The 126,025-nt window shown below is 33.4% G+C and overlaps 6 protein-coding genes and 1 long non-coding RNA gene across 9 annotated transcripts in view; 4 read left to right on the forward strand and 3 right to left on the reverse strand.

Moving 5' to 3' along the window:
• Positions 1 to 12,717, reverse strand: part of LOC126692506 (regulatory-associated protein of TOR 1) — an 18,008-nt gene extending 5,291 nt beyond the window's left edge. The window contains exons 1-16 of the mRNA XM_050388132.1: positions 11,910 to 12,717; positions 9,915 to 10,017; positions 9,018 to 9,100; positions 8,784 to 8,942; positions 8,489 to 8,605; positions 8,224 to 8,372; positions 4,773 to 4,927; positions 4,521 to 4,665; positions 4,364 to 4,442; positions 3,973 to 4,074; positions 3,435 to 3,518; positions 3,247 to 3,357; positions 1,544 to 1,897; positions 1,261 to 1,450; positions 133 to 753; positions 1 to 26 (exon numbers count right to left, since the gene is read on the reverse strand). The exon at positions 1 to 26 is cut by the window's left edge and continues 307 nt beyond it. Coding sequence (XP_050244089.1) covers positions 1 to 26; positions 133 to 753; positions 1,261 to 1,450; positions 1,544 to 1,897; positions 3,247 to 3,357; positions 3,435 to 3,518; positions 3,973 to 4,074; positions 4,364 to 4,442; positions 4,521 to 4,665; positions 4,773 to 4,927; positions 8,224 to 8,372; positions 8,489 to 8,605; positions 8,784 to 8,942; positions 9,018 to 9,100; positions 9,915 to 10,017; positions 11,910 to 12,221 — 2,790 coding nt within the window. The 5' untranslated portion in view covers positions 12,222 to 12,717. The remainder of the gene's footprint in view (positions 27 to 132; positions 754 to 1,260; positions 1,451 to 1,543; positions 1,898 to 3,246; positions 3,358 to 3,434; positions 3,519 to 3,972; positions 4,075 to 4,363; positions 4,443 to 4,520; positions 4,666 to 4,772; positions 4,928 to 8,223; positions 8,373 to 8,488; positions 8,606 to 8,783; positions 8,943 to 9,017; positions 9,101 to 9,914; positions 10,018 to 11,909) is intronic.
• A 14,100-nt stretch (positions 12,718 to 26,817) lies between these two features.
• Positions 26,818 to 30,218, forward strand: LOC126692508 (uncharacterized). The gene is made up of 2 exons (XR_007645034.1): positions 26,818 to 27,266; positions 29,822 to 30,218. It is a non-coding gene; the product is annotated as an uncharacterized LOC126692508 (long non-coding RNA).
• Positions 30,219 to 32,214: 1,996 nt separating this feature from the next.
• Positions 32,215 to 38,308, reverse strand: LOC126692507 (alanine--glyoxylate aminotransferase 2 homolog 2, mitochondrial-like). The gene is made up of 9 exons (XM_050388133.1): positions 37,922 to 38,308; positions 37,101 to 37,331; positions 36,306 to 36,476; positions 34,060 to 34,203; positions 33,796 to 33,975; positions 33,123 to 33,348; positions 32,910 to 33,023; positions 32,745 to 32,831; positions 32,215 to 32,473 (listed from the first exon to the last, which is right to left on the reverse strand). Exons 1-9 carry the CDS (start codon positions 38,156 to 38,158, stop codon positions 32,430 to 32,432), a joined length of 1,434 nt encoding a protein of 477 aa, XP_050244090.1. The 5' UTR covers positions 38,159 to 38,308; the 3' UTR covers positions 32,215 to 32,429.
• Positions 38,309 to 53,844: 15,536 nt separating this feature from the next.
• On the reverse strand, positions 53,845 to 57,091 carry LOC126692509 (uncharacterized). The gene is made up of 4 exons (XM_050388134.1): positions 56,754 to 57,091; positions 55,760 to 56,062; positions 54,815 to 55,159; positions 53,845 to 54,269 (listed from the first exon to the last, which is right to left on the reverse strand). The coding sequence occupies exons 1-4, from the start codon at positions 56,970 to 56,972 to the stop codon at positions 53,994 to 53,996; spliced, it is 1,143 nt and encodes a 380-aa protein (XP_050244091.1). The 5' UTR covers positions 56,973 to 57,091; the 3' UTR covers positions 53,845 to 53,993.
• Positions 57,092 to 61,040: 3,949 nt separating this feature from the next.
• On the forward strand, positions 61,041 to 63,020 carry LOC126692510 (G-type lectin S-receptor-like serine/threonine-protein kinase SD2-5). Of its 2 annotated transcripts, none has more exons than XM_050388136.1 (2): positions 61,041 to 61,710; positions 61,867 to 63,020. In XM_050388136.1, the coding sequence occupies exons 1-2, from the start codon at positions 61,327 to 61,329 to the stop codon at positions 62,827 to 62,829; spliced, it is 1,347 nt and encodes a 448-aa protein (XP_050244093.1). In that variant the 5' UTR covers positions 61,041 to 61,326; the 3' UTR covers positions 62,830 to 63,020. The 2 variants fall into 2 exon arrangements, with proteins under 2 accessions (XP_050244093.1, XP_050244092.1); XM_050388135.1 differs by having other exon boundaries at positions 61,045 to 61,710; positions 61,858 to 63,020.
• A 17,223-nt stretch (positions 63,021 to 80,243) lies between these two features.
• On the forward strand, positions 80,244 to 81,974 carry LOC126692511 (transcription factor bHLH61-like). Its single transcript, XM_050388137.1, has 4 exons — positions 80,244 to 80,401; positions 80,538 to 80,663; positions 80,773 to 80,943; positions 81,455 to 81,974. Exons 1-4 carry the CDS (start codon positions 80,324 to 80,326, stop codon positions 81,533 to 81,535), a joined length of 456 nt encoding a protein of 151 aa, XP_050244094.1. The 5' UTR covers positions 80,244 to 80,323; the 3' UTR covers positions 81,536 to 81,974.
• A 16,403-nt stretch (positions 81,975 to 98,377) lies between these two features.
• LOC126692512 (cationic peroxidase 1-like) lies at positions 98,378 to 100,985 on the forward strand. Of its 2 annotated transcripts, XM_050388138.1 has the most exons (4): positions 98,378 to 98,685; positions 99,856 to 100,047; positions 100,168 to 100,333; positions 100,418 to 100,985. In XM_050388138.1, the coding sequence occupies exons 1-4, from the start codon at positions 98,455 to 98,457 to the stop codon at positions 100,801 to 100,803; spliced, it is 975 nt and encodes a 324-aa protein (XP_050244095.1). In that variant the 5' UTR covers positions 98,378 to 98,454; the 3' UTR covers positions 100,804 to 100,985. The 2 variants fall into 2 exon arrangements, with proteins under 2 accessions (XP_050244095.1, XP_050244096.1); XM_050388139.1 differs by lacking the exon at positions 99,856 to 100,047 and having other exon boundaries at positions 98,378 to 98,689; positions 100,172 to 100,333.
• The last annotated feature ends 25,040 nt before the right edge of the window (positions 100,986 to 126,025 follow it).

Here is a 126,025-nt window from a genome sequence, read left to right on the forward strand (position 1 = left end):
TCGGAAGGTGGTTAAAGGCAAATGACCTGCTCACAACAGCATAAGTAAATCATGATTCACATAAAAGTGTGCATACATATGGTAATTCCAAACAAAAAAGTGATCCCATATTCTTCACCAACAAAAATTTACCTCCATTCATGTCAAACCATGAAGATGAACGAGCTAGTCCAGCAAAACTAGGAGTGGGAGGTGCTGTTGTGGGATCAGCAGGCCGAACATTGCCACTAGTTGGCTTCAAAGGTTTTGTCATCACTTGTTCAATCCCTATAATGGACAGTACCCGCCGGCCAAGACTAGCTATGCGTGGAGATGGATCCTTGGCTAATGTACACATAGCTAAAACACATTGTGAATACATGGCGTTGTCCAGTGGCTTTGACCTTGAATGGTTAACAACCCCGTTGCTGACACCATCGTTCAATACTCCAGAATCAGAATGTTGAGATGAATCATCAGACAGAGGAGAACCATGCATAATTCCAGCGTTCGCAAGAGGGCTGCTGGTGGAGACTCTTCCATCTCGAACAAGTGATGGACTGTCATTGCCAATTCTCACCAGAGAACCAATTTGGGATGAAACGATACTTCCATGTGGCAAGTACTGGTTTGAGTTACTATAATTACTGCCTGCACTTTTTATATGAGCCAAAGAAGGTAAGGAATTCAGCAGAGAATTAGACTGAGGTTTCCAATATGCAGAAGCAATTGACTTGAGATGCTTCTTGTGGCCAAAGGCAAAGCGTGCCAGAGCTGTCAAGAAACAAGGAAAAAATTAGACTGAGCTTACACAAACAACTAAGAATATCCAAACTAAAATATATAACGGTTAAGGGTGTAGCTGAGTTAGGAGAGACATACAAGCATAACATAATATAGGTGTGTGTGTGTGTGTGTGTGTGAAAGGAGAGAGGGCATAGAAAGTTCTAATAAATTGCTGGTCAGACATGTGGCCAAGCATTATCAATTGAAGGCCTTTAGAATTCAACAAATCTTCAAATAATTTGAATATCACCATATAACAGTTTGAAACAGCTAAAACACGATGAGAGAAATGACATCATTTTCTCAATTTTCCACCAAATATAACTTGTCCAACTTCAATGTGTGAAAAGTGGTGCCGTCAAATCATTTTGAAAGTGTCCAATCTCTACAATTTTCATCAAATAAGAACAAAAATATTTACTTAATTAAAAATTTTCAGATGCAAAAAACAATCCAACCAGATGAATATGGAAAATTTGATGACTGCTCACGTACCCGCAGCAACCTCAGCCCTGACAAGCGGGCTTCCATCTGAAACAACACTTAAAAGGCTTTGAACAATACTAATCTCAGCCCTAATCTTTTCATCATCATCACAATCTTCATCTCCACCAACACCATCTCTACACGAGTCACCCCCCATATCAAGCAAGGTACCAAGTGCAAATACAGCAGAAGCCCTAACCTGAAAATAAATAAATGGAGCTGTAATGCAAAATGAAAACCACCCATCAGTTAAAACACACACACACAGAGTTTATAGAGTAGGATGTAAAACCTCTGGTTGGGGCTCAGACAGTAGAGAAGCATATATAGCAGGGGCATTTGCCTGCAAACCCATTATTTGGGCCTCTGGGAAGTCCTCCCACAGCTTTCCCATACAGAGGCAAAGCCACTGAAGAAATAAGGGTTCAGTTTGCGCATCATTTGGAGTTGAACCCTGAAGGTGCTTCAAGCAGACATGAATCAAACCGGCTTCCATACAGGCTTCCTGGCCCCTTCTGTGCCCATCCACAATTACAGCCAAAACAAATGCAGCCATTGCACGCTGCTCAGGATATGCTTCCATGCTATCAAGAAATCTAATGAAATATGTATGACCCCCATCCTTTACTAGATCAACCTGACACGACTATTATCCCACAAGACAAAATAGCATTATCAATTTTTTATTTGAATATATTTATCAAACAAAAAAGAGATTTATTACAAACTAGTTACAAAAAACCAGGAAGGGGAAAGAGATAAAGAAGTGACCGCAATTAAATTTATTAGAATTTGTAGCATCTCATATTGTAAAGAGGAAAGAGAGAGATCAATCTGAATTTATATCGTAAGTATTCTTAGAACAAGAATAACTCATTTATCAGAATGTGCAGCATCTCATATGGTAAAAATAAATAATAAAAAATAGTTAGGATCCACTTCACCATTTTCAGCTTGCTAAATTGTGGTTGTAGAACCAAAGTTTCAAGACTACTACAATCTAATCTATTTCATTCTTGCCATTCTATGGTTAAATTTCCTTTAACTGCCAATAATGATGGGAAAAGTTATGGCAAGTTGTGAAGATTCCACAGTAATCCATAGCAGGAAATAATCTTACTGAACCATCATCTTTTTCCCTTCATAATGAATAACACAATCCAAGCTAGCAGACCACATGAACAGCTACTACGGGGACTACTAAACTAATGAAAAGTTATCAGTACCTTAGTAGATTTATAGCATCATATGAAAGTTGGTCATTGTAGTCTTCTCTTTTAGCATGTGATTTTGACCAGATACTGTTTTCAATATCTTCCAAAAAAAGGTGATCCTCAACAAATTACTAAGAATCTAACAAATTCACATAGCATCAATCAAAACCTATTGCAACATAAAACAATAACAACATTTGAAAACTCAAAAAGAATTACTCATAATGTTGACTTTGGAATGAAACTAAAAACTTAAGTTATTCTGTGTCATGTTAACTGAATTCAAATCGCAATGGATGATACACACTGCAAACAATTTCTTCTGTTTGGTCACTGACTAAAATTTTGTTCATTATAACCCATCAGAACATTATTAGATTGTGGTGTTCATAGGTAACTGATATTTAATATGATGATATAGGCCGTAGAGGTTGACTTGCACATGAAATGCGTGTAAAAAAAGAGAATTACATTCACATTTATAAAAATACTGCTAAAAAGAGAACAAAATTCTAGTGAAAAATGAAATTCCAGGCATTGCCAGGCCATTGTAATATTGGTGAAAACAAATTTTACCAAAATTAATTCTATTTAAAAAAGCTGCAGATTGGCACCTCCTGGCATTTCCAATAGAAACATCTAGAGTTCAAATCTCCTTACCCCCAACTATCAATGTATCAATCAAAGGCTGCTAATTAACCATGCAAAAAAAGAAAAAAGAAAAAAAAAAAAAAAAAACCAAAATTTGCTGAAACATTTTGAAGCAGATTTAGGTATATACCTTATCAAGTGCTAGAATCTTCGTCCATATAAATACAAGAATTTGTCGTAGCTCAGGTGTTGTTGTCTGCAACAACTTCAGGACATATGGAAATATTCCGACAGACAAGGCCTGGGAAAAAAATTAATCATTACATAAAACGCCACTACAATATGAAACAGAGAAGCAACAAAGCTATTAAAAACTACCAGATCTACAGCCCAGGGTCCCATATCAAGGAATCTTCCAAGAAGAACCAGTGCCCGAAATCGATGGCATTGACTAAGCAAAACCTGGAACAAAGATAATTGACAGACTTGTTATTATAAGCAAGGAAACACCAAACACTGACCCAATTAAGAAGAGAATCCATTCAGCATGGGAGGAAAAAGAAGAAGGCAAGACATGAGCTAGGGAAGGAAAGAACATAAAGACAAAAATTAATCTTGAAAAAATAAAAATCATTACACACCAGCAGGCACAACTTCAAATGGCACCACTTAAAGCAATTTACATCAACCATGACACAATGGCCATCACTACCCAAGCCTTCTATCTTATTTTTCCTTAGTTAATTAGAGAATTAGAACTAGTAAACCAATTTTTAAAAAAAACACTCTTACTACACTATACTGTAATTACAGGCTATGCCACTAACAAACCTGCCAAAAACTAAAGAAAATATAATATAGGAAAGGTGATTAAATGATAGAGCCAGAATTATAGATCTAAAGAGAAGTGCCACACCTGAAGAACAATAGGCAACTGCTCTGGCGGTTTCTTATGCTCGGATCCATGGTCAAGCCATACCTCAAAAGCCGTCAATTGTTCAGTGAAAAATGGACTAGGCTGAAACAAAACAAACATGTTTTACTTAAAGAGGACCAATAGAAAGAGTGTGATTGGAGTAAACTACAGCATATTCATATTGCTCTTAACAATTAAGCTAAACTCTATCAAGTCTTTCTGATAAGCAGTTTTTTGCCACAAGGGGGAGAGAACGGAATATTCAAACAAATGACCTCCACTTCATGAGGCAGGGTTCCAAATAGTGCTACCCCTTGGGGTTCTAAATTCTAACAAATCATGTCCGTCCAGAGTAATTCAAATAAATATAAGAAAAACCCAAGGAACACACCTGGAACTCGGCCATAGGATCATCAATCAGTGTTGGAAGCTGAGCAAGGCAGATCTCAGCAGCCATGTCCCATGCATCCCTGCAATGTGCAAAATCGAAAGTGAAAATTGAATTGGATAAACACACAACCAAATTAAATTTGAAAGGATCTGTGTACCACATATGATGCTGATGGGTTGGCGGCAACATTGGGTGAGAAATGGGGGAACAATTAGCAGAACGCATGATTCGCTCAGCAAGTAAAAAATTTCGAAATAAGCTGGCAACTAGCAAATCTTGTCGGAACAGTCTCTGAAAAAGATCTGCAGCACAAAACTAACTATTGGCTACATATACCATCAAAATCAACCATAAATGAACAGCTAAAAACCATGCCTCGATGCACTAAATCAGGAAAATGAAAAACTACCATGAGGAAGAACATTCCAGGCAATTGTGTCAGTCACAGCTGTAAAAATCCAGTTCAATTCACCCAAAAGTGTTTTTCGGTCATTCGGGCGGCCTGGAATTTTATCTATAATTGAATAATCAACAGACTCACGCAGCAAGGAACGTCTGCAGAACCTGGGAGACAGAACATTAAAAATTAGAATATAGACAAGTCCAATTAACACATGGATTATTAACAAAAAGAAAGTAGACAACATAACAATCTAATAAGCAAAGTTGCAGATCATAAAAGTACCACACAGTACTAAAGTTCAAATGTTCCACAAAAAATCAGCAACAGCTCAAAGAATACAGGGAAAACTAGAAGCACTAATATATAAATTCAAAACAGATACCAAGCACACGCAACAATGAAGGCCAGAAACATGAATATATTACTTACTAGGGGTTTACAAATGCAGCAAAGACAGCTTCACAACCAATCAAATTAAAAAGCAACTAAAGATCAAACACCAAAATGTAGGTCATTAATTGATTCACACAAACCAATCCAGAAACTAAATCCTAACCAACATGGCCAACTCCACAAGACGTAAAAGTGCAATATGTGAACACATAAACTTACAGTTCAAATGTTCACATCATCTGACAAGAACCAACCCAGCAACTCTGGGAAACTATGGGTGTATCTGTTTATAGGCAGCCACAATACAAGGATAGAGTTACTCCCCTAGAAGATGATATAGTTGTATCTTTTTCTATTACCAACAGATGTACTGTAAAAACTCTGAGAAATGGAAAACATCCTCTGGTGAATAATCGGAGACTCCAAACTGAATAATGAATGAAAAAGAGGGTGAATACATTCGTCATTCATCCCGACAAAAAAGTAGATGGAAGTCACAATTTTTGTTGGGATGAATGATGAATGTATTCAAAGTAGATGGAAGTCACAATTTCTTCATGTTTGATGATAATAGAGGAGGTTCGAACTACATCTACTTCATGTGGCATGGTCCCTACCTGGTTGTGCTACCACTTGGGATTTGATAATAGATAACTCCTATATAAATTTTATTAGCTTGAATTTCAAAATAAAATATTCAAATGCAAAGGATGCCACAAGAGAATAGGATGGCATAAAATCAGAACCAAGCTTCATATGTTGGAAGGGCAAAGCAAGCCTAGACCCAAAATGCAGCAAAAGTAGATGAAAACAACAGAAATTTCTGTAAGGCAGTGCTTGATTGACTACAAGGATCATAACCATACCCAGCAATTTAGGTAATTGGAGAAAATAAATAGGACTGTTATAAGGGTGCACCTGGTATTAAAAAAAAAAATTCCTCTCATAGAATATGATTAGCATAGTTGATATAAGCTAATATCATAGACCTACTGAGTACCAAAGTAAAGAGGAAGAAACAAATCTTACAAATACGGTAGAGACATAGTACCTATTTGGTGCGCTCCCTCTATATAATTCTTTGCTATATTCACCTAAATGTACTGCTCAACGACACAATCTTCTGCTAATTTTTATATCAGAAAAAATTGTAAGCTCATAATCTAAGTTTCTGGTATGTTTTAGGACCACAACCCACTGTTATTACTCTATAGATACTTGGGTTCTTACATTAACCAATGACTAAAATGCCCTTATTTATGACGTGGAACCTCACCAAGGTGAGCAGGACCCTTTGGACCCACCCTTGGAGAGTAAACCACAGATCCAGAACCCCACCTGCCAAAACCGTGTATCAGGTTATCCAGGAAGGCTCCTAAAGGGAATCGAAACCAGGATGTTTGGGTCTAAAGCTCATCTCAAGCCTCCAATCACTAGGCTGCACCCTGACAGGTAAAAGCCCACAGAAAAATTGATCTGGACATCACGCACACAGGACATGACGGAGCTGGGCACACGTGTGATATAGATAAGGCCCAAGTCCATACTAAGCCCACTATCTTAAGATGACTAAAACGCCCTTTACACCCTCTAATCTATTTTTTGTCTAAATGATGCCATTTTTTAGTGGGTTAACGGCAAGATTCTAACAGTTGTAGATAGAAAGGGCACATTGATATTGTTGTAATACTAGAGGGTGTAAATTGCATGTTTTATAGTTAAGGGACCAAGTTAGAAGCAACCTCAAACTTAAGAGGGTGTAATTAGTATTTCACCCTAAACCATTTATACCAATACAAAACATATGGATATTAAATTTACTTTTCAGTGTGTAAGTGGAAAAACTCATAGAACAATACTATAGGGGGCTGCTCCAACTCTATTTTTGTCCTAATTTACTGCGCCATCAAAAACAATTTTCCAATCATGTGTTCCATGCTTTGTTTGGCATGTCCCACAAATATTTTTTACACTAAAAAGTAAAAAAAAAAAAAAAAAAAACTGATGCTCATTTTTTGCATAATACCTCCATTAAAGTAAAAACTACATTTAGAAATAAATCATTTTTCAAATGAGAAATAGAATCTGCGACAAAATGGGGAAAGTAAAAAAGTGAGAACGGATTTAACGCATACTCTCCTTCAATATTTTTCCCTCTCAAAAGGGACTATAAATTCAGGACAGAAGTACATCTTATGAGAATTAACCAATAAGTCATGTTCTATGTGCAGACTAAAGAGAGTAGGAAACATATAGTTGGTGCCTTGTGTGCAAAGCATGAAAAGATTAACACCTGAAAGCATCATTAATTAAGTTCAACTAATACATGTCAACAGGTATGCTCAGTATATATAAAGGTGCACTTGACAACTATTATAAAAATAATAATAATAATAAATAAATAAATAAAACAAATAAGCAAAACCACGCACACTCACACACAAAAGAAGTTACGACAAATCAAAGTCAAATTACAGCCTTACAAAAGCCAAGAGCCTTGTAGGTTGTAGCTTAACTGGCACTTCCTGAGGTTTCCAATGAAGACGTCTAGAGTTCAAATCCCCCCTCCCCCAACTATCGAATTGTCAAACAAACAACCAAAAATTACAGCCTACCAAAAACAAATACAATGATAAAAAATTAATCTCACAAAAGCCTCAAGAGAGAGGGCTTAGTTATAACAAGGGCACAGCACAAGTTTTGTCAGTCATGCATGATATCACATCTATGGCTCAATGTATCCAAGGTCTTTCATAATGTAGCCTTTTTATTGATAATTACATAGACACCCAGTGGATCTTGAACCCATGACCCCATCCTCTACCTTGCTCTTATAGAGGTGGAGATGAGATAAGAGCTAGAGCTCATTGCCAAAGACAGCAAATAATATTTCACCAGGGAATGAGCACAACTAAAATACTGTATTGCGACAATGCAATATTATCTTGAATGAAACACAGATCAGAGGCAGCATCCATTTAAAAAAAAAGTCATATTTTCTGGAATGAAATAAAAGTTTCAACAATTGGTCAAACTGAACAACTAAAAAGGAGATAAATGTCACCATCTTAATGCCATCTTTATTGGAGTTGTGAGGCAAGAAGTAAACACATCAGCAGGAAATTCAGAACTCTGAGGAAGAGTTTCATGTGCTTCACAAGCCGCAAGTAGAATGCAATCCCTTGAGGATCCAGAAGCACCCCAATCATTAAGCTATCAAGGAAGAATCCAACATTTATTAGGAGTCAGAATAATAAATAATAACACCTGTTCCTGCATCATGAAAACAAAATTACCATATAAAATTATAAACAATACACTGTTGCTACCTCATTGAATGCATTGACAATCATCCCAGCAGCAGAACAGTCAAAAACATATATTGATGGTGTCTTCAACCAGGAATCAAGGTCACTGATTTGCAAGGGTATATATTGTGTATAACTCTGCAATTAAACTATTGGTAAGAAAAACATGGCAATCTCTTAAATAATCACACAATAAAACAGCACAACAACAATCAAGCTGTAATCCCAAAATTATGGGGTCAACTAATCACAACAAAACAGCACCTAATTTATGACAAAATAAAATAAAAAGGGGGGTTTGAACGCTGCTACAGACCCTATTAAAGAGCCAAATTTCACCATTAGCAGTTGGTTTTGGCACACCATGTCCATTATAATGAAACAGAACTCTCTCAGACTTGGCTTGTCTGCGACAAGTATTACAAAGTTTCTTCACTTCCTCCACTGTAGGATCAAGTTGACATTTATAGCGAGCCTGTCAAAGTTTCAACAAGTTAAAATTAAACTTGATACATTAATATGTCACAGATACATGACAAAATGTTCTTACCCTTGGTTGCCACCTTTCATACTGACTACTCAAGGTTTTTCCAATTGTTTCAAGTGCTTTTTGAGGTGCCATTGAAAAAGGATCTGCAAACATGGATAGAAGATATAAATTGATAAAGAAAGGCTCTTGCCTGCGATTTTTTTTAAAAAAAAGTCCCAACTATTCTACATCATATTTCATTTAATTTCCAAGAAAATGAATGATATGAAACTTGAGTCTGACTAAAATTTGCAATGTGTTGCCTTTTTCTTCACTTTCTTGGCAATGAAAAAAAGCTAGGACACAAGCTTTAAAAACAGGAAAATCTAATAAATAATAAAAACAATATTAGATAAGCACAGCATAGGAGTCATCAAAAAAATTCCAAGAATAAATCAAGATTTAAAAATTAAAACAGCATGAATTAGAGTTGAAAAATACTACAACTGAACAAGGACAATGAATTTCTTTTAAATACATTTTACAATTAGTTCATCTGACACATGCATTGACAATGACCACTTTTAAACATTTCAATTATTTACTTTAAGAAAACAAACAATAGGTTCATTAAAAATAGATAAAGATTCTAAAGTTCTAATAGAATTTACAGTAGCTGTTTCCAATATGTTCAAAAAACCATTTACAACCTCCTCAGCACACCTCACCAAATAATAAATAAATTACAACGAAAGAAAAACATTTGGCAAAGAACATAAGGACTCACTAACAAAAATTCTATCACAAATTATTAGAAATAGCAGCAAGTGTTTGGAAGTTCAGCATATGTTAGCTCAGACCAAAAAGCTGCCTTAAGAGACCAACCGAAGTAGAACAAAATTAAGATGACAATATATTAACCGGTACACATACAATAAAACAACAGGAATAGAAAGGAGTCAGCAACTTAAAATGCACCTATCCAGCACTCCATTCTGGCACAAGGAGAAATCTTAATTACATCAGGTGGATCAACACTAATGTTTAAACATAAAACTAGAGCGACACATCCCGTCTTCATCTGCATAAAAAATTGGGAGTCAATCCAAAGCAAACATGCATGTATATAAGAAAAAATTGTTCCAAAGATCCATTTACCAGACTAGATAAAAATAACAAAAAATGAACATAATAATTAAAAAAAAAAGGAGCAAGGGAGAGAAAACTCCACTGAGAAATTAAAACCAAGGCATTGAAATTAAAGATATTTTCACAAAATCTTCTACACAAAAGAATAATTATATACTACAATTTATTTTCTTGATTAAATTCTAATATTCTTTTTTTAAACCCAACAAAAAGGGGGGAAATTTTGTGCCCTAAAGGTAAATAAACAAATTGCCCAATAATGAAGTGATGATATTAATTCCGAAACTCTAACTACTGTGAAATCAAATACATTCTATTGTTCGTTCTCTGTGTGTTTGTCAACACTCTGGGTACTGGGTAAATGCAATTAAGTGACAATTAAATACTTTACATTTTACTATTTTTGTGACATATAAGAAGTCACCCAGGTTTTTACAGATTCCCATCTAACAATAACAACGAAACTTCAATCAGGTAGACAGCATCATCATAGCTAGGGCCTATCTTAAGAAGTTAAGCACAGCACCCCAGGCAGTAGAAGTTTAGGCTGTCGATATGACTAAGCTCTGTTTAGCCAAAATCTTTTACACAATTGCAAAATATAGTTATTGCTAACTCCATATCATTTTTATCACTGGTGTAACACATAGGACAACTCTTTTCTAGCAAAGCATATTTGGAAATCCTTAATTCCTTTAAAAGTCAATATTTGTGTGGTTGGGTGGAAACGATTGACTAAGAATGAATGTAATATCCATAAATTACAAACTTCCCAATCCATGCAAACTTTTTAGAATCTGGATTTTATTCCTTTCAACCATCCTTTGTCAAATACTCAAATAGGTACGGTTCATGAAAATATTTTAATTCTATAAAGAGAAACTCATAAATCAACAAGGGTCTAATAATCTAGCAAGGAAAAGTTTTCCTCCAAACTGGGTCAGAGGAATCTCCTCCAACCCATTATGTGGCTGTTTATAAGACCATCCACGTGTATTACATAATATGATTTTTAAGTAGGTTGTGTGACTAAAAATACACGCAGATAGTTTTTTAAGTTGCCACAGAGTGGGTTGGAGGAACTTTTCTCCCAACAACTTTGGAGGAAAACTCTGCCCATTTAGCAATAGACCCTAATTTCAATGTTGTTGTCTATTTAGTCCATGAACTGATTTATGAAGCTGGAAACCACTTTAACTAAATTATGAACATAGAAGTTTTTGGTCCCATTGCAAGACTGACTTAAGAAGATCTGAAATCTTAATCTCCTCACATTCTCAAAGTCCTTGTCACCCATGTAACACATTGTGTATCGCCTATAGACCACATTTGGTAGTGTGAGCTTGGATTAGCTTTTCTCTTTAAGCTTTTTAGCTTATTTGCTTATTTACAGCTTTTTAAAACCTAATTTGTTTTCTAGGTACAGTACAACTATACTTTTGCCAATTTTCAGCAAATATGAAAAACAAGATTTCAGCAAAAAGCTAATCCGAATGCACTATATGGAATACCACAATACTTTTCACTTATCAAAAAAGTGCATAATTCTTACTAATATTATTAGCCATTGTAATGCAACACATTATAACACCATAAAATGGTTTAAATCACATGGTGACAAAATACCCATGATAAGGACCTGATACAACCCCAATCTATTGAAACTGGTGGACAACCCAGATATATATTTTCATTTGGATCATATCTTTTCCTACCCAAAAAAAAAATATATATATATAAAACTAAACAATCAATTTCAATCTCAATTCAACATCAAAAGCAATAACAAAGGAGCTGCAAATAGATAGCGAAAGACAGGCTTACTCGGTCCTTAGGCCGCCATTTCGAGACCAATCCGTTATCAGACGGGCCAGTAGGCACGCAAGCCTCGAAGGCCTCGTGTCTAAGCTCACACAACACCATATTCTGAGGCAGATAAGCCATACTAGTCGCCGTAGAACCCGAGGCATTGCCATGAGTACTACTACTAGCAGTCTCCGAATCCCTTCTCTGCGAAGAAGAAGCTAAATCACCATCCTCGTGACTCGAGCCACAGTCATCGAAATGGTTCGAAACCACCGCACTCACCACCGGAGATTGCGAATACCTAGACGCCATCAAATCCCCCAATGCCATTCAAAAACCTCTCCCCCACTCCCCTCCCCTCCCTCAACGCCCTAACCCAATCAATTGCCCTAATTGGAAAACCATACTCCACCAGAAACGAAACCAAATACAGAAGAAAAAAAAAAAGTTCACACAAAAAACCCTAGGTTTTTCCGGTTCAAATCGAATCGCAAAGATCGAAATCGATAGAGAGATAGAAAGAAAGGGAGACTAATCAACAAAGCCGCTGAACCAGCGGCGCATGGAGATTCGTCTGAGGAAAGATAGAGAATCCAGCTCGGAAAACGCAGAAGAGAGACTGTGAAAACCCTAGAGCAAACCCTAGGTATCGAGGACGAAGAAGATGAAGTTGAAGATGAAGATGGAGGCGCATATAAAAACCGTGGCGGCCACAACACATAGACGAAATGAAAAGAAAGAAAAACAAAAGCCAAACCAAACCAAACAAAACCCCCAGAAAAATAAAATAAATACAAATATAAATATAAATCTCTCTCTCTCTCTCTCTCTCGTGTGTGTATGTGTATGTGAGTGAGAGTGAGTGAAAGTGTGTGCAGCGCTTGTGTGTTTTTGTTGGTGTATATTGTGCTTGTCTTTTTTCTTTCTTTTTTGTAATGGAATTAATTATGAATTTTTTTTTCCTTTTTTTATGTTAGAAACTTTAGAACCCACCAGTATTGTTAGGTAATAAATCACTTCTTCTTTCTCTTACATTTTTTTTAATATGATTTATTTCCTTCTTTTTCTTTTTTCTTTTTTCTTTTTTCATGTTGTCTCTAAATTATATGTAATTGAATTAGTTAGGAAGTAGTCACTCATGTCGTGAAAGGCTCGAATGACCTTCGACAAAAGTACTTGTACTCAAAACCAACATGGGTGGGCAAGTAGATTGATGACTTGTGTTAAAAACTATTTAGTTACAAGAGTTTCATTTTAGGAGAGTGTAAGTGAGAGGAACACTAGACGGATTTCATTCTCTTTGGAATAAATTCTCCTATGCCTTTCTCGGTTGGACCAATGACCTAATCGGCTTTGCTCACATTCGAGCAAGAAAAAATTCTCTCTATTGGTTAGAGAGCAACGCTATGATTATACCTTGCAGAATGCATGAAAATTGTCACTTCCTTTTTGCATTCCAAGCTGGAAGGAGGCAAGTAAGTGGAGGCGTTATGGGCCAATTACAAAAGACAAAGTTTCGTAGACTTGACAAGTCGCTTATAGAATGCCAACTGTTAAATGAAGACTTTCCACTTCATTTAATAAGGGAAGGGGCAGAGAAGCATAGCGAGCTTTATAAGACCAACCATTACAGAAGCTGCCAATCACCACTTGGTTTCATCTCTTTGTTTGTTTTTTTTTTTAATTATTATCTTTTAGAATTGTTTTTTGATGTTTGAAAAAATAAACACCATGTAAATGTTGGAACAAGTGATGTATAGTTCATAATAATTGGATTTTGTTTGGTGTAGGTTATATTCGATTTCAAATCCTTTACAATAAAACAAAAATGCATACCAATTAAGCTAACTATAATAAACCATAATAAAAATTGAATATTTGGTAGAATCAGCATGATAAGTGAATGTATAATGGTTGTTGTTGGCTATTACTATATTAGTTTTTTTATATATATACTTATTATAACAAAACTAACATGACATTAAACGTTTAACCAAATTGATCAAAGTGAATACTATAATTATTGTTGTTTTTGTCAATATATCATATTTTTGCTGATATTTAATAATTGCATTTACAATTTAGTTCAACCATATTACCATCTTTCCTAATTCTCAAAAAAAAAAAAATATATTACCATCTTTCCTATTGTAATTACTAGTATTACTTACATATTAAAAGTGCCAAAATTAATCAACATTTACACTATTCTCATCATTATTTTCTTTTTCTTTTTATAATTCAATTGCTATGATAAATGAGAGAGGGGATTTGAATCATGTTTCTCCTTATAAAGGAGATTAGACAATGTCATCAAACTAAAAATCTTTTAATTCCTCGTAACCATTTCTATCATTTTGCAAATTAACGTTGTTTTCACTATTATGGTAGCCAGCATTTTCTTCATTAAATTTGTCCCACTAATCTATTTGAAACAGTATACATACATATATATATATATATATATATTATTTTAAATATGTTGCACCGAATATTTTATGGTTTAACAGTACTTATCTCTGTTTTTTCTTTTGGCTTAAGTAAAGAACGTACTTATCTTCTTTGAAGATAAAATAATTTGAGTCATTTGACCCATCGTAGACTTGAGTTGTGCATGCGTAACGTAAAGAAATTGATATTTTGTTCTTTTTCAATCAATTTCATTGATCACAATCTTTGTTTACACAATGTCATAATAGCCCGTGAATTTCTGTCACAAGCTATAATATTAATATTTAGAAAGCAAATGACAAAAATTCTGGGAGAATAGGACGCATTGGTGTAATTAATGCAACTTTCTCAAAATATATTTTTATAGGCAACTTGCCCAAAATTTTTAGCAATATCAAGTTTTTAAGCCAATTTGTTGGACTCAGAGCACTAAAAAAAAAAATATATATATATATATATATATATATATAATCAAAACCCATGTAAAGCATGTTGGATTATATAACTTTATCCTTTTTTTTTTTAGGGGGTTGCTTTTAAATTTATTTTTTTAATGCAATTTGGATTGAAAATTTGAAATATAATAATAATAATAATAATATTAGTAATGTAGAAGCTACTGAGCCATCGATGTCGTTTTTGACATTAGACAGCTAATTGCACATGCGTACACTCGAGGTGTCAGCAAAGATGCTTACATTCGAAGAAGGAATGATGTAGTAAACTATATATGTGTCTCCAGACTCTCTACAGCATGTCGAATGGTTTATGTCTCAGCACAAAGATTGAAAAGAAAAGGTGAAATGGTCTCCATGCTCTACGATGATATAGAGGCCCTTTCTAGCTAGGATTCTAAGATTCTCAAGCCCTATGTTTGCCTTTATTTCTTACCTTTTTTAGAGCAGATGGGACTCCGATGCATCGACATATTATACAGGCTATTTTTGTCAGCAACACGTTTGTGGCTATTTTCATGAAACTTTAAAGTGCAATAAACAGAAAAGTTGGAGAAGAGGAGAATGTGAATGATCGTTGTTTATTGTTTTGGTTTGTAATGATTCATGGTTAGATGGTTGACCAGACAATTTGGTAGCTCTAAGAATGAATAGAGATTGAAGTGGTACTGGCATAGTTGCTCCAATGCTTAGTGGAATTAATGTTTTTTTGAGTACCTTGATTTATGGATCTCTTCTTGGAGAGATTTACTTGATTTCAGTCACCTTATCGTTATGGTTAAAGTGGGTTTGTAATAAGGTGTGTAATTGTTCATTTTATAATCAAGATTTTGGGTATATATCCATCGATTCTCATAATGCGATTAACGGTATCCGGATACTATGCTTGGTTATTTGAGCTCGAGCTTGTCCTTGCGCTACACTCTTATACTCGAGCTCTAACCACCAATATAGATACTCACTTCTTGTGCTCAAGGCCTAGTGTTAGTTTATCATTATCGATTTGTTGGGCAGATGGGCTCTAACTCTCATCTATAATTATGTGTCTAGGTTGTTCCTTAAGTCCTAACAAGACCTCATCTATCGTTATGTGTCTAGGTTGTTCCTTAAGTCCTAATGTGAGAGAGTCGAGGGTTTTTTAGGTAGCCAGTTGTTGTATTCTTTATCTTTTTTGCCTTCTTTTTCGGCTAAGGAAAAAAAGTAATATTGATATAAGCATAAAATGGTAGTCATATTTCCTTAAAGTAGCTAGTTGTTGTAGTTAATAGATGATACAAGATTTGAAAATTCAATGACATTGATTGGTTTCCTTTATAAGAAAAGACTAGAATTTAAATCTCCTTCTACCACTTAACTGCAACAATTATGAGTTTTATGCAAGCAATTCTCACTGTGGTACTAGTGCAATGAGATTTATATTATTAGACCGTATTTTAATTTTACACAGCTTAGGGGGTGTTTTTGATAATGTTATTTTAATAATGTTGTTCGTATTTTTTTGAAATACTTGTAAATAAAAAAGTGTGTGAAAATACGTGTAATGTTGTTTAAATACTGAAAACTATTGTTCTAGTTACACCACCGAACAACCCCTAATTTTCCAAATGTCTCCACTCCATAGCAAGACTCATCTCATGTTACATGATCATTATGCTACTTGAAAACTATATTATTAAGAATAAAGATTCATGATTTTTTACTGGTTAAAACAACAATAAAAATATGCATGACTTATCTAAATCAGTTTAAGATTTAGTCACGTTTAATTGATTTTTTGTTTTTTGTTTTTTGAAATATTAGAGGGATAAGTTAACTCAATTATTATAAGCAAAATTCATATGATCAAATATTTCATGAATGTGTTTTTGATAATTTTAATTTTAATATCTTTAAATTTTAAGAAGTTGGCCTAATAGTTCTTATGGTCTCATATCATCTATGAGTTCTTAGATTTAAATTCTCTAATTATCTTGGGCTTTCCCAAGAGATTCCTTTGGTTAAAAAATGAAACTTCAATATATTTTACCGATATAATGGAATTGTTCAAAGGTTAAGCAACTTACAAAGCATTCTTACCATGATTAAGACTTGTTTGAAGCTACAAACTACAAAAGGGATATGCATTTTGATAAGACCAATAAAAGCATATGCCGTGCGTTGGATTTGTGACCTCTTTATAGGTCTCAATCAAATGTGCATACAAAGTTAAAAGCTCTATGATTAAGCACTTTGGTTTTTTGATAGATAAATATGATTGAGCACTTGATCTTAAAAACTAAGCTCCAAAAGCGTACAATGTTCACGCATGCCCAGAAAGGCCGTTCACGTGTTTGCCGCGTCTCTTCTCTTATCCACCTATCGTGCCCATGGTTGGAGGAAAGTTTTAAAGTTAATTTAAAGACAAACACAAATTTTTATCTTAATATGATTATTACTTGTGCTAAACATGTCAATACAATAATGTGGGCATGTTTGTTTTCTTTTGATTAGGACTTGTGGATCACAGTGATTATACTTTGAACTTGTCAGAGAGAAGTATCTATAAAGCAAAATACCGTTTTGTTGACCATAATGCTAGGCCGAAAGTATCCATTAAGGACAAATCTTTAAAAAGAATTAAAGTTAAATAATTAAATTTATCATTTTTTGACAAATTAATCTTTTGAGGTAATTTATCATGTTTTCTAAGAGCATGGTAGTTTATCATAATATCAAAGCATGTGAAATGTTATTTTTCCTTTGAGTTTAGTGAATATTAAGTTGTGGAAATGTATTCATGCTAAATCTTATCACAAACTAGGCAACAAAACAATTCTATTTGTGCTTAGTTCATTTGTGAAATGACTAGTTTGGTTACAATTGTTGACTAGTTTATCACATCATTATATGTCATCCAAAAGATAAATTAGGCAACCAAATTATCTCACAACCAAAAGATGCCATAGGTAGTAAAAATAAAATAAATTAAGATGCATATAATGTACTTTGTTTCAACTGATGATCGAAAAACAAAATATTATTTGTTGGTTTTTAAAGATAGGAGGGAATCACTGAGAAATACACAGTAACTAGTCACTGATCTCATTATAATGGGGTAGCCTACCTAATCAGAATTGCAATGTGCCTTTGACTTCAAGGTGCTTTTAGTAAAGAATAATAAACCTTAATTAATGCTCCCTTCAATTAACATAGAACACGTAATTCTACATCAAAGTGTCATATCCTTATGGTTACTACATGAATTCAGGGCGGGCTGACATCTTGGGCCTCAAGCGATAATTAAAATAGGGTTTTTTTTTTTGTTTTATTTATTTATTTATGTATTAATTAAATTAATATTTATTTAATATTTTTGTATAATAATATGTTTTATTTAAAATATATTTTTCTTGCCTTTTAAGATGCAAATTGACTAATTAAAATTTTGTATTCAGGTTTTTCTAATATCTCATTTTCAATTGATAGTATAGCTAATCCACTTAATTTTTATTGAGATATTGTCGATTTTAGATATGATTTTATTAATTTTAATTTTGAAAAACTTCTTTCTGCAAAAGCAATTGTAATAAGTATTGTTAGTAAAATTCTATAAGCAATGTATGTATTTTAAAATGAATCTAACCTTTTTTGTATAATTTAGTATGTCAATTGGAGTATATTCTTTTATTTGTAAAATTTCTTTTAAAACTTTTAACTCTTAAAATAAATTTAAACCATCAATATCATAATAAATATCATGTTTGAGAAAAGATTCAAGTTTAAGACAGTATTTTTGCAAACTATCATCTTCTAGCTGAGAGAGAGATAGGCAGAGAGCAAGAGCTCAGAGAGAGAGAGAGAGAGGTGGAGAGCAAGAGTGCGAGAGAGAAAAAAATATGAGTATATTTTAGGGATTTGAGATTTTTGATTTGTTTTGATTTGAGATTGTTTTGTGAGTAATTTTTTAGACCAGATTTGCGTTTTATCCAGTTGATTTTTGATTTGTCTAGAGGTTAAAAATGATATTTTTGGGATAATTGATTTTGTTTAGGCCAAAGAAATTTTTGGGGTACCAATGTTTACAAGGATGTTCCAAATTTTTATTCTTTGGTCATAAGGATGTATAAGATTTTTTTGAGTTTCATTTGAAACTTTTTTTTCTATCCTTTCTTTTTCAAAATTTTGGGGCCCTCCTTCCACTTGGGGCCCTTAGGCAATGGCCTAATCGGCCTGGTGGAAGGGCCGGCCCTACATGAATTGATTAAGGACATGCATATAGTATGTTATGTTTGGTCTAGTGATTGATCATGTCATCACACAAATCAATATTAAAATGAAAGAATTTTCAACCTTTTGGGCAAAGAAGAAATAGCCAGCCTTGGATTGCTGGAAATCTACATCTTGTATGGCAGAAGAAAATTTGGAAAACTATTTGTGTGATGCATATGTAAGCCCATAGAGGGCCTTGTTTAGCTGACACACTAAGGATCTATTTGGATTAAGGGGGTAGGGAGGGAGAGTGGAGGAAAGTAGAGTAAAGTTAGCTAAAAATAAACTAATTTTCTACTAATTCTACTCTACTCTACTTTCCCTTTCTCCCTTCAATTCAAACGGATCATAAATTCTCCCTTGTTGACAAAAAGATTCAAAACTAAACAAGGCCCTCTATGGGTAAGGACCCGTTGACATATATACATTTTCACCAAGGGTCATCGTGTAATAATGCATTTTGAACATCTAATTGATGAAGTAATCACTTGTTAGATACAGTTAGATAAGGAGACTGTAGATTGTGGCAAGCTAGCTCCGCTTTTGGAGCAAAAGTTTCATTATAATCAAATCCTTCCATCTATGTACAGCCTTTGGCTACCAAGTGTGATTTGTAATGTTCAATGGATCTGTCTGACCCATACTTGATTTATACTACTATTTCTATGTTTGTTTCAATAGAAAACCTTGTGTAAAAATAGTTTTCCATGTTTTCCAGTGTTTGTTAGCATAAAAAAATATAAGTCAAAGAAAAACTATCTTTGGTTAACATAAAAAGTAGGACTTATTTTTAGAGATTATTTTCCATTAATATTTTTTGGAAAACAACTCTATCTCACAACAAGTAAAATAAAAGAAGTTAGGAGGATACTTTCAACTCATTTAAAGTTGCTACTAAACATTGGAAAATGAGATAATTTTATAGAAAATGCTTATTAGAAAATAGCTCATTTTCTAGAAAATATTGTTTCTGAAACAAATAATGTGTTACACCTAATGGTTTTTTTTACTTAAAGAAAAGGTTGTATGATATTTGTTTTTCTAATATATTAATGGCTAATATTTATTTAATAATTATATTATTTTACATTACTAAGGTAAAAAGATAAATAAATTTTTTATTAAAGTCTGGTTAATGAGTACCCTTAAGATATTTGTTAATAAACTATTTTAGAAAAATTTTGATAATATAAAAGATTATTTAATTTTTTTCCTATAAAGAATTACTAAAAATATTTTATAAACTAATGTCTTCTAGGCATTTATTAACTTTTCCATTTAAGGGTATATTAAATTTATGGGTATGCTTTAAGGGGCCTCAAATATTCCTCAAATTTGTTACGTTTAAAAAATATATATTTTCACTTAAAGATGGTATAAAATGAGAATAAATTTATTTAGTATATAATAGATGGTATTAGCACGTGGGGTCAGAGACAGGTGTTGGATATCAACGAGGTCATTTTTCTGCATAAGTCATCATCAATTGGCCAAGCCAGACATTTGTCAAGAGTGATGTGGGTCTCCAAGTATCACGGTAAAGTAGAAATAAAAGGAGTTTAGGGAATCAAGTGGAGTTAAGTGCCTCTTCTCCCACATTCATTCCAAAACCCCAATTTCAATCACAATTCAGAAATCCACTCCACACAAGACAACCATCTCTAATTTTTTTTTTTTTATAAAAGTTTTGAAGGGACAGAAGGTTGACCTAGAAGTCTCAATATTCTATGCAAGAAAGCATTAATAATTTCATCACCTTTCTCATTTCCAGCTTTTTCTTCATTGTTTTTTGTGCATCATACACTAAAGAATACAGAAAAAATAAAAATGAAAGAGTCGCACTAGGCCCAGCACTTTCACAGCCCGTGAGGTCACATTCTTGGATTAATAGAGAATAATGCTAGCATCATAACAATTATTATATAACACTAATATAATTTATTGTGGTTAGAGTAATATTCATTTGAATCCACAATAATGCCATTTTGTGAATTGCGATCGGAGTAATAATTACAACTAATAATGTTAGGATCACAACAATTTTCATACAACATTGATATTATCTATCATGATTGGAGTAATATTACTTTTATCTGAATCTATTAATGATATCATTTTGTGAATTATAATTAGAGTAATAATCACAACAATATAATCAATTGTGATTAGAGCAATACTATCTTCATCTAAATTAACCTTCGATACCAATTTTTTTTTGTAATATTGCGATGAGAGTAATAATCACAACAAATCATGTCAGCACTTACTATCCTCATTACTGTTCTTGCACATAGAAAATATAAATGTCCCTACAATGTGGGATTCAAGCCAGGCAGCCTTTAGAGGCGCGTTTGATTGGTGATGCTATGAACAGAGCAATGGAAGAGAGTGAGGATTCTAACATTGTTTAAGTATTTTTCACATGCTCTCTTGGAATATTTTTTTTCCAAAAAAGATGCCAATGACTCATTCACCACTATGCTAAGCATTGTTAATGCTTATATGCCCTTTGACCAACAAAGTAAAGAGAGGATGTGGCAAACTGTCAACACCCACTCACTCACACTTTTGGTGCTTTGATTCATTTAATTAAACCTAAAACATTACAATTAACAAGGCTACCTAGCTAGTAATTATCTCATTCCCAGTTGTTTGACACTAACATTAGTGCATAACACAGTTTACACACACATAGAGTCAAATCAATTACAGAAAATTTGAGAGAGTTTGAATAGGCCAATGATATGTGACAATTTTTTTCTTTTCTTTTTTTCTTTTTTTCTCTTACATAACCTTTCTACGTGTGATGCAATGGTATAGGTCACCAGTGACGTTTTGACACATTGCCAAAGTCGAGGACTTATAGAAATTAGAACTGTTTAGGGATATTAAGTGGCGTGATTGATGCTTACAGATTATATATTATATATATAAAAAGTGACATTATTCTATATAGCAAACTCTATTATCTTGGGCAGAGAGCGTTCCAATGACCTTGGACTTCACGTTTTCAATACTATAGTTTTTAACTGATTATTTAATTTTTTAAATTTTGACATCCAAATAATGGTGCATGAACCAGGATGTATTATTACAATTACGTACATTATTAATATTTCTTTATTATTATTTTTAATCCTCTCCTTTCTTGTGGCCAAGATTTATTTTCTGACCATGATATCTCATCTTATTCATCTTTGTCAACTTTCTAATGGTTCGACTAATGCAAATCCAGTTATGAATAGGTTGTGCCAAAGTTTCAGAGTTGTTTCGCTTGTATTGGGCTCACAATTCTCCACATGTGGGCCAAATCCATCTATGATAAATGTTGCTAGCTAGTTCTAACTTGTTATCATTTTTTTTTTTTTTTGAAATTTTAAGTTAACAATACACCATCTACACATTAAGTTTGTGATGAATAAATCTTAATTTTTGTTAAATCTAACAAATTTAATCATGTAATTACACATTCATAAATCATAATAAGATTTCAAAATTATAGATAATGTGGCTGAAATCATGTGTATATCATTTGATTGAATCAATTAGTATTAAATGTAAAATAATAACAGAAGTTTTGAATTTGTGATAGACCTTTTGTGTAAGATGTTAATTTAATTGTTCAAATTAAAAATTTAAGGATCAAATTCACCCTTACACTAAAGTCTAAAAAATGGTGGATTCCGATTACCTTAACTAGTAAAGTATTCTGTTGTTGAATAAAAGATTTGAAATTCGATCCTTACCTATACCAAAAAATCATTTGGTATTTTGGTTTGATGATAAAAAGTATCATCAAGAGCAAACGGCATAAGTTGAAACTATTTCTAAATAATAATAATTAAAAAAAAGCCTAAAAATGATATTTTAAAAGTTCTAATTTTTATATGTAGATAGATGGAAGGATATTTTGACTCTTATAACTGGTGAAGCTACTGGGCCATAATGGCCCAACTCAAACTGGAAGGATCTTTTGACTCACAAAGATTTAATAATGTGAACATTGGGGCCTTGGCTACTGTTTAGGCTAAAATTATAATGAAGCAGCCTGACACATTAAATGATAGTAATGTCTGGCATTGGTGGGTTTGTACTCTTTAGTAGCCAGTCTGGTGTTTTCCAAATTCCAACTTGCGGGGCTCTAATTTGTGGTGACACCCATCAGGCTATCACAGTGACTTTTATTATTATTTTTTATTATAATTATTTTTATTTATAATATCACAGTGTCTTTAAAATTTAAATTATACCATTTGCTTGTTTTGGGTTTTTTGATTGGCCAATTCTGACATTCTTCCATTTTTGTGATGTGGAGTGGCACATATCTGTCAAAGGACTCCTAATAAATAATGATGGCTATAATTAGCTGTAATCAAAGTAGCATTCATTATTTATTTATTATGAATAAAGATATATTAAAGAAAAACTGGGCGCTAAACAATCTCTAACTTTTGGATCTAGCAACCAGGAAAGAAGAAAGGAGATTATATGGGCCCAACCCAATTACAAAGGGCGGCTCATTGAACCACATTGTATGACAAAATATTTACATTTTGATGAACAAAAATGAAACCCAATAAGAGAGGGAGGACAAAGCATCTTTTAATTCGGTGAAAAAGAAAGATAGAAGCCAAGGCGGGTAGGAGTCTAGATTCAACAATGTTTCAATGACACCTTTGGAATCCCCTTCAAAAATAACATATTAATTGGAGCTTGTAGAGCGTTGCCAGTTTGATGGCTAGGAATGCAGGTTGGGTTTCTCCTAGTGTCGGATTAGGAGAAGTGGTTAGAGTGGGCAAAGATCAATCAAAGTAGCATATAATATGCATATTGGAAATAGAACAAAGTTTAACTATAAAATTGATTGTAAACTAATAAAATAAACATTACTATATATTTTGAAAATTCAACCGTTGAATTGTATATTTTTTACAGTCTTAATACACATATCAACTTTTGTGTCAATCAGATATTATTTACTATATGATCTATATGTTTATATTTTATGCATAATTTTAAACTACAAAAACTTGTAATTTAATTTTCTAAAAATTTTGCAAGCATGGTGGATATAAGAAGATGTAATTCAATAATGGATTTGTTAAAATTCACCTTCAATAAAAAGATATTGAATAAGGTTGTAATTTAAGACTATAACAAATTTTATAACTAAATTTTATCATTGGAAATAAAACAAAATAAAAATCTCAAAAAGCTAAGAAATCAATTTTCTAAAAAGTTGGCATGGGAGTTGTCTTTTTGATTACTACAACATAGATCATTTAAACAACGACTGCCAAGTATTGTTACCATCATTAAGGTGAGCATCACAACCAACACGAGATTTATGAGATTTTGAGTTTAGCATGTTAGAGTCACTTTTAAAGGACATATCCAATTAATTAAGAGTAATTCTTAGCTACTTCTGGAGTATGGAGAATGGTATTCCCTCCTCTTACATTCATGGTGGGGTCTACTCACTAAATTCATGGTGAGGTCTACCATGAATGTGAGAAGAGGAAACACCATTTCTCCGTGCTCCAGGAGTACCTAAGAATTTTCCCTTAATTACACAGTGTGCATGGTGCAAGAGAATTACACAAATCCAAGGAACAGTTAAGCTCAAATAGCATTAGACACTGTCATTGATAAAAAAATAAAATAAAGGCGAGTGTCACAAAAATAATGATAACAATGCATCTAGGGGCGTAGCCAGGAATAATAACTGGGGGGGGGGGGGGGCGGGTTGTTTCCAAGGTAGAGGCGTGACACTATTGGAGGCGTGAATTGAGAACTGAGAAGGAAAAAAACAAAGATGTAGGCATGATAGTTAGATTGTCTCTCTTTTATTTCAAACGGTGAGGATGGAATGCCTATGTTTTGTTTGATTAGGTATTTTAGATTTGGGGTTGGGTTGGGCTGGAAGTATGTTTAGTTCAGAGGAATTTTTTTTTGTTTTATTAAGGATTTGGGGCTAGATGTGGGCCAAGGTTTTTCTTTTATTTGAAGTTGTATTGGACTACAATTCTAGAAGAATTGTTGAAATAATTTGGGGGGGGGGTGCCGGATATCAATTTTTGGGGGGGCCCAAGTCAATTTTATATTTGCTCTTAGGGAAATTTGAAAAATTTTGGGGGGCCCAAGGAGCCAAGTGGCTCCGCCCATTATGCATCTAAAAGTAATTATAAGCATTATAAATTTAAAATACTATAACTTTGTCGTAAGATATTTATTTATAGATTAATTACAGATATCACTCCTGCGATATACTCATATACTTTTAAAAATTTATTTCATGGGGTATATTTTATGACACTTACTTTTCATGTGGTTTGTTTTCTAAAGTATTTTTCATTAGTTATAAGGAAATTTGATAATATGGTAAGTGCCCATGTCTAATAGAAAGAATAAAAGAAAATTGTTCAAAAAAATAAAAATAAAAAGAATAAAAGAAAATAATTGGTCTATCATTACATCTCTATTTTTATTTTTCAACATTTTCCTTCAATATTCATTTAGTGTAGTTGTTTCTATTCAGAAGTTGAACACGGGTAAAAAGCAAAACAATCTTTTCTCTTTTTTCTCTAGGTGACGTATATATCCACCCTACACAGGAAAAGTTAAACATGGAATATTGATTGGACAGCAATAAATAGTAGTAGAATATAACTTTGAGTTGTACAAGAAACATCAAACATGCAACAAAGAGTAGTTCTGGTACCACAACAATGTGCACAACTTTGTGCACAACTCGGCCACGTGGCGAGTTGTGGTTGGTGGAGGGGTGATGGTGGGTCACCCCTACACCAACCACAACTCGCCACGTGGCAGAGTTGTGCACAAAGTTGTGCACATTGTTGTGGCATTAGAATTTTCCTGCAACAAAAGAGAGTAGGTGATCCAAATTATGTTGGATGATAACCAGTGTCGACATTTTCCAACAAAAGTCGTCGAATTTTGATGTACGAACACCGACCTTTAGCTGCATCCCCTAAAACATGAGCCCATCATGTCATCATTCTTATTTTTTGTACTCATACGTCTGACATACTCATACATAGTTACGATATTATCCCTGATAGCTAGATAGATCCTCCAAGTACAATCCTCTTGCTTTTTAGAACTTGCTTTGTCAGTTCTCAAATTTCTTGATCTCTCTTCATCCGTTGGTTGTCAGTTTTCACTTTAAAATAACAAATACAGAAAGTCTATAATGGCATCATTGGCATGTTTCACTTTCATGCACACCTGGATGGTGAAATCTAAGATTTAGACAAACATGGTTACAAAATTTTGTACAATTTTTTTGCTCATTTTTATTTTGATAAGTACTAGAAAAAGAAAGCGAGGTTCGAATTATAAACATGAAACTCAAAAAAGACCGTTTTTATCATTGAAATGTCATTAAACATTTATTTAATTGTTGTGATAGAAATAACATATCACTAACATCAATTTAAGTGATTTATTTTTAAATTATATAGTAAAATATCCATTTTTTCAAGGTATCTAACAAAATACTTATGTTTTGAAATTAGATTTTAACAAAATTAAGTTCTATATAAAATTCGACAACCTTAAAATCGAATTTTATGCGTACTTTTAAGTGGAACTCGATACCTTTAAAGTATATATTCTAACTACCTACTTTAAAAATAAACAGTATTTATCATTTTTGCCCATTGTTACAACTTTTACTAATACAAATCATTCTCAAATCTCAACCCTAATGAAAAAAATAATGAGAAACGGGTCAACAAAGGTTAAAACGAATAGGGCTAGTCGGTGGAACAAGAGGGTGTTTTTGTAATTTCGCATTTTTGGCATATATTTTTTTGCAAGTGCTTGCTCTTAATAAAATTACATCTAAGCTACGATTGAATCCAACCTTTCATTGCTTTTTCAATGCCAAGAACGTGAAAGAAAAGTTAAGAATAATGGCTAGTTCTTCCGTGGATGCAATCTCGGTATTGGTATATGTAATTCTAAGAAAGAGCATATATGTATATAAGGAATTTGCAGTATTGATGGTGGACTTCCTTCCAGTTATGGTGTCAACAATCCGATTTTCCCGTTTCTTTTTCAGGCCAACTACGGTGGTTTCAGCCAGGTACTCTCCCATGTCATCCATGGTGGCTCGACATGATCGGTAGTGCTATACAAAAAGGAAAAAAAAAAAAAAAAAAAATACCATTGTGGTTTATCAGTATAGTTATATCATGTAAGTGTTGGCTTTCTAGCTCTCATTTTCCTATTTTTGTCTGTGCTAGTTAGCTAGTTTTTGAGTTTATTTGATGAGTGCTATATATGATTGGTGTAATAATCTCGGAAAAATGATAATTCATTTGGGATGATGAATCTGTGTGTGTAATATTAATAGTCAAGAATGATGTTTCTTGTTCTCTTCTGAGTTCATTCACTTGGAGTAATTTTTTTTTTTTTTTTTTTGAGGGTTTGATGATTATTTCTCGTTTGCTTTTGCACTACATGCATGATATATAACATGAAGGGTGAGATAACTAGTTTCCCAACAAAACATGATACGTGTTCCTCATCAAATCATACCAGTGAAATGTGTTTGTTTGGATTCATTGAAAAATGGGCAAAAGATATTAGTTATACCAAAGAAAAATGAAAATTTAGAAAGTTATAGATATAAGAATAAACTTACCAGTCAACGGAAAGAAAGCTAATTCAAATATAGTAAAATACTGTTTTCAGACTACAATTTTGTGTTTGATTTTTGTCTTCCAAGAAAATCTATATGGGGTTAGTTGATCTACTATTTATCAAACGACTATGGGCATTTGTTTAATCATTAACACTTTTTTTGTTAGAATCTTAGTGAAGAATTGCTAGCACCTAAAACATTTTGATTCTTCAAGAGAAGTGCAATACATGGGATTTCATCTCCAACCATGGGCAAAAGATATAGTTATACCAAACAAAAATAAAAATTTAAAAAGTTGTACATGTACAAATAAACTTATTAGTCAACGAAAAGAAAGCTAATCTAGATAGAGTAAAATACTGATTTCAAGTTACAATTTTGCGTTTGATTTTTATCTTCCAAGAAAATCAATATGGGGTTGGTTGATCTACTTATCAAATGACCATAGGCATTTGTTTAATCAGTAACACATTTTTTTTTTTTTTTTTTTTTTTTTTTAGAATCAGTAACAACTAGTAAAGAATTGCTAGCACATAAAATATTTTGATTCTTCAAGGGCAGTGCAACTAAATGGGATTTCATCTCAAACCATGGGCAAAAGATATAGTTATACCAAATAAAAATGAAAATTAAGAAGTTGTACATATACAAATAAACTTATATGTCAATGGAAAGAAAGCTAATCCAGACAGTAGAATACTGTTTTCAAGCTACAATTTTGTATTTGAGTTTTATCTTACAAGAAAATCTGTATAGGGTTGGTTGATCTACTTATCAAATGACTATGGGCATCTGTTTAATCAGTAACACTTTTTTTTTTTAAGAATGTAATCAGTAACAACTAGTAAAGAATTCTAGCACCTAAAATATTTTGATTCTTCAAGGGCAGTGCAACTACATGGGATTTCATCTCCAACCATGGCTCGCCAGTCCACTTGTGTTATTTGGTAGTTGTGAAATTTCATTCAAAAACTACTTCTATTACTATATATCTTGCCAAAATCATGCTTTTACTCAAGTCACATTATCCTAGCATACATGTTGTAAACATCAAAGTATAGATGAATAACAAGCATTTTCAGTTGGAAATTATTCACATATCAATTATTATAAAGGTAAAATGAATCTATGCTAATTAAGTTGGGGAGAAGCAAAATGCTTAAAGCATAGTTACATAGTGATTGGATTTTGAAATATTTTTTTGTAAAATAAGCACATAAATAGGGAGGAGGGGTTGGAAATGTACTTTTTTTTTGGTTGACACATTTTGGGTGATTTTGGGTTCGCATGTTTTTGCAATTGATGAGAGAGAGAGAGAGAGAGAGAGAGAGGACTATCATTTTGTGGGTTTATAATTGCCAGTTTGCCAATAGTGATAGAAGTAGCAAGGCATTTCATCCTCAATAAACAAAAAGTTTTATGGTTGATTGATATTGCTCATCATCATTTAGTTGTTATTAAATATATATATATATATATATAATATTTTTTTCATTGTTGTTCATATGTATAGGATCGATATCAATATCAAGTTTATAGGTTGTTTGTGATATATTTATTAAGATCTTTTCCATTTAGGATAATCTTTGTTTGGCATTTTCTTTATTTATCTATTGGGATAACCCATATTATAACATTGGAATGATTTGAAACATGTCATTTCAAGCAAATTATCTATGGATTAATTGGCAAATATATGTGAGCAAGCGAAGTATAGTTCTTCTTCCCAATTATGTATCATACATCTATACTTCTAAGCTCTAGTCATCTCACATGTTATCTACGTTTAGATATATTTTTGGGTAAATTCAAGATATAGAGTACTGTTCAGGCAAGCAAAATCTTCTTTATCAATTGTTGCAACTTGCATCCTTTAATTTTAATTGTTTGTTTCATGTTTTTGTTACACTGGTTTGGTTCTCTTTTGCTGCTTTGCAGTGCGTACGTGATGATTTGCCATCCAGTAATTGAATTTCAAATTCCATCTATTTGAATGTGCTACTTACATCATAGTCTTACACCATGCCTACTTTGTGATGATGATATATGGGAGTCACAATATATTGTCTGGCGTTACTGCTCATCAACTTCGATGTTGCTTGCAGGCTAGCAATACCTGAGACTGAGAGTTTACTAATTTGGAGGAACTTAGATATGCATGGCGGGACTTGTTAACTCTTTTATTTCTCAAACATGGATTTTGAATCTGAAATGTCTACCATCAGTATCTGTAGTTTCCATGTCAGTTCTTGGCCAAGTTGTTTGCTCCCCGTATAGCTGCATGCATTATCAAAGAGGGTGGACATGAATAATTTTTGTTTGGAAAGTTAGGACCACATTTTACTCTAAAATGCTTACAGGATTGTGATTAGTGTTATATCAACAATATAGTAAATGAACTTTAATTGATTTCTTGTTTTGTGTGAAGTGTAACATTTATTGTAAGTTTGTTACGAACGCTGGTGTTGAAGTTGAACTACATTAGCGTAGCATTTTGATCTACTTTGGTCCATCGTGGTCTACTTCTGTCTATTTTGGTCTACTTTCGTCAATTTTGGTTCACTCCGATTAACTTTGGTCTATTTAGTACACTTTAGTCCATTTTAAAAGGGTCAGACTTAGGTCTATTGTCCAGTAGTATTGGATCCATTGAGATGATGACATGTGTTTACTTTTAGACACGTGTCACCATCTGACCGGGTCCAGTACACTAGACCTAAACCAAGTTCATTTTAAAAAGGGTTTGGAATTAACACTTATGAGTCTTCTAATTAATATTTTCATTTTTTAGTTAACCAAAAAACAAATAACTAGTTAGTAATTTCATTTTAGCCCATATAACTAGCGTTAGTATGTGCAAGGTGTCATAATAGTAATGTATGTAAGCGACTTACTGGCTCCTACAGTTTGTCTCCTCACCTTTCCCTTACCATTTAACTGGTGTCATTGCTAAGTCAGTTCTTGAATTAGGTTACAAGCTTATTTTGTATCTTTTGTGTGCTTTAAATTTTAGGGTGAATAAGTTAGTCCTAGGTGGGTCTGAGCCAAATTATTATTTCCCATTGCTAACCAACCTTCCTTATGTGATGCCCGTTTGTTGATTCCTAGACTGGGCGTCATTGTACCACAAGTTTGCAAAGTCAAATTTGTGTTTCTGATAAAGCATAATATCAACCATTTTTAGTTCAATAGGACACTATATTTCAATGGAGGGAGATCATAACCTTCCTTATGTGATGCCCGTTTGTTGATTCCTAGACTGGGCGTCATTGTACCACAAGTTTGCAAAGTCAAATTTGTGTTTCTGATAAAGCATAATATCAACCATTTTTAGTTCAATAGGACACTATATTTCAATGGAGGGAGATCATTTCCTTTTTCTCTTCCTCCATTTCTTCGCCTCCAACTCTCTAACCATACTATTAGTGTCCATTTAATTGGGTTAAAAAAAAGAAGAGAGAGGATGGGGGCAATGGGCTCCTATTTTGATGGGCCTATCTCCTCTCTGGTCTTTTATGTCTTCTGATCGACTTGCTTCTCCTCTCTCTTCCATTCTCCAAAAAAAAAAAAAAAAGAAAAAAAAAAAGAAAAAGTGAGGGGATAGAAAATGTTAGAGAGGAAATGGAAGATGGATTAATATTATTTGTCTGATAGAGAAGAAAAGTGAAATGAGAGGAAAAAAAAAATGATAATTATTTTCTATTCGGGTCTACCATTTTTAATTTTCTCAAAAAGAAAATACTTTAGTGATTTGATAATAGTATCTCTTTCAATACCTTTCCCCCCATTTTGTCTATTTCCTTCACTAAATTCAAATGAAAAATATCACTTTTTTTCCTCTTCTTCCTTACATTTTCTTTTGTATCATTTCTATAAAATGAAAATTATTCAATACTCTAGGACCACGATAAGTAATTTTTCTCTACCTAATAAAGTCTTAATACTTACCTAATTTCTTAGTTCAAGTGGTACCTTTCCAAGCACAAAGTGTCTTGGGGGTTCACAGCAGGGTAGGGGTCTAAGTTGCAGTAGTAACATTTCTTAGATATTCTAATCATTCTCACAAAAAAAAGTAAAATTCTAAAAAGTTGTGCATAATAAGCTGAAAATAATCTCTCTCAAACAAGCTGTGTTACCCACAAGAATCAAGAACCCTAATTCATCTGTCTAGAAGTCCTATTTCCATCTAGCACTATATATATATATATATATATATATATAGAATAGGCTCCTAACATGTTCAAACAAGACATTATATAATTGGGACTCTTAAGTTTGGCTCAACTAATTCAATTAATTTTTTTAGAAAAACTAATTCATTTAATAAGGAAACTGAAATAGGGTTTTTCATTTGTACACATCCATGCATTTCAATAGTAGTGTTTGGCTATCATAGTGTTTAGACTTCAGAGGAAGAGTGCACCATAATGCCACCTTTTCAGCAAGAATGCTATAATGCCAAACAAATATCCAGATCAAATTCAGAGAGAGAGAGAGAGAACAACAATGAACACAAATAGATTAACTGAGAGACAACGAGTTGTTGTCTCATCGTTTTTAAAGACCCTAGCAACTTATTCAAGCAGAAACCTTGTATAGATATGATATTGAAGTTTTTCACTAGCATTAGACTTTGACATGATACACCACTAGTTAGTACAAAATGTGAACGAGCAGACAAAGACATTTATGTCCACATTGAACTTGAGGGCTTCACATCTTAGAAACCGAGTAATCCATGGCATCTACAAGGAAATCTGCAACCAAAAGATTACATATTTAGTGAAAGGGCCACTGGCAATGAAAAAAAGAAAGACCATTAAAAGAATTCGGTATGACATGACAGACATGTCATTGCTTTGCCACGGCTGTCAACATGTTAATGGAGTAAGGTATACTACAAATTTAACTACAAAAACTTAACAAATTTTTGTGTCACCAATCACAAAAAAATTCAAAGTTTGTAAGCCTATTGTAGTAAAATTGGCAGAAGTTTTGGCATTTTCCATTGAAGGACTGAAGGCTCACCTGCATCTTCCTTGGTGAAGCAGAGGGGAGGTGTAATTCTAAATACATTTGAATAGATTCCGCCTTTCCCTATCAATACTCCCAATTCTATAATGGCAAAAGAGTTCAATTAGTATCTACAAGTGAGCCAAAGCCTAGAGAATAGCTGATGAGAGAAATGCAGACCTTTCATCTGGTCCAATACATGCAAAGTTTCAGCCTTTGCAGGAGTTTTCAGCTGGCGATCAGTGACAAGTTCAACTCCTAGCATGAATCCTCTTCCCCTAACGTCCCCAATAACTGCAGAATATCAATAAAGTAAAAAAAAATTCTGATTAACTATATACTCATACAAAAGTTTAAATGCCTAAATACAAAAGATGAATGAAGAATGTTTACTTTCATATTTGTTCTTTAGTGCAGTTAGTCTGTCTTTCAAGTATGACCCCACAACATGTGCATTCTCCTGAAGATTTTCTTTTTCAATCACCCTCAAAACTGCAAGTCCTGCGGCAGTGCATACTGGATTCCCACCAAAGGTGTTGAAGAAATTGCGGCGAGTCAGGACCTTTGCAATCTCAGGTGTGGTTACCACTGCCCCAAGGGGAATTCCATTTCCAATGCCCTGCAGATACCAGTGAAGAAAATCAGTCAAGGTAAGCCAGCCAAATTCTAATAAAATGGTCCACCAGTTTGATGAAGCAATGGTAATTTGAATTGAAGTGAATGGATGATTTGTAAAATCTTCATTTTGTGCTTTTAGTATGTTAGTTTGTGAAAATTATATGTTAGCAGTTGAGCCAAAACAGTTGTACAAATAATAAGTAAAAAAATTGATTAATGAAAGTTATGAATGCAATCCTAGCAAACTGCTTAGTAAGACAAGTCAATAATAGTATGCCATGTGAAAAATAATGAGCTTCCGCACCAGATCAAAGGCATCAAACCCCAAAAAGTTTTCAAAGATGATAAAAACACCTATAATGTTATCGTGCCAGAGAGCAATTCTAGGGACACAACTATTTTGCAACTTACTGAAGAAATAAAGAAAAGAAAAGAAGTGAAAATAAACCTTTGCCATTGTCACAATGTCGGGCGTGACCCCTTGAGCCTCAAACGACCAAAAGTGGCTCCCAGTGCGAGCGAAACCAGCCTGAACCTCATCAGCAATACAAAGGCCTCCTGCTTTCTTTATACTGCTATAAACAGGAGGCAAGTAACCAGGGGCCAATTCTACAATCCCCCCCACTCCCTGTCATACATAAAAAGGATGTTAAGAGGATTATGAATAATGTCAATATGGAAGGAACTGCGCAATTGGAGGTAGATAATGTACCTGAATTGTTTCAGATACAAAAGCAGCAACATTGCCAGAAGTTCCATATTCAATGAGATCTTGGACATCTTTGGCATACTTTTCTCCATCTGAACCAAAAACACCTCTGTACGGGTCTGGATTCAAGGCATGATGGGTTCCAGACTGGTGGCCATAGCCATAAGAAGAAGAATAGTAGCAACATATTTCTTATAAGTACATCAAATTTAGATTACGTGGCTCCATAGACTAAAAAAATAAAAGGGAGATGCATGGAATGCCATCATTTAAGGATGGAAAAACTTCAAACTATTTTAAGAGCATCATTTATCATTTATTAGTGTTCAATGTTCCTGATTTGTAACAAGCAATACCAGAAAGCAGAAAGTTCTAAATTTTAATATATTAATGAAAGGAAATTACAGAAGTACAATCTGCTTTACAAGCTAACATTAAGGGGGGTGGCAGATTGTCAAGACAGAAACAAAAGGAAACATTAGAATCTAAAGCTAACTAAACTAAACTAACATTAAAACCTCAATAAAATAAACTAAAACATTAGAAATTTTACTTGCTCATGTGTATGAATAGATTGATAACAAAGTTAGTGGCCTACTTAACCAAAAAAAATTCAAGAAAACAGAAAAGTCACGATTTGCCACAAACCAAATTCAAGAAAGCAGAAAGTCCATGATTTTTAAAGTTACGGCCTACTTTAAAAAAATATTTTAAAAGCATCTTTAATCAATTAATTAGGTTCTATCTTCTATGCTCCTGATTTGCCACAAGCTAAATCAGACAACAGAAAGTTCTAATTTTACTTGCTTATGTGTATGAATAGATTGATATCAAACTATTTTTCTGGTAAGGTAGCTCTCTCTATTTGGTGGGATAAACTCAGACAAATGAGTATAAAATTAAATCACATGGCATTTACTCATTGAGTTGATAACCATGGATTGATTTTCTATTACTTGTTACAAGATATTATTTCTGCTATTGTCTCTATCTCTAAAGAAATGATTGTCACATTTCCCTTCCCAACAGAAACAAAAAATTTTGATGTAGACATAGCAAGCTAGCATTGGCTTAACATCTTTATCATTTGATGTCAAAGCACGTTTTCATATTAGCATAATGATCATAGTGGCAATTTCACTATCCATTATAATGCTTGGTTCAATAGCTATGATTGTGAAGCGGGGAAAAAACAAAAAATAGTAGTGAATGTCCAATTGGACTGAGTTTTGGTAGTGTTGGTAACATCAAGATGGGATTACAGTATGCCTCACCAGCTACGATGTGACTTCTTCACAAGTCACCTAACAAGTGAACTATGAGATAATTAAAGATCTTCTACCTTACAAAATCTCTTTGGTCCCTTTTGGCTAATTCATAGATGAGCCCCAAAGTGCACAATGAGTCATGAAAACGAAAGTTGATTGTCTTTTGTGGACAGCCCTAAAAAAGAATTTGACTTTTACTCTATTTTTGCTATAAAATAAGATAATCAAACTAACAAGTTTACATGAAATTTTAAAGATATTAACGATGTCATAAGAACACTCATCATAAGCTATTATGAACCACATGTTTTTTAATGGCATTTTCAGTAGTCCTCCTCACTCCTCACATACATCAAAAGCCATAAGTACAAAACTACTAAGACAGCGACCACATTTAGTATTAGTATGTACTATGTACTCCTTTTTGTTTAATTTATACATTGATTCTACTCTTTTAACCCATTCTTGAAAAGCTAATAGTTTAACTTATTTTTTTAGCAATTATAAAAAAGTTAAACAGGGCTTAAAAAAGCTAGTTGCTAGTGCTCCATTTAAAGTGTGACATGCAGTGATAGTGAGACGCAAAAGCATTTTACATCTAAGTAAGCAAACTATCTGGCAATTATGTGACACTAATTCGAAACAATTTGTATTCAATAAAGTTAAGGTCAACTTCATAAAATGAAAAAAAAAAAAAAAAGGTTTAAAGTCAAGTTATGATTCAATTCATTCGAAAAAAATATTCCTAACCCCTGACTATTTAGAATTCTTAAATATAGGTTTTGTAATTAATGAGTAAAAAATTATTACAGTCGTATTTCAGATAAAATACCATCACCCAACTTAGACCATCTAAAATTATGTACTTTGTTACATATTATTTGTGTGTCACACACATTTTTGGGGTTTGAGAAAATGGAAGAAGAAAGAGATAATTGTAGAAGAATTTCATTGAAAGGAAAGGAGAATTTTATTATTTACCTGAACAACATTGTATTTCCAAACGCTCTGTCCTGTGGCCCCCATAGTTCCAGCGGCGTTTCCATGGTACCCGTTTCTAAGTGATATTATGTCATGGGACCCTGTATACAACTTCGCCATCATTAAAGCCAACTCATTCGCTTCCGTCCCAGAATTCGTAAACAACACCACCTACAAATAATAAAACATAGTCACAAAGTTATACACAATTCTTAATAAAAAAAAAAAAAAAAAACACACTCCACGTATAAATTACTTCAACAATCATCTATATCGTCAAGAAACATAAAATAAATTTGACGTGTATTTCTTGTTATACAACAACACTCCTGGGTTAGTTTATTTATTAAAAAATAATATAGGTAAAAATACAATTCTATATATATATATAAAACCTTTAAAACGTGCATCTAACTTATAAGTCAAATAATCTTAAAAAAAAAAAAAATTATAGCAGGCTTTGAACCCACAAATTTATTAGTAATCATTTTTGGTAAAAGTATATAGGTAAACACTTATAATTTTTACGAAAACCAAATTATTTTTAACAAAAATTTTACCAAAAAAAAAAAAAAAAAAAATCCTTCCAAATTAATCTACTACCATAAAAAAATAAAGTTGCTACCAAGTTTCCTTAGAAAGCGTTAACAATATTGGGAAATTATTCCATATTTAGTAGTAATATTTTATTTTCATGACAACATGTATCATGCATGAGAGAAAAAGAATGTTACTCTCGAAATATTGAATAATTACTAATAACAAATAATAATAATATATAATTATTATATGTACGTTAAGATCGCCGGGCAACTTGGAAGCAAGGGCCTCGGCAAAGTCAGCGATGGCGGAGTTGAGGTAGAGGACAGTGGAGTGTTGCAAGCGCTTGGTTTGATTGACAATAGCCTCCACCACGTCCGGGTGGCAGTGGCCACAACCCACCGTAGCTATTCCTCCAAAACCGTCCAGGTATCGCCGGCCTTCATCGTCGAACAAGTACTGCCTCTTCCCATCTACCACGTTCACCTGCCCAATCATACATGAATTCAATTAGTATTCACAATCATAGAACAAAATAATGCTAAAAAAACCAATTGAGAAACAATCATCAGTTCATTTAACGTATGATCTTTGATCATCTAGAGATATCATGAGATCTTAAAAGCTTAAATTTTTTGGTTGATAGAATTAGTCCAAATTTTTGTTGGATGATAGGAGATTTTATTAAAACCAATTGAGAAACAATCATCAGTTCATTTAACGTATGATCTTTGATCATCTAGAGATATCATTAGATCTTAAAAACTTAAATTTTATGGTTGACGAATTAGTCCAAATTTTTGTTGGATGATAGGAGATTTTATCGAGATAACTCGAGCAAATAAGGAAACATATTGATAGGAGAATTTATCGATTGAGATAATTGAAACCCACATTAGTCGGGATTAACCGAGTCCTTATTTGACCATAAGATTTTTTTTTCAGTTGAGGTAATTGAAACTCGTGTTTTCAAAAAGTGAAACAGTGAAATGCATGATTTTTCAGAAACAAGAGATAGAGAGAAGGAGGAGGCGGAGGAGGAGAAATGATCAGGTGTGGGTGGGTGAGGGACTTACAGGTTTCTTGTATAAATGATACAATGAAGGGCTGAGATAAGCTTTTCGCTTGGCCATGATCTCATCGACGGTGGGACCATTATAAGGCGGAGGAGAGTAATCAAAGGGGGGCATTTTCGGAACAGTGACATCATTTTCTTGAAGAGAGGCGGTCCTCTGGGCTAGTTGAGAGAAGCAGCGTTGTGAGCACAGGGAAATTTTTCTCGAAAATACCCTTCTCGTTAGAATTCCCTGCATTTTTAAATTTTAATTTCCTCGCTGCCTCTCTATCTTTCTGATTCCTCGGATTTGGTTTTTACAATTTGTGAGGGAATTAAGATTCCGAGAATTCAGGACTATTATGTTTCGGGTGTTTGTCTTTGGTGGTGGTAGAGCTCTAAAACTAAGCTAGGCCGAGAAAGAATTTATATAGAGGATTACAGAGGGCAAGGTAACACTGACGTGTCCTATTATGATTGGTTATGGATGATTTTACCTAGTTACCCTTTGGTATATTAAGCAATTACTAGGATAACGAGCGATACTAAAACATCTTTCCAAATTGAGTAACGCTACATACAAAAAAAAAAAAAAAAAAAAAAAATTGAATAACATTTTTTACACCATTTAATATGACATGTTTGTACTTTCTCAAAAAAAAAAAAAAAAATGACATGTTTGTACACTAGCTGGATCTCACCTGAGTTAACCGCTGACTATACTGTTTTACTTACTATTAACGGCCAAAATGGTCCAATACCATGTTTTTTTAAAATTTTTAACAACAGAGCACTGTTTCGGAAATAATTTGGGATCTACCACTTTTTGTGGTACTCGAGCTCACCAAGCTCGAGTACCATCTTTTCATTGGTCAACATCTTCTCAAAAAAAAAAAAAAAAAAAGTTGCCCGAAAACGGCACTATAGGGCTTAAAAACGCCACTATAGGGCCCCTTGAACCAGGTATGGGGGTTATAAAAAAATTTTGAAGGAAAACGCCGCTATAGGGCCCGAAAACGTCACTATAGGGCTTAAAAACGCCACTATAGGGATCCCAGAACAGAGCGATTACCCTTATAAAAATTTTTTGCAGGAAAACGCCGCTATAGGGCTATAAAACGTCACTACAGGGATTAAAAACGCCACTATAGGGCACCCAGAATATGGGCCAATCACACTTTTAAAAAAATTTGCAGGAAAACGCTGCTATAGGACTTTAAAACGTCACTATAGGGCTTAAAAACGCCACTATAGGGCTCCTTGAATATGGGGCGACGGTGGAATGGAAAAATGTGGTACTCGAGCTCACCAAGCTCAAGTACCACAAAAAGTGGTAGATCCCAAATTATTTCCGAAACAGTGCTCTGTTGCTAAAAATTTCAAAAAAACATGGTATTGGGCCATTTTGGCCTACTATTAACAGCATTATTATTGGTAGTGCTAAAAAGTTATATTGCTATTTTTAACATTACCAATTCTAGAAAGTAAGCTACAATAGTGGAGCCAAACTTAAAAATTTTAGCTCTTTATCTATAGTACACAGCTATTTATAGTTGCTAAAGTAGAAAAATAGTATTTTATTAAACCTCTCATAAAAATAATGTTTCTTTCCCTTTTTATTTATTTATTTTGGGTTACACACTTTCTTCTAACCAAGTATCAGGCATGTGTGATACTCCCTTTGCATGTGCTTGGTTTTTACCTTTAGCTCTGCTCTTTTTTTGCTGGTTTTTGATGGGTATTGGTTACAGTGGTGGAGTTGTGGCTGCACTGGTGGTTTCCATGGCTTTGATGGTGGTTGTGGTTATGTTTTCGCTGTGGAATGAAATATTATTTTATTGTAGTGTTTATATTATTTTATTGTGTTAAAAACTAAAATAAAACTAATGTTTGATGTTTTGTAAAGTGAGAAGGTAAAATAGATAAAGTAACTTTTTATAGTACCACATAGCTAAAAAAATAGCTCCACTAATGTGGATGCTCTAAAAAGTTACCACATTAGGTGTCAAATTTGTTGCATTATATTAGACTTTCTCTTCCAAATTATGTTGAAAAATTGCCATATTTATAATCACTTTACAAAAATTGTGAATGTTTCCTTATTTTTCTATGTTTTGCTTTGCTTGAATGCTTTTGTCACAAATGGATCGGAAATTATAATGTTACTGTTTTCTGATAAATTTGTTTTGTCCGTTTATCTTTTTTAAACAGTCGGAATGAATATGATATGGACTTTAGAAAATGTCGTATTGATTTATAAAACATTAATTGCATATTTCTCTTAATAATTAATTAATAATTAATAATTTTGCGATGCAGTGACAATATATCCTTTAAATTTTAAAGTTAAAGAATATTCTCCCAGGAAATATGTTGGACTTTTCTGTTAAATTTAACAGGAATCTTTGTGATATTGATTATGGGGTAAATTACTTATTAAAAATAATAAATAGGACATATTACTCAATTTTAAAGCTTATAAAGGACTTATAAAAAAAAAAAGCGTATAAAGGATATTGGACTAAGAGATTTCTTTTTTTTGAGGGAACAATACTAAGAGATTTCAATAAAATTTAATAGAAAATTGAAAGAAAAAATTCTGTTAGACAATACCTTTAAAATGTTGGACTTTTCTGTTAAATTTAATGGGAATCTTAATGATATGGGGTAAATTGCTTATTAAGCATAACAAATAAGGCATTTTGGTCAATTTTAATTTGGCATAAATGCACTTTTGGTCCCTACATTTTGGGAAAATTTCTATTTTAGTCCCTACATTTCTATTTTACCACTTTTAGTCTCTAAACCAATTAACGTGTGACATTTAAGTCCTTACTGTCATCCAACTAACAAAAAAAGTTGACATGATTGACGGTACATTAAAATAATAATTACAAAACTATTTTGGCATTAAAAAAGGCCACATCAGCATCTAAATTTTTAAAAAAATAAAAAAATAATTTTAACTAAATAAAAAAAATTACAAACAGAATTAAAAACAAAAAATCATATGAATGGAGATCTCAGATCTTTGAACAAGAACAATAAGATTAGAAACCCATAAACTCATAAATTTCACATTCAAATTATCAAATTCCTATTTCAAATTCATCTTGATCATGAACACACAAGAACAACAAACCCAAAATATTCAATCCTAAGAACAAAAGAATAGAAACCCAAAATATTCCAAAATTTGTACACAAATTCTTCCACAAAAATCAATTGTACACAAACACCAACCCAGATCTGAATGGTTTTTTTTTTTTTTTTTTCTTTCCTTTTTTATGTTCTTATCAGAAGCGGATCTGGGTTTGGAGCAAATCCAATGGCACTGTTTCTGGGTTTGGAGTAGATTTGTGTTTGGGTTAAAAAACTCCCAATACATTTCTTTGCCACTTCTTTCATTTCAATTGAGCCAAAACTAAAAATGGCTGCTGTTGCTGCTTCCATTTCTTCAACGAGCTTATTCTCTCCCTACGCTCTTGCTTGCCCCAAAACTCACAACCCTCAACCTCACAAGCTCTCCAATTCCAATTCCAAGAGAAAGCAACCGCTACGAAACCCTTCAGCTCCACCCCCACGCACCGACGACAGAGAGACGTAGCTCCACCCCACACTCTGTCGAAGGTTTGACATCCACCCACACTCCGACGCAGCTCCACCCCACACTGACGCCAGTCCGATGAGTTTTCTCCCTTTTCTTCTCTTCTCTCACGTTCGCCCACTTTGAGCTTTGCATGTACCCAATCCACCAAGGCAAAAATCTCCTTTACGCCGGCAAAGCCATACCCACCTCCAACGTCTTCGATCTGTTGTGGGCGAAGTCAATCTATGGGTTTGGGTTTTGATTTGTGGATGAGGGGCATGACTGATTTGGGTCTGGGTTTTGAGGAGCGTGATGTGTAGGTTACGATTTGGGTTTTGGTGGTGGTCGATCTGAGATTTTGGGTTGTCACGGTGGACATCAGCGTGGGGTTGTGGTGCTGTGGGTGGACCTGGGTTCGTGGGGCTGTGGGTAGCAGCTTGTCGTGGGTCTTGGGATTGAGATCTGTGGAGTGGTTGATTTGAGTTTAATTTTTCTGGGTTTGAGAAGTCCTGGGATTGAGTTTAATTTTTCTGGGTCTTGGAATTGAGTTTAATTTTGTTTTTTAATTTATTTCTTTTTTTGGTTTAAATTTTCTGACATGGCTTTTTATAAAAAAAATTAAAATGCTGACATGGCATATAAAAATGCCAAATAATATTTTTTTAATAATATTTTAATCACCACGTCAGCGCCACATTAGCTAATAGGGTGTTCTGTTTGCCACATCATCTTTTCATGTTAGTTGGTTGACGGTAAGGACTTAAATGTCATGCGTTAATTGGTTTAGGGACTAAAAGTGGTAAAATAAAAATGTAGGAATCAAAATAGAAATGATCCCAAAATGTAGGGACCAAAAGTGCATTTACGCTTTTTAATTTTTAAGGCTCAGAAAGGATTTATTTTTTGGTAATGAACTTTGTAATTTGTAATACCTTTATAAGTAGATTCCTATAAGGTGAAGTTGTAGCTAGAAGCCTAGATGAGATTTTGGAAGCATAATCAGTTTGGAGAATATTCCATCTGTTGTTGGACTGTAGAAGTTTCTTAAGATGCTTGGAATACAACGAGAACTATTCATAAAGGAAGAGCCTATATTCTCAAAAAAAAAAAAAAAAACCCTATGCCTATATTGCAGAAGGAACCATAATTCATGAAAATTTTAACATGCACCCGTAAAATTAAGAATTGCCCATTGGTACTTAATTACTTCTATCATTTATAATATATATGTATATATATATATATATATATATATATAAAACCGAAGCTTTTGAAACTCCCACAATTTTCCATGTTAGCATTATTTAAATAATAAAAACAAAAATTATAATTTTACCATAAAATCGGAAAAAAATATCTCTGTCACTTAAAAACAAAACCCGATAATACTTCTTCTTCTTCTTCTTCCCCTTCTTCGTCCTCGTTCCACTTCTCTATCATTCAATACACGCCTCATGGTCAAACCTTCGCTGTCGTCCAAAACATTCTCCGTCGTCCAAAACAGACCCTACGGCCAAAGCCCTTCTCCATCATCCAAAACCCAGACCCATATTAGCTCCAACAAAACCCGATCTTCAATACATGCCTCACGATCAAACCTTCACCGTCGTCCAAAACAGACCCTACGGCCAAAGCCCTTCTCCATCATCCAAAACCCAGACCCATATTAGCTCCAACAAAACCCGATCCCATTCCCCTTCTCTGTCGTCCAAAACACCTCTGAAGTGATTCACTCCAATCGTAGATATAGGTCGGCCAAACCCCTTCTCCGTATCAGACCATTCTCTCTGTATTTCTCAATTAATCTTTTTCTGTCAATTTATGGATTTTGTCTTTAATTAGGTTTTTCTATCATTTTAGGGATTTGACTTCCTAACCCTTGGGTGTGTTGGGTTTTGGCCGTCAACTGCAACTGAAGCCAGTCTCCTCTATAAAGGAAGTCCAAACTCGAGGTAAGAATTCTGATTTGCTCTTCAATTGAAAACCTACCTCCCCAGTTATTCTTCCAACATACTGTTCTTTCTCCACTTCAATTGTTCATGGAATTTTGTTTGTGGTTTTGACTTACTAATGGTTGTATTTATTAAATAGTTGTAAATCCTTTGTCTTTTAATTGTATTACTGATTCTTGGGGGAAATGTTTTGATGATCCATGTTTAGTTTATCAATTTATCCGTAAAACTGTATTTGGTACTCCAAGAACCCAGTTTTGGTCTGTACAAAACACCCGTATCTTGAATGTGTTTGGCTTTTGATTAGGAAGCTTCTATACAAAAAAAAATTAGATGGTTCTAATGTGAAATGAGTCTGCCATCATGATATGTTAGATAGTTGATGCAAAATCTGTTTTATAACTTATATTTATGACAATGATGGTTAATATCTTAGACATTGTTACCTGACCAGGGTGTAGTTATATGCAAAATGGGGTGCACTGACTTGACCTTTTTTGAAGGCTAGGTTATTTCTGTTAGTATGCTGGATTATTTTTATGTGTGTTGTTTCAAGTCCACCCTTTGGAAACTATGTAGATATTTATGTGTGCTGTTATCTATATTTGTTAGTGGGAGTGAAACTGTGGAGCACTTTGGTTTACTAATCTCTTTAAATTGTGTTATTTTAATTCAAAACTTTTGAATAAGGTTCTAAATGATGTATTATAAATTTTTGGGTGTCAATGTCAGTTAGTTACTATTTTGTTATATTAGATGTTACCCATAAGATAATTTTAGACAAGCTATGAGTTTTCCGTGTTTGAAAAACTGAATCTTTATCCAAATATATAGAGGCTTAAAAAGTAAAATTCCATTTTAAATTTGGGGATTTAAAAGGATTTAGTTTTTGGTATTTTGATCAGTTGGTTTTGAATTACGTGATTGGGTTAGATTTTGTTTTAATTAAGGTTTTGATTTAGACTTATTCTTCTTCATCTACTGTAATTTCAAAAGGTTGTTTATTCATTTGAATGAAATTGATACCTCTTTTTGGTTGTTTAATTGTTCTGATAATGATTGATTTTGTTTATTTGTTTGGTGTTTTCAGGTTCCCAAAGCGGTTTATTTAGGCCTCAACCTCCGACTCATGGTTTGAGTTTTTCACAAAGACAGTGCTCAGTAAAGGCGTTACACGCTGAGCCAAAATGTAATGATTTGATGGCCCCTGGTGAGTGCAAAAGTTTGAGTTTGAATTTTTTTTACAAAGTCATTATCTTTTTCAATCATTTGTTATTATTTTAATGATTTAATTTGATTGGAATATTTTTAGACTTAAAGTAACATCTTAAACTACAAATGAAAAATGCATTCAACAGAAGAAGAAAAATAAATCAAGATGATTTTGCATATGTTATATATATTTCACATCTATGTAAAAACTTTCCGCACATAGCGCGGGTTAGCGACTAGTTTATATAAAATTGAAGACGTTTAATTTTTGATTGACTTCATAATATTTTACTATATAAATTTTTAAGACTTCATAATTTACACATCATTATTTTATTATGTATTTTTTAATTGATTTAAAATTTTATTTTATATTTAAATATTTCATTAAAATCTTACCAAATCATATTTCTTTATAGAATAAATAGTCATATATACAAACACAATCATAATAAATACAATACTTATTAATAATTATCAAAATTTCATTTATAGACAAAAATGAAAGAGAGAATAAAAATCATATTTTTCCAAGTTTTTATTGCATGAGTTATCTATTAATAAATACAAGAATTATTAATAATTATCATAATTATTAAATTTCATTTATCGTAATTATTAATAATTATCATAATTATTAATAATTATGATAATTATTAAATTTCATTTATGAGTAATGCTACAATTATAAACTATTTTATAACATTTTTACAAAATGTTGATGTGACCAACTTCTTATTGGTTTTCATCTAGACCCACCGTTAATATCACTTTTCCATTTACTAATAATCACTCACCATATCAGTAGTTTGTAAAATTTTTTGTAAAAAAGTTTGTATTTCTAGTATTACTCTTCATTTATAGGCAAAAATGAAAGATTATTTTGTCAAGTTTTTATTGCATGGGTTATCTATTAAAAACAACAGTAATTATTAAATTTCAAATTTAGGTAAAAATACTATTACTAAATGTCCAATTTATCAACTTTCATTTTTAGACAAAAAAAGTAAAAGAAAAAAAATAATATTTTGTTAAAATTTCTCATGCGTTGCACAGGTTAATGACTAATATATATATATATATATATATATATAAAAGAATAATTGAAGATGCTTAATTGTTGGTTGACCTCATAACATCTAGCCATATAACTTTTTGAGGTCTAATAATTTTACATGTCACTTATTTAATATGCATTTTTAATTGATTTTAATTTTATTCTATACTTAAACTCTCCATTAAAATCTTAAGTTATTTCTTTAAATGATAAGATATATACTTTCATATATAGACACACACAATATCAAGAACATTGTAACTCAATTGGTTGACACTTTTTAGCATTTTTTAAAACATTTGTTTTACTTTTATCAAATTAAGAAAAAATAAAAAACTATTGGTTAAAAAAAAAGAAAGAAAGAAAGAAGGATTGCATGTACAGTCAGCACTGTTTTTTTAGGTTATGTCGCCATAATAGGGATAACTTAAAATATTTGTTTTGGAAGGGCTCTTACGTTTGTATTATTATTATTATTATTATTATTATTATTTTCACATGAAAGAAGTGGAATTGTTTAAAGCAATTGGAGATTGTTAAAAAAAAAAAAAAAAAAACAGAAATCGAAAACTTTCTTTAAATCTGAGTACTATTTGACAATTTTGCTTCTTGTTGTTGTTAAACGAAGCATGTATTTAAAGGAAAGAAAACAAGGCTTGTCACCAAGGAGTATTATTAACTTTCGTGGGGGAAGGCAACTAATCCAAGGTACACGCATATATCATGCCTCGCTATTTCTAGAAGCATTCCAAGATTCTCTCTTTAGAATTAATCAGATCCAAGTTTTCTAGTAATTTAAATAAAAACCACCGCACACCTTTGGCATGATAATTATTCTATAAATATAAGTGTTTGTGGAGTGTGGGGGATAAGGGCCGGTTTAAGTCTCTAAGAGGAAATTTTACACACATATACACATATTAAACTAGAGTAGAATTTCTATCTTGTATAAAAAAAAAGTAATTTAAATAAAGGATTTTAATTTGTTAAGTAATGGTTCAAACAACCATAAAGTTACATGGTTATTAAATATGTCACATAATTCAAGTACACCGCAATCATACGTGGATAAGTGTAGGAGCAAAACATATTATAAAATTGGGTCAAATTTGAAAAAAAAATTATTTTTAATTTTGGCCCTATTATAAAATTGCGGGTTAAATTAGAAAAAAAAAATTTTAATTAAAGATTATAAGGTTTATATGAGTACTAAATATATATTTGGAGTGATCATCATATGTTTTGCTGACAGTTGTCCTTAAGTGTTAGAAAAACTAGAGAAGTATTTCAAGAAGTTTTTGGGAGGCCATGGTCCCCTAATTAAGCTCCATTGCAATATTGTTCATGGATAATCCCTTGTATATTGTCCGCAATGTGTTGATAGAACTTTCAAGAAAACTCTATCATTTCTAATGGGCTCTTTAATAAAATAGAAGCGGTGAAAGAATTATATAATACTACAGTAGGATTTAGTGGTTTCATCTTTTAATTTGTTAAATTCTTTTTTTCATTAAATAGGTAAAATTTGAAGTACAAGATATAATGAGATTAAAATTTCAAAAATTAATTCTGACCTGTTCTCAAAAAAAAAAAAAAAAAAAAAAAAAATCAAAAATTAAAGATAAAAAATTTTTAAATATAGAAATTGAGAAAAAAAAAGGGTAGCGGAGAAGAGGTTATCTTTTAAAATTAACAATTCTTAATTGCAATATAATTGTGAGGATGTTTATTGCAGTTATAATAATTAAACAGAGAATAGACTTGAGTTTTTTAAAATCAGGTAGTTTTTTTCAATAGCTTTTATTTTTAATATTTTTGTTGGTTTTTTCCTAGTGTCTATGTAATGGGATCTTTGCAAGCGAGCAAGGTGACTAGTACTGGATGACTCGAAGCCTATCTAGATGGATCAAAAAGATGCTTACGGCTGATATAACGTAAGTATCATGATTCATGAATACTCAAATGTTTAATATTTAATGTTTAGATTATTAAGGTTTGTACCACGAATATATCCTTAATGTTTAGTTTAATATATATATATATATATATATATAATTTTTCCTTACAATAAGTGTCATTAAGTTATAGACCTCGTGATATTGTTTAGATTTTACTGGATTCCAAATATAATTTGTAGGGCCTAGATTCGAGTGCTTCTTCTATTGGATGAGTAGACTCAAAATCAACTAGCCCAATACAATAAATTTTATAGAGAATGAGTTTAAGAACTAGGTCTTGGTTAGGATTACAACAACTAGACAAGATTATGTATGGATTGAATAACAAAGATATAGACTAAGATATGAAATTCTGTCCTTGGGCACTTCGTCCGAGGAACTTAGTGTTCTTCTTTTTTCTTCAGTGCTAGGTTACAAAGGTTTCTAAGATCATGCAAATTGTTCTCGTATTCTCCTTTTTTCTCTTCCTCCTGATTTTCGATCCCCCATTCTTGGAGGATCTCTCACATTATATATCTCCTTCCAATCGATCTTGGCCTTCCATCTGTTGATCATGCAGGTCATTACTCGAGTGCTCGTCCCATCAGCCACCTTCCCAAACCCTCTGTAAGTTGCGGCAACCAAGACCGCACTGTTCAGGGGTCATTTTCTCATTAATGTGGCCAGAACGTTAGTTGGGTGCATTTAATGCAGATGTGACAGTTTCTCCTTGAATTGCTCCTACACCATACTCCCATGGGTGTCCTACTGTACTTATCCTTTTTCTGGGGGCGTTCTGGGAGGCTGCCTTTGACGGCATGCTGTTTTTTCCTTTTGGGATTTGGAATGCTGAGAACAGGATCGTCCTCTACAATGTTTCTAGGCTATTTGGGCTTTCTTTGTTCGTCCTCGGCCATTTCTTCCTCCTCGGCGTGGGCCTTGGGCTTAGTATAAAGTGGGCCGGGGTTGTCAAATTCTTTGGCCCCACATAATTGTATAACATCTTAAAAATTAATTGCTGTTTTTTTGAGAGAGTTTCAACTTATGGTCGCTTTTGATGTAACTCTTTATTATCCGACTAAGACATCAATCAGTTTTTAGTTTATGCGGAGATTGAACCCCAGATCTCTTATACAACCATCATAGACTTTACTAGTTGAACTAATTGGAACCCACAACTAATTGTTGTTTTAGCTTAACGATAAAGCAATCATTATGAAGTTGACACCAGGGCCGGCTCTAGTATGAAAGCAAGTGAGGCGGTCGCCTAAGGCCCCAAGTAGAAAAAGGCCCCTAAATTTTGGCCAATACAATAATTTTTAATATTATAAACTTATTTATTAAGCCCAAAAATATTAGCCAATAAATAAAATAACATTTTTTATCAAATAAAAAACAAGAAAAAAGAGAGAAAAATGTTACGTCCACAACATTTTTCATAACAAATCCTAAGTAGAAGGTTGTTACTGGCTGTTATTGGTGGGAAAAAAAGTAATTTCAGTGGTCGGTTTAAATTAGAACTAGTAACAACTTAATATTTAGGATTTGTTATGAAAATATTGTGAATATAACACTTTTCACAAAAAAGAAAAAGAAAAAAAAAGCAATATACAAAGAATTTCACAATAGTTGAGCTAGCAAATTTTACTAGTTTTCATCTAAGTCTACCACTAACATCACATTTTTACTTACCATTACCAATCTGCCACATCAACAATTGTGCAAAGTTTTGTCAATTTTTTTGTGTCTATAGATTTTCTAAAAAAAAAAAAGATTTTACATGGTTAATTAATAATTTTGCATCTAAAACAAGATTATAGAATTTAAGTAATATTAATTTTTTTATAAAAAAAAATCATATTTAAATATATGAAAAGTCTCAAGTCAATTTTCGCCTAAGGCCCCTAAATGCATCAAGCCGCCCCTGGTTGACACCATAGATTGAAATACTATTATATCTAAAAAAAAAAAAAAAAAAAAAAAGAAGAAAAGATAACACCCCAAAAAGGGTACATTCATTTATTTTATTAAAATATTAGTGTGCATTATCTTTTTATGAAAAAAAGGAACTTGCACCCTAAAGTCCTGGCTGTGATGAGATTCTTGACCCGATTAACATGGTCGAGTTTAAGCTGATTGTGACCAGAAAACGAATTCCTTTTCAGAAAACAAGAGGGTGTGTGGTTCTGCTACTCGGATATATAGTGGTTATGGTCTTTTGGCTAAATTTGGAAGTATGATTCTACCCCAATAATTATTATGGCGATTCCACACACATGATTAGCCAATAACAAGAGCCTCTCATAATATAAAATTCAGAACTGAAAGCCAAAATGTACCTGGTTAATAATATAGGCTAGATGAGAACTAAATTGTGGATTCTAATGTACCTAGCCCCTCTTTTTTGATCAAATTCTAGGTGGGGTTTGGAGTTGCTCTAAAGATAACTACTTTAAGGGGGCACGTAAAGCTTGTTTATGCTGGCTAAATGTTAGCCATTGTTTGTTGAAAACAACTATAAACAAATCATATGGAAAACAAAAATAGTACCACAAGTCATAGACAACTTAAAGTCTGTGTGACCATGGCAATAATGCAAGTACCATAATCATTCCCCAAGATAATCATGATTGTAAATTTGTAATGACGGAGTGCAAGTGCGTGCAAGCATAAAAATAAGTAATGAAACAAAATGGCTCCGGTGTCTCGACATTTCAAGCTAGTCAGATAACACCTTTTATGTGCTTGCCATGTCGGATTCCATCTTTCCCTCTCACTCGTGATTTTGTTTTGATATACATCTTGGGTTAGATAATATTTTTGGGAAAATTACAATTGAGGTGTTAATATAATACATATATGTAAACTACTTAACCTAAAAGTTTAAGTCAATGAATTTATGCCTAACTATATTACATTAATCGTTCACCATTGCCATTGTTATCAAATGTTGACTTCACTATTTAACTAACCAAACCACTTACATGCAATGTTTTAACAAATCCAAGTGTCACGCGTTACCATCATCTTCAAGTCCTATTTGAATGAAAGTTTTTTTTACTTAACAATCCAAGTATCACGCATTACCATCACAATTAAGTCTGATTTGAATGGAAGCCTTTTTTTCTCTTAACAATCCCAGTGCCACGCATGACTTTATATTTGAATGGAAGCTTTTTTTCTTACAATCCAAGTGCCATGCATTACTATCACCATTAAGCCTAAAGTAACGACGCACCAATTGAGCGCCTTTACCCAACCATGAATGAAGCAAGGAGGAAAGCCACCAACATGCACAATCACCTTGACCCATCCCTAGTAGAACTTTTACTCAACTCAAGGCTGACTCTATAGTATAGACAAATGAGGCCGCCTAAGGCCCCCAAGTAGAAAAATGCCCCCGAGTAAAAAAATGCCTTCAAATTTTAACCAATTGAGTTATTTCTTTCATTGTAATGGTATTAATTAAACCCAAATATTAATCAATAAATAAAATAATATATTTTTATCAAAGAGAGAGAGAGAGAGAGAGAGAGAGAGAGAGATGCTACGTTCATAACATTTTTCATAACACTTTCACAATAAATTCTAAGTAACAGGTTGTTACTGGCTGCTATTGGTTAGCAAAAAAGTAATTTCAATGGTAAGTTTAAATTAGAACAAGTAACAATTTAAAGGCTATGATTTTTTGTGAAAATGTTGTAAATGTAGCATTTCTCCAAAAAAAGAAAAGAAAAAAAAGAGCAATACACAAAAAATTTTACAATATTTTTCACAACAGTTGAGTTGACAAACTTTTACTAGTTCTCATTTAAGTCTACTATTAACACATTTTTACTTACCACTATCAATCTGCCACATCAACAAGTATGAAAAGTTTTGACAAAATTTTTGTGTCTATAAATTTTCTTTTAAAAAAAAAATTATATGTGGTTCATGTTAATTAGTAATTTTTTTGAATCTAAAATAAGAAAATAGAGTTTAAGTAATATTTAAATATTTTTATAAAAAAATCAGATTTAATTATATAAAAGGCTTCAATTCATTTTTCACCTTAAGAACCCAAATACATTAAATTGCCCCTAACTCAACTATGAGTGGATAGAAGTCTTTCTTGTTCTAGGGTGGGACCCAATAACTAACACTTTTCTAGTCAAACTATGAATTCTAATACCCCTTGCCAGCAAAAAAATATTTTGACTAGACTCCAATTAAGGAATTGATATAACATATATGGACATCACTATTTCTTTTTTCTTTTTAAAATTCAATTGGGAGGAGGGAGTATTTCAACCTGGACGTTTTTGTTGGAAACACCCAGAGATGCTAGTTGAACTGCAAGACTCTAACTACATAATCCAAAAACTTAGGTAAATAGTTTGGTCCAATTGTGTTATATTAACCACCCCACTCATACATGAACATTACATCAATATAAATAAATTATTAAAATTTTAAGTTTCCCACTAGTATCCCATTTAGAAGACATCAATCATATGACACAACAATCAATTATAAGGGAAAACAAGATGAGACCTGTATTGAACATTACAAAATAAGATAAACAGCAATGTTCAACTTAGATATCCATATCATTTCCACCAATGCAAGCGTAGATAACAATCAATCATATGGTCAATAAATTAAACTTATTAGACATCATAGAAGTGAGAGTTTTGTGCATTAAGCATGATGTTCTAGATTATCTAATTGCAAACTGATGAATGATGATCGAGTGGATTGGAAAAGAGATGGGTTCTACCTACCTATGATATAAAAACCCATATTATAGATAGAGTATCTTATCTTCGCAACCAAAATGATATTCCTAGCAGTGTTTCAATTTTGTACGTTTTTGCAGCTTATCCTTTTTTCTGACATGTCAAACAATATAAATATGTTGCGGTAACGTGGTACACTAATTTATAAGCCAATAAGGACACCTGCATCCAAGTTAGTGACTCAGAAATTGCATTCTTTTTGGAAGTATCACAGTATTCGTCAGAAAGTAAAAACCACGTAATATTAAATTGGAGACAGAACTCACACAGAAACAATAAAACAGTCATGGCACCAATGGAAACATCTAGAGTTTAATGTCCAACGTCGACAATTGCAAGCAACTAGAAATAGGACAGGAGCAGCAATAACAACTAAAATATTAGAGATAGAATTATTGTTGCCTTGATATTAAAATAATAACCATGATAGTAATCAGTGTGAGATCATTGAAACCAACAAATTCACATATTTTATTGCAGCTCAACTCAGCGCCATAATTTTAAGCCAAATTTAGCTCACCACATCTCTAAATTTCAAACAGGATGGGGTAACAATGTCAAATTTATATTCATTACTAGTTACCACCATTTTATTTGATGTTAATAGCTCCACTCATGCATAGCATGCTTAGTTTCTCCAATATATTTTCTTTCCAGACCTATCAAGTTATATGGATTCTTCCAAGCTAAATGTTTAAGTCCCTTCTACTCGGATGAGCAACATTTTGTCTATCCCATTCTATAGTTTCATTTGCAATTATAACACATTGACAGCCAGGATTTCAAGTTTGAGATAATTTTGCATAGCAGTTAAGAGAAACTGGTAATTTTCTCATAGCCTTTGATAGATTGGGGATAAATCTATAATTATTTTTCAAACAAAGTTTCTCTTTAAACTAGTTTGGAGAAAAACTTTTCAAACTTCTCATATATCTCTTTTTTTTTGTGTGAATTTTGAAAATCTAACCGTTGAATTTCATGTTCCTTATGTTCTTAACATGTATATCAAATTTCGTTCAAATTGGATATTATTTATTGTTCGATCAATAAACTTATTTTTATACACAATTTTAGATCATAAAAATTTAAAACTTTAACATTTATTTGATGAGATAGCAATTGATCTTTTTGAAATTTTATATACATGAAGAATATAATAAAAACATGCAATCTAACGGTTAGATTTTCAAAATTCACACTTAATATAGAGATATATGAGGAGTTTGTTCTTATTTTTCCGAAATTAATCCTGCAGTTCTGGACGAATGTGTCTTCATATAGTAAAAGCTTAATGCAGCTTTACCACATTCATTGTATCTACTCTACATATAGTTCATAATTTGGACACCAAAAAAGCAGATGGGCTCCATTAGCACCATGACAGCATAATTAAAAAAAAAAAAGAAGAAGATAAATCTGACAAAACATAGCGACAACAACCTGTCACAATCTTAATAATGTATAACATAATTTCAGCTGGACTACAATTCTAAAATATCTTACAATAATGGGTGCAATGCAAGCAATTAAGCAAATGCCTGACCTGTGGTATGATTGAAAGGTTTTTCAAAACTGTCTGAAGGTAAGGTTGACACGGCCAGGACGAAGACTAGTTTCCTCATACAAGGCCCTAGGTGCCGACTTTGGTATGATAGATGCTACACTGTGAAATATATGTCTAGATTTACCACCAAAAATCAAAACATCTCCTGATTCTAGCAGAACTTTCTCTGCCTTATCCACATTCCTCTGATTGCCATACAGGAATTCTGCTGAATCACCAACAGATAAGGAGACAACAGGCAATCCCTTGAGGAGACTCTCTCTGCTTTCATCACGATCCTATATATATATATATATATATATTAAATTCAAGATGAGTAAATATAAGTTCTCTACACATTTTACAACAAAAAGTATAATGTTCATCATGGTAGTTCTCAAAAAGACAGTGCATGCTACTAAAAAAGCCAGAAGCCATTGAAGCAAATTCCTAAGTTATATTTACTCAAACTGTTCCTTCTTCCTAGTTATTATTAAAGTCTAAGTAGAATCTGATCTCTTTTAAAACTTAAGTTTTTGCTAACAATTCTTTTAGTAAATATATCCAAGAAATACTTTAATTTTTCTAATTCACAAGTTTACACAAGAAAGTCCACCAGCCCCTCACTGCTTCCTACATAGGGATCACCACATACAGGTGGAAGTCTGAAAATATATACATTGAGATTCTTATCTCCATGAATAATTATCCTTATATATCATAGGACTCTTGGATGTATTATGAAAATGCTAGATTGTACACCCAGCCTTTTCAAGCTACCCACATCAGTAAGTAAAAAGAAAGTGATTGTAAAAATATTGAAACTCAGTTTAACAAATAGTACCTGGTGGTGACCAAGTCTCCCGTGGGTAGTATAAAAGTTGACAATGCATATGTTCGGAGACATTGAAGGGAGTATATCTTCTACATTACTAACTTTATATTCTTTCTTAATGAGGGCATGCGCATCTTGAATTGCTCTTTTAACCAACAGACTAAACTCATGTGGAATGGCAGGTGCCTTACTTCCATCAAAAACCCGTTGTTCTTTATACTTTCTGGTTTCAGGATCCCAGTTCAGGCCAAGACACATCATCTGCAGACGAAGTTTTGCCCCATCTTGATAACCTGGCTGGTAAAATCCCCCTTGGCCAAGACCAAGTACTCTACATTTCTTTACTATTTCAACCTGAAATGATAAGATTGGTAAAGGGTACAACCTTTTAGGAAACAACACACCTTACCCAGGATCTATAAAATGCAAAAAACAGAAAATAGAGAACATAAAAGCTCAATGCACACACACAAACCGTTAGATTTATGTGGTTCACCCAAAACTAGTGTTATGTCCACGGGGTTACTATAGTTTTATTATGATAGTTACAACAGGAGTTACATGGATCATCAACACATATATACTGCCCTATTACTTGGTCTACACACTTGTTGGAAATTACAATAAAGGGCCTACAGCATCTAAAGTGTGCTCAAGTATCATAAATACTCAGATAATTGTATGGATACCAATTTTGTTCAGTTTGGAGTTGGGGGCTGGCAACATAACTAACACAGTAGATTAGGCTCCCCACAAATGCCATTACAACTATCTCGAGCTTACAGAAATTGGAAACATTAAGTGAAGATCTTTTTTCAAATAAATACAAACTGCAATTGAGCTACATTTTGTACTTATGCTCCTAGGTTGTTAATCTCGATTCAAGTTAACTAGTATTTGCAACATTAAAGAATACAAGCAGTACTCAATTTAAGGCATGGTATCAAGAGGAACCTGTTCACTGAGGGTGATGTATCGTTTTAGTAGAACCATCCCAGGTCTCAATACTCTTTGCTCTGTCCCTTCCACAATGTGCCCCATTTCATTCCACTTCTCATTCAAACAACCTGTTGATGTAGCAGAACTTCTGCTTCCAGATAGGCACATATCAAATGGTTTCACCTCAGGCAAAACCTCGGAACAATCAGCAAAATTGGTACCAGCCACATGTTTTGAATTGCTTTGTCCAAGTTGGAGTCTTTTGCCATTAGAATGCTTGCGCTTTTTCCCAAATTGAGTAGGCAGTAATGACTCGTCCTGCCAGGTTGCGAAGTTTCCAACACGTGAGGTCTCAAATCAAAAATGAACTAGTAATACTTATAAAACTAGAAATCTTCATTTTTCTCTTTGTTTTTTGTCTTTATAAATTGGTACGTTACACACGCACTCAGTATAAGCACACATTGAACATGAGTAAAAGTACATTTGTACTTAGAAAAAGTGGGGTTTTAAAAAATCGTTCATAAATAAATAAACTTTAATACACTATAACTAGTTTATTTGCTTAAATGTAAGATGAAAAGTGACTTTTGAATAAATAGGCTCATTTTTTTTTTTTAAAATGTCAACTGATTGGTATTTTTGATAGTTGTATAAGAGATTTGGATTCAATTCTCATTTACATCAAAAACTAATTAGTGTCTTAATTTGATGATAAAGAGCTATCATCAAGAGCGGAAGTCGTAAGTTAAAACTCTCTTTAAAAAAAAAAAAAAAAAAGAAGTTTACTCAAATAAGCTAACAACAAACAAGCAGAACTAGAATGAGCCTGTTTTGACTTATTGCTAATTGGCAATTGACTATATATGAAACAAAGAACAAAGCCCAAAGCTACAGCCTACAGTTACAATGTTACCACAATTCTATAAACCGAGGATTAATTGTGAATTTTTGCAAATTCTACTAGACGGTAAAGACAACATTTTTGTTTTTAAGAAAGAATACTCACAGTCTTTACAGCAGGGTCATAGGAAATCGAGGAATTGTGAGTACTAGGTTTAGGGCTTGAATTAGAATCTTGTCCTCGCGAATTCTTCATGCTCCTTAGCGATGAGAACGGCAGGGAAATTTGGCGGGAAATAGTCGGAACCGTACGAAGATGTTTATGACGATGATAGAGATACCTCGTTAATGACGAGGTGATTGTACGGTGGAGCTGTAGAAGCATACTATGCGACGCCGTTTAGGTAGCAAACGAACCGAACTGACTGTGATTTTTCATTTTTGTATTTGCTGATTTTAGCGCCGTCTCGGAAACATGACTGACGAATAGACCTGGAATGTGAACGACACAGGCGCGAGTTTATATTATTATTGATTGGACTAATTAAACGACAGGTCTTAAATGTGGAACGACATTTTTTTATTTTATTTTTTATTTATTATAAGATAAAATTTTTATTCTAACTTAATCTCACATAATCTAAGTGTATATAGGTGTGAAGCTCCCTCTTGGAGACTTGAACCCCAACTCTTATCCTCACATCTTATAAAGATTTATATTTGTGGTGTGATCATCGTACCAAGGGTACACAGTGATAATATTAACCGACATCTAAAATCTATTGAATTGCTTACTCCTAAATCTATGTGTGTGTAGGGTTACAACTTTAAAATTAATTAATTTTTATTTTTATTTCTTATAATTCTAAATAACTATATGAGCTATAAAAAATAAAATAAAAAATTATTTGCAGAACATATTCCAAATAAGATAATATTTTATTTAACAATTTTTGGGCCTCAAATAAGAAAACATGTCTCAAATTGAGTATCTATACAAAAATATTAAGTGGGAAAAATAACTGATTTGAGTAAAAACTGTCATTTGAAAAAAATTCAACAACTAATTAATAATTGGTCGATGGCATTTAACTGTCCTTTTTGGAAAGAATGAGCGGCGAAGAGAAAAATGTTACAATTTAGAGTTTTTTTTTTTGGGTGTGATTTTTTTATTATTTTGTTATTTTTTTTATTGATTTGTTGAATATGTGGCATTTTGAAAAATGTTTTTCTAGCCCTTAAATTTGTATGAGAAAGCATTTTCTTGTACTCATTTTACATCTATTATTTTACACAATATCGACAATTGATATATTGATATATACATTTTAAAAGGTATAAAGATTATGTTCACATTTAAAATATGAAAAAAAGATGTATAATATAGTGTTTGGGCAATAATAAAAGCTCAATTTTTATTCTATTTAGTTTTTCATTGACCACAAAATACATTTTTTTAACCCACTATGGTGAGTTGGGTTGAAAAAACTCTTCAACCCAATCTATGCACATCCCTAATTGGGGCCGTAGAGTGGCTTAAAATTTAGCTATAATGGTAGAAAATAGTTTTTTTGGGGATTTATGTTCTGCAAGTCATCAATGGAATTTACATTTATAGATAGCTTTGAAAAAAGATTGAAGCCATAAATAGTGGTTAGAGATAGAAGTGGCCATTGCTGTATTATGGAGTGAAAAATCTTAGCAAGGTGATGATTGTATAGGTAGAGACTAATTGCTGCAAAATCAGAAAAACAAGCAACAATGGATTTCAGACTACCAAGTGTGATGTCTGTTTTTTTTCTAATTGTTCAGCCTTGATCACGTCTAATGATTTAATCTTCAATCGTTACTTCAATATATTTCTGTGTTCCATTTCCATTTTTGCATCTGTTACAATAAATATATATAAAAGAATCTCAAGTTTGCGAAGGACGAGTTCTGCGTACTAAGAACTTGAGTTTGTTAAAATCGAGTTCCAAGTGGGATATTTTATTAAAAATGCCATATTAGACATGTCACATTAGCATGTATCTATATAATATCTAAAAATTGAAGTATGTTATTTATTATTGTTACGCTCCTGTTGAGCCACATCAACATAGTATTTTGGTCTATTTGGTCAATTTCGGTTCACTTTGATCTATTTTGGTCCATATCAGCTCGCTTTGGTCTATTTTGATCTGCTACGGTTCATTTTAGCCCACTTCGGTCTATTCGGTCCATTTTAGCCCACTTTGGTCCATTTCGGTCCATTTAAGCTCATTTCAGTTTATTCAGTCCATTTCAGCCTATTTTGCTCTATTTCGGTGCACTTCAGTCTAGTCAGTCCACTTTAGTCTATTTCGGTCTACTTTGGTCCATTTCAGCTCACTTTGGTATGTTCGGTCCATTTCAGCCTACTTCGGTTTATTTCGGTCCAATTCGGTTTATTCGGTCCCATTTAGTCCAATTCAGTCTAATTTGGTTTATTTCGGTCCATTTCAACTCACTTCCACTTTTCGGTTCATTTCAGCCCACTTTGGTCTATTTCGACCCTATTTGGTCCCATTTGGTCTTATTCAGTCCATTTCGGTATATTGGGTCCATATCATCTCACTTTGGTCTATTTCAGTCTATTCTGTTTATTTTAGCCCACGTCGGTCTATTTCGGTCTATTTGGTCCATTTCAGCTCACTTTAGTCTATTCGGTCCATTTCAGCCCGCTTTGATAAATTTCGGTCCATTTTCGTCTACTTCGCTCCACTTTAGTCCATTTCAATCTACTTCGGTCTATTTCGGTCCAATTTGGTCTATTCAATTTACTATGATCTATTTTGGTCCTATTCGGTCCACTACGGTCAATTGCGGTCCACATCGGTCAATTTCAATCTATTTTAAGTACCATTTATAAGTCTCATATATTATTTTTATTAGCTTGTAACCCATGCATATGCATAGATACACTTAAAGATATACAATAAGATGTATAATATAATTTCTATATATAATTCAAATACTATTGATAGTCATTTTTATATTTTATTAACTTTTTAAAAAAATTTTGTAAGGATATTATTAGGTATAAAATGTAAAATTTTCATATATTTTTTTTAATTATTGTGAAGCATTTTTTTTTAATTTTTTAATTTTTTAATTTTTTACGGTTGATTTATTCTAGACTCTTTGGCTTTTGTACTTAATAACTCAATTGGATGAATATTTAAGATATGGTCCCACATTTGATTTAAAATAAAAAAATAAAACTCTTTAAAAATAAATAATTTAGGACACATGGCGCAAAATTAGAACTTTAATTTCGAATTCTAATTTAAGTTTCTCTCAACTTCACCTATTATTATATATATATATAGATTTTTTACTTAATAAAAAAAATCTACAAAATTTTCTGCACAATTATAGATTTGCTTTTAATTTGCATAAAAATTCTAGTTCGGTGAAGTTGAGTTTTAGGCTATGCTATATAACTAAATAACTTTGAAAAGAATTTTTTTGGTAAAATAACAGACATGAGGACGGCGAAGCTGCCAAATTATGTGGTTACTGTATTTGTCTATCCAAGTGAGTAACAAAAATCATTGGCTATATGAACAAAGGAAGCACAGAATGCTAATTTTTTTTTTTTGGTTGTGTTTTACAACTTTTTAGAAAATCTTCATGCTGTCCAAGGCCCTAGCTTCAAGAAAACACGAAAACGTGTTGCAAGGCAAGCATGCTCTTGCCGCCATGAAACCAAACACGTCATCCAAGCGTGAGAGCAGTGTCAGCATATATGGTCACGGTTACACGTGGCTCAAGTAGACACGCCCACGTGGCTAGCAACCACCACGCTCCTTAATCCCACTGAAAAATGATGCCTTCCCCACTAGTAAAGAATAGCACTCAATTGATCCAACCAAATTAGATGAGCTTTGTCCCACATCACAATTTCACTCGCGGCTGTCCCAAGTTAATCATACACTCGCAAACCTAAAGATGTTACAAACTAAATTACAATTAAGTACGCAATAAATTTTACAATTTTTTGTTTTTGTTTTTATGTATTATTGAGTTGACAAATTGTAATTGACCTTCTATAAAAACTGTTTCAGTGATGAGTTTATGTGAATATAATAATGTATTACTCATTATTATCACCTCAATAAGTTATGAAAAAATTTTGAAATTTTTTTACTTGAGTAAAATTTGCTAACTCAATGTCAAGAAAACTTGCAGTTCAATTGTATTTGTTTTCTTTTCTTAGAAGGATCATGATTTGAATCTCTTCCCCACTGTTGAAACTATCAAATTATTAAAAAATTGCTATCCCGACAAGTTATGAAAGGGGTTTGTAAAATGATTTGTCCCAACATTAATAAGTATGGGCCTGTGCTGTATTACTAACTGACCACCATATTGACAACCTGTATGCACCAACTTTTGGCCCTTTAGGACCTTTACATTCTGGTACTTCAGCAGGTGTGAGTAAACAAAAAATTAACAATTCATTCCGGCATGATGCCCCCACTACATTAGCATTTAGTACATTTTTCATGAAAAAACAAAGTTGAAAGCTCAGACCCTTTTCTAGAGTGGATTGGGTCCTTCTAAAGTCGTGACTGAGTGTGTTGTGACACTCATGCCTACCCTTTTTTCACAACATCTCATCAATTGACATCGGGAAATCCTAATGAATAGAGTAAACCCACCTGCCAGAAACATCAAAGATTAGTACTAAAAAGTTGAGGTTGCAATTCACCCCCATGAAGCTCTATTCCTTCAATTTTCTCATTCTTTTGTTAACTTATGGCAATTGCAACTCAGACATTCACATTGGTTACCAGGTCACACTTGCTGTACCTGTGGTATATAGTATGGGATTCATTGGGAGGGCTCTTCTAATGGAGACTAACCAAATCGAGCCCAATTTTAAAGCTGCATTAAGTGTTGAGGCAGTTAATGGAAAATACTCATGCTCCCTTGAAGTTTTCCTAGGAGATGTGAAGGTCTGGAATTCTGGCCATTACTCAAGGTTTTACACTTGGGATGAGTGTGTGCTTGAGCTGACTAATGATGGAGATTTAAGACTAAAGGGTCCGAAAGATCGCGTGGGATGGCGAACTGGGACTTCTGGACAAAGGGTGGAGGTAAAAACTATAGCATAACTCTGTTTTTTCTTTGACAGATTGATATGATACGATTTGAAACCTATAGTGTCATTTCTATCACTAGGCCAACATATTCTGATGTGTGTGTGTGTGTGTGTGTGTTTTCCTTCCTTCATTTTGATGCAGAGATTGCAGATACTGAGCACAGGAAATCTGGTTCTAGTTGACAACATGGACAGAATAAAGTGGCAAAGTTTCAATTTTCCAACAGATGTAATGCTCTGGGGCCAGAGACTCAATGTGGCAACTCGCTTGACTTCATTTCCAAGCAACTCAAGTTCATTCTACACCTTAGAGATCCAACACAACAGGATTGCTTTGTACCTGCATTCTGGTGAGTGGAACTATTCCTACTGGGAGTTTAAGCCTTCCATGAACAGGAACATCACATTTATCAAGTTGGGTTCAAAAGGCTTAGATTTATTTAGTGATAAATATAAAAAAATCGCGCAGATCACATCACAAGAAAATCAACTTCTAAGATTTTTAGCGCTGGGAAACGCGACAGGAAATTTGGGGCTATATTTTTATTCACCAGAAGAGAGAAAATTTGAGGCCTCTTATCAGGCACTCAATACCACATGTGATCTTCCTCTGGCTTGTAAACCTTATGGCATTTGTACATTCTCCAATGCTTGTTCATGCATTGGGCTTTTAACAAATGCAAAAAGTCCCAATTGCAGTGGGGCAATTTCTGGAGGGTTCTGTAACATTAGTCAGGTGGAGATGGTTGAATTAGGGGGTGTTAGTAGTGTGCTGCAGGGTGTTCCTAAAATGGTTAATGTTAGCAAAGAAGATTGTGAAAAGTTGTGTTTAGATGATTGTACATGTGCAGCTGCATTATATTACCTACAAGAATGCTATCTTTATGGGCTAGTTATGGGAGCTAAACAAGTTATAAGGGGAACTGGATTTACTTATATGGTTAAGGTTCCAAAGGGAACTCATGGGAGACATGGTAAGTCTAATGTCAAGAAATGGGTTTTGGTCATGGTAGGAGTGGTTGATGGATTGATTATTGTGCTTATTTTGGGAGGCTTTGGTTACTACTTCGTACAAAAAAGAAGGAAAAACTTGCTGAATACTGATAGAAATTAGAAACTCTTGACTTCGATTCCAGATTTTTTGTGGGAATTCAAATTACCATTACAATTCTTTTGTATTTAGTTTATACTTTATAGAGAGAAAAAGAAAATACAATTTTTGCTTGTTCTTGATAGGCTGAGGTTCATAGAAAGAGGTAATTTAACTCTATTCAAAATTTTTGAGCATCCTCATAGCTGACACCAGTTTTTTGTGTGCTGGCAACAAAGATTTTCTCCATATTGTGAGTTTAAATGGAATTCCAATGACTAGAAATCAAATCTAGTAAAAGTAATGCTTCAACAAAGAATAAATCTAGGAGTTGATCATGCAGGCCAAGAGCATTAAGGAGAAATAGCAGATTTCCTAAATGACCAATGATATATCTCAATAACTCTCAATTGAAGTCATTGGATATGAAATCTCCTTTCTAGTTCAATAGTGCTAGCTTAAGACAAGGCAAGAGCATATGGGTAACTAGTGCAAGAATCAAGCAGAACATATTACTGTAAACAAGCGTCATGTCCTAATTCTTATTTCTTGTATCTTTTTTTTTTTTTAGAGGAAAGACACATCCACTTTTTATTTCATAGCGAGAAGGTCCATAACATAATAATCATGGAGGTTCGGCGAAACAGACTCCATCCAAAAAAATACAGGAAAAGAAATTCTAACTCTCTTGACTAAGGCATGAGTTAAAGCATTATTTTGCCAAAAAATATGAGAGAAAGAGAAACTCGGTAAAGAGTTAGCATATGACAAAGTGTCTTGATTCTCTTGAACAAGGTGACCAAATGAAGAGTGTATCAACTTGTTGTGACGGAGAGTGTTGATCAATATTTCTTGTATCTTAATCTAATAGTGTAGATGATAATAAGTTAAATTTTTTTTAAGATGTGACACTAGATACACATTTGAATTTGTAATATTTAATTTAAAGCATGAAATGGAAATATACTTAATGCTAAGTGTGTGCTTTCAAAACATAGAGTATGAATAATTCATGTCCTGTGATATGTTGTAGTGATTTTTTTCTTTTGTTTTTTGTTTTTTGTGTGTGTGAATAAATACGATAGAATTTCAATTTATGGTGTCTACTTCATAATGATTGCTCTTTATCATCAAATTAAAATACTAATTAGTTTTTGGTGTAGACGGAATTTGAACCTAAATTTATTTATTCAATGACAAAAGATTTTTCTGGTTAAGTTAATTACAACCCATCATTAATTTTATTTATTTTTATTACATTACAAGTTGCCCCCAATCCAGTGCATAGATTGGGTTTCCCAAAATAGTTCCTCACGGAGTCATGGAACTCAACGTGGACTCTCCTCTCCTGTGGAGAGGGACAGGGCCACAGGGGTCGCCTTTCGGCCCACAAGCTGTGGGCATTAAATTATGGTACCTGGCAAATGGCAAAGCTTAGAATGTAGGACAGGCTTTGTGAAATAGGGCCTGCTTTATTCCTGAAAGAAAGGATGGTGCTGAATGATGAAGAGTGCTATTCTTCTGAGCTTTCGGTGTGAAGTGTAAACAATTTTTTGGACCGAAGTTTTCTTAATGCTATGCGACGAAAATGATATTTGTCCATAACTACTTCTAAAAATAATTATTTAAAAAAAAATTACATTGAATTTCTCACTTACCAAATGATTTATCAAATTGGACATTCATAACATGTTCTAGTCAACTCAATTTGCAAAGTCCTTTTTCATTAAATAAGAGATATGCAATTCAATCCTTATTTACACAAAAAAATCATTTGATATCTTATCGTTATAATAAATAGCAGTCATGATGAAACAAACACTATAATTAAAATTAGTCATTCACAAATCACAATGCCGTCAAACGAATAGTGGAGCAAAAAGTTAGGTAAGATTATTATTATTTTTTTTTATGGGATAAGTAAGATTATTTAAAAACCTATGAAGGTGAAAGACTCAACATACGCTTTTCGTAACACCTTTTTCTTTTTGATAAAGCTTTTCGTAACACTTTACTATCATAGATGTTACAAATAGAAGTAGTTATTAAAAAGTTATATTACCGTGGTGATTGGTCGCCTTAAAAGGTTATTACGGTGAAGGTCTGTCCGACGTCGTAGAATCAAAGTTCAAAATTTTATATATAAGAAAAACCAGCAAATCGTACCATATATTCGGCACAAGAATAGTTGTACAGTTTCAGAATCGTTCTAAAAGAGTTTATATATGTACTCCATGTCTTTTTATTAACGTAATGACTGATTATTAAATATCGTAAACTCAAAAAATAAAATAATATCTGTTATCATCAACTTCATCAAGATAAAATCCCAATCTTCCCCATGTAGCCAAAATTCATTTTATGACCATTGGATGCAGGGAAATCAAAGAAACAATTAGTACTTCTAAGATATATCTAAAGAGAATTAATTAGTTAAGTTACAATTAAATCTTCTCGTAATTACTTATATAGTCCAAATCCATCTTTCTCGTAATTACTTATATAGTCCAAATCGATCTAGTAGACTTTCGATGTAGGATTTAGCACGCACTCATGCAAAATCCAATACAAATCCAGACAATCCGAGATATCACTAACGGTGCAAAGTCATGAAAAATATTTCAGAATATGCATTGTAGGAGATATATCCCTGTGGCAAGACAAGAGAGGAATCCAAAAAAGCCAGTGATTCATGCATATTTATTCAAAATTTGATTCTGTATTGGATACTTTTTCTTGGATGATAAAAGAGTACGTTAAAATAAAAAATCACAGAAGGCAGAGCTCGGATATGTGCTTGTTTTGATCTGAATGAGTGTCAGACAAATTTGAAGAACCCGTGACATCACACTAGCAGATTTGTCACAACTCATTTATATTGGAGAAACTGTAAAATTGAACACAAATAGACAGCCATGTGGGACTTTAAGTTTCTGTTTTATTAGTATCATTATTGTCATTATTCTCTAGAAATTGTTACTTAGCCATTGCACATTGTACGGCTATAAAGCTCAATCAGTATGTGAGGCCACAGCCACAAATCGAAATGGATCTGCTATCAATGGTAGGTAAAGAGTAATGGAGCTGCCGTGGAAAATAGGGATGCTTCTTTGTCTTGCCTTGGCTGAGTTACAACATCATCACTATGAGAAAAGCTCTACAATTTTCTATAGAGTTTCAGCCTTGGCCAAAACCAAAAAAATACAAGGATTTTTGGAGGTTACCTTAGCGCACAGTGGTACTATTCCATGCATGCTTGTTGTTTCGGACTTTGCATACATTTTGTTTTTGATTATTATGAGCAATGGTCTTCACGAGAATTTGGGCTTTGAAAAGACCAAGCCCTGCCAGTTGCCACTATTTTTATTTGGCATTGAGCTTAGCCCATGCCAGAATAAAACAAGTTTAAAATTCAAAGCCTATGGAGAGGGACTCAAATAGTTGAATGGTCAGAGATCATGTATGATGGTTTCCATGTTAAGCAGAGAATACTGTGCTAGTTGCGCTTCAAGTCTCTTGTTAAGAAACACACATCCCACGAACATGGGAGGGAAATCTTGTAACTCGTGTTAGAGATAGTGACTCGTATTTTGAATTTAAAAAAAAAAAAAACACATCTTTTTTTGTCTAGAACCCCATGGACGGAATGGAGCTTATGTGGGAGCGAATAATAGGTTGAGCAGTGAAAAAAGGGGGGGGGGGGGGGGGGGGTGTGGTGGTGGTGGTTGGGATTGAGGGAATTTGATCCCATGGTATGGTAAAGAGAGATATTGGGAGATGCAATGTACTATGTTAGGATTTTTGTTAGGACAATATGAATATGTTGTAAATTCTCATTTTTTTTAGATAGTGGAATGTTCTTCACTTGCTCTTGCTCTTGCTCTTGCTCTTGTGGATATAGGCATGCTATTAAACCATGTAAATCTGTGTTGATTTTTTTTCTTCTCTTTTTCTTTTTATTTTTTCACTATATATTTGCATAAACATAAATCTTCAACAGCCAAGATAAACTAACTCTTGAATAATTCTATAAGGCCCAATTCAAGTAAGCTCGTCTCAATTGTACTTGGTCCTAAATTGTGGACCTCGAACGACTAAAAGACATTGTGCCAAGCTAAAGATTAGCAGATCGAAAAGCTCCCAAGCATGACCAAACAATGTCCTAAGAATGATTAAATTACAGGCTTAAGGCAACCTATTTCGAGTTAGGTTTAAAAGAGCCTGTTTAAAGGTTGATGACCTATCATCTTTACTTAAAAAAGAATGTCTACAACGGATTATTATCTTTCATGTCCGCATTTATTGTGTCCCACCTATTGTTATTTGCATTTAGTGCAATATTATAGGTGCATAACCTCTACCGCGTTGAAAAAGTAACTTAGAAACACGTCTACTCAGTTGACCTAAGAAGATGGCGTGTTGTTAGCACGTTCTCTTTCTTTCCTAGGGAAACATATACACACCCATCAGACCACTAAAACAATAAGCACTCTCTATTATTGTTACTTTGAGATTATATTGTGACTCTTATTAACTTAACCTTTAGAGTATATGTGACCAACCATATTGGTTAATCCTTGACCTTGTTATTAGGCTTGTTCTTCTTTATAGTTCCCTAAACCGATGAATATTTGGAAGTCCAACCACCATTCCGATCAGAGACCTTTACCTGGTTTCATTTTCATATTTTCTACCCGGCCGTCTCTACAACACAAAAGTTCTTTATTCTCTTAATATCCCTGCATCCATCTTTTAAAACCTAATGATCAGTTTCAACTTGCTCAACTCTCAAAACGAATTGAAATACATCCAAAACAAATTATATTAGAAATCCAATCTCAATACACTAACAGATAAACAGTGAATTCTAAGGTACTCTCCAAGAATATTTTACTGAATCCGAATCACAAAAACATTTCAACACCCTCTTTATCCTTAAGCTAAATATTATAATCAATACCCTTCAATCTTCATACAATTAAAATTACTCATTAGAAAACATGCAAGTGCAAGAACAACCCCCCCCCCCCCCCCCCCCACCCCAAAAAAAAAGAAGAAGAAAAAGGTATAAAGATATTCAACAACATGCAACTTTTCCTCTCATCACTGGCCTCTCTTTTGATTTCAAAGCACTAGAAATCAAATAATTCACCTAACCAAATCCTAAACCATTTACAACCAGCGACAACTCTTGGAATGCAAATGTGGACACTGAATATAATATAACCCACGTGTTGGGTTATAGCCGAGAAAAGTTATCACCAATCTTCATAAACTGAGCATAGTACTACAAAATTTGTCTTCTTTTTTATCCTTAGCATGAGAAATGCCTAAACTGTAAAATCTTAAACGGAGCTTCAAATTGTTATTTTCTACAAGTGGTCAGAGAGTACGATGAGGATTGAGTATGAAGATTGTTATTTTCTCCACCAGTGTCTTTTGCCGACGGGACTCCTATAAGGAACAACCGACCAATTCTGCCACGTCATCATGAAATATTGTGGTTCAAATTACTGAAATGAGCTTAGTGTGGATTATCAAAAAATTAGTTTAGTGTTTGTTTGGATACCGCTTATTTTGTTGAAAACTGAAAACTAAAATCTGAAAACATTGTAACAAAAATAATTTTTAAATATATGAATAGTGTTGTGAGATCTATTTTTAATGAAAAAGTTGCTGAAAAAAGAGGTTGTGGGTCTTGTGAACAGTATACTGGACCCATTGGTGTGACATAAAGCCACATAAAGGGGCGGCTAAAAAAAAAAAGAAAAAAGAAAAAAAAAAAAGAAACGCAGACACAATAAGCTGGCTTTTCATCAGTACCCAAACGGGTACTTAGAGCATGTTTGGATCCAACTTATTCACGGTTGCGTTTTCTACTCTACGTTTTTGTTCTTTTTTTTTTTTTTTTTGGTTTTCATGCGTTTTTGGAGTATTGCGGTTACTGTTCATTGAACAGTAACCGCAAATGTTGACTTTCTGCAGTGAATAGTGCATATGTGCACTGTTCACGGACTCACAAATTTCATTTTTTTATCAATTTTTTCATTAAAAATGGGTCACACAGCACTATTCACACATTTAAAAATTATTTTGCTACAGTGTTTTCAGTTTTCAATTTTTAGTTTCAGCAAAATAAGTTCTATCCAAATACACACTTAGTGTGGGTCCTAACAAAACTTAACCCAAACAAAAAACCCCCACACCAAAAGTCAGATGCTTTGTACACTGTCGGAGTAGGACCCTTTGTCACACTTTTATGCATTCACGCTCAATTAGTCTAAGCTACACTTCGTTAGGGTAGCTTATTAATTATTAATTTCTTAAAAAAAAACACACACACATACAACTCTCTCATATTTGAGGGATTTGATAGAGAGTCGTGCTCTAAATTTGTTTCTTTAAGAGACTAATTTTCAAACTCAAACATATGATTTGTTGACTCAAGAGACGTATTTATTTAAAGTCATTTTTTATTCCATATTTAAGTAAATAAGCTAAAATCAAATAAGTTAACCAAATGCACACCCAAATGACCATATCAATATATAATAAGTCTCTCATTTTAATAATTTTCTTATGGATCAGATATATGTATTTTCTCTCTTATAGTATATGGGCTTACAATTGTATAATATTTGCATGCTATAAGAAGAAATATGCATATATCTTATATATTAGACATCTTATTCTCTAATTCATCTTGGGTTTTGTGCTTTACAATATGAATTGGTGTAATGAGAGCTAAAGGTTGAAGTTTTTGTTCATTGTGCAAGACTGAATACCTTGGTCAAGTGAGATCTATTTTAGAAATTTCAAGTTTTTCTTATAGGGATGTGTTTGTAGCCACTTCAAGCACAAACCTTATTTGTGTTTAAACTTTATCTCAACCCTAATCACTAGAGAAGGAAGACAACCATAGAAAATAGAGAAAAACGTAGAAAAATCCATTACTTTTATTTCATCCTTTTCCATTAAATATCCTTGAGAGGTTGGGTATTCCAAACACATAAATCACTATAATTGTGCTGGAATTGCTGTTGAAACCACATGGACAGTGTCAGATCTACAGGAAACCTTGAAGAAACTAAGAGAACAGTTTGCGGGCAGCGAATCAGCTTTCAACAAGAAATAACTTTGATTCCTAGCAAGAGCAGAGTGCTTAAGTACTTAGTTAAACTATGCATATAGAAATTCATGTGAGTATTATTTGTATTGCAACTACTTTCATAGTGGACTTGTTGAGTTGGGTTTTGCCCCCAATGTGATTTTACTGTTTAGGTTTTTATTTTGTGAACAAATATCGTATCTTTGTCCGTGTGTATTTGTTTAATATTTTGCATGTGTTCATCCATGGTTATTATGTGCTAGAAAATTGACTAGTAAGCTACCCGGTAAATAATTAAATTAACTGGTTAGAATTGGTAGTTAAGGGACTGTTTGGATTTTTAGTTTCCATAACTCATAATTCAAAAATTGTAGGACTCATGGTTGAGAAGTTCATTTGGATTTTCATAACTCTGTTTCCATCACTCAATTCTCTGATTTTTGAGTGATAAGTTATAGAAACTGAAAACACCTAAAATGTGTTTTCAGTTTCCATAAATTTGTTTCAATGGCATTTTGGTAATTAAACACACATGAAGGGACCCACTAGTCAGGGTTAGCCGCAACTTTTGACCTTTTTTTTTTTTTTTTTTTTTCACTTTTCTTTCTTCTCCACTGTTCTTCAGTTGTTCTTTTTTTTTCTTTTCCTTTTCACTCTTGTCAGTTCGTTCTTCCTTTTTTTTTTGTTCTTCATCACATAATATTTTTGGTCTTTGCTTAGTTCTTTCTTTTCTTTTCTTTTTTTCCTTCTTTTTTTTTTTTTTTTTTTTTTTTTTTTTTTTTTCACTGGATTTGGTGAGTAAAAGATGTACCAAGTTACAAGTATGGAGTCCACAAATAGTTGAAAATTTTGAATGATGATAAGTTGGGTGATGGTGCCAAACACACTTTGTGTAGAGTGATGGGGTATTTTAAGTAATGAGTGATGAGTGACGAAAATTGAGTGAGGAGTGATGAGTGATGAAAAATAAAAATCCAAACAGCCCCTAAGCCATCATAGGGGTCTAAATGATTTTTTTCACATCTACCAAATATTTATTTAAACTTTCTAGTTTGGTTATGATCTAAAGTGTGATCCATTAGTTAGGATTTTGTTAAGAGATAGGTCTTGAATTCGAACCTTTAAAAATGACTGCGTGATGCTAGTTTTATTAAAGATTATTGGTCTATTAAACACACAATTACCACCTTCTTTAAAATTTTAGAAAAAATTGTGCTAATTTGTTTTATTTGGGGCTTAGGCCTTCGAAGATAGAATCTAATCTAGATACATGCTTTTTTTTTTTTTCCGTCTTCTGAGAAGCTATATGCTAAATTTGATTCTAGCTTATTGGGTTGTCAATTAATTAATAGACTCCCAAGTGTAGTATACATTCACTAGCTAGTTCCAAATTCCAAGATAAATGATGTTGAGGATTTTTGGTTTTGAGCTTCGGACTAGACTCTTCACCTCACAAGGACCCTATTATGCCTACTAGCTCTCTTCATTTGAGTAATATTCAAGCGTCCAACTAGTCTAATGGCATCAAGGAAATCTTCCAAGAAATCCTCATTGCGAGAAGTTAGGAGTTCAGCTGCCGTTTTCTTAAGTCATCTTAATTATTGCTGGAGTAACAAGTTCTATATATTTATCATTGCCTCCATTTAACTTAAAAAATTATGGTTATATCTCCATATTTAATCTGAACACATATCCGGTCTTAAAATTAAAGGAAGCCTATATTATCGAATTCACTATACTCCCAATTTATCTTGCTTGGTTGGACGAGAAAACCCCATTGAGGCATTATTGTTGAATCCTAGCTAGGGTCAAGTAACACCATTGGATTTCATAGAATATGCATCTAATTATATGGTTCTGGCCAAGGCCTCCATAATTCTTTTATTTGAAAACTATCAGGTAACTCTTTTATTTTATTTTGGTGAACTTAAACTTAAAGTAACATAAACGACACAACAAATTTTACTATGTAAACTTTATAAATTGATTTATCAAATTTTAAACACAACACAAATAAATATTTAAAGAATTTATTTATTATATTATTGATGTGACGTTTGTAATGTTTATATAACAAAATTGATATTAACTTCTTTTAACATCTTTCCTTGAGATTAGTTTGTCAACTGCTCTTCCTTTGTTTCTGTATATATGCAAGGGGAAAGACATCGAAGGAGAGGTTCCAATTGAAGCCAATTTTTTAGGAGTCATAACTCATAACCTATCATTTCACACCTACCTAGCTACTATTTGATGGAATAAACAAGCTCTATAGGGTTACATTACAGCAGTATATGCCTTGAAGAGTTGCTGTCACTTTTTTAATTTTCCTTTTAACTTAGAGAGAGAGAGAGAGATAGAGAAAGACTCCTATTTTGTGGGGGATTATATTAAACATCTAGTCCAAAGTTAAAAATCTTAGCTGTCCAGTGGCCCCATGTGAAAAAATGACTTGTGCAAAATGCTCTTTGATAAAGAAGGATACTTCAATATCCCTGAGCTATCATGCAATTTGGTTGTTTTTCATCTATGGTTGTTGGTGGCTATCCAACATGTGAGGAGAAGGGACAAAGCTATATATGCACTTCGTACAATACGCACCCATGAGTTTTTACCATCATATGTATATGTTTTCTTCTCTCTCGCTTTTTACACAAATTTAGCTGCAAAAAAATTGTTGTGTTTCGTAACTAGAACCTTAGCCCGTGAACCTTAATGTCACTAGTCTCACGTCACAACAGAGCCGTGGCATATATGTCCGCCTGGACCCAAGTGACTTAAACATCAGTTGTCATAGACTCGTAAGAGACCCCACATTTACAACAAGTCTTAATCAATTCACAGAAGATTGCCTGCCTTTTTAATTATTAGCACTTTGAAAATTTCCCACTAATACAACAAGTTGGATTCACTTTGTAGGGCTGACTAATAACCAATGCAAGAGCCTATTACTTAACAGTATGACTACAGTACTTAAAGTTGCAAGTTATGCAAAAAAACATTATGGAAGGAATGAATAGGTTTAAGTCACAATTCTAGTTAATTAGTAATTACCTTGTTCAAAATTTCCTATTTGGGCATGAAAATAGTTTTCTTATTCTCGAAACACCATATTTTAATATGATAATAGAATGCATCTATAATTAGTAAAGTGTCACTATTTAAACGATAGGTTAATAAGTTGGACCAACTTAATACTTAATAGTCAATATACATCATAGATGAGTAAAGCGTATTATATTTTTCTTTTCTTGTATACTACTCTAATATAATAACCCATAAATTAAAATGGAAATTAACTGGAGTATCAAACTGTCAACACATAGAAAGCGAACAATGTTGAGGAAAACATATATAGCTGTCAGAGATTGTGAGGCTTGTTAGCAAGCATGGTTTGCCACTTTGCCTTGTCTGTACTACGAGTGCGTGCTTCGAAAATCTTGGCGTTTTGATGGGAACTTTAGGGCATTCAAGCAAGTGAAAAGTGACCCCTCTATCTAAACTTATCGTAGGAAGTGAGAGTTTTGTCTGTGTCTTTTACTCTTTTTCTTCTCTAATCCTAATTCAAACTTTCTAGCCTTCTCCTCAGCAAAAAGAAAAAGAAAAAAAAAATGTGCATATTTCCCCTTGGATACTAGGTTTCAAAATTTTCTCTTTCAAAACTATTGAATTTAAAAAAAGAAAAAAGAAAAAAAAAAAGTTCTCTTTATGATTACTTGCAAGGGAATTTTGTCACTTAATAAAATTAATTTGGGGGATTGGAATTTCATCTGTAGGAAAGTTTGTCTAAAAAAAAAAGGAGGAGGGATTGTCACGAGACACATTTCCAAATTTGGCACTATTTGTATTAATATCCGTATTCTTTGATTGGACATTTAATCATGCTCTCTATAATATTCCTTCCAAGATTGAATTAATGAAATTATTAGTAGGCAAACTAGTTGTGTGGTTGTTCCTAAAAAAAAAAAAAAAAAAAAAAAAAAAAAAAAACTAGTTGTATGATTAAGGTGAAGAGCAATCTCAGGTACATAGTTGTCAGCTATAAATTAATATTTATTTTTCTGGTCGTTCGAGGAGTCAAAAGAATCATACACAGAATAATCCGGAAATTAATCCCAGTAGCTGGCTACAATTAATCAACAAAAACAAGATTTATATTACTAGCATTTACTTTGGAATGTTGGCTAAAAAGTTCTATACCTATCCATGTTAACTATAAAAATATTGAGAGTCGGTGCTACACATATGTGGCTTAGTTCAATTCACCATGCATCTTTTTGAATAAAAAAAAATTAATTTTAAGATGGATAAAACAACTTGATATTAACCAATTCTCATTAAATTAGTTTTAACATTTTCAAACAAATTCTAATTAAATTAAATAAATTCCTTTTCACAAATTCTCTAATTTTTATTCGTTTTTATTGACACTTAGTAATTAAACATGTATCATATTTTTTGACAAACTTCTATGAGTTATACGGGTTAAGGACTTGTTCATAATATTATGGAAGCTGGTTATTATGACATCCTCTTCAATCTATGGATGCTACACATGCCTTTTCTTATTATTTTTCTACATACACATTTTTTATTTTTCGGTGTTTAAGATTTTGACTAATTAACAGCTTCTGATTTTACTTTTGATCATTTTTATCTTCCCAGAAAAAAAGGTATTTTTCATTGTAAACAAAATTGAACAAATAGATCGTTTGAAGGTGCCTAATGAACTGCATCATTCACCATTATTTGGTATACGAAAGGATGCTATGATGTTTTCTGGTTGTACCAATAATTTTCTTTTGGTTTTTGGCTACTTTCTAATATAATCATTTCTGTAACATTGTCAGTCATGCTGATATAGTGATAAGAACAAAGTCACCCTCAATTGTAACTGTAGTCGAATTTCTTATAGACCTGTATTGTCTAATTATCGATTTCTTTATTAGAAAGACATCGGAATTTCTTTGTGAAAAGCAACAAACTAAATCAATTTTGATACAACCATGCATATATGCCAAGCACATAATCATTACACCAGTCAAGAAAAAAGAAAAAACACGTGTTGCTGATTATTCTTCAAATAATAGCTCTCTCTGCATGATTCAAACGCATAATGCGTCAATGGGGGCCATCTCACTCGCTCGCTTGCAAAAGTAGGAAGAAGGTTTTGATTAGCTATGAATTTTGCCAAGTTCATTCATTTGTTCAATCAAAAGAGTGATCATTAGCTGTAATCTCAAAAACATGCATTTTTGTTAGTATATAAGTTAATATTACAAAAGTAATAAGGAGTATAGATATTATTGTGATAAAAACAACTACAAGTGCAAGGAAAGTTGAACTTAAAAAAAAAAGAAAGGGAATTTTCATCTTTGTACATGAAACATACATTTGATAATGATCATCTACTTTTTCTAATGGTTCTTATTTTATATATAGTATTATACGTGTATATTTATCTTGTATCAAATCCTATGATGAATGAAGGAACCGTAGCACCAGGAACTCTAAAACGTAGGAAGAATAATAAACTAGGGCAGGAGGCAAGGGTCGGAGCTGGTTATGTATGTGATGAATTGTTTTGTTGTGATGATTAATGGGCACACATGTGAATAGGTGGTACACTGTGATTTGTTTGTATACAATGGAGACAATATTGTTGGAGAAATGCAATGGACATATAAAATGCCCTTTATGAATCCACATTGGATATATTGTTTTTAGATGTTAGGCATAATCTCCCATGCATAATTTGTCTCCTAATGATATCACTTACAAATTTGGGTTGGTAGCTTTCAGACCTGTTTCTTTCTCCTTATCAACCAAGAGAAGCATAATAGTTTAAATCATCTAAACCTTATTGTTGAAGTAAAGCCAAACAATGTGTAAAAATACTACTACCTAGTTGAGTTATAAAGCTCTTGGCACAATATATATTTACCAATTATTATTAAGGCACTATTAATTTATGATCATATACAATCTCTTGCCTGGATTTGATAATGTCCCACAATCTCTTGCCTGGATTAGAAATGCAAGCAAATAGAATATTTAATGAAAAGAGGTCAACAACTTACTTGAATTTAATTGAATTGATCCGAACAATACATACTATTGAATAATTTTAGTCCACATATGAAAGGAAGCTTTAGAATTATACTTAACTGATTAAATTTATCATTTTTAATAACTTCTTTTTTTAGAAAAAAAAAATCAGTAATTTATCATTACTATGTCCTCAAAGTTTTGGAATAACCATTCCTCTAATTTTGCTCCCAAAGTTGTGAAACAGTTTCTCAATCTCCCGTCATTTTTTTTTTCTACTTGAATTCGACCAACATATGATCTCATGATCCCATTCTAGTCTTACACAGTTACATGATCTACTTGAAAACTATTTTATTCTCTGTTTAATAGAATCAAGCTACGTGTCCCACTGTCTTCCACAATACCAGGTTAACTGAATTCTTTATTCGAGTCATAATGTTTAGGGTAAACAGGCAAACTATATACAGATCACATTTACTGTAGATGAAACTTCACAGTATAATAGTAGCCCTTTTATGAGTTTTATCACCTTGCTTTTAAAAAGCAATGCTTCTTTGGAACTGAGTGACATTCATGCTGTTCATTGCCTTAAATTTCAACAAATCCCACATTAAGAAGTAGAGAAATATTGTTAAAAAAAAAAACACCACAGTTCACACATGTAAGGTCGACAATCTCACATTGATATTGCAACTAGATTAAGAAATAAGAAATTGTAATTATATCTTTGTATATAGGCGTTATTGTTAGGGATTTGGTGGGGGCTTCAACCAAAGGTGTCCCCCAAATCAAAAGGAATGTGTTTCATTCTTTTGGGACTAAAAAAATGCCTGAAGCATATGAATAGTCAATTTTGGTAGGTGATGCTAATAGATATAGGTAATTGCTTGCAAGCATGTTAAATTTTTGTAGATTAAATCTTATTGTCATGTATAGATGATATTGTTTAACTATACTAGCTGCATCACCTGGTGTAGATTAATAACTATCTTTCCAAAAGTTCCATTATTAGACTCAACGCCTAGATGGAACAGTTGCTAGGGTTGTTGCTGCCTATTCTTTAATGTGTTCATATGTAAGTCTAATGTTGAAGTTGGGTAAGAGGTCTATGCATGCCAAATTAACTCATCCAGCCACACATCACATTATTAGAATGATTAACAACTATCTTTCAAAAGGTCAGTATTAGAGTAAATGTTTAGTACAACGGTAGTAGCAGTGCTTCTTGAAAGGAATGATTGAGACCCCTTTGTTTGATTTTAATTAGCAGAATTAAATCTTTATTAAATTAACCAATTATGAAGTTCAGATGAATTATAGTTAATAAGCAATGATCAATTCACCATGTAGTATGAAGTGCTTCTTGAAAGGAACGATTGAGACCCCTTTGTTTGATTTTAGCAGAATTAAATCTTTATTAAATTAACCAATTATGAAGTTCTGATGAATGGTTAATTATGAAGTTTAGATGAATTATAATTAATAAGCCACAATAATCAAATCACCATGTAGTATGAAGTGCGGTGAAATAAAAAACAGGCAATTTACTTACGAAGTGAAAAGCCAATAGACAAATTCAAAGGGAAAAAAAATTGAGGGTTATTACTGAATTACTGACTCAAAGAAAATTAAAGTTTATACAATTGAAATAAATTTCTAAATGCTAACCGTATTAATACTTACAAATACCCCACATTACTACAATCCTTTTGGATTTTTTTAATTATTATCTAGAATTGTATCCATGAACTATATTCATTACTTCAAAGATCACCTTAAATATATATATATTTTTTATTGTAACAAAAAAGGAAGGCACCTTGGCTTCAACTTGATTACCAATATTTGATAACATTGTTCCTAGATTCTCTATTTGAACTTCAATATTGTGGTGATGCAAAACTTCTAGGGTTTTTCTTGATGTTTTATGGCACAAGCTCTCCAAAACCTTTATTAAGTCTACTTGTATATGTTCTTATATTGGTTTGCATATAGGACATGAAACTCCACTCAATAATCAACCAACTTTAGGAATGGTAAAAATATCCCACCCTACTTTATCTGACTTGCCCTATCTTGCATGAGTTTTACTCTCCACATCCCATCTCCTCTTGCCAAAAATGAGACACCCATGATCCGATTCTACTCTACCTACTAATTCCTACTCAGCCTTCCTCATCTTGTTCGATAATTTTGTTAAAAAAAAAAAAAAAAAAAAAAAAGTCACGTGGAGAGAGATAGTGACACGTGCAAACAGAGATTGGATGGATTATTGCCATTATGGGGTTAACGCGTTTAGAGAAGGAATCTGCACGTGATGAGAGACATATGGTGTGTTTCTGGGGTTGGCTGGGTGTGAGAGAGAGAGAGGGAAAGAGAGGGCATCGAAAGCAGTGAAGGAAGCGTCAAAGGTAGTTTAGCTGTCAATCCCTCCAAACACTTCTCACGGGGCTGATCTTGCACACGCACATTCTCTCTCTCTCTCTCTTCCCGTCATTCTTTTGTCCCTACCCTACGTTTCTCTCTCTCTCTCTCTCTCTCATGCAAATCCAATCTTATCTAACCTTCCTTTTCACTGAAATGCCCCCACTGCATACATTTATTTTTATATATATTGATGTGCCTAAGATTATGCCATGCAATGCATATAAAACACACATATATGATTACAATCAAGTTTAACCGTGATTGCTTATTCTTGTCTATCACTACTGTTACAGATATTAGAAATATTATATATTATAATCAACATTTTGAGTTGTGTAAGCCAAGTAATCATAATTTTACTCTGACTCCAAGTAATACACGGAACTCCATAATAAAGATATAGCCATCAAGAATTTTTGACTCTGACTTTGGAATATAGATATTTAAAATCAAATATCGTTGAGTTATTGTGTTTAAATACTTAGTCCTAGTATATCAAAGTTTGAGGATTCTCGGTTAGCTCTAGCCCCCACACTCCCATGACACACCAGTCATGGTGCATCACTCTTCATGTCTCATGATCACCCTTAGAGAATCTACAAACAACTTATGTCATATATGGTCACAGTTTTTGCCAATGTTAGGACATGCATGTATATACATGTGACATGAACCCTAACTATTTTAGTTAATATTTGATTAGATTTGACAATTCATATGGATTCTTTTAAACAAATTTCTAACTCTAGATAGGGTCCTCATATCTTATATTGCTTCTATTATTGATCAAGGTCAACTTATAACCCCAAATGTGAAAATTGGAAAACGATTTCGAGTTTGCTCTATCACAAGTCACAAGAAAGAGGGAAAAAAGTTTAACCAATCAATTGGTATATATATTTTCAAAAGCCTAAGAATTCTCATCAATAGCATCTGACCTAGTGGTTAATTCTCTTCTAAAGGTGAAAATTTGTGATCACCCCAACATCCGTGAAGTTAAAAATTTATTCTATATTCTTTGACATAAGAGAGAGACAAAAAACTTTACAGATATTTCTAACTGAAACTCATGAAATTTAACTAATATTATAAAGAGGGAAAAAATGGTATAATATATCAATAATGTCATTTGGTATTTTCAATATAATTCTCAATCCATGAATTCTTTTTTTGGAAAGTAAGACTAAAGTTTTCCTGGTGAGGGTTGAACCCAATACCTCAATTTTACTAACTAAGTGCATCAAGTTTGGGTAACTTGTTAGTTTCAAAACAATGACAATCCTATGAAGGTGATGATTACATATGAAAGTATCATTCAAGCGAGGAATGGAATAGCCTACATGATCTCTTATCCCCTTTTTATAGACTAGCATACAACACTTCATGGAGATTGTAGCTCTAGAAAGAGTTACGTCTATCTTAAAGGTTGCAACAAATCACCCAACAACACAATATCTTATTGTGAAGTTAACCATCCTTTCAAGGTCCCACCCCTGCTACATTACTAGATTAGCTTTGATATCACCATTTGTGGCAACTAGAGTAAATTTTACATATACATGTGTGTTATATTTTAAAAGGAGTAGTCAAGTTACAATTGAAACTCCTCATGATCACTTATATAGCTCAATTAAATATAATATATAGTGTGAGACAAAATAAGTTTTTTCAGTGTGTCAGTCGTTTTGTCTAAATTATAAGTACTTAACCATATGTTAAGATGCATTTCCACAAAGTGAAAATTGGGAATGGCACGAGCTAACTTAAGAAAATTTAGGAAGAATGAAAGGTCAATTTCGTAAATTTAAGTACAATAATAATTTGTAGTGGGAAAATAGAGGCACTCTCATGCAGTTCGAGAGCTCAAGACCCCCTTTAAAAGCCCCCCTCCCCAAAGCCTAAAGGAGGATAAAAATAAGAGGCAGAAAAAGCATGGCTTCTAGGGAGCATAAAAGAGCAGCGCTAAATGAGAAGTTGCAACAGCTTCGTGCTGCCACCAACTCTAATGCTGTAATTACTATTTTCCAACAGCTTTGGCCTTCAATATCTTCTTCTTCTTGGGGTGCTCCTGGAATTTGATACTCCAATATTCTTATCTCTAATTCTTCATTATTTGATTTCTTGCTCCGATTTGTGTCTTTGGCAGCTGAACAAAGCTTCAATTATAGTAGATGCATCCAGGTATATAAATGAGTTGAAGCAAAAAGTGGAAAGACTGAATCAAGATATTGGAACTTCACAAAGTTCAAAAGCTCAAAATTCATTGCCTGCGGTACATATATATTATAATTTCAATTATTGCATCCAATTGATATCTTTCTTGAATCATGTTTTACCTGATAAAACAACTTACACTATTAATTTTATTGTACTTTGAGCAGGTTACTGTGGAAACCCTAGAAAGGGGTTTCCTTATTAATGTGTTTTCAGAAAAAAATTGTCCTGGTTTGCTAGTCTCAATACTAGAAGCATTTGAGGAGCTGGGTCTTGAAGTGCTCGATGCTAGGGTTTCTTGTTCAGATATTTTCCAGTTACAAGCTGTTGGTGGAGAAGTAAGGAAGACCATATTTTTATTGTGTTCTATATGGACTAATACACAAAAGGAATTCATAGTCCACACTATTCCCTATATCAACTTATATAAATATATATATATATATATATATATATGATTCTCATGCGGTTTTGTATATTTGTGAATTTATTTATTCTTTAAAAGGGGGATAAATATATAAAAATAAATTTGAACATCACGTGTGAACTTAAATATGGTGTGAGCCACACAATTCAAGTTTTTCTGATTGTGTGTACGAAGGCTTCAATGAGTGGTTGGCATTCATTTCACCTATTTTTGTGATTGCATGTATATGGCCGCATATATGATGCTTATATATATAAATTTTCAGTGATATCTGTATCGAACTAATCTCTATTTTCTTAGTACTTTTGAATTCTTGTAATCTATATCTGTATCTTATAATCTCAACACTATTATAGATAGATTGTGCGAGCGACAATTTATTTGCACTTAAATGAATTAGATGAATGTTCTTATTTTTGCAGAATCGTGATAGCTTAGATGCTCAAGTGGTGAAACAAGCTGTGTTGGAAGCTATCAAGAACTGTAATGAAGAGCAAGAATAACCCATCACTCTTTGCTTCTTCCTCTTCTTCCCTTTACGTGTAGGGCTGAGGAAAATAATCCACCCAAGGGAACTCTAAGATCTTCTGCTTAAAGCAAAATTGCTTATGCATTGTTGATATCATAAGTTCTCAAACAGTGTCAAGAACATAGTAAGCCAATTAGCCAAAAGCCAGAAGCTTAGTATTTTGGTGCAAAACAAGCATTGGGCATTGATGGTGAAGAAACCTAGTATGCCTTTTTGGTGATAAAATTGTGAGTTTGTTGGTTTCATTTAGTTATTTGATTAACACCTAGCCTTATATTTCATAGTTTTGGATGCCTCATATTCATGGCTGAAGATAATCCAAACAAGTAGCTCCTTAATGCAGGTTTGCTTGAATAATCTTTAGTTGGGTTATGCTATCTTCTTTGAATCAAAGAATGCTTATTTGTATCTAATTTAACATCCATTTAAAATTAGAGGATCGGATTTGTCACATCATCAATATTAGTATCTAAGCAAATTATTAATGAGGTGGAAAATCTAATCAAACTATAATTTCAAAACGGATAAATGAGGTTTTAGAAACTAGTCCACGATAGAGTTATCCTAACAACTCTTGAGAATCTGAATCCTGAAAAGACTACATTCAAGTAATAAAACTAGAAATATGGTATATTATCTTCTAGTAAAACGTAGTAAATTTGTTTGAATTCCTATAAACATTAAATTGAATGATAACGTGAACCAAAAAATAAAAATGTTCAATTAATTTTCCCATGATAAAAGAGCATATACCTGGTTCACACTTTAAATGTTCAAAATTGTGGCATCTAGTGTTACAGGTAGTACAGTATAATTGCAGGTTTCCTTTTGTAACAAACTTAATGCCAACATGTACTGGCCTATATATGCTGCTATATGTTTTCTCGTCAGATTCAATGGGCACTAGTGATTCTTTTGTAATAACTCATGTGAGAGGACCAATATTGCACGTAATTGTTACACAAAATAATAACTTGGTGTTTGAGGCATTGTTCTTCTTTCTTTTGAGATATATAGGTCGATAGTGGGGCAAGGCAGGGCAGGGCAGGGCAGGGCGGGGGTATAATTTAAACTACAGACATGGGACATTAGTCATACCACAAAGGACGCAATTATTTCTTATTTTTGTGCATATCTTTACATTGGGCAACTCTTCCCTTCCTAAAATGTTCACCAAGTAGTAATATGTGGCGTCCACCTCTGTATCATTCACAAACATTATTGGTTCACATATTTCTGAATTATTTGCATTATTATCAACTCTTGGTTCATAGCTGATAAATGTCTATTTCATGATTATTATTATTATTATTATTTTTGTATTTAATAATATACATAATATCATGTTATTTTAAATGGAGATAGTAAATTTTTCTCAGGAGGCAATAGTGAATAGACTATTAGTTCAAGTTTTTTTGTGTGGAGAAAGTGGTTCAAGTGTTTGTTTGCTTAGGGATGTCCCATAAAATTGGAACCGGAAGTTTTTTTTTTTTTGGGGGCACTGTGTGCGTTACTACTTACTGGGCTTGTAAAGTAGATTCTCCAAAAAAAGAAAAAAATTTGCAAAGTACCGTTCCTATTTGGTGCCCAATAATTAATTAATTAGCGAGAGCAATGGATACGTTGGGCATCGGCACCTATGTTTCTTAAATAGGTCCAGATGGCCCTGTCTAGCCCAAATATGTTTACTCCACTACCCAATTGATGAACTAGATCTGGCCTGGCCTGCTCCATAAAAGCCCAATGGATTATGAAGCTGTACACAATAACCTAGCATATATTTATTCCACGGAAACCTGTCCATTTGTGACATTTATCATAATTTATATTTTACATATATAATTTCAGTCTATGGTGCAGAGATGGGGGAAAGGAGTTTATATATACACGTATATAATTAAAATTAATAATAATGGTTCCCGATTGATATAAGAATCATATGACAATAAAATTAGAAACAATTTATTATTATTATTTATAATTGTTGACATAACTTATTATGATTAGTATTGTGGGGTCCAATAGTTTGGGGGTTCGGCCCGCTCGCTTATGGGGAGTTCCCAGACTCCAAACCGAAAGAGGCCAAGGCCCAAGCTCAAAAATAGTAAGCCCAAAGTGGCCCGAAGATACAGCCGAGGACAGCTTAGTCCTCGGCAGACCCAAGATCCCTTTGATGAAAGTGGAATACAAGCAAACTTAAAAGATCAGAAAATATCTCGGGAAAATAGTCCTTAATACCCTTCATTGATATGACATTGCACCTAATAGAACCGGATTCCCAGGCTTTATTAACCATCTCCCACAATTTCGGGATTAGACTGATGGGACAAATCTCTGTCCTGGAAAAGTCGACCCTACACGTGGACGAGGGACAATGAACGTAGGCTAGTATAAAAGAAAACGTAAGGTGACAAAGTGGGGGATCTCCCATCTCACTTCCTGAGAAAAACTTCAGGAAGGAGAATGCCCGGATAATATATGCGCATCACCCCGAAAAACCCACCGTCGGGTAACCGGAGAAAACATTAGTGCTCCTTGGACATGATCCGAGGAGCCAAATCCCTCAAGTTACAAAGGTGTAAGGCCTGAATATCCAGACTAAAGCCTTTTCTTGTCTTGGTTCACCTAAAGTCCGGCCTGAACTAGCGCCCTGTGACCCAACGCTGGCCTTTCAAGCCCACTCTCTATAAATGTTATTGTAAGGGATTTTCTGTAGGCGAGCCCAACATCGTTGTTGGGCCGCTAGAGATTCGTGTCCCTACAAGTATATAATAATAAAAATTACATTAATGATAGATTTATTTTTTATTTTTTATATAAGAATGATAGAGTTATTTTAAAGTAATGCTAGGTACTATAATCACAATTTTTCCCTTAATAAGTTTTGAAAAATATCGTGTCTCTACCATTGTCTTATAATTACTCTTTGGTAAGAGAAATATTAAAAGGTGGAATTTTCATATATGCAACTTTTGCTAGGTATGAGTATTGAGTTGATAATAAATAAGCTCTCAAATGTAACACCCGTATTATAGAAGGTTGAAGTTGAAAAGACAATTTAGACCCTTTTGTCGATTTTAAGTGGAATTAATTAACTTTGCACATTAACCAATTATGCAAGTCGTTTTGATTACTTGTTAATTACCATAAATAACAAATCACTAAATAAAGCGATAAAGCATAAAGTAAATGGATAATACTTAGGTACAATACTATGAGTCCAAATCTTCTGTTCCACTTTTCCTGCTCCACTCTATACTCCACTAATAAAAGTTTGCCACGTGTTAACATAATTAATTAAATACTATCATTAATAATGATAGTATTTAATTAATTATGTTAACGCGTGGCAAGCTTTTATTAGTGGAGTATATTAATGATAGTATTTAATTAATTATGTTAACACGTGGCAAGCTTTTATTAGTGGAGTATAGAGTGGAGTAGAAATTAACACGTGACAAGTTTTTATTAGTGGAGTATAGTGTGGAGCAGAAAAAGTGAGACAGAAGATTTGGATTCCAATACTATAGGTGCATTATAGTAAGTTCTCCAATTAAATCCAAACACTTGGTTCTATTGATCAATAAAACATAAAAAAATATTATCTTGTCAAAGGATAATTAAATTCAATGGAGTTATCTGTTTGAATTTAATTAGAAAACCTAATGTACAACACTTAAGGTATTGTATCTAGGTTTTACCTAAAGTAAATAAAATATTTGAAAAAAAAAATTTAATTGAGTAAAAAAAAGCACTTAATGGATGCATCCAAGAAAAAAAAAAAAAAAAACACTCTAGAAGTTAATCTTAACCCCAAGGAATATTGCACTACTTATAATTAAAGCATTATAATTGAGAAATAATTATATCCCTAATTGCTACCTATTAAATACTTACATATATGATGCCACAATCTGCTCCAAGTCGTTTGAACTCTTCTGTCTTGAAATTCTCCAACGAATTGCTTGAATTCAAGGTTTTCCTTGAAGATTTCTTCTCTGTTGTAATGAATAGGAAATGATTTGTGGTTGTTGAGGACTCCTTTTTCGCCCCACGTGGCACTACTTCATTGGCAACCCATGCCACATCAATATATTATTGATTTTTTTGGTTAAAACTATTTAAAGCCCAAAATAAGCTCACATTTCATTTAACTACATAGATTGGGCTCACATGGCCCATGAGATCCTTACTTCAAGAGACAGATTCATGGTCCACATTTCCTTTTCATCAATTGGGATCATAACTTATGATATCATCAACATCAACATATGGATCGGGCTTAAGCAATGAATCAAAACTCACAGCCCATATTATCTCTCTTACACTCAAGGTAAGCGGCTTCTTCAACAAGAGCCCATATTTACACAAAATGACAACAAAACCCAAGGTACCTCATCTTATCTTCGGCTTATGATCCAATCTCATAAGTCTCTTTGGGGAAACTTTGGGAGTTATGGTTTGGAGGGCCAAGAGGTATGTTCAGTAAAGTTTCAGTGGTTTAAAGTTGATAAAAGAGATATGTTGCTTGACATGTCTTCTCTAACTCCCTGAACTCTGATGAGTCCGTGTGTAGCGGGTAACATATGGTAAGCATCTCTTATCACATAGCACTTTAGATGATAAAATTCTCCATTGCTCTTTTCCTAAAACTTAATATTCATCATATGAAAAATACTTAATATCTCCAGCCATCTAAATGTTGAGAAAATAACTGTTCATTTAATCCCCAGCTGTTACTATACAAATTTAGAAACTTCATTATATTATTCTACATAAACTACATTACTACTTTCAGCAAAAATCCAACTCAAACCCATGACCTGATCTGATTGGTTATATTTAATCTCCAACTATATATAAAATATTCATGATATCTCTAATACCCAGCTGCTGTCTGCCACAATTAGACCATATATTTCTCTGCCAGTTGTCAGAGCAGAGCATTAAATGCTCTTCTTGCTCACCTAGATTAAGTCACAACACAGTGAGACCTTGACTAAATCTCTAAAACTTCATAAATTTCAACCAATCCTTTTATTACTTGCTAAAAACGTGTTGTAATGGAAACTTGGACTAAAAACACAAACACCCGAAAAAAGGAAACATTTCCAGTAGAACCCCAGTAGTGTATTTAGCACTTGACACCTGGCTGGAAGTAATATCATTAGCCATTTAATGCTAAAATCCCAGCAACCAGCTGCTATACCCAAAATAGCAAGATGCCCTTGAAAGAGATCTTACCATTTTCAGCCAAATCCATAAAATAAATGCTGAATTTCCTCTCTAGTAGTTTGAAATCACCCAGTTGACCTCATATGCTTCTGCCCAAAGCAACAACTGTCTTATGACAACTGTGACAACTGTCTCATGATAGCTATCACAGTTTTTCCTGATAGCTAGGACAGCTTTTTTAGAACAAATGTAACAGCTGACCCAACAGCCTTAACATTATTGATTTTCCACATTTGGCTAAAACCAAAACCAACTAAAGAAACTACCTTTCTCTTTCTAAAATACTTTCTTTTTCTACTACTATTTCCCTAGCAGCTCTTACCCAAAATAGCAAGAATACCTTAAACCTAAACATATCAGTTTTGGCCAAATCTTAGGATGGATTTTCTGAAGATTCATTGCTAGTTGAGACAGATTTTGGCTGATATTATTTGCTAAAATACCCTCTTAAACTCAACTCTAAATAGAACTCTTCATCAACACCTCGAGGGGGGGACACCAATGGAGAACAACTTTTTCATAAACTTCCCTATTCTTTCTCCCTATAATTATCTTCCTAAGCTTTTAATGAAGTTGGGAGCTTTTGAGTTTTTTAGTTTCCAAATTAGAAACTAAACTCTCCAGCCCTTAGCTCATAAATGCCCTTCATAAGTTTTCATACATCCTTCAGTAGAAGATCCCAGTAGCTTTGCTAAACACACTACAACACCATTACTCTCTTATACTCATTCTCTCACTCTCCATATCCAGAAAATACGTCTATCTTATTGCTCCTGTCTCTAAATACCTAAACACATTTCCATACCCTTCTCTTACAAAATATTTCCTCTTGGAAAGCAATCTCTATAACTTCTCTAGCGGTTATAATCTCATATTTTTACTATTTTTAACATCCATATCTCTCATACTTCCATATATCATACATATTACGAATATTACATCCCACAAAACACCTATATCTTTTACCATCTCCACACTTCTCAAGAGATATCAAACACTCATACCAAAAGCCCTTCTTATGGAAGGAATAAAACTTCTAATGCTAAAGCCCTTCTCCTAGAAGGCACCAAGATCTCATATTAAAGCCATTCTCATGGAAGACACAAATCCATCTTACATAAAGCCCTTCTCTTAGAAGGCACAAGTACTCCATACAAAAGCCCTTCTCATGGAAGGCAACACTATTCATAACTTCACAACAACTAAAAGAGCATTGTCAAGGGGAAAACTCATTTAAGTGCATAATAAGAGGGGCAAGCTTAACCAGCCCTACATAGCTGGGTATACTCTCTCTCTCTCTCCCTCTAGTTGCACCCATTTTCCCCCTTCAGTCTTGAAGTCATTATGGTAAACTGCCTTTCTACTGCTAGAGTCATTCTGCTGGAATCCTATCAGCTCATTGATGCTACACAATTGGAGCTATAAACCATACAAAGATAAGTGACTTTACTTCCATATCTTTAAATTTACATCATTGAGTACATGATTACTTTACCTATAAATAAATACTACTTTTTTTCAAATGTTATTACAACTATTAATCAAAACTATCATATCAAATGCATATTATATATTTATTTAACCATTATCGTGATTCTTAGACTTTGGTTTTAATGGTTTTGTAGGTTGAAAAATACATCGGTAGCCATTGGACCTATTAGATTCTAAGACTTTAGGAACTAATGTATTAGAACTTCAATTTGTATTATGTTGACAAACCATGATCAAAACATAGAGTCTAGGTTTAGGCTTGCTCAAATTATGTTTATTTTTAAAATTGGAATTAAGTGATTGCAGAATTTATTGGACTAAATCTACAAGGCTCGATCGATCGAAAATTAGACTCGATTGATCGAACCACGTGCAGATTTATTTTTCTGCAAAGTTCCAATTCAGCCCAAACTCTACTTAAACATATTGGGTTTCAAGTGAAATACTCCTACATATAAAGGAAACCCTAAAATGTTTTTATAAGTTTTTTAGAGAGAGAAGAGTGTGCCTCTTTTGCATATCTAGGGTTTTGTACCCAAAAACTCTCTAAGGACTTTGTTGCTCTTTATGCCGTGTGTGTGAATCTTCTGTGAGATCTAAAGGTCTTTGCCTTTACATACACTTAGGGTTTCCAATCTCAAGATTGATGTTGAGAGCTTGGTGATCAATTTAGTTGCTGATTCAAGAGCTTAAAGATACACAAGCGGGTGTGCTTGTACTTGCTAAAAATTTAAGAAAGAAGTAGTTCGTGGACTCGGAGCTATCATAGGGTCGTGGTAGTAAGTTTCCTACTTGAGGTAGCAATAGAATGTTAGTGGTCTAAGTCGCTATTGTGTAAACTTCAATTCTTTCATAGTGGATTCAGTTTTACATTGAAAATAGCTAGGTTAAATCCTCCCCAGGTTTTTTACTGGTTTGGTTTTCTTGAGTTATCATATTATTGTGTTCTATATTTTTTGCACTTTGCAATAATATGATATATGTGTGTTAACCTAAACTTAATAATTTACCTAAGTTAATTACTTGGCTAAATAACTAGGTTAATCTGGTTGTGTTTTAAGGGGTCTAAAAATGAACAGGACCACGTGGCCCAATGTTGAGTTCCGGATGGAACTCCCCGAACAGAACCTGGGCCTAGTAAGGTCATCCCTCCAACAGACCACATGTGGTTGGGTAACTGAAAAAGGCCCTCGAACAGTGGTTTCAACCTTGATCACCAATAGAAAACATTATATTGAGATTGTATATTTGAACTCATAGGTTATGGTGAAAAGAGAGGTTTTGTGTTTTTTTTTCCTTCTTAGATGAACAACATACTCTCTAACCTCATCACCAATTGACTCTTATATGCTTTTTTATAGTTTAGCATGCAGGTTACAATTACAAACTTTGTAGCTGACTTAATGGAACTAATTAAAAATTAGGTTTTTTGTGTCTTGATCAAGTGGTGAAGAGACAATTGATAGACTAATCTCAATCAATCAAGGGTTAGTCTAGTATACAGTGATTGCCCTTTCTTGATATGAATCTTAGGAACTTGTAATCATAATTTGACAAATACACTCAACCAAGGTTGTGCATTATTCAAATAAAAATTTAATTTATCTCTTAGAAGATTTGTATGATCATACCACACATTCCATTTCCATACACCCCAACATATTCATGCATTACAATATTCATGTTTTTGCATAGAGTAAATGACAAAGTTTAGCTACAAAATTGGTTGTAAATTAAACCACAATCTTACTCAATATCTTTTTATTGGAGGTGAATTTTGACAAATCTATCATCGAATTACATTTTCTTCTTATATCCTTCATGCTTGCAAAATTTATAGAAAATTAAAGATCAATAACTATGTCATTAATAAATTGTTTAAACTGTAAGTTTTTGTAGTTAAAATTATGGGAAATGCTAACGAATGCCCTTAGGGTATTGGTTAATAATCCATTTAAAGAAAGTTTTTATGCGAAAAAAAAGCAATTAATGTTTTGACAGCTTTTTTCATTTTCCATAAAAGTGGTATGAAAACTTTCCTAAAATGGATTATTAACCAATGTCCTAAGGGCACTCATTAACATGACCCTAAAATTATACATAAAATATAATATTATAGATTATATAGTAATAATACTCTCTCTGTCCCAATTTGTTTGTCCTGTTTGAAAAGTCAAACTTTTTAATTGAACATCATTTATTATCTTGTCTACCTTATAAAAATGTATAAGTTTACAAAAATACCCTTAAATCTATTTATTAGGTTTTATTTTTTTATTTTTTTTTTATTTTTTAAAGAGAGATTTTTAATGAGGTAACTAAAAAGGTGCCTCAATTAGATTGATTTTTTTTTTAAATATTTGTTAGTTTTCTTTTCAAATAGTTTTGAAAAGAAATTAGGGGTATAATAGGAACATTAGTAAATTAATTACTTTTATTTTTAGAAACATGACAATATTTTGGGACATCTCAAAATGGAATAGACGACAAACAAACTGGAACAGAGGGAGCATCCAATTGGCACAAAATTTGATATATGTATTAAGAGTATAAAGAACATGTAATCCAACAGTTAGATTTTCGAAATATGTAGTAATGTTAATGATATTAAGTAAGGCTATAACCTTAGGCTATAATCAATTTTGTAGCTAAATTTTATCCAATAGTAAATGCATTTCTTTTCTATTTGCCGACATTAACGGGTTGCCAAGAGACCCTACTTGAGTGTTCTAGGATACGCTATCATGTTGACTTTAAGACTAAAATTTAAGGCTATGTCTCAAACTCTAGCATCAAAGATATACAATAATAGGATGCTTTAAGAGTATTGATTTAGGAAATATTTTTAAAAACTTTTATGAAAAAAGAACTAAGTAATTAATTGTTTTGACGGCTTTTCATATTTCTCATGAGAATAATGTCAAAACTTTCATAAAATTGTTTATTAATAATTGCCCTAAAAGCACCTCGTTAACAAGACCCATACAATAATATATGGGTTATGATATTAAGTAAGGCTATAGCCTTAAGCTATAATCAATTTTGTAGTTAAATTTTGTCCAATAGTAAATGCATTTCTTTTCTATTTGCCGACATTAAAGGGTTGCCAAGAGACCCTACTTGAGTGTTCTAGGATATGCTATCATGTTGACTTTAAGACTAAAATTTAAGGCAATGTCTCAAACTCTAGCATCAAAGATATACAATGATAGGATGCTTTAAGAGTATTGATTTAGGAAATATTTTTAGAAACTTTTATGAAAAAAGAAGTAAGTAATTAATTGTTTTGACGGCTTTTCATATTTCCCATGAGAGTAATGTCAAAACTTTCATAAAATTATTTATTAATAATTGCTTTAAAAGCATCTCGTTAACAAGACCCATACAATAATATATGGGTTATGTTAACGGGCACCACAAGGTGCCCGTTAACAACTTTTTTGAAATTTTTATGACAATTTTTTTTTTCTTTTTTACAGTTTTATCTCATTTTTTTTTTCAACTTTATAATACCGCTTAATGTAATTTTTGACTTTTTCTGACAAGGTTCCCGTTAACAACAACTTTTTTGAAATTTTTATGACTTTTTTTTTTTTTTTTTTTACAAATTTATCTCATTTTTTCAACTTTAGAGTAATGCTTAGTGTTTTTTTTTTTGACTTTTTTTGACATTTTTTTTTGTGTGTCTTTTTTGCACCTTAACAAGCACTGGTTGGTGCTTGTTAACATTTCCTATAATATATATATTCGAAAGCATACAACATTTTTGGAATCATCATTTACATTACTTTTGTTATGTGTCAATTATAATATATTATATTAATAATTGACATAAAAAAAAAGTGTTTATAGACTTATTTAAAAAATAATGGCTAATTATGATAAATAAATTGGAGCACTACTATAGAGTTACATTAAAGATCTAAGTAGATCTTAAATTAGATTAGACTAGAGCACTCGAAAAGAAAGAATTTAATTCTCGTCTTATTCGTTCCACATTTACATACAGCTGAACCGCAATTAATTATATTAATTAGGACAGCTATCTACTTCGACTCGGCGATGGGCTTGCATGCATTTCCGTGTTGAATAGTTGACAAGTCAATCTACTAGCAGCAAATCAGCAATAACATGCATGGAGCCCCGTTGTCAAATCACAGTTTATTTAATTTGATTCACATGTCCCATGTCAAAAACCAAGAGACGTAAGCGTTTCAAAAATCTCCTACTTTAATTAATATATGTCACCAAAATCTTTTGAAAAATTCAAACTTTGAGTAATTGGGAAAAATAAAAAAAATAAAATCAAGCAGCACTACTTTTGCATTTCTAATATTGTTTTTTTCTTCAATTTATTAAATAACCTTTGCCGACTATTGCATGTCGTTTCCCACTTATTTGGCCAAATATTTTATTCAAGCTGCAACATTTTTTTTTTTTTTAAAATTTTTAATCTTACCTTTTGAATGAAAAACTTATTAAATCACCGAATAGACATATTCCTATATTGTAAAAATCTTCAATTTATGTGAGACCGAAAAGTGATGATTGATAGAAAATTCACCATTGTCACCGAATAATATATGAAAATTTAGTACATGATTGAGTATAATAATCCATGAAAGAAGTCATCGTTACGACTTTGTAGGCACTAGACACAATGGATTAGGTGTCATCCAAAATTTCGAGCTAAATTGGTGCTTGTCCATATGGAGTCATATTATACTTTTCAAAGTTTAATGTTTCTGAATTTTGAGAGATATTCAATAAACCCACGTCAACTTCTGCATCAGTTCCGGAAATTCACTATAATTGGATGATGTTAAGATGGAACTATATCAGTCTTCTAGACCCAATAAAATAAGAGAGGGGAGATCATATAATTTAAGCTTAGTTATGTATATTTTCCCTCCAATGTATTAAGGATAATTTGAGAATGAAAGAATAGATGGTATTTAAAAATTTTCTGAAGTACTTTTGGAGTGGATTTTTTGAGGTACAATTTTCTAAAACCTCTTTCTTTTTATTTATTTATTTTATTTATTTTTATTTTTTTGAAGTACAATTATATAGTCATCAAACCCAACTTAGTTTTAGTCGTTAGTATAAGCTTATAATAACATGCACAATATTTAGTAAAATGCATCGAAGAGGAAGGGAAGGAAATGATCTCATCCTTTTTAGGTAAAATATATAGTTTGTGACAAAATTTGGAAGTAAATTTTGCAGATGCAAAATAATTAGAGGGTATAAGTCTATAATTTTACATCGACCTTATAATTTCAACCTATGACTTCGATTTCTAGTGTAGGCGATGATTGAATCTCAGATCTCTTATTCAACCATATATCAGAGATTTACTAGTTGAATTGACTGTAACCCACCAGCTTTAATAAACTTAAACTGTTATATATGTCCATATTTTCTTATTATAAATAGGAGATTAGGTGTACTATATGACTTTGGATTAATTGAAATCGGTGAATGACATTCTAATTATTGGCAAAAATACAATCTCTTTTTTTATTTGAACACCTCTAGATAGGCTCTAACTCCTTTAACATTTTGTATTCATTAAAATAAAATAAAAATAAATGCATGCAGGCAGGTGTCACAATTATTACACAAGAATCTGATTGACAAAATGCTTACAAATTTGAATCATTAGAGCCTAGAAAAGGTATACAAGAATCTGATTGACAAATGCATACAAATTTGAATCATTAAAGCCTAGAAGGTATACGTTTTTTTTCTATCAAACACATCAAGCTTTTATATATATGGGACCTCGATGGCATGCTGCTATAGAAAAACAAAGTCACTTTAAGCAAGCGTGTGGGTCACTACTCACCAATCAATATAGTGGCTGTGGAAAATTCTTCACACTTTACATGCTCATGCTTGTCCTTATTTCACATTAGTCTCTGCGACTGAAATACCAGAAATTCTTTAAGATAATTAACTAATAAACAAAAGAGAATAAGAAATACGGTAGAAACTAATCATGAATTAAGACCTAAGGGAAGGAAGAGAGACTAAAAGTGTGTGTTATGCTCCTGACCATCAAACCGCTAAAAATAGATGTAAAAGTATAAGATATTACAAATTAAGCATGGGAGTATTTTTCATATCGTTTTCAGTATGTGCTGTGTGGTGGTCCTTCGGAGCAGCATATATACATACTAAGTCAAACTCACTCACTATAACAAGTGGAATCCTCATGACCTTTATTTTCTTTCCTTATCACAAGGTTGGGAATCCAGATTCTCCTTCATTAGAAATTTGGGCAACGGTAAATCATAAGACTTTTGATTATAGACTTTATTTTTTAAAATCGAAAATTACAAATACCACTCCTGTGATATATTTTTAAAATGTAGAGCGATTATGTGTTTTATATTGACACTGATAATAAAGAGCTATCATCAAAAGCAAACGTTATAGGTTGAAACTTTCGTAAATAAAAAAAAAAAAAAATTCCAAGCCTTTTGCTTTGTGACATATTTTCCTCAACTGCCAATAATACCCATTAGAAAATATATATTTTATAATTAAAAAAAAAAAGAGATTTTTCTGCATGTATTTTTTGCCTTGTGAACAAAAACAAACCCAAAAGATCATTAAAAGAAAAGGATATGGAGAACCATAAATGTGTGGATAAAAATATATTTTTCTTTAATTCTTTCTCTACACCGCTATATGCGATGTTAGCATTTACCACATTATTAAATTCTATTAAATATAATTCATAAAATAAAGGAAATATGTATTAAAAAAAAAAAAAACTATAGAATAACCCTATTATTTAAATATATACCCAGCGGATGGAATGTCTAATCTATGCATTTTAAAATGAAGAAATAAGCTAGCTACTTTTTTCCGTTAAGGAAGCTAATTGAATATAAAGAGTAAAGACCAGTAAGTAATACTAATTTCTAACTTTGAAAATTCAATGGCATCCTTTGGTTGTGATATCCTACAAAAAGGCCTTTAATTTTAATTTGTTTTGGAGTGTTGTATATATATAAGTATATGTATATCTTTCAGGCCAAAATAGGCATCTGCTCCTTTCGCCTAAAAGATGTAACAAAATGTCTCTATTCTGAAATTATCTAAAAAAATACCCCTGTTTTGAAACTTGATTTGTAGAAAATCGAACTTCAATGAAAAACTCGATTTGATGAAAATTAAGTAATGTGAGAAATTTTACATGGAATTTGAGTTCCATATATTTTTTTTTTGGTAAGTTTGATTTCACATAACTTGATTCTCTAAAAATCAAGTTTTTCATTAAAACTCATTTTTTAAAAAATCGAGTTTAAAATAGGAGCATTTTGCTAGATAGTTTTAGAACATGACATTTTGCCGGAATTGCTGGAAAATTTTGACGAAAGGGCCAAATGCCCATTTTTGGCATATCTTTCATAAACATCAATTTTGTTTTCATTACTTGACTTGGTTCTTATTTTAATTACACATATAATCTTCTTTATGAAACTCAAGCGACAATAATGCTGATCATCAGGTCAGATATTCATAAGCAATAATCATATATATTTGACTATATTCTACATATTTTCGGTCAATGATCTGTAATATGTATTCGTTTACTACTAATTTATTACTTAGTAAACACTATTAGCGTATGCTATTGGGACATAAACAAATATTTCAGTAGGCAAAAGCCATTTTTACACAGGACGGTCCCATGCAATGCTACTATGGCAAGGAAATTATATATAAAGAAGTGAAAGGTATCACAGAAAAGGAAATTTTTTTAAGAGAGTATGTGAAATCATTGAATATTTGGTGCAATAATTGGTGGCTTAGAAGTGAAGCATTTATGCAATTGGCAATCTTTGCTATCGTTCTTTTCCGATTCACCAAACAAGATTCTCTACAACAAATTGCGTTCATACTTCATACTGTTAAATACTTAAAATCACACAAAAAGGCCTACCGAAGTTTTAGAAATTTACAATGAATATTTGGTAAAATGGTGAATAGAACCACGACAACAAAGATTTTTACTAGTACAGATACTGGATATCAAGGGACTCATTGACTAGCTAGGCGTTCGCATTGGAACGATGGAGCGCATACATTTCTCTTTAACCAATGGTGTGCCTGTGAAGGTTTACCATTCCCCGATAACATATGAGGGGACATGGCCTTCCCCTATAATGGTAACAAGGGAGAAGGCCTATGTCGTTTTACATTAAAGAGAATGTCTAGAAATACAAAAAATTTGACACTTGATAATGTGACAGATAGATTGTTAGTATTAGATTAAAAAAAGGAGAAGTGATGTTAGTGGTAGATTGAGATAAAAATAAGTTTATTCTCAAAAAGAAAAAAGAAGATAAAAACTAGTTAAAACTTGTCATTTATGTTAGCTATTGCAACTATGCATTATTTTCTTCTTTATTTTAATGAAAACTACCTTACTTTAGTTTTGAATGATGAACTTTCAATTTTTTTTTCTCCATTAAATTGGTAGTGTGGAATTGAAACATCACTGTAAGGAAGTCAAGAGATGCCAACTAAACCAATGATTTGGATAATCGACACACTTCCTAGCTAGCTTTATCATTTAAAAAAAATATTCCTTTATACTTCCTTACTAATAAAAGTCTCGCTTACCTAAAGTTGAGTGAAATCTGGGCATCCATGTCGCATTCTAGTTGAAATTGGGTGCAATACTATTGATAGAAACCAACAATTTACAAATTTATTAAACCAAGATTCAGATGATAAAAGATGGATAAGAATAATAATAAAAATAATTTTCCTTAGTTGAAGACACTAGCTCCCAAACATCTGCCTGGCCCAGTTGTGCCTATAATTCATCAACTTATGTCTTCATACTCATAGGCCGACATGTTTTGGTCCTACTGTTAGGTCCTAATGCATATACACACACACATATATATATATATATATGTATGTATGTATGGATTGTTAATCAAATCAATATATATAAACAATTAATATAGAAACCATAAAATAGTTAACAACAGGAAATGGACAAGTATCAAGTCGTAGGCTAGAGATGTGATGTTTATTCTATTTCTTCAAATTTATTTAAAATAATTATCAAAGTCATCTATGTCTATAAGACCTTATATAATTTAATGGAATTCGGAAGGAGGGGGCAACGTTGAATAAAGATTGGAACTTTTTATAATTGTAAAAGCTTATGGATGCTTGTTTTTTTTTTGGTTGAAAAAAGCTTATGGATAGTGGATACATTAAATAGGAAAAAAAAAGTTTTTTCTTAAAATAGTCCTAATGCAAAAAAAAAAAAAAAAAAAAAACAAACCCACTGACGTTGTCCTTTTCTTTCAAGGTTTTCTTGGCAGAATTATCGGACTATCCTCATGCCAAAACCTCAATTTTTTAAAACCCTATTGTTGATTTAGTGATTAGTGAAAAATAAACTGTGAACGTACGGATGGTGTTTCCTATTTCTATGTACGTAAAACATATACATGATTCTTACGGAATACAAATGTAAAATAATTAAATTATTGCACTTAATTTACCTATAATATATTCTAAAAGAGGAGTGAAATTAATTATATTAGGACTATTACTATGACAAAAAGAATTTGATAACTAAATTAAACTACTTACTAATAATTAATTAGTATTAAATTTATATTAGACCATCCCATAAAATATGAATATACATACATACAGATTTATGGAAAATATTCATTAATTTTGAATTATTTATGAAAATAGAAGTTTACATTTTATACTTTTCTTTGATCATTCTGCACCTTAGTTAGGAAAATTTGTGGCTCCCCCAGTTGAGATAAAAAATTCCGAGTGGAACTCTAACGAATATGACCAGTCAATAATCCAACAGCTAGAAAATGGGTAATTAATAAAAGCAAAGCCTTGAGAACTCCCTTAATATATAATATATATATATATATATAGTACACACATATTGATTTAGTTATGTATATTTTTTGTTCACAACGTTGAGTCGGCCGTGATAAGAAAAATGCATTCCACAACATCCACGTCACATGCATGGTAGCTGGAAGCCTGGAACTCTTGTATAAATACATGATAACTCTAGTGCCTTAAACCACCCAACAAAGCAAAAGGCCTTCTTTTTCTTCTTCTTCTTCTTCTTCTTCTTCAATAATCATTATGGCTCACTCTTATTCTAGCTCAGCAATTCTAACTACCACAATTAAGTTCTGCCTCTTATTCTCACTTCTTTTGGGGATGGTCTCAGCTCAGTTGTCCCCTACTTTCTATGCAACATCATGCCCTAATGCCCTTTCCACCATTAATTCAGCTGTAAACTCCGCAGTTTCAAGTGAGAAACGCATGGGAGCATCCTTGCTCCGTCTTCACTTTCATGATTGCTTTGTTAATGCAAGTCTCCTCTCTCTCTCTCTCTCTCTCTCTCTCTCTCTCTCTCATGAATGCTTTGTTTTTACTTTTTATATCTCACCGACATCTTTTTCTTTAAGTTATATGTTTGACTTCTCAAGGTTTTATACGCATTCATGTGTGTGTGTTTTTTTTATACTTATTTCGCATTACCTCATATCAAGATTTTCTTTTGTTACTTTGTTTTTGGTCCTGTTTTCCCTTGCTCCTTCCTGCCTAGAGTTGTCGCTGCTACGAGGAAGGATGATTGCATTGTGTTTCATATAAGAATGTTAGGAACATAATTTTTTTTCCACAATATATTATATTAAGATGGTAAACTGTGAACGTAGAAACGTCACTTTATATGGGTCCATCACTAATATTATTTTTATGTATTATTCACAATAAACCATCTAATCCAATTGTGAAAAAATTATATAGGTATATTATTTGATGGTGACAACTTTGGAATAAAAGCCATGGGACCAAATGTTGCTAAAGATTCCCGCAAAATAATTGCAATGGCTTCCTTTGGCATAATAATCTAATTGTACATCAAGACGCGCGCTGATGGCTAACATTGGCTAGCTTCTTATTAAAGAGATTGTAGCAGTCCCGGGGTCAAGTCCGTCACTTTAATTTGGCCAGGCTGGTTGCTAAGTTTTATATTTCACATACTATATATTGACATAATATTGTATTATAAGCCATACAGAGTCATTTAATTGTTTATTCCAAAAGAAAAATGAAGGATAAATTTCATGGAAATTCATGACAACACACACATATATATATATATATATATTATATAATATTAAACAATTTGAACTTCTTATGTAGGCATATAAACATATATACATGGGTGCAATTGTACGGAGGAGTACTGATACTGTAGACTATAGCTGCTATAAACTTTACTACGTAAAATTTATAAACTATCGTCTTAACTTTTAAATGAAATATATATATATATATATTATTGTATAATTTAAATGACACCAATGATTTTCATTGTTAAATCATATATATATATATATATTGAAAATCTTTTATAATAAAAATTAATAATAACTTTAGTACTTTCCTTTGTGATGAGACACACGATAGGATTCTTTTAACACAACATAAATAAATAAATAAATAATGAGTTTGAATAACATTATGTAACAGGGGTGTGATGCATCAGTTCTCTTAGACGACAATTCAACTTTCACCGGAGAGAAAACAGCGGGTCCCAACAATAATTCACTAAGGGGATTTGATGTAGTAGACACTATCAAATCTCAATTGGAAAAAAATTGCCCTGGTGTTGTGTCTTGTGCTGACATTTTAGCCGTTGCTGCGAGAGATTCCGTTGTTGCAGTAAGAAAAAGTCACAACTTCATATTATTTATGAATTTTAATCTGAACCATAATATTATAGGGAAATCAACATCTTGTTGTTTTGCTGTCATTTTCATCATATTATTTGTTTTGATTCAGCTAGGTGGGACTAATTGGACAGTTCAATTGGGTAGAAGAGACTCTACCACCGCAAGTTTAAGTGCTGCTAATTCCAACATCCCTGCTCCAACATTGAATCTTAGTGGCCTTCTCAGTGCCTTCTCAAACAAAGGTTTCACTGCCAAAGAATTGGTGGCCCTATCAGGTTGGTTTTATTTTTTAAATCCTTTATGCCTTTAGAAAGGGCTCCTCATTAATTGACCAAACATTATTTTTATAATTTGTTCAGGATCTCACACAATAGGCCAAGCAAGGTGCACAGTTTTCCGAACCAGGATTTACAATGAAACAAACATAGATTCCTCATTTGCAACTTCATTGAAATCGAACTGTCCAAGCACTGGTGGTGACAACAATCTTGCCCCTCTAGACTTGACTAGTCCAACATCTTTTGACAATGCTTACTTCAAGAATTTGATAAGCAACAAGGGTCTCTTGCACTCAGACCAACAACTCTTTAATGGGGGTTCCACAGATTCACAAGTTAATGCTTACAGCTCCAACTCCGCAAGCTTTCTAACAGACTTTGCAAATGCAATGGTGAAGATGGGGAACCTTAGCCCACTCACAGGCACAAGCGGCCAAATTAGGACAAATTGTAGAAAAGCCAACTAAGTTAAGTCAATGGAGTGTGCCTTTTTGAGGATTCATTTCATTGTTGTCGCTGTTACTAGTAAACAAAATTTTTCATAGTCATTGATGTGAGATGTTATAGTTGATGTATAATAAAAATTGTGAAAATTTTTGAATATGTATTATTGTTATATCAAATATATAGACATTTGTTCAACTTGAAATGCTTCCCTCGTCTTGTTATATTGAAAATGCGAAAGTGATATATATATATATATATATATATATTTACAACAAAAATACAATAAAAAAAAGAGAATTCAACAAATAATAAGTAGCTAGATAATATTTAAAATAAACAACAATTGAGACCGCAAAGAAACTCAATTAAGAGAGAGCAATCAAAGTTTAACCTTAACAACAATCCAATGGATAAGTCCATTAATTCAACAGATGTACTCATGTATATTTAAGGTGTATTAAGTCCAAAAAAGTCCAATATTTTGACAAATTGATCCAATTTCCTCATGTAAGTGTTAAGAGGTAACTACCATTCCAAATAAAGAATCAAATGACCAAGTGACTACTATGGCAAGTTGGCAATATACTTGATTTTAGACCTTTTTTATTTTTATTTTTTTAAGGGGAAGTGAGGAAGCAATTGGAAATATATTTGGTTTATGGGAAACTAGGAACTCCAAAAAAAGATAGACAAAATTTAACTGGTGTATCTTAGGGGAGGCCGAGAAACTCTATCAATTGTGACTCTCCTATCCTCTAGTCAAGCTTCAATGGCCCAATTTGTCATTGATTGTCCTCTCTCTCTCTTTCTCTAGAAGCCAACCAAGCCTGAAAATCATACAAAGTGTTCTAAGCAGACATTTTACTTTTTAGATTTTAAATTTAAGCATCTTCTCCAGCTAGGATTAGTGTTGCAAGACAATCACGAGCTAAAATTGTAAATCAAATCAATGATGAGGGAAGCTAAATCAGCGTGAATTCCACATAACTTAGTTTAGTTAGGCCCTATAGGCTATAGATAAACCAAGTCCATATAGAGCTACAGTATCATTGCCAATTTTGTAAGGCTACCACCCATATATATCAAGTAGCAGTGTCAATTAATTAATGGACAAAGTTTCTTTCCAATCCTTCGAACTCCCACTAAAAAGTTAAAATGACTATATATTTTGAAAATTCAACTGTTGGATTAATTGTATGTTTTTTATGTTCTTAACATGTATGTCAGATTTTGTTCAAATCGAGTATTGATTACTATTCGATCCATAAACGTAATTTTTATGCATAATTCAATACTACAAAAAATTGAAAATTAAGTATTTAATTGATAACATAATTATTGATCTTTGACATTTTTGAAGTTTTACAAGCATGAAGTATGAAATAAAAAATGCAATTTAGTGATGGATTTGTCAAAATTCACATCCGATAAAAAAAAAGAGTCAGAAGAGTTTCTCTTCAAAGTTCAAACTCGTTTGGACATAAACTTTGTCCTTAATTAATTCAGATTTTAGCTCACATTAGAAACTAAATCAAAATATTATTTTCAGTTTTTTGTCTAAAAAAAAATTACCATATAAATAGATAATTAACTTCATCTTTTTTTTTAGAAATCATCTTCGTCCTTAATTTATCATTTTAAACTGTTGAAGTAACTAACTAATTAACATATTATATACCATATTATATTAAATTTTGGTATAAATTTTCCTTCTTCCAACTATTAAATAATTAAAAAAACAAAAATATATGCAAACTATCCAATTCATAGGAATCTCTTTATAAAAGGGATTTTCCTAGAAATATAATAATATCTTGTGAGGCCAAGTAATAATGAGGATATGGCTTAGGTCAATTATGTGTACATCAATAAATGTGACAAATTAGGATGCTTTCGATTATCCCATCACCATCATCTCATACATATTAGCTGTTTCCAATTCCTAACGTTGTACCTAATATCAGAGTTGGTTTGGGAACAATTTATTTAACTAAAATTGATTTTATTTTTTGCTGAAAGTACGGTAGATAAAGTTAAAAGGTAGCTAAAATAGTACAGTAAGACTCATAAATAGTACCAAAAAGTGTAATAGGACTCATAAATAGTAGTAAAAATAAATTGAATAGTAGTAAAAATAAACTAAATAGTAAAAAAAAGCTAACTTTTTAAGCCAATGACAAACACAACCTCATTCTCTCTGTCTCTCTTGGGAAAAGTCAAACTTTGTACATATCATTGTATCTCATATTCAAGTTAAATAGCAGTGATTAGACAAATATTAACTTTTCATTTTCTTGATTGCAAGGAACTCTTTTTGATTTAAAAATAAATAAAAATAAACACTAACACTATACATGGAAAGGAGAAAATTATGTAAAGCCTTTAAAGCAATTACATAACCTCAAGAACCACTACAAAATGGTTTAACTCTAAGCTTGTATTAATAATTGAGGATTTTAAAGAACTTTTTTTGATTTAAACACTACTGATATGGTACTTTGTATCCACAGTTTTGATTGATTCATAACAAAAATTCATATATTTTTTTATGGGACAAATCACCCGTGTTAAATTTATTTTTCCGCTACATTTAGAATTATTGATGATTTGTTTGTATTGCCACGCTATTGCATGTAATTTGATCTAATTAATTAACTTGTGTAATTAATTAATTTGCAAAGGGTCAATTCATTTTAACCCAACAGCCTTGCACATTTATTAGTGCAATATTGTTAGGTTTTAGACCCCTGTAAACTAGATTGTTTAACCTAATTAATTAACCAAGTGAATACTTAGGTTTATTATTCAGATCTAGGTTAAAACAATAAAGTCATATCATGTAAAGCAGCGGAAAAAGTAAATAACACAACGATATGATGAGCTAGGAAAACCAAAATGGTAAAAAATCTAGGGATGCTTTAACTTAGATATCCTCAAGGTAAAAAGCAAATCCACTAGAAAGAATTGAAATTTACAATAAGACTTAGACCACTAACATCCTATTGCTACTATATGTAGAACTTACTACCACGACTCCATGATAGTTTCGAGTCCACGGACTACTTCTTTCCTTGACCTTTGCAACACAAGCATCCATACTTGTGACTTTGAGACTCCACTTAAAGGTTTATCAACAAAAATTCTTCTGTTTGTGACTCCAAGACCACCCTTGAAGGTTTAGATCTTCAATTATTGTTGATCTACCGGTTCTAAAGATATGAGAGTGATATCTGGTAGTGATTTTGATAAAAGAAGTCACAGAACCTTTTTGGATCTCACAAGAGCATCTCCAAAGTCATAATAAAACATGCCTAGGGTTTCCTTTATATACTAGAAGAAGTAGATTTAAAACCCTAATCCTCTTTGGGCTTGAACTGTTGTTGGGCTGAATTTAAAATTCTGCAAACCCGTATTTCGATTGGTCGAGCTTGTCTTTTGATCGATTGAACTAGGGAAATTTTGAATTCTCTTTTCTGTAGCTTGCTTGTACTTGAATCTTGGCTTGAATCACCTTGAGCATTGTCTAATAATACCTATAGACTCTAGGATCTATATCTATACAAGTTTGTGTTCATGATTTGCCAATTATTCTAAACTTTTAGAACCTAACAAATATGCTAGACATATCGTTGATTATGTAACTTGGATAGAGGAAACACCTATTATGGTTGAGTCTGTTGTGGCTCATGATGTAACGATGTTATCTTCATTTCAATAAAAGTTACCAGTTTCTTATAAAAAAAAAAAAAGATTTTAGGTTACATTAGAAACTAAATAAAAAAATTATTTTCAATTTTTTGTCTAATAAAAAGTTATCATATAAATAGATAATTAACTTCATTTTTTTTTTGGTTGTTGAGAAATTAACTTTGTCCTTAATTTATCATTTTAAACTATTGAAGTAACTGCCTAATTAACATATTATATACCATATTATATTAGATTTCGGTTTAAATTTTCCATCCTCCCAGTATTAAATAATTAAAAAAAAAACAAAAATATATGCAAACTATCCAATTCATAGGAATCTCTTTAAAAGAGGGATTTTCCTAGAAATATAATAATATCTTGTATAAGGTCAAGTAATCATGAGGATGGCTTAGGTCAATTATATATACATCAATACATGTGCCAAATTAGGATGCTTTCGAATATCCTGCCACCATCTTCTCATACATATTAGCAATTGAGTTTGGTTTACCTCCGTACTTTTTTAACTGAAATCTCCTTTTATTTTAAGGAGAAATTGTTACATCATCTACTAACTAAATAAAAAGTGGAGATTAAAACCCACTATCATTTGCCATTGTGTATTTAAAATAAAAGAAGACATCCAGTTAAAAAAGTATTGGAGGTAAGACAAATCCTTAGTTGTTTCCAATTCCTAACTTTATACCTGTTGTACCTAATGTTAATCTCTCAATCTCTCTTGGGATAAGGTATCATTGTATCTCATATTCAAGTTAAATAGCAGTGATTAGACAAATATTAACTTCTCCTTTTCTTGATAGCACGGATCGAACTCTTTTTGATTTAATTTTTTTGATTTTTTTATTTTATTTTATTATTTTTTATAAAAAAAACCCTAAACACTAACACTACACTAAATGGGAAAAGCCATGTAAATGCCTCTAAAGCAATTACATAACCTCAAAAACCACTACAAAATGGCCTAATTCTTGTAGTGATAAATGAGGGTTTCAAAGGACTTTTTTGACTCAAACAGTATTGATATGGTACTTAGTATTCACAATTTTGATTGATTCATAACAAAAATTCATATCTTTTTCTCTAGGACAAAGAAAAAAAATTATATCTATTTTTTTATTTAATATTAGCATGCGAAGCAAATTAAGGATAAAATAAATTATAGAATTAGATATATAATTTGGTTTTTGACCATTCATTTATATTGAATTTTTTTTTCAAGGAATAACGTACTTAGCAAAAAAAGGAAAAAAAAAAAAAAATCAGTTTATGGGCAACTACAAAGTACAAACTCCAAACAAAAAACATAGACAAAATTGAAGAGGTGTATCATGGGGGAGGCCGAGAGAGTCTATAAATTGTGACTCTCCTATCCTCTAGTAAAGCTTCAGAGGCCCAATATTTTGGACAAGCTAGGATAGTGACTCAAGGTGACAGCCAAGCCCAATTTGTCATTGATTGTCGTCACTATATATTACGGACTGCCTCGTAGCAATGCCAACTAATTAATTTAGATTTTAACTCACGTTAGAAACATAATCAAAATATTATTTTCAATTTTTTGTCTAATAATAAATTACCATATTAGCAGATAATTAATTCCATCCTTAATTTATCATTTTAAACTATTAAAGTAACTCACTAATTAAAATATCATATATCATATTAAATTAGAGTTCGGGTTTAAAATTTTCCTCCTCCAAGGCTCCAACTATTAAATAATTAAAAAAACACAAAAATATATGCAAAGATAATATTAATGATAAAGAAAAAGATCAGAAAGATATGACTGTTGAAAGAATAAGACTTTTTGTCATAGAAAAAGTAACATAATATATTGATAACTATGAAGGAGATCTTATCAACAGAATTTACAAAAGCAAATCTTGAAATTAGAACAAGTACTTTTACTAATAATCTAGATAATTTAGTTCTTGAACACGGATACCACTTATGTGGAAAGTTTGAAAATCTTTTTTTTTTTTGAGAAAGAAAGTTTGAAAATCTTGATTTGCCGTTTCCATATATTTGCATCTAAATCATACATTGATGGCCTTAGTCCACTAACTGGACTCTCCTTTCTATTTTCACCTTCACAAAAGTTGAATCACAATAGCTTCAAAAAGTAGACCCAAAATGGGCATTTTCAACTCAAAAAAGAGGAAATTTTGATAGATAAAAAATAAAAAGATAAAGGCTTCATAAACTGAAGAAAATAAATAGCCTATCCACTCCAGGGAAGCTACCTACTGATGGGACCTTGAATTAGACATTACCAATGTCCGAATCACATGGTTGAGAATTTTATGGTTGTGTCGATACGTTTGTGGCAATAGACCTTATAGTTTTCGGTCCATTTCTGTATAGGAATATAGTTAGCCCTTACCTAAACAAAGTGGGCCTAATCCTTGAGGATGTTGTAAGATTCCTCTAAGAAATTATTTCATCGAATATATTCCCCTAGACCTAGGAATAGTGACATGGAATAAACCTCCAATTAATAGGAATCTCTTGTAGAAGGGGATTTTCCTAGAAATATAATAATATATTGTGAGATCAAGTAATGAGGATGGCTTAGGTCAATTATGTATACATGTGCGAAATTGGGATACTTTCTACTCCCTCCGTCCCATTTTGTTTGTCCTGTTTGAAAAGTCAAATTTTTTAAAGGAACATCATTTATTGTCTTGTCTACCTTTTAAAAATATATAAATTTCCAAAACTACCCTTAAATAAATTTATCAAAAATTTGAATTATTAATAAAATAGGGGTATAATAGGCACATTAGTAAATTAATGACTTTTATTTTTAGAAAAAGGACAATATTTTGGGACATCTCAAAATGAAATAGAGGACAAACAAAGTGGGACGGAGGGAGTATTATCCGATCGCCATCATCTCATCTATATTACTTCCTCCGTCTCACTTTTTTTGTCATGATTAAAAAGTCAAACTTTTTAAGGGAACATCATTTATTGTCTTGTCTACCTTTTAAAAATGTATAAGTTTCCAAAATTACCCTTAAAAAAATTTATCAAAAAATTGAATTAGTAAATTAATAGGGGTATAATAGGAACATTAGTAAATTAATGATTTTTATTTTTAGAAACATGACAATATTTTGGGACATCTCAAAATGGAATAGAGGACAAAAAAAGTGGGACGGAGGGAGTAGCTGTTTCCAATTCCTAATGTTGCACCTAATGTCAATTTCTCTATCTCTCTTAGGATAAGTCAAAATTTGTATGTATCTTTCTCATTTGCAAGTTAAATAGCGGTGATTAGACAGATATTAAAATTTCTTTTTATTGATTGCACGGAACTCTTATTGACTGTATCACAACAAAAATTCATATATTTTTCTTATAGAAAAAAAAAAAGAAGACGAAACTACACTATTGGTCTCTAAAATTTACTTTATGTGTGCAATTAGTCTCTTAAGTTTCAAGTGAGTATTATTAGTCTCTCAAATATAAAAAATGAGTGATGTTAGTACTTTTATTAATTACCATTAGTTTTATTGTCTACGTGGTTAACGGAACAATGACATGACATGACATCTTGTTAACTGATGTGACTTTTTTTAAGTATGATTCCATGTGATGAATTTAACATAGTTTCCACATCATTATCTCAATAATTATTATCTAATAAAAAATAAAATAAAATCCTTTGTTGTTCCCATCCTTAATCCCTCTCTCGTCTTTGGTCTTTGCTCAATCTACAATAGTGGTCACCTCTCAATATACCGTCGCTATCAATGAAAACGATCTAGGTGAGATCGACTTTGAAAAATCAAGCCCAACTGATCCATCTACCTAAAACTACCAAAATTGCCAATGTTGAAGCCAACCGTGCTTGGCTGTGAAAAATTCAAGTTTCACTATTGTTGTTGTAGTGTAAAGGGAGAAAGTGGGAGTGGGGTGGGTTTAGTTTAGATTATCTTTATCTACAACAAATACAATTGTGTAGCCATGGGAGATTTAGATTTTTTTTTGGGAAACAGTAATACTTATTAGAACACACAACACAAAAGTAATATGTAGAGTTTTTTAAACAGGCTTATAGTACAAATCAATACAAATTAGGACATTTAGATTAGAATCAAATTGAAAGGAACTAATTTAAAACTGAAAGATTTAGGAAAATTGTAGGCTTATAACTCAATAAGCAGCAATAGACCATTCCTAAACACACCGGTGGCATTCGATTCGGTGTTCACCCATAAGGAATTCCATGGTTATGGCTATTTCTCCATTATTTATGGTTAAATGCCTCTACACCCAGCCTAAAAAGAAGTAGGGAGAGTTTTGTTGGGATTTGACGACTCAAGAGGAGTGGAGGCTTAGACGTCAGAGAAGCAAAGATTCAAGCTTTGATGCTAGCAGTAGAGGATATGAACAGTCGCTTGAGATTTTTATTATTCAGTTTTGGTGATTTTTGTGTGTTTAAAATTATAATATATTCTTAATTAAAATCTGATGTGTGAATTTAGTATTTTAGTAGATGATGTGGCATTAAGCCACATAAGTTTCTAAAGCTCTTATGATAAAATGCGTAGTACTTGTCAATGTAAATTTTGTAATATTTTAATTAAAAAATGCCATATCAGTTAAAAACATGTCACGTACGTAATAGTAACATCAATTAACAAAGGAACGGCCCCTACTGCCACGTCACTATTAAAACATGTCAAGTCACTATTCCCTACTGCCACATAGACATGAATGTTTGGAAATCCTCAATTGCGTTGAATGGTCCCCTATTAAATTTTTACTTAGAAAAGACTACGAATGTATATTATAGGGAGCTAAACAAATCCTCATTTAGTATCAACCATTTTTAGCTAGGATGGTCCCCTGCAATGCATTTAAGATTTTCCAAAAGGAAATTCGGATGGTACTGAACTAGTACTAGGTCATCGATCCTCAATATATTTCCAAGTCTTAGCTCTCGTTTGGGAGAAGGGAATTAAATGGAATGAAATGAATAATTTTAGAATATTTTTTCATTCCCTTGTTTGAGAGTTTCAATGAAGAGAATGGAAAGTTCATTCTCTTGATTGAGAGTTTAAGTGGGAGGAAATGAAATAAGTAAGAGGGAACACTTATTCCTCTCTATTAACTTAAAACCTCAAATTTTCATTCCTCCTGGAATTGGGAGAAATGAGAGGGAATGTAATTAGATTTAATGAATTTTTTTACTAAAACTCCCAAAATACCCCCTATATATTCAACTTTATATTTTAAAATAGGGGTATAATAGTAATATTATCATAAAATGATTTCATTCATTTACCTCTATGTTACTCCTAAACAAGGTTATTTACATTTTATTCATTTTCATTCATTTCCATTCCTTTATTTTAAAACATCCAAATAAGGTTATTTAATTCCATTTTATTCCTTTCTTTTCCATTCATTTCCTTTACTTAAATACATTTCATTTCATTATTTTCCATTCCCTTATGATCATTCTATTTCATTCCCTTGTGAACTCCCAAACGGAGCCTTAGAGTTCATTTAGTTAGGCATTCTATGAGCCTAAAAGCACATTTTTAAAATCTAAAATTTTGTTTTGCAATAGCAACTCCTCATAACTTTTTTTTTTTTTTTTTTTTTTTGCATACGCTTATTTTAAACTCAAAATACCGTTTTGCAATAGCCTATCCAAATACACCTTTATCTTCATTACAAGTAAAATACTATTACTTACCAAAAGTAAAGTGGAATCTTCACATCTATGTTGCATTCTAGTCAAAAGTTAGGGTATAATCAAGGTTGTCAAAATCGAGATTCTACGTAGGATTGTAGGAGATAAGTGGGATTGTGGATTAGATTATGGATTGTAAGATCCTATTATTTGAGAAAAAAAAATTGGTATACTAAATAATCACATAAATTATACATTCATTCATAAAATTGCTCTATTTGATGTAATTACCATACATTACTACATTCATTTGTAAGCATCATTTAAAGAGGCCAAAAAACTCAAAACATGACACTTTATTGGGATGTTATTTTTCATTTGGGTCTAATTTATACTCTATCTCTCTACATTAGAATAGCAAAACATGGTCTATTGGGATTGTTAGGGACATATTTTATATAATTGGCTAATCTTTTGACAAAATTCACTTTACTTGTAATTGGGTAGATCTAGGATGAGTTTAAGATTTCAAGAAACATGTTGTTCAAGTTAAGTGTTAAAGCCATGAAGATCTGACCAAGAAATAATTGAAGAAGAGTTGTTCATTAAAACTCGACAGCAATCTCGACAGAAAAAGTTCTATCGAGATTTAATGTTGAAACTCAATAGAAGCTTGACACAAGCTGTATTTGTCAAGAATTACGAAATTAGAAATTTCAAATCTGATTTTCAGCTAATGCTTATGTATTTGTGTAGGTTTTCTTTTTTCACAACTCTAGACATATATAAGGATTATTTTAAAGGCCGTCACGCATGCATTGTGTGACTGGAGGCAGAAATTGCTCTAGTTCATCATTCTCTTTGAAGAAGCTACTGTGTCTTTACAACAAGGGTTTTGTGATCAAGGAGCTTCCTGATCCTCATTGTTGATGAACTGAAGAACTTTGCAGCCAACAATCTTCTTCAAGTTGGTGAATTAGTTACGTATAGAGATCTGGCATCAATGGTTAGTCACGTACTGGGATTCATGCATTGAACGGATAGATTGCCGCTATAATACAAGTCCAATTGGGTATTGGGGAAAGGGTTCAACTATAGGTTGGTATTTCGGGATAGGCCAACGGGTTTGGTAAGATTCCTTATACTTGTAACAGCTTGTGATTGATAATAGTGGATTCTTGGGAGTGGTGATCTTAAATTCACCCGGTGAGATTTTGCCTTGGTGGTTTTCCCCCTTTGTAAACAAATCACCTGTGTCAAATTTATTTTTTGGTGCATTTAGATATTTTGGTGATTTGTTTGTGTTACCATGCCATTGCATGTAATTTGACTAATTAATTAATTTGGGTAATTAATTAATTTGCAAGGGATCAATTCATTTTAACCCAATAGTGATGTTATTTTTCATTTGGGTCCAACTGAGTCTTTTGTCAAGTTAAAGAAGATTACAAGAAACTATGATTGTTTAGGATTGTCAAAATCGTACGATCTTATTGATCCTAAGTGATTGAAAAGATTCTTGAAAGATCCGGATCGTTTTAGGTAGGTGGGATCGTAAAATTATAGGATTCAATCGGGATTTTGATAACCATGGGTATAACTTTTTTCCTGTACCGGACGGTACGCCCGGTATTGCCCGAAATCGGTCGGTATGGCCGGTATTTAAACTAGTACGAAACGTTGGCGTTTCGATACTGGTATATGTACTGGTATGGTACATACCGGTATGGTATCGACTACCTTACTCTAGTCCCCCCTTCCCTCTACCATTGGGAAGATACTAGAAAATTTTTTAGGTCTGCTAGATAGTTCATCAGTTCCTCCACTCGCATGAGGGGTGAGTCTAAAAAAAAAAAGTTAAGTTGATATATCTTTCTAAATTTTATTGTAAGTGACTATATATGGATCAATTTTCATTGATTTCTTTCGTTCTTTGATGTAGAACATTGTCCACGGTTATTAGAAGAATTTTCTTATCATTTGCATTTTTTTTAAAAAATGATTTATTTAGTTGGTTTTTCACAATCAGCAAATAAAATAAAAATTATATGAATATATATAAAAAATAAAACAGATTATTTCTTTGATCGTACGTGGTTGCGTTAGTGATTGATTAAGGCTGTCCACAAGTTTGATTTGTGCCCAACCCATAACCGACTCAATTAGATTGGGTGTGGAATCTTCATATCCTATAAATGGTGTAGGCTTGTAAGGATAATCAGCAAGGTGGTTGGGTTGTTGTATCTTGGGCATGACACGCCAATATTGTTAGTCTACTACATCGGAAATCCCATAGATGGCGTGTATCGTCTCAAGCTAGTGACCCAGTACACGTGTCAACTCCACCACCTAAAAAAATTCCTGAATTGACTTTAAATTGTTTATCATATTATGAGCTGCACTTTAAACACCAATGAGGTAATATCTCAAAATTTTATTTCTGTTTAATGGTTAAATCCATGGTTGTCAAAATTGTGATCTGAATTGTAGGATTACATGATTTTATGATCTCATCTCACCAAAATGTTTAGAATCACACAAGGATCGTAAAAATTGTAGGATCATATGTAGGATCATGTAGGATCGTATAGTACCATAGGATCGTATGAGATTCTATCGATCCTACCAAAACTTAAAAATTAGTTTATTTATTTATTTTTTATAATTTTAAGTTCATCTTTATAAGTTGTAAATTTTAATCTCAAGACCAAGACATTGTACTTCATAAATGTATCAACTAAGTGGTGGGACTCATATGGAGATGACTTCCCTAAATTGAAAAATTTTGCTATAAGAATATTGAGCTTAACATGTAGCTCTTCAGGTTGTGAAAGTAATTGGAGTGCATTTGGAATAGTAAGACCAAATGACTTTGGTATATTATCCCCCCAGTTGAGAATTCTCTATTAAAATTGGTACAACTTTAAGTACACTAAAAAAGGAGAAAATCGTTCAAACTAGAAAAAAAAAAAAAAAAAGAAAAAAAAGAAGAAGAAGAAGAAAGAATGACTTGGTATTTGTTATGTAAAACTTGAAGATAAAAGAGAAAATACATAAACCATCAAGTGCAAAAGAAGAAATTGATTTGAAGAACTTGTCCTCAGATGATGAGTGGTTAGCTAAGGGTGTTGACCAGAAGATGATGGTACAAATTTTGATGAAAATAATGAAGTTACAATTCTAACACCTTCCTTTATAGCTTTTAAAATAAAATAAAATAAAAGTTACATGCGCATAGTGTGAATGTGTGATCACTATTTTATCATTTGGTTATCAATGTTAGGTGATAATGAGGGTTCAATAGCTGTTGTCGAAGGAAAACGTGTGCTAGTATTTTGGTACTTGGTTGGTTTCTAATTAAACATTCACTGAACTTTTTAAATACATTGTGTCAAAACTTAAATATATTTGTTTCGTTAGTATAGACGTAGTGATGTAGGAGATGCAAATTGCATCATATGATACAAATCTTTATTTATTTATTTATTTTCTTTTATGGAAAAATTCATATTATTCAAAATACAAAGTTACTATCAATGTATTTTTTGTTTTAATATGAAAATAGGTAGGATCTTACAATCCACAATTCAATCCTACAATCCATGATCCTACATAGGATCCCGATTTTGATAACCTTGGTTAAATCTACAACGTGCAGAAATTATTATTACTATTTAAATGATATTTTGAATGTTATGAATAGGGATGGCACTGGGGCGGGGAAAATTTTATTGTCCCAAATCCCTGCCCTTTGGGGCCCCATGAAGCTTCACCCCACCTTGTAAAACTCTACTTCTTGTTAATTTGGCCACAATTATTACAATTTTATTTAATAAAACTTATTTGATTAATAAAAGTATACTTGAAATTACAAATAAATATATCCCACCAAATTAAACTAATTTTTAGTAAAAACTTAATAATATTATATATAAGTGTTTAAGAAGACAATATCACAACAAAAACAAAAATCTCATAGTACAAAATCAATGATTCAATAGTATATAAATTTGTTTCTGATAAAGACAAAAAATATATATTAAAATTGTTACCCTATTTTCAAAATTGCTAAAGAGAAAAAAGAGGCGGAGAGTCACGTTAGGTAGAATAAAATAAGTTGATAATATGTTTGTTAAATAGTAGGATTTTAGGATATGAAAAATTTACAATTTAACCCTTACTAATATGGGGAGCGGCGGGATGGGTCTAAAAAATCTAAACTCATCTCCACCCCACCCCGTAGTGTGAGGCTAAAAGCTCACCCCATCCCCGCCCCACCACTTTTGTGGGGCGGGGAAAACCCACACGAGGTGAAGCGGGGAGGGGCGGGTCAAGCGGGGTAGGACAAGATTGCCACCTCTGGTTATTAAATTCAATTTATTTAATTATTATTGTTCTTAGAAACCACATAGATTCAGCCTCACTCTTATTCGAAGTAGAAACTACAAATTACAAGTCAAACAAACAACCTCACGCACATCTTCATTAATTTATTTTATTCCTTTCTTGTTCATAGCATTGAGTCGGCCGGGTTATGAAGAAAATAAATTTATTCCAGAATGTGCAATGTAGCTGGAACTCTTGTATAAATACATAAGAACCCTAATGTCTTTAACCACCCAACAGAGCAATAAAGCCATCATCTTCTTCTTGTCTTTCTTTCTTCAATAATCATTATGGCTCACTATTATTCTAGCTCAGCAATTCTAGCTACTATTAGTTTCTACCTCTAATTTTCACTTTTTGTAGGAATGGTCTCAGCTCAATTGTCCCCTTTTTTCTATGCAAATACGTGCCCTGATGCCCTTACCACCATCAAATCAGCTGTAAACTCTGTAGTGTCACATTACAACAAAATGTATTTTTAGTAACGAATTTTAGTGAGGAAAAGTTTTTCGTCACTGAAAACTTACATTTAGTGAGAAAATTTGAATTTCGTCACTAAAAATAATAACCTTTAGCGATGAAATTTGAAGTTCGTCGCTAAAAATGAAAAAATAATGACCTTTAGCGACAAAATTGAAATTTTGTCGCTAATTTGAAACAAGGGTGCCAAAAGTAAAAAGTATGGCTCGAATTTATTAAGTCTATAGAGATGAAATTTTTCATCGCTAAAACTCTAAGTTTTTTGTGACGAAATAATTTCATCGCTGTAGGTTTTGCTGGGAGATTATCAGCGACGAAACAATTTTTGTCGCTAAAAGAACCCAACAGCGATGAAACAAAGTCATTGCTAAAAAATAGGTCCGATTATCCTTAAGGCATTTTAGTGACAGAACTCTAATTCGTAGCTGAAAGTGGTCTATAGCGATGAAATTCTGATTGGTCGCTGAAAGTGGCCTATAGCGATGAAAATAATTTCGTCGCTAAAAGTGTTAATATAAAAGAAACCAAACCCTCATTTTAGTCATTTTTCAGCTTCTCTTTAACTTTTTTGTAAATTCTGTCTCTCTTGGCGTCGTCGCACTCCACGCCGATAAGCAGTCACCAAACTGTCGCCAATAATCTCTCACCAAACCTTCGTCGATAAGCTCTCACCAAATTGTCGCCGATATCTCCATTCCGTCGCCGATACAGAGAAACCCAACCGTCGCCGATAAGCTCTCACCAAACCGTCGCCGATATCTCCATTTCGTCGCCGATTTCCCCATTTTGTCGCTGATTTCATCATTTCTTCGCCGACATAGCCATTCTGTCGCTGATTTTGCCATTCCGTTGCCAATTTCGCCATTCCATTGCCCAGCCCCGAAAGGAGCAGGCTTTAAAGAATGAGAAGCTAGAAAATGGTTCACGTCATAAGAAGCCAAGGATGGGTGGCAGGATATGCAGACAAGTCTCTAGACCACAGCAGACGCGTGAGCAGTAGGCAGATTTCAGATATACATGGAAGTGAAGCATGCGCAAGGCCTAGATATCACCAGCCTGTACCCAGCCAATATAAGAGGTGGTGAAGTCATGGGTCAGAGGTAAGAGGGCATGGTCTGGCTGTGGGGAGAGGGGAAAACCTATTCTGGGGTTCCTACTCAGGCTCTTTTGGCGGAAACATCCTGCTGGGATGACATACCACCTAAAGGAAGCAAGGATGAGCTAGGACCACTAGGTGCATGCCATGATGGATAGGAAGAGAGAGAGAGCACTCACACTATAGCACGGTAGGTAAACAAACAAAATAGCCTTCTTTGTCTAGTGTCACGACCAGCATAGGTAAGTGGTGGTGGCTGAGCGACTGGCAAACTAATAAGTGGTCGACAAGGACATCCAGACTAGACAAAGGTTGTTAAAGGCTAAAATAGTAAAATCCGGTCACAACGGGCACTATAAAAAGGGGCCTTGCCATGCATAGTAGGGAGGACTATTAGGATCACAATCACAAACACTATAATAGCAACCTCTAGGAGAGAATCGCAACAAAATGAGTAAACACTGAAAAGAAAAGGAAGAAGAAAAGAAAGAAAGGAAAAACTAGGAAGGATAGAGAATAGGGAGTATAGAATAGTAGGCATGCACCAATAGGTTGATCTCTCTTCCTCTAAAGCCCTGCTCTCTATCAAAAAAGATAGAGGATCCGCATTAAACATAAACCATTCAGGCCCATTCCCTCAAAGCAATTAATTTTTTTCCCCTGGAAGATTAGTCGCATTGAGGAAGTGGTTCACTTTCTTGGTTTCAGCTCCACAACATTACTTGGCATAACAGACTGGTTTTTCCCTCTTTAATTCAATAACCCCATTGTTATTATTCCTCATTTATTTCTCTACTTTCGACCTACGGGATGCCTCTTGTCACTCCCTTTTATTCATTTTGTCTACTATTTCTTGTGTTATCTTTATTATATTTGCCTGCCAAAACTTACCTGCAGCAGCTCTGCCTGCCATAGGCCTATGATTAAAGTCTGGCAAACGGAGCATAGTTTGTGTACAAGCCGAACCAAAGTGAGTTGTAGTTGGATCGGTCTCAACTCCCTTACTCGGATAACTTGGGCTTAATACCATAGGAGGCAGCTCAGCCCAACATTGTAAAAAAGGCCCATTACATTAAGTTGGCGACTCTGTTGGGGAGTTGGGAAACAGATAGGGACAGAACACAGAAGCCCTCACAAGTAATGCCCCCAAAATCCAGGACGACGCGAAACATGAGCTCCATGCCCTCATAAGTAGAATCCAGGCCAATAACGCCCCACCAACAGTAGCCTAACCAGACAGAAGGTGCCAATGGAACGGGGGCTGAACCCCAACCACAGCTAAGAATCCCCACAGACAATGCCAACGTCTTCATAGAAGTGTTGCAGTCATTGCAGCACTCGTCGCAGCAAATGATGGAAGAAATCCATTAGCTGAAAACAAACAAGACAACAAAGAAAGGGAGCCAGCATGTCCCAGAGCATACGACAGACAAAGAGGAGACACTAGCAGGAGGTGTCCCGCAGAATACGGACCAACGTTTTATCACTATGGCTGAAGTAGCGGCTCTCTTGGAACAGGAGAGGGCTAGAGCACTTAAGGGGAGATTTTATGCACGAAGACCTCCATATCCACTAAGGGTACTCAGTAAACCATACCTCGAGAGGTATGAGCCACAGGCCTTTGCGCAGTACAATGGTAGGAAAGGAAGTGCCATGGAGCATGTGAGCAAGTTTATTGATACTCTTGGCCCTTAGTTGCAGATGAAGACTTATGTCTTCGAGAGTTTTCCAAATCATTATGTGATCAGGCATACACCTGGTACATCGGCCTAAAGTCAGGATCAATCCCAACTTGGGATGACATGGCGGACGTATTTTGAACTAAATACTTTCATGGGGAAGAAACAGTAACGCTTGTAACCCTGCAAGCAACCAAGCAAAGAAGTAGTGAGGATTTAATGGAATATATCAAAAGGTTCAAGGACATAGCACTCGACTGCTATGATCATTGTGAAAAAAGAACGTTGGTAGAAATGTGTATAACAAACATGATTAGGGAGTATAGGGCAGTCCTGGAAAACTTAGAAATCTCCCAATTTGCACAGTTGTTGCAAAAGGCTAGAAAAACTGCCCAGTCGATGAAACCAAGTTCCGACAAGAGGAACGCTTCGCAGGCCATGGTAGTATCCATTGGTGAGCAGAGAAGGAAGACTGATGGAAGGGAATACGATACTCCTCCACCAATACCATGCACCCTAAAGGAGTTGGATGTGCTGTTAGACAAGTGGATAGTAGACAGAGTCTTCAAGCTAAATCAAGTTTCTAGAGAACCCACGAAGGAAGAACGGAGGGACCCACGTTTCTGCCATTTGCATAACTACGTACAACGTCCTACTGTAGAATGTTAGGCACTCTGTAGATTGGTACACCGTAGGATCAAAGAAGAGACTCTAGAACTATCTTAGCAAGAAGTCCAAAGAAACCCACTCCCAAACCACAAAGGGAAGGGTATAGCAGCGGTGGTAATCTGTGCAGATCCAGGAGAAGACGAAGAGGAGAATCCAGCCCTGCCTGCCGCAACAATCACCACCTCACAGCAAAGCTTCAAATTCAAAAATTTGTTTGACCAGTTGGGGCTTACGACAAAAGAGAGAAAGATAGCCACAGAGGCTTTGGTGAGCATTGCCTCCGAGGCAGAAGTAGAATGTTTATCAGTGGAAATCACAGATGACAGAGCCCTCTTACAGGAATCAAGTGAAATTACTTTTAGTAATGAGGATATGGAGGTGGGGTACCTAGACTACAAGAGGCCCTTCTACTTAGCAGCATCCATAAATCAAATTCCTATCAAGAGAGCCTTGGTGGATACAGGTGCTTCTGTAAATCTTATTCCATTGAGCACTTTACAAGTAGCAGGAATTTCAGAAAGAAAAATTCAGGGATACCTAATAATAGTGACAGGGTTTGGTGGAAGGGGCGAATACACCGCAAGCCACATCCAACTATGGTTAAAGGTGGGCCCCATAACTTCCTTAGCTCGGTTCCACGTGGTAAAGATAGAGGTCTCATATCATGTGCTTTTGGGGAGGCCATGGTTGTACAAACACTGGTTAGTCCCATCCACCTATCACTAGTGCGTGAAGGGAAGATTGAATGACAGGATGATACGCATAACAGCAAACCAATTGCCATTCGAGCGGGTGGAAGCCTATCTAGTAGAAACTATGTTCTACGACCAATGGGCACCATCTAGGGAAAGCTCAGTATCAAAACAATGAGGCACTTTCGTACCTAAGTGGGAAGACATCCAAAGTGACCTGGAACCTGATCTAAGGGAGTTGCTATCACGAAAGAAGAAAAGAAAGGAAGCACTTGCCGTAGAATTAGATGACACACCGCAATGTGTTAGGGTTCGAGGCCCTGATGGTAGGATTGTGTACAAATTATGAAGGCGTGCAGGTCTCACCTGTGGGATACAAGCGGGCCCTACCTAAGAGTGGTAGCACAAGAGTTTCACGTGTTTCGTGGCCCAAGAAAGTTTAGAGGAAGAGGGTAATGAAGAGAAAGATGAATAGGTTGTGGCAGAAGAAGAGTTGGAAGAAATTGACTTGGGGTCTGGCTCACAAGAACCAAGGACTATCTCAATTAGTGCAAGTCTGACAGAAAAGGAAAAATCAGAACTGATACTACTATTGAAAGAGTTCAAAGACGTCTTCGTATGGGATTACAGTGAAATGCCAGGGCTAGATCTCGGGTTAGTGGCGCATATGTTGAATGTGGACCTAGAGGTCAAGCTAGTGGCCCAGTCTGCTAGGATATTCCACATTGAGATAGAAGGGCAAATAGTTAAGGATGTGTAGAAATTGCTGGCCGCAGGTTTCATTAAGCCTATTCAACACCCTCGTTGGCTATCTAACATAATACCAGTGAAGAAGAAGAACGAGCAAATAAGATATTGTATAGATTTCAGAAATCTCAATAGAGTTTTTCCAAAGGACGACTTCCCATTACCAAACATAGATTTGTTAATAGATTCTGCGGTAGGAAGCGCCATGCTTTCATTCATGGACGGATTCAGTGGTTACAATCAGATTAGAATGGCACTAAGGGATGCAAAGAAAACTGCTTTCAGAACACCCATGGGCAACTTCTACTACACTGTGATGCCTTTCGGGTTGAAAAACGTAGGTGAAACTTATCAACGAGCAATGACGGCCATATTTCATGATATGATACATCAGGAGCTAGAGGACTATGTGGATGCCTTCAAAAGGCTGTAACAGATTATGATGAACGTCCCTACTGTGCAAGCCCCAATCGATAAAAAGCCATTGCTACTCTACCTGGCCACCAACTCATATGCCATTGGTGCATTGATCGCCTAAGAGGATGGAGGTGGCATTGAGCAACTAGTGTACTACATCAGCCGTGCTTTAAAAGATGCAGAAACTCGTTACCAAAGGGTAGAAAGGGCATGCCTAGCTATTGTGTATGCTTCGCAAAGGTTATTCCATTATTTCTTGGCTTACAAAGTATGGTTGATGACCAAGTCTCATGCCGTCAAAGCTTTGTTGCGACAACCAATCCTCTCTAGCAGAATATCCCAGTGGTTGTGTGAGAGACCGCGCCCCCGGCCCATTTTTATAGGATGTTGGGCCAAACCCACGTGAATAGGTGGAGTTGTGTTATTGCCTCTCAAAAAATGGAGGTTCAACTAGTTATACTTTTCCCTTTAAGATTTAGGGTTTTACAATGGAGTCGCCACTTATTTAATTGTTGGAAAAATAAGAAAACCATAATTGAAAAATTCCTTATTTTATTAATTTGAAATTGAATTTACATTGATCATAGGAAAATTACATGAATTTGGTCCTAGATACAATCTAAGATAAAGTACATGGCTATGTTTCCTAGTTACAATCTAGAAATCGAAAATTACATGGATAATCATTTGATCTACTAACCCTTGATCTAAGCTCAGAGGCTATGTTACAAGGTGGGAAGGTGTTAGGCACCCACCTTGCCCGGTGAAACCGGTCTTCTAGACTATGGTGGCCAACATTCATATCATATCATCCAATAGGTCAATCAATTTGCATGTTGAATTTAATGTGTGTGCATGTGATAAACCCTAATTCAATTTATTAAGCATGACATTTGGATTGAAAAATAAAATCTAGTGAATGTGTGTGGATGGTGATATCCTAGATTCAATGATTTGAAAGAATTATGAAACAAACATGTTTTTCATATTTTTGATGCGGATTTAAGATTAAAACTAGTGTTATGCATGAACATGTGATGGACGATCAAGAACATGTGAAGAACACATAAGAAAATTTAAGAACATTCAAACATATTCAAGGGAATTATCATGCTTTAATCTTAAATTCTCATCATTGCAACATAAACAAACAGTTAGGGAAGGAGATTATACCTTTATGCAAGATCTATATGGTGGAGGGAGGGACTCTTGATGGAGGTTCTAAGGGTGGAGGAAAAGAAGAGCTAGGAACGGGAGAGTGAGTCTCACTCAATACCTTGAGTCTTAAGAAGACCAAGATATGACAAGACTACTCAACTTCACTAGAACTCAAGAGAAGAGAAGAGAAGGGGGGTTTTTTGTGTGCTTTGGAATAAAGGAGATGGGGGGTTTATATAGTAGTGGTAGAGGAAATATGAATGGAAGACCATTTAATGAAGGTTGACAAAGAATCATGAACCTAGACCTCGTTTTAGCCTTGGGGGAAATCTGGCGCATTAAATGGAAAGATTGGTGGGAGTGAGGAGCAAGCCAAAATTCGGTTTTCCCGTAGCTGTTGTAACAACTTATAAAGCCAACTTCGAATAATCATATCTGGCACAATTCTGATCAGAATTGTCTCGTTCTTGTGCTCAAATTGAAGCCCCAAATGTCTAGTTTCTGGGAAAATTAACCTCATTCACAGATTCAAAATATTCTGAGAGATATCGATGAAATGGTGAGCAGAGGTTATTTGTTAGAAAATGATTTCAACACAATTAACATTAATAGATCCCAAATTAGCCCCCAATTAACATTAAATGACTCCATTCACTCCCATTTCAGACTTAATTGGTTCCAAATTTACCCCAATTAAAAGATAATTGCACAAATTACTCATTGAATAATTAATGTTTAACTATCTAGTTAATTAGGTGTGTGCAACCCTACCATAAAATGTTGTCCTAACCAATCAAATTATGACACATCACCGTTCTCAAATTGATTATACTTATAACTAATTGAAATCAATTGTTCATAATCACATATAGTCGGACTTAATTTGTGATTGTGCATCTCGGCCATTAGAACTTGATTTGATGATAACTTTTAATCTGATGGTCCGATTAGGGCTTATAACTAGTTGATTTGATCGTTACAATATCAATATCATTTTGGTGAAATGAGATTGAGGATCTAGTGACCATAATCAAGATGCATATTTTCAAGATGAAATTACCCTTTTACCCTTCATGTGAGGTTAAATGCGGGTTGCAAAATAGGGTGTCAACTGGTTGTTACAATTGTCACAATATGACTTGAAAGTAGGAATGCCCAAGGCAGTAAAAAGTCAAGATATAGCAGACTTGTTGGCACAGTTTCCAAGAGAGGAAGAATTCCCGCTGGATGATGAAGTTTGATGGGTCTTCTACCGCCCAATTAGGGGGAGTGGGAGTAGTTTTGTACCATGAAGAAGATGAGGCAGTGGCGTTATCATTCAAACTAGAATTCCCTTATTCAAAAAACATAGCAGAATACGAAACCTATCTAACCAGACTGGCCACGGCTTTCGAAATGGGAGTCAAGCATTTAAGGGTAATGGGTGATTCGAACCTGGTGGTCTACCAGGCCAAGGGGAGCTTCTCCCTAAAAGAACCCAGCCTAGCCCCATACAGAACAATGGCCTAGAAGATGGAGGAAAAGTTTTCAACTTTCGAAATAGAACATGCTCCGAGAAACAAAAATCAATTCGTAGACGCGTTGGCCACGTTGGGCTCACAAATAATTTTCGAAGGGGATAGCACCAAGATAGAAGTTGGCAAGAGGAAAGAGTCTATTATTGAGACGTTGAAGGAAAGGTTCTAGGAGGAAGAAGATTGGAGGATTCCTATAAGGAAGGCCCTAACAGAGGAAGAAGACACTGCAAAAATGAAGATCCTGAAGGATTATGCCTTGGTAAGAGGAGAATTGTACCACAGGATGCTAGGTGGGGTCTTGTCCAGATGCGTGGGGCAGGAAAAGGCCCAGAGAAGGTTGAAAGGACAAGACTTGCAGAACCTGTGGGGAGGTCAGCCTTTACCACAGACTTCAAAGGGTGGTAAAGACGCAGACCGAGTCTAAACTAAGTGCGGGACTTGCTAGCTTGCAGTAAACAGAGATGAAAGTTACGCTGTGTTCGCCAGCGAAGACTGGAGAAGCCCATTCATGTAGTACTTGATAGAAGGTATCCTGCCACAAAAGCACAGTGAAAGATACAAGCTTAAGAGGTTGGCAACACATTACTTTTTGCATAATACGGTCCTTTTGAAAAAAGGGTACGATGGGAACCCCTTTAGATGTCTGGACCTTGAGGAAGCAAAAGAGATGAAAAAAAAGTGCACTCAGGAGAGTGTGGGGAACACCAGGGGAAGAAAAAGCTGTATAGATGCCTACTACAAATGGGTTACTACTGGCTTACCATGAAGAAAACTACAGCGGAATTTGTGAAAAAATGCCACAGTTGCCAAGTACAAGCCAACCTGACTCACACTCACCTGTAGAGTTTGCATAGCATGGTCATTCCATGGCCCTTCCACACTTGGGGGCTTGATTTGGTAGGGCTAGTTAATCCACTGTTGTGTGGATACATATGGATCTTAGTGGCTACAGAATACTTCACTAAGTGGGTAGAGGCAGTACCATTCCGTAAAGCCACAGGAGGAGTAGTAGCAAACTTCATCAAGGAGAATATAATTGTGAGGTTTGGGGTACCCCACAGGATTATCAGTGACAATGGCACACCCTTTGTCTATAGTGATGTAAGGAAGATGCTGGAGTTCTACCAAATCAAGCACCATCGTTTATCGTCCTATTAACCTCAAGGAAATGGGCAAGCAGAGGCAACAAACAAGATCCTCATAAAGATCATCAGTAAAATAAGCCAAGACTATACAGGAGGATGGGTAATGCATCTGCTAGACGCTTTTTGGGCTTATAGAAATTCACCAAAGTCAGCTACAAGGTTTTCACATTTTTCCTTAGTCTACGAAATAGAGGTGATGAGCCCGGCAGAAGTAATGACTCTATCCCTGAGAGTTATGCAGATGTAGGTTAAGAAAAAGAAAAGGAAGTCTTTGCGGCAGAAAGATGTGAAGACCTAGAAGGGCTTGATGAAAGGAGGGAAGAAGCCCAAGAGCACAGCCGTAGATACAGACAAAGGATGACTAAAGCCTATGGCAGGATGACTAAAGAGAGAGTGTTCGTGGAGGGACAACTCGTGTTAAAAGTAGCAGACTACGTCAGGTGAGGCATGGTAGGACCATCTAAGTTTGCACCAAAATGGGAAGGACCCCTTGTGATAAGAGAGGCACATCTAAGTAGGTATTACCATTTGACTCAGATGGATGGCAAAGACCTGATGGATCCCATCAATGGGAAGTGGTTGAAACGTTATTATGCTTAAGAAAAGTAGTTATCCCTTTTAATGTTTTTTCCCCCCCTTCAAGTGACTGTGTCACAAGACATGATTGTGACATGCTTTTGATAATGTGTAATGAAAAGAAGTATGAAGCATTACGAGTATACCATGTCATAGCAATTGCCTAAAGTAGTAGCAAAATGTAGCATCATAATTACAAACCCAAACTATGGCAATCATATCAAATTTACCAAAGAAGTCCTGTAGGGAATATAAAGTGTGCTAGATAGGGAAATAAGCAAAGAAAGTAAAAGGGAAAACTGCATCATCAACGAAGCCCATAAATGAGAGGCTGATCTCTAAAACAGCTGGACTCGTTGATGCTGGACAGAAGGCGCTCAGGATGACCCTCAAAGTCTGCCACCTCCTTCCTTAGAGCCTCAATCCGTGTATTAATGGCGTTAACAGCAGGCTGAACTCTTCTCATGAAAAGGGCTCGGGCAATCTCGCGGAGGTGGTCCAGAATGAACTCCATAGCAAAGCCCATACTAACAAGCTCCTGAACTGTAGCTCTCCATCACAGGATCCTCTCGGTGGAGATAGTATCAACGAAGTTATGCTCAGTATTGTTCATCATACTTCCTAGCATCTTTAAGAAGTGCTCTCTGGCAGAAATGCCAAGGTGGAATCCTTGCATAAAATCACCACGGCTACTGTAGACCACCACCAAATGAGAAGCACAATCTTTGGGAACTCTGAAACCATGGAAGTCTACATAGGGAGGCCTAGAACCCTAGAAATCTGTAGGATTGAGAACCTTAGGCTGATCAAAGCATGCAAAGAAGGCTGCAGCCTCACTCATAGGGTCCAGAATGGTGGCAGAGCTGCTACCCACCTCAAATTGAGGAGGGGCAGTGGGAAATGGACCTATCAAGAAAGCATAAAGCGCGATATGAGAAGCTGTGATTTGAGAAGGATAAACTTACAAGGAAGAAAGGAAGGAGGAGATAAGGGAAAATAAACTCACTAGGACCCGTGAGAATGGGGGCTGTAAGAAGGGCAGAAACAGGTATAGAAGGTACGGCAGAAACTGACACTGTGGGAATGGTAGAAACGGGTGCTGTGAATGTGGTAGTAGGAGTGGTTGTGGGCATCTCTATGTTTACTGCAACTCCTGGCTCTCCTGGAGTCTCTACAATCAAGGAAAATGGGCATACAAAATAAAGGGAGACCGTAGCAAAGGGATTACACAAATAGATATATAAAGTGAAGATAACAAAAAAAGGGAGGAAGAAACTTAGGGGAAAAAAAGGAGAAAGAGGCACACTCATGAATTCGGT

The sequence above is a fragment of the Quercus robur genome, chromosome 7 (genome assembly GCF_932294415.1).
Source record: "Quercus robur chromosome 7, dhQueRobu3.1, whole genome shotgun sequence".
In the NCBI taxonomy this organism is placed as follows: domain Eukaryota; kingdom Viridiplantae; phylum Streptophyta; class Magnoliopsida; order Fagales; family Fagaceae; genus Quercus; species Quercus robur.

Excerpts from the sequence above, each read along its gene's own strand:
- LOC126692507 (XM_050388133.1), bottom strand. The coding sequence starts at position 38,158 with ATGCAGGGAATTCTAACGAGAAGGGTATTTTCGAGAAAAATTTCCCTG. Across the intron at positions 37,332-37,921 it reads ATCATTTATACAAGAAACCT|GTGAACGTGGTAGATGGGAA; the intron begins GTAAGTCCCTCA and ends ATGATTGGGCAG. Across the intron at positions 32,832-32,909 it reads TGTATTGGACCAGATGAAAG|AATTGGGAGTATTGATAGGG; the intron begins GTCTGCATTTCT and ends TTGCCATTATAG.
- LOC126692509 (XM_050388134.1), bottom strand. The coding sequence starts at position 56,972 with ATGCTTCTACAGCTCCACCGTACAATCACCTCGTCATTAACGAGGTAT. Across the intron at positions 56,063-56,753 it reads ATGACCCTGCTGTAAAGACT|GACGAGTCATTACTGCCTAC; the intron begins GTGAGTATTCTT and ends GCAACCTGGCAG. Across the intron at positions 55,160-55,759 it reads ACATCACCCTCAGTGAACAG|GTTGAAATAGTAAAGAAATG; the intron begins GTTCCTCTTGAT and ends TTATCATTTCAG.
- LOC126692511 (XM_050388137.1), top strand. The coding sequence starts at position 80,324 with ATGGCTTCTAGGGAGCATAAAAGAGCAGCGCTAAATGAGAAGTTGCAA. Across the intron at positions 80,664-80,772 it reads CTCAAAATTCATTGCCTGCG|GTTACTGTGGAAACCCTAGA; the intron begins GTACATATATAT and ends TACTTTGAGCAG. Across the intron at positions 80,944-81,454 it reads TACAAGCTGTTGGTGGAGAA|AATCGTGATAGCTTAGATGC; the intron begins GTAAGGAAGACC and ends TTATTTTTGCAG.
- LOC126692510 (XM_050388135.1), top strand. The coding sequence starts at position 61,327 with ATGAAGCTCTATTCCTTCAATTTTCTCATTCTTTTGTTAACTTATGGC. Across the intron at positions 61,711-61,857 it reads CTTCTGGACAAAGGGTGGAG|AGATTGCAGATACTGAGCAC; the intron begins GTAAAAACTATA and ends ATTTTGATGCAG.
- LOC126692512 (XM_050388138.1), top strand. The coding sequence starts at position 98,455 with ATGGCTCACTCTTATTCTAGCTCAGCAATTCTAACTACCACAATTAAG. Across the intron at positions 100,048-100,167 it reads CGAGAGATTCCGTTGTTGCA|CTAGGTGGGACTAATTGGAC; the intron begins GTAAGAAAAAGT and ends GTTTTGATTCAG. Across the intron at positions 100,334-100,417 it reads AGAATTGGTGGCCCTATCAG|GATCTCACACAATAGGCCAA; the intron begins GTTGGTTTTATT and ends TAATTTGTTCAG.